Here is a 138,376-nt window from a genome sequence, read left to right on the forward strand (position 1 = left end):
TCATTATAAGGTGATGCTCTTTAGCGTGAAGAATGCCGGGTCGACCTATCAAAGGATGATGACTAGGATGTTTGAACAGCAGATGGGTAAGAGCATTGAAGTGTATATAGATGACATGGTGGTAAAAAGCAAATTGGTGGCCGACCACATCAGAGACCTCGGCGACGTCTTTCAAATTTTAAGAAAGTACAAGTTAAGACTGAACGCATCCAAATGTTCATTTGGGGTGGGATCAGGAAAATTCTTAGGCTATATGGTGACCCACAGAGGTATAGAAGTTAACCCTGACCAAATAAGAGCCATTCATAGCCTGAAGCCTCCTCGGAATCCCAAAGAGGTCCAGAAGCTCACCGGCATGATAGCTGCTTTAAACCGTTTCATCTCCCGCTCAGCGGACAGATGCAGACCTTTCTTCCTCCTATTGCACAAGTGGAAGGGTTTCGAGTGGACTAAGGAGTGTGCTTTAGCTTTCCAACAGCTCAAGGAATACCTCGCCCGACCACCGATTATGTCCAGTCCCGATGCCGACGAGGTATTGTTCGCCTACATCGCAGTAGCCTCTCATGCGGTGAGCTTAGTGCTAATCCGAGAAGACAACGGCACGCAGCGACCCATCTATTACGTGAGCAAATCACTGCAGCAGGCAGAGACTCGGTATCTCCCCCTCGAAAAAGCTATCTTGGCCGTCGTACAAGCCAAGCGGAAGCTCCCCCACTATTTTCAGGCACATACTGTAGTTGTGCTAACTCAACTTCCGTTGAAATCCATCCTCCGCAGCGCCGACTACACAGGCAGAATTGCAAAATGGGGAACGATTCTGGGCGCCTTTGACATTAGATACATGCCTCGCACCACCGTAAAAGGTTAGGTCCTCGCCGATCTAGGAGCTGAATTTGCGGAGCCCACAATAGAAAGAAAGGAAGTGTCGGGATCACTAAGTGCTGATGAGAAACTAATCAGCACAGTCTCTCAGCATGAACACAATTGGTAGAAAGCACACATCGACAGTGCAGCGAACCAAAGGGGCTCAGGGGTGGGGCTCGTTCTGGTCTCTCCCAAAGGGATAACCATAGAAAAGTCGTTGAGGCTCAGATTCTCAGCCACAAATAACGAAACCGAGTATGAGGCGTTATTGGAGGGAATGTCGATGATCCGGAAATTGGGTGGAAAGTTCGTAAACATGTTCTCGGATTTGAGACTCATCGTGGGACAAGTTAACGGGGAGTTGGAGGCAAAGGATGAAAGAATGCAAGAGTACCTGGTCCGGGCTAAGCACCTGCAGACCCATTTCTATCACTTCCGTTTAACGCACGTACCCAGGAGCGGGAACACCCATGTTGATTCTCTCGCAACGCTGGCCACCTCCTCGACTCAGCCACTTCCTCGGGTTATTTTAGTAGAAGATCTCTACCGCCCAACAACAGAGAAGGCCAACGGAATTCAGGTACACAACGTCAGGGCAGGACCTAGCTGGATGGATCCTCTGGTGCAATTCTTAAAGCACGACACCTTACCAGACGATAAGGTTGAGGCCGACAAAATCAGGAGGAAAGCTTCTCGATTCTGGTTGTCCGAGGACTCCAAACTTTACAGACGCTCGTTCTCAAGGCCATACATGCTGTGTGTGCACCCAGAGGCTACTGAACTCATCCTGGAGGAGTTACATGAAGGAATTTGCGGAAGTCATACGGGGGGTAGGTCCCTGTCCCACAGGGCCATAACGCTGGGTTACTGGTGGCCGAGCATGCATAAAGAGGCTCTGGAATATGTGAAGAAGTGTGACCAATGCCAAAGGTTCGCCCCGAACATACACCAGCCAGGCGGAGAACTTAACCCGCTGTCCAGCCCTTGGCCATTCGCACAATGGGGCCTAGACATACTAGGACCATTCCCTAAAACGGCAGGGAATAAGAAGTTTCTTCTCGTCGGCACCGATTACTTCACAAAGTGGGTCGAAACTGAGGCACTGGCAAACATTAGGGACGTTGATGTCAAGAAGTTTGTTTGGAAAAATATTATCACTAGGTTTGGGACTCCGCACACCCTGATCTCGGACAACGACCTCCAGTTTGACAGCAAAGCCTTCAGAAGATACTGTAATGAGCTGAGAATTATCAATCGATACTCCACACCGGCTTACCCACAGGGTAATGGACAGGCGGAAGCCATCAATAAAACCATAGTGAATGGGCTGAAAAAAAGGTCGGACGACGCGAAAGGGAGGTGGGTTGAAGAGTTAGCCCATGTCTTGTGGACATACCGCACCACACCTCGCAGGTCCACGGGAGAAACCCCCTTTTCAATGACCTACGGAGCCGAGGCTGTCATCCCACTGGAAATAAACTTCCCAACACAGAGGACTACTGCCTTCAGCCCCATTGCTAATAACAAACTTCTGGAAAAAAGCTTGGACCTCATCGAAGAAAGAAGGGAAAATGCAATGGTCCACCTAGCATACTATCAGCAAAAGCTCAAGCAGGGTTACGATGCCAAAGTGAAGTCAAGGCCATTGGCGCCCGGGGATCTAGTACTGAGGAAGGTCCTGGGCACCGCGTGGAACCCTGCATGGGGAAAACTCAAACCAAACTGGGAAGGCCCATACCGTATCACTTTCGTAGCCGGCATAGGAGCCTACTTTTTGGAAGATTTGGATGAACATGTAGTGCCACGCCCTTAGAATGTAAATAACCTGAAAAGGTACTGTTATTAATGAAAGACATAATTCTTGACGCCGCATTAATGTACAGCGATTTTCACTAAGTGTTAAACAGAACCCAAGTCCTGCTTGGCTCCTCAGACCACAGACTTGGGGGAAATTAACCTCGCAGCGATTTTCACTAAGTGTTAAACAGAACCCAAGTCCTGCCTGGCTCCTCGGACCACAGACTTAGGGGAAATTAACCTCGTAGCCATTTTCACTAAGTGTTAAACAGAACCCAAGTCCTGCCTGGCTCCTCGGACCACAGACTTGGGGGAAATTAACCTCGCAGCCATTTTCACTAAGTGTTAAACAGAACCCAAGTCCTGCTTGGCTCCTCGGACCACAGACTTTGGGGAAATTAATCTCGAAGCCATTTTCACTAAGTGTTAAACAGAACCTAAGTCCTGCCTGACTCCTCGGACCACAGACTTGGGAGAAATTAACCTCGCAGCCATTTTCACTAAGTGTTAAACAGAACCCAAGTCCTGCCTGGCTCCTCGGACCATAGACTTGGAGGAAATCAACCTCGCAACCATTTTCACTAAGTGTTAAACAGAACCCAAGTCCTGCTTGGCTCCTCGGACCACAGACTTGGGGGAAATTAATCTCGCAGCCATTTTCACTAAGTGTTAAACAGAACCCAAGTCTTGCCTGGCTCCTCGGACCACAGACTTGGGAGAAATTAACCTCGCAACCATTTTCACTAAGTGTTAAACAGAACCCAAGTCCTGCCTGGCTCCCCGGACCACAGATTTGGGGGAAATTAACCTCACAGCCATTTTCACTAAGTGTTAAACAGAACCCAAGTCCTGCCTGGCTCCTCGGACCACAAACTTGGGGGAAATTAACCTCGCAGCCATTTTCACTAAGTGTTAAACAGAACCCAAGTCCTGCCTGACTCCTCGGACCATAGACTTGGGGGAAATTAACCTCGCAGCCATCTTGTCTAAATATCGACTATCATTTTCTACATATTCATTCACTCATGCTTGGTTTTCAACAGTTAATGGCAGAATAGATATCCATTCATGATGAAAACAGAAGAGAAAGTAAAACAACAAGATTTAAAGGAAAACGACACCTTTCATTAACATCCAAAAGCGATCCTTTTACAAACATTAACAGAACAAAATATGAAGGGTAAAACAAATAAAGTCCTACACTACTTTCCTAAGTCTGAACCCTAAGTAGGCCCGGGTTGATCATCTGCTGCCGGGGTCCTGGAACAGCCTCTTTAGCCTGCGCAACAACCTCCCTGATTGAAAGACTGTCCTCGGGCAACTTGTCCTTCACGGCCGGCTGCGCATCCTCAGCTTCAGGCATAGGGGAGTCCGAGGCTAAGGCCTTCGTTGGGAGAGGCTCTTCAAGGGCAACCACATCGGGAATCTCACGAATATCCTCCGGAAAAAAGATATTCTCAACTTTCCGGAGATCAGAGTCCGTTGGGACTGCTGCCCGATCCAAGGCTACACCCCAAGACATGGTGATGTAATCCCTGCATACAGCAGCCACCTCCTCGGTCAGCCTGATCTTAGTGTCCCTGACTCCGCGATCATAAGAGGTTACCACTGCTTTCTTGGCCGCCTCCTTGGCCAGGCGGGCCTCCTCCTTGACCTTTGCAAGCTCGGCCTTGAGATCTGAAACCGCCTGCTTCTCTGTCACGAGTTTTTCCTCGGACTGGCGGAGCTGTTAGGGCAGATCCTCAGCCTGCTTAGTGGTGTTTTTAAGGCCGGCCTCCGTGCTCGCACGACCCTTTTTTGCCTCCTTTACTTCACTGCTCAGGCGATCATTTTCCTGCCTGAGGTCGCCAGCAGTCTTCTCGGCAGCACAGCGGGACTGAGCCTCACTGTGAAGGTCCTCACGAGCCTTCTTGGCCCATTCCTCAGCAACAAAGATTTGTTGAGTGACCTGCGCCAGAAAAGTAAAGGCCTAATTAAAAGAGAATGATGAATAAATAGATACGTAATAAGAAAATGAGATAGGAGGAGTTTTCACTTACCATAGCCATGTCCCTCTTCAGCGACATGAAAAGGTCTAATTGCCGAGTATCCCGGAGACCCTTCATATTGCGAGGCAAAAGAAGAGGCTGCTGCAGGGCCTCAGCCAAGAATGACGCCTGCCCTCGTTGGGATTCCCACAGGGTCACATCCCAGGAAATTGGGGCACCGTCCAATTAGAGCCATGGCGACTATATCCGCTGTTCCCTTCGAATAGCCGCCTCGTCTCGGCTATCAACGGACCTGGTCCTCTTCTCCTTAGGCTCTTTGGTCTCTTTGCCTTTCTTCTGAGGCTTGGCCTTTTCGTGGCCAACCTTGCCCTCCTCCAATTCTTCCACAGGTCTTTTTCTCCTCAAATTGGGCATAGGCTGCAGTGCCGCATCCGATGTGGGAGGAGGAGGAGGAGGAGCCTTGGAGTTAGGCTGTTCCTTCGGGACATCCTTGGAGGACTGCCCCTTGTTCCTGTTGGAAAGGAGGCCCTTGAGACCAGACCTTAGTTTTAGATCCATTCCTTCTTCCTCGATCTCTTGGTTGGTATCAACTTGTGCAATTACTGAACCAAGATCAGGGGCTGTCGAGGCGCGGTCTAAATCTGAATCAGAGTCCGAGAGCTTTACTAGCTTGGCCGACGCCTCTCCCTCCTCGGCGAAATGGAACTGGTCTATCTGATCTTCCAAAGTCGAGTGCGAGGAACCGGCTTCTTCCACTGGGACAACTGCTGCGGGAAGAGCACGTTGAGCAGGCAGCTGGACGGGAGGTAAATCGCTCGAAGCGAGAAATCCTAGTATGAAGATGTCGATTCGTGCTAATCGCAGACTGCCAGCCTTAATTGCTTGACTGGCGTCCACTAGAGCACGTGAAAGGGGCTCGTAGTCCAAAATCAGAGGTGCAGCCCGCAATTGCTCGTCTGCACTCACGTAAATTTCAGACCTTAGAAGGAAATTGAGTACTGGGACGTTGACCAAACTTAGCCGAGGAGTCATATGCGCCTTGTCTGCAAAGCCCAAAGAAAGGGTTACATTAGTCCGAGGAGGCAAACAAGCGAAATCAATTGAAACAAAGAAAAAGAAAGATCAAAACTAAGATCCTTTCCAAGGGATCTAACTCTATGGTGCCCCACCTGGTTTTCCTGCCCTGACCGGGCAGTGAATACTGTCGTGCCATGATCCAGAGACGATCAAAAGGTCGTCCTTCAAGCCTTTGTTGGACTTGGGAAGGCAGGATATCAACCTCACCTCATCGGACCTGGACTTCAAGTAATATGAGTCGCCGAGGCTATGGCATTCATATAGATGAACCACATCATGTCATGAAAGGCCGAGGTTCATCTGATCGTTCAAGACGTCTATGCACCCCAGAATCCGGAACATATTCGCGACGCATTGGTGAGGGGCCAACCTATGACCACGCAAATAATCCCTAGTTATCCTCCCCATAGGGATGGTCATTCCTTCTTCCACAAAGGCTATCACTGGAATGGCAACCTGCCCCATCCTTCTCTTGATTAAGACTTCCTCCAAAGAACAATACTCTAGACCTACTTCCGACGGGATACGGTACTTAACCTTGAAGCCTTCCATACCGGTCGGGGAATCTACCATTTTCTCAAGCTTACCCATCCCCCTAATCCTAGGTGATGCAAAGACGATTTACTTAAGGAATAACGCCGGAAAAGGCAACAGAAAAGAAATGTGCACTTACGGGTGAGGAACTTGCAGGAAATCTTCAAGGGGACGACTGCGAAGGCTTGAACACTTTGAAAGGGAAAGTACTAGAGTGCTCTGAGTGCTTGAGTGCTTGTTCAAAAAATGGGGAGGAAATGCCTTTGAAAAATCTTATATATTCGGGAGAAGCTAGACAGACATACTCCCGCCTAGAGAAATGGAAATGATATCAACCGTTGATCTAGCATCCAACCGTCGGATTGAAAAGATATAAAACCGTTAAAAGCAATAATTAGCGCCTCATGGGTCATTAAACGCCTCCATCATTAATGAGGCACGTGAGAAGCATATCTCCGCACGGGTGAAGCAGGAATCCACAATAAATGATCCTATGAATGTCAAAATCCCGCCTTTCCTCCTCGGACAAGAAAGAAAGAGCCGGAATTTTGAGGGGCTATTATAGGGGTAAAATTCCCAAAGTCAACAATGGGCCTTGGGCCCTACACGGAGCCCAACTATGACCAAAAGGGGAAAGGGGGACCAGAAGACTTCCAACCCAACCCTGTTGAGCCCAGCTTATTTAAAAAGACGTCCGAGGAGGAATGTTTCCTCGGACACACAAATACGGGCCCAATGTGCGCCCCCTCCACAGTGAAGAACCATCCCAAACAAACGTGGGTAGTAGGATGAGCCTCACACAGCAGGAAAAAAGAGGAAAATGTAAGACGTCTAAGGAGAAACCACAACTGCCACATTAAATGCAAGGAAGCTACTTTTTCAGCCGCATTAATGTTGAGAAGACAGGCGAACAGTGTTACATTGGCCAATGCAACTCACCGAAAGATAATGTGGATGTCCGATAGGACAGGCACTCAAGTGAAAGTCCAGATGGTTAACAAGTGTAAGGCTCTTATCAATTTAAGGAGGCTATATAAGAGAAGGAAATCCCCATGAAGAAGGGATTGGAAAATTTAGAGGGAAAAGAGAGAGAGAGAGAGATTAAAGAATTCTGTAATCTTTAATCAGAGTAAGAGGTGCACTCATACTTCTCCTCGGACCGGTATCCTGTGAACATAAATGAAATATTCTCACGTTCAGACTGTTGCATGGCATACAACTAATTAACGTTCATTTCGTCCAGCCCTAGTTCTGTAACCCGCTCTCTACAAATTCATTGTCTAGGGTCTTTTGGACCAGAACCACTTACTTGATGGGCTTGGGCCCCAAAAACTGCCCCTATAGCTGTATATCGACATCAAGCTTCTGTTATGGTTGTTGGTTGTGGTTTAGTGTTTTCAGTGGTGGTTGTTGATTTTTGTTTTTTAGTTTTAGTGGTGGTGGTGGTTGGTTGGTTCAATTGGGTGGTTTGGTGGTGGTTTTTATTTTTATTTTATTCGATGGTGTTTCAGTGGTCGTGGTGTTTGGTTTAGTTGGGTGGTGGTTTTTTTGTTTTTCTGATTTGAGGGTGTTTTTTTTTTTTTTTTTTCCAATTCGGTGGTGTTTCAATGGTGGTGGTGATGGCTGGGTTTCGATGGTTGGGTTGAGTTTTGGTGGTAGGCATGCTATCCACTGGTTAGGCAGATTGGGTTTAGAGTCAACCTATCACTTGACCTGCTCAAGTCAATTGAATAGATCTTTCACTCGTTGTCAACCAAATGGTCGATCAAAACCAGTTCTTTAATTTGGCGAGTCGGCTTTGTTAGGTTATTGATTTAAAGGAAAAACACTAAAAGAGAGAGAAATCAAAGAAAGAAAAAGCAAAAATGGAGAAAGAGAGAGAAATCAAACATAACAAACACAAACCAAAGATCTATGAGCTTGGAATGGAGATAAAGAGAGAAATGAGAGTTTGAAATCATAATTGAGAGAGAAGAGACCCAACATATGGTAACAAACATACAAAGCGACGAGTTGATGCCTTAGTAATGGTGATAGTAAGAAAGAGTCAAGGCTACGGTTTGAAGTTTAAAGATAGATTCTGAGATTGGGACAAGGAATATTGGTGAGCCATTAATGTTATTGTTTTCTTTTTGGTTAAATGGTGAAATGGCATTGAGCCCAAAAACCACAATAGGACAATGCCATTAATGCTCACATGAATAGCTACTGAATTTCATTCAAATAATCTATACTATCTATAACATGATTCTCCTCTTTGGACTGGATTTTTATGTGGTTCAAAAATACCCCTAGACACTACATTTAACTGAGACAAAACTTGGGAACAATTTGATAAAAATATATCTCCTACTCCACTTAAAATTCCTACAAAATAGGACACTCATCTACTAATCCATGTCTTTAAAACAAACTTATCAAAAAAAAAAAAATTTCAATCCACTTTATATATTTCCTTCAAGACCATGATTTTTTTTTTTTTTTTTTTACTTTGTCAAGACTCATCGGTTTCTTTTATTCAAAATTTGGTTTGTGTCATAATTTAAAAATTGAGATGAATGGAAAATTATGAAACTAGACCAAAAAAAGTCTCATCGTACGCTCAAAGCGTGTGTGATGTGGCTAGTATTTTTTCATAATTAATTTGTGGTGTATGTTATGACAAAGCCTATTCCATGAAAAGGAGAAACCTACCCAACCCACGTGAAAGAGAAATCAAATCAACACGTGCAGATGGAGCAGAACTATATCTAAAATGGATTGAGATCAAAGCTATTGCACCATGCAATTTCTTTTTAATGGCTGTGATTGAAAGTTAGGAATGTTAGTTTTAATATCAGTCATTGGATCAAAGTGGTTTAATTTTTTTTTTTTTTTTTTAAAACTTAAAAGTTAAAAGAGGTAAATAATGAAAAAAGTTGAAATTTTTTGTGAGGGATTTAGGGGTATTGCACACCAGATCCAAATCCATCTACAACATGAAGGAAAAAAGTAGAGCTATGAAGTATTTTCGGCTGGGTCGGTTGCTACAGGTTTCAAACATCTGAACCCATCACTCGAACCAAAATTTCAGTTTTTGAAGTAGTCATATTTGTATTAGATTCACTCAACTATTTAGAGTCGACTGTTGGGCTTTGGGTCGGGCGGGTCCAGTTGGTTTGATTGGGTCATCCAACTAGTTGGGCAGCCCTAGTGATAGGTGGTTGCTGGCAGTGGTAGGGTTGTTGAATTTGGTGGTGGTTGTTGGTTGTGTGGGTTTCACGAAAAGAGAGAGGAAGAGAGGGAAGAGAGAGATGGGAAAAAAGATAGAGAAATGAGTTGTTTATATTATTTGATAAGGTGGTTTATATTACTTTAATGAGTTGTATGTTAAAATAAAAACTGGGATATTGTATGAATTGTAAAATTGATTATTAAAATAGATAAAGTTACTTTTTTGTTATAAAATAGATATTTTTTAAGGAATACAGATGTAAATGCTAAAAGGTCGTTTAGTGGTTACTAGTTAGCAACTTCAAAGTACAATATCTAGCTAAAAGGTTAAGTTCATTCCATACCTCATTTAACCTTCTCTCCTCTTTCAGTGTATGTATTAAAAATACTTAGTATTCTAAAAAAAAAAAATTATTTATTATTTTTTAAGTATTAATTTTAAATCATTGATGAATGATGATTTACAATTCTACTGTATAATTTGTCTCTGAAAGGTTAAAGTTACATTCTATACTTCAACAACCTATATGAATAAAAAGAAAAAAGAAAAAAAGATGCCACTATACTATAAAGTCATTGGTGATTAATAACTATAGTAATTCACTAATGTCTCTCCAAGTTAAATGCTTCCTTTTGATGGAGATAGACTCAAATCAACTTACATGATTACTCTATAGGCATTATTATAATCAAAATTGTATCTAATACCTTCCAATGTTTTCAATTTCATTCTGTTCCACTCAAAAATGGCCGAAATTTTTCATTCCGATTAGTTAACCGATACGAATCATTCCTCTATTTCATCTCATGCTAAATTCTAGCTCATTCCGATCAATTCCACTTGTTTCAATCAGTTCCACTAAATTCTGTTTGGTATTGTGATTTTCAACTTGTATGTAAACAAATCATTATTTTTTTCCTAAACCCTTTTTTTTAATTATTATACTCACATATGACATTTTATTATTACTTTTTCACTAAAAATTTGTTTTTGTTTTTTTTTAAAACAAAACTTTACTCACATATGACATGGTTTTTTTTTTCTTCATTAAAAATGTGTGTGTGTGTGTGTGTGTGTGTTTTCATTTACTCATATATGACATGTTATATTATGTAATGATGATATTAATAATGCATATTGTTTTATTTTGAGTTAATAATTTGATATGGTATAATATTATGTGATGAAGACTTAAACTTAAGTACATTTATTTTGTAGTGTGTGTATATATATATATATATATATATATATATTATACTATATAATAAAAGTTAGGCTTAGACGCCGTGATTGCGTCAAGTGGCTGCAATTTCTAAATTGTATTAAGTTTTTAGATAAAAACAAAAAGTTTTTAATCTTATCAACTTCTTTGTATAAAGTAACAATAAGTGTTTGTATGAGCTTCTTATTTTTCCTTTTTCTTTTTTAAATTTTTATAAAGTAATAATTTTACCCTTTGGTTACGTTAGTATTTTTATTTTTTGGGATATTGATTAAATATAAAAAGGGTGAATAAAAAATAATGGATATTTAAGGTGATGTAAAATCTACATGACTTTGCCTGCCTCCCCCTTATTATCAAAGTTAATTCAATTTTCATGTGAGTGTTTTTACTTTAACTCTAATTCCAGATTTTTTTTAATGTTTAGAAATTTATATTTGTAATTATTGAATTCAGAGTTTCTTTGTGTGTATATATATTTATATGTGTGTTGTAGTGAATTTTGATTTCAATTTTTTATTTATTTATAAATTTGGGTAGTTTTTAATTTGTAAATTCGGGATGATTGCTTGGGGTTAAAGTGAAAATATTAGGTCAATTTTAATCATAATTTGTGCAATAGTACGGTGTCAGATGTTGATATTTATTTTATGCTTATTTACATTAATTAACATAAACATCTTAGCATGTTTAGTGTTACTATAAATTTGACACTTTGAGATGCAAGTGCTTCATTATAATTAAATATAAATGTTATTATGCAGGTATTTTATAATTATCATTTGTTGTTCTTCACTCTACTTCACCTTTTTTTTTTTTTTTGAGAGATTCATTCTACTTCACCTTAATTGTTATTTGAACAAGTAAAAGTTATATCTTTGTCCGACCGGATATAGCATTTCTCTTCAATCATTAATGAGTGTTCCTCAAATAAAATTATTCATGTTTTAATTTTATGACTAAAACTGTGCAACCCACGTTTACTACTAAGAGCTTTTAGAAATTTAAAACTTGCCATAATCTATAAAATATTTTTACTAATTTATTTGTTATTAAATTTAATTATATTATCAATATATATATATATATATATAAAATTCTTTTATTAAGCCGTGCCAACGTAAAACTAGTATATTATAACTTTAGCAATAATCTCGAAACAAAATGCCAGAATAGATTGATAGTGTCCATTTCAATGAATTAGCTTGGCCCATACTTTCAATCTGGCATTATCTTAACAAATTTATAAGAACTGAAGAGATCATAGAATTCAATGTCTAGGAAACTTCCTAAATTTAATAAGAAATTAGAAATGTATTTGATACAAAAGTATTTTGTCTCTTGCAAAACTTTAATTGGGCCAAGTTATGTTGTCTGCTAACATGTACAATTTCCATAGAATCCAATAACGAGCAATTTAATGGTAAAATGAAACTAAAAATTTGAAAGATTGTGTAGTTGGAGAGCAGTGAAAAGAAAACAAAATCTTTGTTGTAAGATGTGTCATTGGACGGTGACAAAGGTCAAATAAGACGAAATTCACCATCGGCCAATCATGTACCCACAGGATACATGCGCAACGTACCAACAAAAAATGGTTCGTAAGTTGGTTTTGTAACTCTTGAGAGGAAAATGGCCCATAAACTGTGCCAAACATGATGCTCTTTCAATAAGAGGCTAAAAGCAAAGATTTCAATATTTTTTCTTGGTCCAAAAAATGTCAAAAGATAACTTTGCTGATCTTTTATAATAAAGGAATTTTAGACATGAAGGAAGTGATAAACCGTTTCCTTGTGATGGAATTTTGATTGAATTGCCAATTGTGAGTCTAGATTATGCATTTATGCACTTTAAGTATTTGCACTCTCATGCATGTCCTATAGTGAAATTATCCTCTTCTAGCAAGTTAATATGAGAGTCCTCTCTTCTCCTAATAAGATTTAATCCTATCATCTATTTGCTAAAGGAAAATTGATTTTTTTTTTGGGGGTAAATGCTAAAGAGCATTTTGACTTTAAAAAGGGAGAGGGGGTATGGGTATTAAAGTCATTACATAAAGGCTTTTGACGATTTTGGTAATTTCCTACTTCAACTAATTGTGGTTTGATAAACATATGGAGTTGCACGTAGTGCACTTATTAGACAATCCTTTGAGCCTTTGAAATTCTACATGTAGCTCTGCTGATATGTGCCAGTTAATACAGAAGTTATAGCAATATCAATAGGCCAAGGTTTAGGAGGCTTTTGGTCAACTTGAGATTGAAAGTTAATAAAAATTCCCCTAATAGTCTGTATGAAAATATTAATTAAACATATGCTTAAGAATATTAATGTGAATTTGTTTGTTGCACTTTTGAAACTAATAAAAAATACAAATCAACTCTGTATTTGAAAATTTGTTCTACATGGCATTGTGCATATCCTTAAGTGGAGAACTTAAAGAACAACATTTAAGATATTGTTCCTAAATTTTGTCATTTTGAGCAAGACTTAGGTACAGTATTTAAGTATTGTTCTTTAGATTCCATTCTTAAGATTCCATTCTTAAGATTCTGCCATGTGAATTTTTCATCATGAGAAGGAAGTGTATTTTTTAGTTAAATAATCACATGACTTAATCTTAAGTGGTTAACTTAAGAAACAGCAACTAAAGTATTCAGTTTTGTCCATGCATTAAAAAAAAAAAAAAAAAAAGGCATTGCCTATACTTGATTCATTGTTTTAAGTATTTGGTTGGTGATCCATCTTAACATCTTTTCACGTGTTATAGAGAGAACAACGTTGCAAAATCGGAAAGTTTCTATATCCAAGGGGTTTGAATCAAACTAAAAGGATCTATGAGGTAAAAAGAATTATAAGAAGACGAGATGCTTTGTATGAGTTCCTATTGATTTTTTCATTTTGTATTATGTAGTTTTTAAAATAAAAAATTTATGCATTCTCTGCACATTAGCTAGTTTTCTTGTTTGTAGCTGATTTTTTTTTTCTTTTTTTTCTTTTCTACTCTTTTGTTTCATTTCAGTACGTACCCTGTGTATTGGAATTGCAGTGATATTTACCTATCAAAAAAAAGTTATGTAGATTTTATTATTGGGATATGTGTGGGATAGGATACTTTTTTTTTTTTTTTTTTTTTAAAAATTTTAAATGGCGGATAGGATACCAAAGATTTGCTAAAATTATGATTGATCTGTCTTTAGCAAATTTATTTGATTCATTTTCATGTAGGGATTGCAATGCTAGATTTTCTCCCAATGTTTCTTTATATGGGTTAAATCTTTGTATCTAGATTTTGTGAGAAAAGCCATCTTCTGTACTGCATTTTTGAAACTTTCTTAGATGGTTAAAAGCTGCATGAACTGAGATAATACAATCTCCTTGTGTATTAAATCAATATCTGTCTTAGGATTTTATGGAATAATGCAATACCACCCACAACCCCCCCGCGTCACCAAATTATCTTTTAAGATTTTTAAAGTCTTGAACTGCCTTGTCATGTTGATTGATGTACTCAGAAAATGTGGTGTTAGGGATTTTTTTTTTTTTTTTTTTAACTTTTCTAATCTTATAATTAGATATGGAAATATGAATTGAAAGTAAGGGTTTGTTTAGATACCGCTTATTGCTAAAAACTGAAAACACTATAGTAAAATAATTTTTCGTGGGTTTATTTATATGTATAAGATTATAGAGTCCGAGTTTGATTCTTACTTCTAGTAAACAAAAAAGGTGCATGTGTGAGAGAAGATAAACTATATTTACATAAATACGTGTAAAATGAAAGTATTTTATTCAATAACAAAATATGTAGAGATACATGATAAATGTTCTAGCACTCACAAATTGAATGTGGCTAGTAACAAATAAAATGTTGAGGTTAGACCACTGTTGGGGGGGGGGGGGGAATTTTTTGCGACAAGGGCTGAAATGCTAGAATGAGCCCAAAACTCTTCTTGGTTCTTTAAAATGATTATTTTTGGAAAGCCAAGCTCAAAATTTCTAATGTGTGATAAACAAAGGCTATTGGTGATTTAGAAAGAGAGAATCAAAATTAGAATGACAAAAATGTAGAAATAATGCTCAGAACATCAAGTATGGAACTTTCCTCCTAAGACAACAATAGGAATTTGAGGTGGTGAGGGAGAGAGAGAGAAGACTATTTGGTACCACTATTTTTACCCTTAGGCCTTAGAATGTCGTTTTACTCTTTGCTGGCTGAATAAGTTGTTAGTCTGAAGTTATGGTTTTTGAGCCAAATGTGGCTTGCTCATTTTGAATTAATGAGAGGGTTTTATGCCAGCCTAGCTCAAGGTGCTGCTAAGAACTACTTTTTGGTTAATGGATGAGGCTTTTATCCCCCAGGATGCTAATTTGGTATTTTTGTTTGGATTGCTTTTGTTTAGGGAAGAAATTGGTTTGCTTTTTGCATGGTTTAGGAAATAATTTGACCGAACTCCATTGGTTGTTTTCCCCCCTTTTTTTTAGGTCCTTGGGAGGTGCACTTAGTGGCAGTATGCAGCCAAGCAAGCTCAGCTAAGGGATCAGCCATGCTCTAGGGGCTAAAATTTGCTTGGTCAAAAAGTTCAGCTATAGACATAAGAGCTAGGAGCCACTATTTGGGTGAAATTTTTGGGTACTAAACCCTCTCCATGAGCTTTAGGTGCTGCCAGCATCCCTAGCCCACTAAGCGCATGCATAACTTGAATTCATGCAAAAGGTCTAAAAAGATGCATTTATACCCTTCAAACCACATCTCTCAAATCCCTATCACATGGGCTTGGGCAGTGTTTTTTTTTTGGATGATTAAAAGAGACTCTACCATTTTAGAAATGCCTGTCTACTCTTTGAGGCCTATAAAGAGGCCAGGCTTATAGAAAATTTGTCGTAAAAACAACCATCTACAACTATTTAGAGTAAAAAGCAACGTTTTTTGCACACATTACCCAAAATAATTGATAAGGTGACTTTAAGTCACGATTTTGAAAAAGTGAGGACCATATGGTGGTAACACTTTCACTTTATAACATCTAACAACTTGTGTCACACAAATTGTAAGTTTAATGTTCACTGATTTCTGGCCGTATATAAGGTAGTTGTTGGATGGCCATGTTTATAGTTAACATGCATGAACCAGGAAGGGACTATGTAAGAATATACCCTATAACACCCCCACCCCCACCCCAAGAAAGAAAAAACAGGGCAAAAGGTTTGTAGAAAAAGAGCATTTGGGCCAACCCATAAGAAAACCTTGAAGGGTTGTGTGTAGCCTGTGTTTGATTAACTTGTTTTGAGAATTAATTCTCAAAATTGATTTTCTATGTTTTCCCAACCCAAGAAAATGATCCGACCCGTTTGGAAATTTGTTTCTCAAAAATTTCCCCCCCTTTTTTGGAATAAACCATCACAACCAGAAACACTCAAGAGCCACCCATTCCCACCCAAAGTCACCACCACCATTGTGAACCGCGCCCCCCCCCCCCCCCCAAATCCACCCATAGAATCCACCCCGGCTGGTAGCGAAAAAAAAAATGTCGATTTGAGAATCCACACCAACTTGCTCTTCACTGATATAAAATAAGTGGGGTACCAAACACACTCCAAGGTTTCAAATCACTTTTACTACATAACCCTGGAAGGTATAAGAGATAGGAAAATCTGAACCCACTGGAGAAACCCACAGGGAATGGCTAAAATTAAGAAATTGTCAAAAAGTCCCAGAGAAGAAAGATGTATAACACTCTGGATTAAACCAAAAAATCTGGTAAGGTAACTAAAACATTAGTCCACACAACATATATAGACGGTGAAACCGTGAAAGAGCATCTAAGCATATAGAGATATATATACATCTGGATCTTCCAAGTAATAGGGCTTTATAAAGGTTTAAAGGGAGAAATATCTACTAGTAGTTAGCAAAGATGAGGAAACTCAAATATATACTCCAAAGAGAGAAATCTATGCAAAAGCCTTTGGGAGACTAAGTATGCGTTGGAATACAACTTATTTTGCTGAAAACTGAAACTGAAAACTGAAAATTGAAAATAATAAAAAAAATAATTTTTTACTGTTTATTACTGTTTGACACTGTTCATTAGCCTAAATTCATTGTTCATGGTCAATGAACAGTATATAACACGCTGGTTTAAAAAAAAAAAAAAAAAATGCTCCAAACGCAATCATGGACGTAAATACAAAGTGATCTTAAATGTTTTTTGATAGATAGATAGTAGGAAGGGGATGGTGGGGCCTCTAACACTATAGAGTGTGTTACTATTACTATACTATCACTTAAACCCATTTAGGAGACTCAATTGCCAATGGTGAGATCATTCATCTCCCTTGTGATTGCTGAAATGCAACTTGAACTCCTAGCAATCCCACCCTTCTTTAGCCCTTCTTTGTTTCTAGGACTAATAGACTTGGCCCTCACTCCTCTCCCTTCCAATTTGCTCTTCTTCAGCAATTCTCTCATGGCCTCAGCTTGGAACAAAACTGGATAAGCCCTACCACACTTGTTAAACCTAGCACAGGCACTCGTATGTGCATTCAAAGCCTCTTCTCCCTTCCCTCCATTCTTCTCCACCTCTTCCTTCACTGCTTCAGCACAGAGCCCACATATCCACTTCCCGGAGAACTTGCTTCGCACCTTCTCAATGTACTCTGGCGTGCACTCCTCGCACATGCCACAGCACTCGCACCTTGCATCTTGAACCTCAGATATTGGTGGGAGTGTTAACTCGTCAATCACTTCTTTGCTAAGTTCGAATGAAATATCTGAAACTGTTCTTTGAAGGCTATCGGATGAGAGTCTTGTTGGCTGGGAGATGCTGTTGCTCCTAGTGTAAGAGCTAGCAATAGTCTCTCCATGTGGTGCCATGATGAACAATACAATAACTTTCTTAAAGTTACAAAAAGATCACCTAATAAGAGTGATTGAAATGACTTTGAGTTTTGAAGACTATCTGATAATGGAAGATAGAAATTACAGCACTCTTATTTATACTAGTGCAGTAGTGTTCCTAGTCTGCTTAACAGTGACTTTATGTGGATCTAGGAAACTCACATGTGACATGTCAAATTAAAGATTAAGCGTGAACAGTCATGAACATGCTAGTGTTTTCAGATAAGTTTGGATTGGAAAGCAAATTGTTCTCTTTTTAGTCGGTTTTTATTAATTGATTTATTTAATTTTTGAAGTTCGAAATAAATAATAATTAACTATGCATGTAATTTTGGGACGTCGGACAACTGCTTTTTGGCCCCTTTTTTTTGTACTAAGGTTGGTTGTGAATCCATGAATGTGTTAAGGTATTTTTGCTTATTCACTTTTCTTTTCTCTTCTATTGGATAATAATAACATGACGGGTGTGGCTCTCCATAGCTGTACCGTGCATGGCTCTGCTTTTATATATTTGCAGTTGGTTCATCAATGAACTGCTACTGCATGCATCATCAACTACAACTACACTTGCTCACGTCCTTAATCAGGTGATGCAACAGTGACGGTTTTAAGAATTTTTCTTAGAGTGTTTTTTAAGAAGCATAAATTATACAATCTAATAAAAAAAGAAATTCATATATTAACAACAACAACAACAATAACAAAAAAAAAAAAACATACAAATACATAAAGTTTACAATTGTGCTTTCTAAGAGCTTTCATATTTTGAAATCGGTACATAATAGTCTCATTATCAATACTACAAGCTACATTTCTTTCAATGTACATAACCAAGCAATTATTCATCCACTGAATGTTGAACAAATTATGGAGCAAAATTTAATTTTATTGGCATAAAAAAAACTGAGAGTGTTCTCAAATTTTTTTTGAAGGATAGACTAATAAACTTTTTTTTTAATTATTATATAAAAAAAAGAAAAAAAAAATTCAGGTCAGGGTGGTCCTGGGACCACCCTGCCCTTAAGGTGGCACCGCCCGTGATGCAGCAATAGGAAAAGAAAATATTCCTTTTTTGAAAAAAAAAAGGGTAAAATATTAAATGGTCCAAATGAAATCTGGCTTGCGTTCACGTGTGTGGCAACCCTAGCGATACAAACCGTATCTTAGGGCAAAACATGAAAATGAAAAAAGAAGAACACATTCATAACCACAAGCTATTCACGAGCAAATGACTCATCCATGAGAGTGAAATTGAGGTTCTTAAAGTTGGGTATCACAAGAAGTTAATAATAAAAACTAAGTTAACGTGTATTTTTTTTTTAGTAATAATTATGATAGGGAGCTTTTGTACATACATCGTCCAACTAGCAAATATGTACCCATACACTCGGCCGACATGTTCTCCTCGTCAGACATGTACACCAATCAAGTGATCAAACTATGCCACATGAGTCGTCCGATACCTTGTACTCGTCTGTCATACATGCCTAAGTGGCCGACTAAACTACCTCAAGAGCAACTGATGATATGAGCCATCTGTCACTTATAGTTTCAGACGAGTAAAGATACTTAGCTCTTCGAAGCTAACTACACATTCTACTCTGTCTACTCACATATAAAAACCGCTACACTAGTCATTTTACGACCCCACATTAACTAAGTATGGCTAGACATTGAACCCAATGATTTCGATGCCACTAACTCACAATTTCCATTACAGTGATATTTACATTCCAGCAAACGTTGTCAGTCTAGACTCGTATATAAACACCAAGATATCACAATTTTAAAGGTATGCAGAAAACACAATTTTTGAAATCTTACATTTTTAGAATTCTTGAAGATCATTGTGAGTTTCTAATTATGTGGAGGGTTTTTAATTGGTATTACACTGATGCACTCTGTCGGTATTTCTCTCTTCAAGTTTTCTGACGCCGCAGGTTCAGACAATTGACTTTTCGACAAAATGGTCAAGTTACAACAAAGTAAAAAATGGAAATATTAAAATTTGTGAATTATTACGGGTCCGTTTGGTGCGTGTGTTTAAACAATAGTTTTTAATTTTTTTGAAAATACGTGTAGGTGAAAAAATATATAAAAATACATATAATATTGTTTAAAAACTGAAAACATATGTTTAAACACATATACCAAACAACCTTACATTTCTTGGTCGCTTGATATGCATGGAGACAGACAAATTAGCAAAGCAAAGAGACAGGCAACATTTTCATTGCTATATTTGTCAAGGTGGGCTCACCACTCACCGAATTTGCTGGGCCAATATTGGGCTGGAGTGAAAAATTGGCATAGTTTCATGGACCTACAGCCTTGACACATGCATGTTGCCCGGTTCTAAACTAGATTCTGCCACGCCATAGCTTTATATATCCATGTGCATTTGTACTTTTTTTTTTTTTTTGGTGAAAAGGAGCTTCATTACAAACTAAGCAGGAACAATATAAATAGAACAGACCCTATTACAAAATAACCCATTAAGGTCATCCTCAAAAACATCTATAAGGTCCACAGGCGGACTATCAAAGGTAGAAAAATCAGCATCAAGACAAAAGTTCAATCTAGCAAGACTATCCGCACACCTATTCGCCTGACGGAAGCAATGCTTAATACAAAACTGTGGAATGCGAGAAATCAATAACTTGCAATCATCCAACAGAGGCGATATGACATTATTCACATAAGAAGGATTGTCTAAGGCATCCACAATAGATTTGGCATTAAGTTCAACTTCAAGAGCATTAATGTTAAGGTTGCTGCATAAAGAAGACCCTCCCTTAAACCCCATAGCTCAACAGCAAAACTGTTAGTCATGCCAATACTCCTACTAAAACCCATAACCCACCTACCTGCATCATCTCTAATCACCCCTCCACAGCCTTCCAAACCTGTGTTACCACAATAAGAGCCATCTGTGTTGAGCTTCCACCATCCTTGAAGTGGCTTCTCCCACCTAATCCTCCTTAAAACTTTCCGAGTCAGCAGCCTTGGAGAAGAAAGGCAATGAAAGAATTCCACTGCTTGGTTTGCAATCACCAAATCAAGCTTCGGATTCCTACATTTGCCATTGAAGACCGCATTATTTCTACTCTTCGAGACATTCCACACAACAAAAGGAAAAACAACATTCCAAGGAGGTTGAGAAGCACCTAAACTGTGCTTAAATTTACTATTTAACATTAGCCAATCTTGAAGGTTGCTCCTCCAAAAAGCTTGATTAGAGGGTAACACCCCCAACTGATTCCACAGGCCTCTTAAAAGAGGGCAATCTTTAAGGGCATGTAAAATGCTTTCAGCTCCTTTCTGGCATAAAGGGCAAGTAGTATCAAGACTAACACCCCTCTTCTCAAGGCAAACTTTAACTCCAATGCTGTTATGGGCACACTTCCAAAGAAAAGTTCTAATCCTTGGAAGAGTATTCACTTTCCAAATCCAACGAACTGGAAAAAGATCTATCCCTTCATCCCCCATGGCAATCCTATAAGCACTCTTCAAGTCAAAAGTGCCTTTAGGAGACCCCGACCAAGCCAACTTATCCACACCTCTACTCAACAAATTCACTGGGGTTGCTTGAATCAACCTTCTAACCTCAACAGGAAGTTCAAAGGGAATCTTCCCCCAATCCCAGCTAGTGTCTATCATAAAATCTTTAACTTCTAATTGGCTAGCCTCCCTTGTGATAGGACCCTGAATCAAACCTCTAAGAGAACCTCCATTCGTCCAATTGCTCTGCCACACATTAAGCCCACTATCCCTACCAACCATCCACCTGCTACCCTTATTGAAAGTGTCCATACCTTTCTTCATCGCAGCCCAAATGTGAGAGCAAGGAAGCCTGTTAGCATTGGTAGCAACTCTTCTTCTCGGATTACAATATTTCATATTCAAAACTCTAGCCCAAAGGGCCTCCTTTTCAGTATGGAACCTCCAATTAAGCTTAGAAAGGAGAGCTATATTCTTCCCATTTGCAGATTGCAACCCAAGCCCCCCTTCCTCCTTAGACTTTATCACCCTATCCCAACCAACCCAGTGAATCTTCTTGGTAGCCTCAGAAGAACCCCACAGGAAATTTCGATTCAATCTATCTAACCCATTCAAAATTCTACCAGGCAAAAAATTACACTGCATAACATATGAAGGAACAGCAGCTAAAGAGGCTTGAATGAGAACATTCCGCCCCGCCAAAGAGAGCATGTTAGCCTTCCAACCCGAAAGCTTTTGTTTAACTCTATCAAGGATGAAATTGTACTCTTGAGTAGAAGAACCAAGGTGCTTAAGAGGGAATCCAAGATACTTCCCCAAGAAAGGAGTGGAAGCAAACCCAAGAATGTCACAAAGAGATTCCCTTGTGTCACGGTCTACATTAGGAGAGAAATACACTCTCGACTTAGCTTCACTTACTGATTGCCTAGATAGCTCACAAAAATCATCAATAACATCTCTAATGGCGGCGCAATTAACCCAATCTGCCTTAGCAAAAAGGATGAGGCCATCCGCAAAGAAAAGATGAGAGAATTCAGGACCACTTTGAGAGGCTTTAATTGGCTGCCAAGTCTTCATATTGCACTTCTCTTCTATTAACTGATCAAAAAAATCCATGCAAATGATGAAAAGATACGGAGAGAGCAGATCACCCTGCCTTATCCCTCTAGAAGGAAGAATCGACTCCAAGACTTCCCCATTAAACAATATGGAAGTGGATACCGTCGACACACAACTCATTATAACATCTATGAGCTGTGTGGGAAGGTTAATCCTGATAAGCATGTTCCGAATAAACCCCCACTCAAGCTTGTCATAAGCCTTCTCCAAATCTATCTTTAAGGCCATGTACCCTGTCTTCCCTTTCTTTTTCCCAATGGAATGAATTATCTCTTGGGCAATGATGACGTTATCAACACCCTTTCTACCCGGAACAAAAGCCGTCTGTAAGGGAGAAATAAGCTTATCGAAGAAAGGTCTCAGCCGTGCATTTGTAATTTGTGGATTCGACAACTCCACCACTTCCAAAAAAGAAAAAATGTTTTCCACTTTTTTTTCACATTTTATTGAGTTGTTTCATTGTAAAATTTGGTCAAACTTAAAAATAGTTTGTGTTGACCGTAAAATTCTTTGTGAAATTTTGTAAAACGTTTTATCAACAAAAATCTAGTAAAATATTTTACAAAAACAAACATTGGCTCTTCTCCCATCCGGTGGCTAGAACCATCAATCCGGTGGCTAGAGCCATTAATGGTGACTGTGAGGCATTAATTTTGGTGATTTGTGCTTGAAAAATTGTATATCATACAAAGTTGTACTTGAAATTTTTTTACTAAATATATATTTTATTTTACTTTTGAAAACATTTTACAATGAAATAAATAGAGGAGTGGAGAAGGTACAACATAAAATACAAAGGTGATATAAAATAAAGTGAAACAAATAGAGCTCTGGAGAAGGTACCCAAAAAAAAAAAAAAAAAAAAATACAAGGGTAATACAAAATAATCCTATTACAAGCCTTTGGAACATGTCTTAAGAGTTTTTAATTTTTATAGAGCAGTGGCGGTTGCTACCTCTATTTATGGCATATGTCATCTCTTAGCTTCCCCAAAAAAGACATTAAAAGAAAAAAGGATGGCAAAATTAATGTACTTGAAAGCTTGGGATGATATTTGTAAGAGAAATGCTAATGGATGTTGTAGGGGCTAGAGCTCAAAATAATGTATTGGGCCTTGCGCCTTGTCCGAGGAGGAGAATACGACTTAGATGATCCACATTACAAGTCTCATCAGTGGGACAGAGGGAGGAAGGTCCGAGGAGGAACTCCTCCTCGGACATGGTAAACGCAGACCAAGTGTGTACTCTAGCAATTGAGATGCGCCGCTGGACACGTGAGAGAGAAGAAAACTCAAAATATCTAAGGAAAGGCTACCACCACCACATTAAATGCCTTGCAGCTACTTTTCTGGCCACATTAATGTGGAGAAGACCTCTGAACAGTGCTGCCTTGATTGCCATAACTCACAGAGGGCTAAAAGGGTGTCTGATGGGATGGGCACTCAAGTGGGGATTTAGATGATCAACAAGTGTAAGGTCCAGATGATCAAAAAAGAGCTATATAATGTGGAAGAGCTACCATGAAGAGGGGGGCAAAAAAAAAGTGAGTGAGAATACTGTAGCATGCTAAACACTCTTAATATTGTAATTGGTATACGTCAAATTCTGGTCTCCTCGGACCGAATGTCCTTTGGCAATAATGGCTTTTATTTGTGTTTGGTTGATTTTTAACTCCATGCTAGCCGTTGCCCAACTCATTTAGACCTAGTTCTTTGACCAATACTCTATGAAATTCATTGTATCAGGCTTGTTAGACCAAGATTCCATACATTTGGGCTTAGGCTCCAAATCTTGCTCCTACAGATGTCCTTAAGGTAATAGTTAATAATTCATTTAAATAAAATTTTTATGGGAAAAAAAATAAAACAATTAATGTTTTGACAACTTTTTTCATTTTTCATAAAAGTTGTGTCAAAATTTTCCTAAAATAGATTGTTAACCATTATCCTAAGGGTAGCCGTTAGCATGACCATATTTGTAAACTCCAAAAACCACATTTTAACCTAGCCAAAAATAAAAACCCATGTCTTATTAAAAAAGAAAAAAGAAAAAGGAAATCCATACATTTCTACTATGTTCTGCCGTCACCCATACCTCGATCTAGGGGTGTTCACCAAACTGCAAAAATCACACCAAAACAATCTGCAAAATGGCATAACTGCACCACACCATATAGTGTAGTGCACTTTGCGGTTTTATAATAAGAAAACCACACTGCATTCTCTCTATATATTAATAATATATTTATTTATTTTAATATTAAATATATTTTTAATAATATAATAACCCTAGTTTTTTCCCAAAAAAAAAAAAAAGTTTGATAACCTTAGCAAGTGTTAACTAGGAAAGTCAATCAAAAATAAAGAAAAAAATTAGTTTTGGGCTAGGCAGAAAAAAACCGAAATTTGAAAAATATATCGACTTCAAGTCATTCAAACCACATTTTATACACCGCACCGTATATATGATGGCAAAATGAGGTGCGGTGCGGTTATGATTTTAGATAAACTCCAAATCGAACTACACTTCATCGCATCACACATGTGACCACAAAAATAAGGTGCGGTATAGTTACAGTTTTGGCTAAACTGCACCACAAAGTGTGGTGTTAAAAATGGCCTAAAACTGCGCCGAACCGCACAACAAACACACCTCAGTCATAAGAGAGATATCAAGAAGTATGGTGTTCCTTCAACAAAGGATGATCAAGTTTTGTTCCAAAAACCAAGCATTGACAAATTTTTTCTTTTCAAGAATGAATGAAAGTCCACTTTTTCTTTTCCTTTTATCTTTGAAGATACAATTTTCAAATATTTTGGCCCATTGCATTTCGGATTCATGCTCAATTGTGTTCACAACTTAGGTTCATTATTTTTGCATTCCACATGTTTGATAAATTGTTACACAACTTAGGTTCATTATTTTTGCATTCCACATGTTTGATAAATTGTCCCAATGAATAAGGGGCCTGTTTGGTAACATTGTTTGAACAACAGTTTTCTTTGTTTAAACAACATAATACGTATTTTCACAGTACTTTTTCACTCATATGTATTTTCATAACACTTAAACAATATTACTATAACAACATCACTAAATGTGCCCTAAAAATACGTGATATCTGGATTATTTGAGTATGGAGTCTATAGACCCATTCTGCCATTCATGAAACTTGCTTCTTTTTTTTTTTTTCTTTTTTTTTGGGGGAACCCCACGCGTTGTTCACTTGACATCTAACATCGTTGGCACCGCCAAGTCACCCAAACAAAGGGATATTAACGAAAGTTACGAAACTCAAAAAAATCTCAAAGAATCCGAAATCCCCGCCAACAAAGAGACACAACAGTGTGACATACACATAGAGAGGTCACACTCACTTCAAAAACTCTGTTATAAAAAGTGTATGGCTCTCCCCTATACTCTCCACACTAGGCTCTCCATCTCCACCACTTCCGTACGATTGCTCCACGTGCCCATAATCTCACCCAGGGCATCACACAAGCCCTTCGAGGTCAACGCTTCCACACTCAGACTCAGAGGCTTGTCTCTCTCTTTGGTGAGCGATAAAAGGTTGAGTCATTGTTGTAGTATTAGTAGTAGTAGAACAAAAGTGTCAATGGCAACCAAGGGTGAGGTGAAGAAGGAGGTGTTTGAATCTGGGGAGGATCTGGCTGTGGCTCTCGCTAAGTACACTGCACAGCTGTCTGATAAGTTTTGCAAAGAGAGAGGAGCTTTCTCTGTCGTTTTATCTGGTGGGTCTCTCATCAATTCCCTCAGGTAACAACAATAAGGTTTTTTTTTTGTTTTTTTTGGGTCTTAATTTTGACTGTCATTGTGTTTGTAAATGTTCTTACTTTTGTTGTTTTTTTAGGTTTTTTGATATACCCAGATGATATATGTTTGTTTGGTTGATGGGAAAATGGAATGTTGTAGGAAATGAAAACAAAGTGGAAAATTGGGTTTAGAACCAAAAATGAACTATTGACTGTGCTTGATCGCAGGGGTTTGTGAAAAATAGGGAGAGAATAGAGAATTGAATCATGGGTTATTCATTATTAAGGACCACATGAAGTAGATGCAATTTTTTTTTCCTCAATTTATGATGTTCAATTTTATTGAAGAGCTCAATTAACAAGTAAAAATGATTGCTTGTTTGTCTTTTACTTTGCGTGGTTTTATTCATTGTCAAAAGGAGGGTTTAAAGATAATTAGTACGGGGTTCTTAATAATGTGAGTGGGAGCCTTGGTAATTGCCTGATGATGGAATTGCAGGAAACTAGTGGAACCCCCGTACATTGATTCGATTGAATGGTCGAGATGGCATATCTTTTGGGCGGATGAGAGAGTGGTGCCAAAGGATCATGAAGACAGTAACTATAAGCTTGCTTATGATGGGTTTCTTTCTAAGGTAGGATTGATTGTTGAAAGTAACAATTGCTGTAAGATGGTGCATTCAGATTGTGCTGTTCTTCGTGGTATATTTATGCTTTATTTTGAATATTATGTTGTGTGTGGAAAATTATTATAGGAACTTTAAAAACTGTGGATCTAAGACTAATGGCTACACCGCTTAGGTGTGGCTTTATTTGGGTAGAAAGCATTGCTAGGACAATATTAAGGTCAAAGAGAACACTGGATCAGGCTAGTGAGAAAAGTTGTTAATATATTATGAACAAGTTTATGAGAGCATGGTTTGTTTATGACTTTGTTGTGTTTAAATGATTAGTTTGGTTCAGGTAAATAAGCAAAGGTTTGGGTATTATTAAATGATAAAATGATGTCTTATACCATTTCATGAAGTTTGTAATAATTCTAGACACTTATCTATGATTTATATGAAAGTGTATTCTTGGTCATATGTAGTTAGAAGGCTGGCTCATCTTCTTTAGTTAACTTTTTAATGGCAAATTTTATTTTGTCTATGGCTGTTCTGCTTGTGAGAGTCTTTAGCTAATTTAAATCTGTTAAAAAAAAATTTCTGGGTAGGTACCAATCCCCCCTGGCAATGTTTATGCCATCAATGATGCCCTGTCAGCTGAGGGTGCAGCTGAAGATTATGAGACATGTCTCAGACATGTGGTTAAGAGCAATGTTGTAGATATATCAGCAGCTAGTGGGTTTCCAAAGTTTGATCTCCAGCTGCTGGGTATGGGTCCAGATGGACATGTGGCTTCTTTATTCCCAGGCCACCCTCTGGTCAAAGAGAATGAAAAATGGGTCGCCTTCATTAAGGACTCTCCAAAACCACCTCCAGAAAGAATTACTTTTACCTTTCCAGTGATCAACTCATCTGCATATATTGCCCTTGTGGTGAATGGTGCTAATAAAGCTGGAGCAGTGCAAAATGCTTTAGGAAATAGTCAAAATTCTGAGAAGCTGCCTGTTGCAATGGTTTCACCTGAAGGGGAGTTGGCTTGGTTCTTGGATACTGCTGCAGCTTCAAAGCTGTAGGAGTGGGAATTTCTACAGCTTTGTGAGTTGATCAACATATATATCAGCGTGTTTTATCTTGTACTGTGGTTCTATCAGAGATCATATAGGTGTTCTGTTATATTTTGTGATCTCTGTGGTATGTAACAGCTAGTAAGGTTTTTCTATTTTCTGTGATGGCAATAAAAGAATGGTTTAAATAATATCTGGTTCGATATGCGATTGGATTTTAGTTTTTGTTTTGTTCATCCTGTTTTTCTCCCTTACACTCACATAAATGTAATGTTTTTACATTTACTGATGACTAAAATGCAAATTGCACCCTTTTAAGTTTGGTGTCATTTTGATTTAGTCCCTCATATTTAAAATTTTTTATTTTAGTCCATGATGCTTGACAGTTTTTTAATGTTGTCTTTCTGTCCATCCAGTTAATAATGTGGCTGTTAAATGCCATGCAAACCTACAATCATTACAACTGGTCCAATTACAAAAATCGTCAACTCATTTAAAAAAAAAAAGTTCCTTTCTCATCTCCATTCTCTCCCTTTTCTGTTGTCATTGCTGCTGCCCTCTTGCCTTCAGTCATTTTTCTTCCTTTTCCATTGAGCTCTCCTACTGACCATTCACCTGGATTCGGGGAATTTTGTGTCATCATTATTGCGGTCTAAGATGGAGGAGTGAGAGGCCATGACAACAGCATTGGAGGCAATACGACAGTCACCGGCATGGGGACTGCACCCATGGCCGTGAGCGCCTTGCCTTCACCTTCAGCAGTCAGTGGGTTTTCTAACAATAGCACAAGTGAGCTTGCTATGGTGGTCTCATTGGCTCATTGCTCATGGAAGTTTGAAGCCCTAGCTTTTGGTTAGTGTAAAGGAGGTAAGGGATAATTTTTTTTCATGTTTAGTGTTTTTGAAAATAGGTGTCTAGTTGTCTAGGATTTATGCTACATATTTGTTTTGTTATGGACTAATCTTTCCCTTTACTGGGAATTAGAATGAAATTATAAGGTCATAAACTGTTTTCTTTTCTAAATTTGGCAACATAGTTCAGTAATTAAAGGGATTTTCTTTCTTTTCATATTTTATTGATTTGTTTTGAGTTTGGGTGGGAAAGTTTATAACTCTGTGTGTTGTTTGAGTCCATTGTTGTGATCGTGGATGTAGGGTTTTGATATAAAAAAATAAAAGATTCTAGGAAATGGTTTCTGGGTTTGGCACTTTGGCTAAAAATGCAGCAAGATCACAGAAAAAGGTGATTCTTTTTTAATTCAAGATGGATTTTTCATGAAAAAATTGGTGTTAGATTTAAGTTTATATTTCAAAGTGTATGGTGGCTGGATGATTTTGCATGGCTGTGTTTTTGATGTGGTTGGAGAGTTAACTGGTGAAGGCTGGGGAGACAGAAAGGGAAGATAGATATTTTTTCCTGGTGTGTTCAAAATGACGTAGTTTTAAGCATCTCAGAACAACATTGGTTTGAGTTAAACAAAACGATGGATGTTACAAAGACGATGATAAACATTAGGGGCAAAGATGAAAATATTTAAACATCAGGGCCCAAAATCAAAATGATCTCAAACAAGGGAAAATTTATCATTGACCAATTTGTGCTGCTACATTTTTTTACCTATCAAAAAAAAAAAACTTGTGCTACTCCACAATGCAGTAATTAGTAGAGAAGGTAGCACAGTACTCTGCTGTTCCCATTTTTTTTTCTCCCCTCCTTGTGACTCATTCTATAAAGAAACACACAGAAAATTTCTATATGTATATTAAATGAGAAACTAGATGCCATACATAATGTGACCTCTGTTCCTTATATAAGAATCTGAGATGAGCCAGAAATGTAAAACAAGCTAAGTAACTCTTACACGTGTGCCTAACTAACCTCCACATTTTAGGCTTAACTAAACTACAAATCGTTTACCTCTATGTACTTTCAAACCTACTTGTAGCTTAGACAGAAAATACACTGCTGTACTATCTGATCCGCATATTTCAATCTTTAATACTCCCCCTTAAGATGGAGGAACAAAGACATTGAGTATACCCATCTTGTTAAGTAAGGAAAGAAACTGATGTGTGCTAAGTGGCTTAGTGACCAAATCAGCTAATTGATGTTTGGTAGGAACATTGAAAGTCTTGATTACATTGGCTTGTATCTTCTCTCTTACCAGGTGACAATCTATTTCGATGTGCTTAGTCCTCTCACGGAAAACTGGATTTGTGGCTATGTGCAAGGCTGCTTGACTATCACAGTAAAGAGAAACTGGTCTGAGATGTTGCACATGCAGATCCTTCAATGGAGCTAACAACCAAACAACTTCACAGGTAGTAACAGCCATAGCCCTGTATTCTGCTTCTGCAGAAGATCTAGAAACAGTTGTTCGTTTCCTAGTTCTCCAAGAAATCATTGAATCTCCTAAGAATACACAATATCCAGTAACTGACTTTCTTTTAACTGGGCAAGAAGCCCAATCTGAGTCAGTATAGGCTTTCAAATGTAGCTGTGAATCAGCTGCAAAAAATAGACCTTGACCTAGTTTTCCTTTGAGATACTGCAGTACCCTTTGTGGTGCTTGAAGGTGAATCTTTCTAGGCTTGTCCGTAAACTGACTTAGTTTATGTATACTATAGGTGATGTCTGGTCTGGTTAGAGTCAAAAACAAGAGTTTACCAACCAATCTCCTATACATGGAAACATCCTTTAACAACTCACCTGTATACTTTGACAACTTGCAATTTTGATCCATAGGAAACTTTGCAGGTTTAGAAGCTAGCACACCAGTTTCTTCAAGTAACTCTAATGTATACTTCTTCTGACAAAGACGTATACCTTTAGCTGTTCTAGCAATTTCAAGTCCTAAAAAGAACTTTAGAGGTCCTAAATCCTTGAGCTTGATTTGATCATGCAAGTAATTCTTGAAACTGTTAGCAGCCACAAGGTTGTTGCTAGCAACCAAAATATCATCCACATACACGAACAATAAGAATTGTCTGCCCTTGAACCCGTGTGAACAAAGAGTAATCTGATTTTGATTGTTCAAAACCTTATTCAAGTATAGCACTTGTTAGCTTAGCAAATCATTGCCTACTAGCTTGCTTCAAACCATGTAGTGATTTATTCAACTTGCAAACCTGTAACTCCCCCTTGCTAGCAACCTCAGGAACATATCCAAGTGGCAAACGCATATAAACCTCTTCAAAGAGATCACCATGCAGAAATGCATTGTTGACATCAAGTTGAATGATTTGTCAATCCTTAATAGCAGCTATAGCCAAGAGGGTCCTCACTGTGACAAACTTAGCAACAGTTGAGAAAGTTTCAAAATAGTCTAACCCTTCTTGTTGAGTAAAACCCTTAGCCACTAAATGAGCCTTATATCTCTCCATACTACCATATGCTTTCAGCTTAATTTTATACACCCATTTAGAACCAATTGCTGTCTTCCCTGGAGGCAAAGAGGTTACTGTAAGTATCATTGGCAGCTAAAGCCTGCAGTTCAGCTAGCATAGCCTCTTTCCATTCAGGAATTTGGGCAGCTTGGTTGTAATGAGTAGTTTCAATATTAGTGAGAAGAGCAATGCTGAAAGCTTTATGAGTTTGGGTAAGTTTAGAGTAGGATAAAGTATCAGATATAGGATAGGTTGCATCTGGAAAAACAGGAGCAGCACCCTGAGCAAGAGAACAATGGTAGTCTTGTAGGTATGAAGGAGAATTGTGTGATCTAGTGGATCTCCTAAGTAAAGAAGAATCAACAATGGGAGAAGGCGGTGGAAGAACAGGTTCTAGAGGAGTATCTGTAGGTTGGAACTGCAGAAAATCTGCAGAATTCTGATGTGGGATCAAGAGCATCTGAGATGGTTGAATGATTAGGTGAAAGAGTTTTGGAAGCTAAATCAAGAACTTTATAGCCTTTAATACCAGCCAGATAACCAATGAAAACACAGGGCTTAGCCCTAGGATCAAATTTGGATTTGTTCTGTGGAAGAGTTGAAACAAAACATAAGGAACCAAAGGTTCTAAGATGAGTATAAGAGGGAATGTGTTTAAGCAGCTTTTCACAACGACTTTTGTTGTGCAATAATGGAAAAGGCAGCCTAGTAATGAGGTAAACAGCAGGTAACACACACTCGCCCCAAAAATGTAAAGGAAGATTGGATTGAAACCTAAAGCTCTAGCAACCTGCAAAATATTCTGGTGCTTTCTCTCAACCACAGATTTTTGTTGAGGGTTTCCAACACAAGAAAACTGATGAAGAGTACCTTTGTTTTGGAAAAAATCTGGAAGTTTAACATCAGGAGCATTATCTGATCTAAAACATTTAATTTTGGTGTGGAATTGTGTTTCAATCATTGAAAAGAAGGCTGGTATGTGTATAGAAGACTCAGACTTTGATCTTAGAGATAATTCCAGGTTGTTCTAGTGCTATCATCCACTAAGTTAAGAAAATACTTATAACCTTCTAAGGTAGGTGTTGAAAAAGGTCCTCATGTATTACAATGAATGAGATCAAAAGCATTAGGAGCCACATGACTAGCATTAGGAAAAGGTAGTCTTGTCTGTTTAGCTAAAGGGCAAATAGAACAAGAAAACTGAACGTCTTTATTCAAAGTAATTTGTGGAATACAATGAGAGAGCAATAGCTGTCTAGAAATGGAGGGATGTCCAAGTCTAGCATGCCATAGATGAACATTATGACACTTAATCTTGACAGAAGTAAGAGAATCAAAACAAGCAGATACAGATTCTGCAAAAGTCTTATTTTGACAAGTAACATTTGAAGCAATATCAATGGAAAAAGAAGGAAAAACAGTAGCACTTGTATCCAAAAGATACAAGTTTTCCTTTGCTCTACCAATCCATTCGTCTTCCATGGTTGAAGGCCCTGAATAAAGCAAAGGGTGTCCAGAAATATCAAACAATAAGGATTATTTCTAGTCAACTGACTTACTGAAATCAAGTTAAAAGAGAAGGTTGGGACACAAAGGACATTAAAAAGATTGAGAGTGGATGTTAACTGTATTGTCCCTATGTGAGTTACAACTGCCTTATGTCCATTGGGAAGATTGACAACAAGATTAACAATAGAAGTAATGGATTTAAAAAATGAAATTGAATGGACCATATGGTCAGTAGCTCCTGTGTGTAAGATCCAATCTTGAGATGAAACTAAGGAAGATCTTGTAAAATTAGCTGAAAACACCGAGTGTTCTAGAGAGTTAAAAGGGTTACCTGCCATGTGATGCAAGGCTGCAAAATTGAAGCTTGTGGGTCAAAAGCTGCAAAGGTAGAGGCTTGTGGATACGAATCAGTAGATTGAGTCACCGCATGAGCAATTTGTGGCCCAGCAGATGGGGCTAATGCCTGAGAAGACCGAGAATCAATAGAATTGGTCTCCATTTCAGAAAATTGTGAACTTAGCATGGCCACATGTTTCATGAGTTCTTGACATTGAGGCAGAGCCTGTGATAGTGCGAATTTGGGAATATCAGAGAAAGCTTGACCAGGAACCCCAGTAGCAGATTGATTAGGAACCATGGCTGCTGCAGCTTGATGTGGTTGACTTCCTCTTCCTTTATTCCTATGTTCAGGTGGTAAACCATGGACTCTATAGCACTTGTCAATTGTATGGCCTTTCAATCCACAATGAGAACAAAATGGCTTGTCTTTGTTCTTGGAATTATATCCATAGCTAGCAGAACTCTCAGTTCTTGTGGCCAACAAAGCAGATTCCACAATTGGATTCATCTTCAACCCAACCGATCTTTGTTTTTCTTCCTGCTGAATTAAAGAAAAAACCTAGTTGATAGAAGGAATAGACTCTAGCAATAAAATTTGCCCTCTAACATTGGCAAAAGACTCATTTAGCCCCATGAGAAATTGAAGTACATATTCTTCTTGAAACAAGTTGTGAACTTTCATCATAGCAACACAAGGACAGTTAGGTGAAACTCTGTATCTCACTAATTCTTCCCACAAACACTTCAGTTTAGTGAAATACTCCCCAACGTTAAGGTTTCCTTGTACATGGCAAGCTAAACCTTTCTTCAATTCAAAAGTTAAGGACCATTTCTTTGAATGAACCTAAACTTCGATCCATCCAAGTTTCATGAGCTTTATCTGAATAAATCTCACTGCTAGCTATATCTGTAGAAAGTGCATTGATGATCCATGAGAAAACCAACCATGTCATTACACCTCCACCACGCTTGATACAATGGAGAATCAGGATCAGATGGCTCTGGAATTGAACCATTAACAAAACCTAGCTTGTTCTTTGCTGATAAAGCCTTGGTCATTGATCTAGTCCACCATGGACAATTCTCTGTTGTGAGTGGTTTTGAAACCAAAACGATCCCTGGATTATCTGCACTAGGAGGAAAGTAAGGACTTGATGGTTTATCAATATCATCAGCAATTGAAGAAGATCGAGTTGGAGGAGCAGAATGAGAACTTGTATTCTCAGTAGAAGCCATAGAAATCTTTCAGCTAAGCAAGAACAAAAGCTTGGAAGGAGAAAAAAGAGAAAACAGAGAACAAAATACTTTTTGGAAAGCAAGAAAATCAAAGAGAAAGAAATTAGTTGCGGAAGGAGATTGTTGCTCTGATATCAGATAAAGAAACACACACAGAAAATCTAGAGAGAAAAATTCTATATGTATATTAAATGAAAAACTAGATAATATACATATTGTGACCTCTGTTCCTTATATAAGAATCTGAGATGAGCTGGAAATGTAAAACAAGCTAAGTAACTCTTACATGTGTGCCTAACTAACCTCCACATTTTAAGCTTAACTAAACTACAAATCGTTTACCTCTATGTACTTACAAACCTACTTGTAGCTTAGACAGAAACTACACTGCTGTACATCAACTATCTGATCTGCATATTTCAATCTTTAATGCATTCTCTATTAATTTGATGGCTGATGCTTTAGCTTCTAAAAACTAGATCCTTGTACAGCAGTACAGTACATTTGTTTCTCTATTGACTTATGATTGTTTGGGCTATTGTAGAAATCTATAAACATAAATTTATTTCTAAATAATTTCTTCCAACCACAGCTGAGTTGATTTTACATTTGTTGTCTTTTGAGAATTGTATTATTTATCAAAACAATAGGTGTGTGCAGAGACGATGATTCCACCACTATTCTGCATTTTGTGGTGCAAAAAGGCAATGTTTAAACTAATTTTTTGTATTTGCCACTGCTTAATTGGCAGATACAACTGATTAGGTCAATCTAAGACAACATTTGTCTTGGAGATTTAATTAAGTTCTTGATTGATATCTCTAATATAATATGATTTTTTGTCATCCTTTTTTATATTTCTAACTTCCGTTCATCAGCATTTTTTAGGAAATTCCCTTCCTTTGTCATCGCTGTAGCATAAACATTCCCTAGAACAAGGCCTTCCTTTCTCATGGTTTTGTGAAGGGAATCACATGTTGTAGTTGTTACCCGTCCTTTGGTATCTGGAGGAAGTTGATTTTACTACAGGCATGGGGATGCCAGGGTCTTTCTCTTGGAATTTAGTAGTTTGTTAAATTAAGTTGATGAAAACAAATGTAGATTAACTCATCTTACCATAGGGGACCATTTATTGGAGCTTCTATTCAGTTGGTATAGTCTGTTAACCATAGGAGTGATTCTGGTTACTGTGCATGTGTATTTTTAGTTACATGATCTATTTAGTAAGTCATATGACTTGTATAAATAATTTAGAATGAAAATTTTTACATTTATTTTTGTATTTTTTTATTAGTTTACTGGCGTTACTTCGTTTCTCCATTATCTGAAGATATATTCTGCCACACTTCGTGCATTGGTCAATGGTCAGACCTCCATATCATGATGATGATCATATTAGTGATGAAGATGATGTTGAGAAAGAGCTTGATCTTGATGTAAGGAAAATGTCTATCACGCCCAGGAATCCATTGAGTTAAATGGATTTCGAATGGATTAGATGAACCTAGAGGAATGCCTGCAAGAATCAGACCCTCGACAAGTCCAGAGTCTTTGTGATGTCAAAGTCCTTTTTGTCTTTGACTCTGCTGGAAGAGATGAAAACAAAGTCTACCTTGCTTGTGCTAAACAGAAGAACATGCTTCTAAATATGACATATTATAGCTCAGTTCACCTCAAATGTGTGCTGCTCAGCTGACTGGAAGTAAAAGTTTAGCCAGCCATTACAATTTTGGGCTTTTTATTTGTGATCTATGACTTTTTCTTTTCTTCTACTGCAAAGAATTGTAAAATTAATTAAAGAAGCTGATTAGTACATGTCCGATATGAATTTTGAGTTGGTCCATATTGATTGTAATAGAAGAAATACAGAGGAGTGGATAATTTCATTGTGATGCATTGGATCTCCAGCTTGTACATTTTTTGTATTTATGATTAGATTTCTTCTTAGGTCTTTGGGGGCCTTTTTGACATAAGAGTTTGTGGAGCACTTTGTGCTTTACATGTGTCTGGCTTCCCAATTCGATATGGATTCGGGTCATGTTGTATATTTTGAGACAGAGCTACAACTGTTTAGATTATAAGGGGCATTGTTATACATCTTTAGTCCTTAATTGCAGTGGGTGCTATCATCAGCTGGTGATGTTCTAGTCTTCTTGTGTACTGTTTTAACAGAATTACTGTCTTAGAAAATTGAACAACCCAACTTGTTGAAAGATTGGTAAAAGCATATAAGCCCAAAATTGAATTTGACAATCATGTTTATGAGAAGTTTGAAGTTTGAGAATAGGAGGGGTCCAAGTTAACCAAGAACTGACGCATCCAAACATGAAGTGAATCAGCCTGGTATTCAAGTTAATTTTGTTAAATGTTAAATAATAATAATAATAAATAAAAAAGAAGAAAAAGAAAAGGCTGAGAATGCTTTTAGTCAAACTGACATTTTCTAATTATAAATTGGGTAAGACAATTTTTAATTATAAATTGGATAAGGCTTGAGGCTAATGTTTAGTTGTACTGGATCAGTCAAGATATTGACATATATCCACTTTTGGACATGTGTCATCATCTTAATGAGTCAAGCGCAATTGGACACTAGACCCAAGCCAAGTTCTTACAAATAGGTGAGGCTTGGGTTTAGTATTCAGTTACGTTAGATTAGTTAGGTTAATGACACCTTATTTAACTTTTACATTTCACATACATTTGGTAATTGTGTACCATACAATAGCTAGGGTTATTTCACACAGTATCGGCATATGGGTTTCACAGGTATATGGGCCCTATCAATTGGGAAGCATTGCATGCATGTGCTAACTGCAGGAGATGTGTATACTTATATAGTTTTGCACTTTTGCTATCTCTCTAGTCACCAGACTCGCACAGAATCACCGACTGGCTATTGTTTCTATGTTCCAAGTTCCAACTACTACTTAATCACTGAGATCGTACAACAGTCATTGTAATTTACAGTAAGTATCATACATCGATTTTTATTATTATTTTATTTTAATTAATGTAACGTTTCATAAAATGGTACACAAACATGTTATAAAATGAATTTTGTTAATACTTTCATAGGGAGAATGTATCTAATGAAAATTGGTTTATGGAGCCCCCGTCGCATTGGTGGGCCCCACAAACTTGTGAGGACCCACATGTTGCACAGGATGCTAATTTTATTATAAGAAAATGTGCATTTAATTCTCTATTAAATGATGTTTTTATATCTTCTTCCATCTCAAATTGTTGATATGTTTCAAAATGTAGTCATTTTTAAAACATTAAGAAATAAAATGTCAGTTTCTTTAAAACCTTCTCCTCTCTCTTCGTGTATGTGTGTTAAAAATACTTAGTATTCTAAAAAAAATATTAAAAAAAATACTATTCTTTCTATAAAGTTTAAATTAATGAGGGTAATTTTGGAAACTTGTACATTTGTAATTGATAAACAATGCGTTAAATAATGTTTCCTTAAAAAGTTAGATTAAAAAAAAAACCAATAATTTGAGAGAAAGTTAGTACATTTTAAAAAAAAATTAAAGCAAAATTATGTATGTGGGGCCATAGAACTTATGGTCCGATCCAGGGAACTTATGATTCGGCCCACGCTCTATTAGGGCTTGGGCTTATGCCGAGGAGGGTGCGGGCCGAGGACGAATGGGGAAAGTTCGAAATGTCAAGGGGAACAGCCGAGGACGACCCTGTCCTTGGCACTCCAGGACTGCAGGGGGAAGAGCAACGTCTCGATGAAGGCTGCCCCCAAAAAGCCCCCTGAAGGAAGTACGAGTAGAATGGGATCCACGTGAGGGTACGATGCAAAACTGGTTCAGGGTAAATACGTCCCCTCCGCATTAAATGCACCCGCCAGCGTCCTGACCATGTTAATGAGAAAAGACGCTTGGACAGGGTGACTTCGATCATCGCAACTAACAGAAAGCAAGGAGGGACAGCTGATGGGACGGGTACAGAAGTGGGCACTTGCCTGACTAACAAGTGGAGGGCTAAGATCAACCAAGAAGGGCTATATAACGTAAAGGTTAGTGCGCCAAAAAGAGGGGGGGCTGGGAAAAATGACCAGAAACCAGAGCCTCCCAGTCCGCCTCTAGGAGAAAGACTCCCAGGGCGAACACGATTTAAATCATGTATGAACACCACGAAAAACCCACCATCTGGTGACTAAGGCCTAGCCTTTCAAACCCACGCTCTATAAATTATATTGTTTGGGCCTATTTACATGCGAACCCAGTATCGTTTTGGGTTGCTGCAAATCGTGTCCTTACAATAGGCGCCGTCTGTGGGAAAGGCTTGTGTTTTGGCACAGGCAGTGGGTTGAGACAATCTTTTACATCATTTTCAGTAGCCGAATATAGTGTTTTAGAGTAAAGTCCTATTAGGGGCTGCGCTTTGTAGCGTCAGCAGCACGGATGGTTCTAGGGGCTTGGCCGAGGAGCTAGTCCCTTTAAACCAAGGTCCCACACCATAGCCAGGGGGATAATTCCCCCAACTATAGAAATCAAGTTTTGGACAGAACCAAGGTATTGCATGGTCTTCGGACTCAAACCTATGGGGAAACCAACTACTTATCAAAATCGAGTTTTGGACAGAACCAAGGTATTGCATGGTCCTCGGACTCAAACCTATGGGGAAACCAACTACTTATCAAAATCGAGTTTTGGACAGAACCAAGGTATTGCATGGTCCTCGGACTCAAACCTATGGGGAAACCAATTACTTATCAAAATCGAGTTTTGGACAGAACCAAGGTATTGCATGGTCCTCGGACTCAAACCTATGGGGAAACCAACTACTTATCAAAATCAAGTTTTGGACAGAACTAAGGTATTGCATGGTTCTCAGACTCAAACTTATGGGGAAACCAACTACTTATCAAAATCGAGTTTTGGACAGAACCAAGGTATTGCATGGTCCTCGGATTCAAACCTATAGGGAAACCAACTACTTATCAAAATCAAGTTTTGGACAGAATCAGGGTATTGCATGGTCCTCGGACTCAAACCTATGGGAAACCAACTACTTTAAAGAAACCTAGATACTAAACAGGACCTTACACTACACGTGACATCTCGGATGATGCCTATATCTCCATTGAATGAGGGTCAGACATAAGTTCAAGGCTCTGTAAGTGCAGGTAAGCCAAAGTTTTGAAACATGAGTCTAAATATATCGCATGCACAACTGCTCATACGTGTTAAAATAATTAGTTCAAAATTCATAAACAATAGTAAGTATCGACAAGGGCGACTAACAAGTAACCAAAAGGAAAAAAGGAAGAAAAGAATTTCATATACGTATTCAACAGGTTCAATCTACTAGCAGATTACAAAGTTTTCAAAATGAAAATGAAACAAGTTAATCGTTAAGCTAAAAACAAGTACGAAGCCTGGCCGGGGTTTCTACTTCTTTAATTTTGCATCGGCCACATCCTGGGAAGGAGGTACGGGATCAGCTTCGGTGCCTTGGAGGACAGTCCCTTCTGGGGAAGGCTGAGCAGGATCGACGTCGGTGCTTTGGGGGACTGCAACAAGGGGAATTGCCTGTAGGGGCTGGGCAGGTATGGCTGGCTCTTCGGCGTTAGATATTTGAGTGCCAACCACGGGCTCAGCAACCTCTTTGGGTACTCAGGATCCGTACGCTGAGATGTTCCAATCACATCCTGAAACTCTCCCTTTTTAAGCGGCTCGCCAGGAGAGGCGTCGACCTGTACGGTTTCCGACTGAGTGACCCCTTCCTCGTGTTGGTCGTTCACAGCCATGGAACTGGTAGAGGTGGCCTCACGGATGGCTGTAGGGTAGAATATGTTTTCCGCTTTCCATAAATCGGAAGAAGCATCCACCTCAGCTCGCTTCAAGGCCTCTTCCTAAACCTGGGAGCAGTAAAGCCTGCATACTCCAGGAATCTGGGTTTTAAGGATGGCTTGGGTTTCAGCTACCCCCACATTATAACCATCATCCCCGGCCGTTTCCTTGGCAGTTTCAGCCTCGTTTCTGGCAAACTCGGCCTCCCGCTTGGCCCTTATGGCTTCGTCACGGGCATACTCCGCCACACCTTTGTCATGCTCTGCCGTGACCAATTTTTTATTTAAATCTTCGATCAGCTCCTTGGCTATTCGGAACTGATCCTCAGCTTCTAGCAAACGTTTTGTTTGATCCTCAGCCTGTTTTTGAGCACTAGCCAAACCCGCTGAGGCGTTGTCCCTCTCTCGGATAGCGTCTGTTAGGGCAGCCTTGGCCTTGGCGAGGTCCTCCTCAGAAGCTTGGAGAGTCCGCGCAGCCACTAAGCGTTTGGAGCGTTCATCCTCGGCCGCCTTACTCTTATTGTTCACTTCTTCCTCCATCCTATAGGTGGCCTGGAGAGCCTGTCAAGGGAAATAAATACACCGTGAATAACAGACCGGGAGTGAGAGTTAATAAAGTTTTAAGTTTCAAGAGCCTTACCATGCCCAAGTACCTCTTAGTACTGAGGAAGACCTCCTGCATCCTCATTTTCCTCAGTCCATCCACGTCAGTGGGAAGTAGCATGGTTCTCCCTAGTGCGTCTGCCACGTAGCCACCCTCGCCATCTCCAAGGTCCCTCATGGATGCAGTTTCCAACAGTGGACCCCCGTGAAGCATTGGGGCAGGAAGCCAGGCGCTTGGCGAGGACTGGGCCTCGATCCCCTTTCCCTTGCCTTGGGAAGATTGGACTTCAGTCTCTTTACCCTTGCTTTGGTACCCAATCTTCAGTTGTTTTGCACGCGGGGCCTCCTCCCTCTCCTTAGAAGGTTGGGATTTTTCCCCATCCATTAGGGGTGTGCAAAAAACCGACGAACCGAACAAACTGACTGAAACCGACTGAACCATTGCCAAATTTTCGGTTCGGTTTCGGTTCGGTTCGGTTTCGGTTTCATTTTTTAAAAACCGAAATTTTCGGTTTTGGTTTCGGTGTTGGATTTTTTCATCCGAAACCGAACCGAACCGACCGAATATATATATATTTAGGTAACTCTGTTACGTGTCTAATTAGTGGCTTAGTGGTATGCGACGTTGTAGTTTTGCTAGTGATCCCAGGTTCGAGCCTTTGCGTGGGGGCTTGTGTTTTTTTGCTATTTAATTTTTTAAAACCCTAGGGCATGACATAAAGACGGAAATACCCCTCCCATCTTTTATTCTTTTCTTTTCTTTTCTTCAGTTCAGCCGCCCCCTTCCTCAACTCTTTCTCTCAAAATTTTTTTTTTGTCTTTCAAAGAGTTCAGCCCTCAGCCCCTCCTCCTCTCATCGCTCCATGCCTCCACACATCGGCCTTCCTGCACCAGCCTCCACGGCCTCCACATGCTGGTCTCCACACGCCGGCTAATCTTTTCATATTCACGGTGACCCCCTCTCTCTCTTTAGTTTCTCCATAGTTTCCTCTCTCTTTTTTATATTCTGCCATTTTGGGTTTGTTTAATATTGAATCAATGCTATTTTTTCAATTTTTATGTGCAAAGAAAGTTAGGGTTTTGAAAAAACCCATGTGCTTGGTTGTTTATTTTTTCAATTTCTTCTCTCTTTTTTATATTCTGCCATTCTGGGTTTCTTTAATATTGAATCAATGCTATTTTTTCGTGTTAAAAAAAAATGCTATTTTTTCAATTTTTATATGCAAAGAAAGTTAAGGTTTTGAAAAAACCCATGTGCTTGGTTGTTTATTTTTTCAATTTATTCTCTCTTTTTTATATTCTGGGTTTGTTTTTTTTCTTTGTTTGCCTTCTTAGAAAATAAATGTTAAGGAACCGAAACCGACCGAAAAACCAACCGAAACTAAAACAATCCGAAACCGACAGTTTTTCAACTATTTCGGTCGGTTTCGGATGAGACTTCTAAAAACCGAAAATTTCGGTTTCGGTTGGCTAGATAGAAAAAAACCGACCGAACCGAACCGATTACAGCCCTACCATCCATGGTTTCCTTGCCCTTGGGGCTCCTCTTTCTCTTTGAATCAGTGCCTTCCGGCCGAGGAGGCAGAGTTGGTTGGGAAGGAACAGGAAGTTTGGGGCGGGGGGATTGTGGCTGCGACTTGGTGGAAGATGACCTAATCTGGACAGTCTGGGGCTGAGGTGGTGGGGAAGGAGCATTGGGTTGTGGCGTTCCCTGTGCATCCTTCCCTGTTTGACCCTCGAGGAGTTCGAGCAGGGTGGTCAAGGGCTTTCTCTTGAGTCCCATCTTGGCTTGGGAGGATGTGCCTACTGACGACAATTCCGCCTCGGACAAGGCTGGATCACCTATATCACCAGAAGGATCCTCGGATTGGTTGGCTAGGTCAAACACCCCAAACCCTTCCTTGGGCTGATCTAACTCGCCTTCGTCCTCCGCTACTTGATGAGAAGAGGAGGGGCCCATCAGTGGGATGCTCTCTAGGACAGATGGTACTTCGGAGATTAGAAATCTTGTCTCGACCACGGTAATTTTTGGCAGTCGAGGGCGGCTCTTGCTGATCACGTGCCTAGGGTCGGCAAATGACTTCTGAACGGGAGTGTACCCTATTATTTTGTGAGTGGCTCGGACTTGACCATCTCCGTTATTTACGAAAACTGCCGCTTGTAGAACAGTCTCCAAGTCCGCCTGGTTGACTAAGTGAAAATGCCGTTGATAAGCGTGTGGATCTACAAAAGAAAAACACATATGCATGGTTAGTCACTGAACCACATCAGATTAGAATGGCGTAAAGGGTCAGCGCCCTTCCATTCCCTATACCCCACTTGGTTTTCCTTCTACTATGGGGCACGGATTGCCATCATGCCATTCACTGGAGACGATAAGGAAATCCTTGTTTAACCCCTTGTTGGAATCAGGGAAGCATTGAATTAGTCGAACCCTTTCGTCTCTCGTCTTCATGTAGTAGGATTTCTCCTTCAAATTTTGGAGATTATAACACCAATTCACGTCATGGTGGGTTAGTCTTAACCCTATCTTTTCGTTTAAAACATCCACGCAACCTAGAATCCTAAACATGTTGCCGGTGCACTGGATGGGGGCTAATCGGAAGTGCTTGAGGTAACCCCTCATTACCGGCCCCATAGGGATTCTCATACCCCCCTCCACAAAGGCGAGGACGGAAATTACTACCTCGCCCATTAAGGACGCAAAGTGAATTGTTCAACATACAGAAGAAAAAATGCCATCATTATATGGCGTGCGTCTATAAAAGATCAGAAAAATCAAGAGCCTCATAATATATCTTTAACGCATGCCTTCTGGAACCCACCATGATATTTTGGCGATCTGACTTCACTGAATTTCTGAGTTGCAGTTCACGATACTTTGGGTTAGGTTTAAGACCAAGAGACAGCTTTGGCTGGGTCAAATTTCCCCTTAATCTCAGGCAATTCACAGACATATCACCAGGCTTCATTATAGACCCTGTTTTTCCATTTGGATCCATTCTCACATCTAGACCCCTTTCTGAAGGATTCTGCATGACAGGTTCTTCATTCAAGTGTGGAGACCCATCCAAGCAACTTGGTCGTGGTAGAATGGCTGATATCTTGACTACCTCATCATCAATGAGAACAATGGGTTCTTGAAACTGACTTGAATCAGGCATAGAAGCAGTATCAGAACTTAACATGGGCCCAAAGCTCCGAGAGTGAACCATGGCAGCATTTGGGATGAAAGACTACATGGCATCAACTATATACTTAAGATCTGATGGACCTTCAAAACAACATAAACTCTTATTAGAAATAATATAGGGTTTAGTCCACTATATATACACATGTTATGATTCATTGTAACATAGAATTTGTACTACACTATAATATATTATTGATGTAGCCCTTTAGGGTTTCCTTCGTGGATGTAGGCCGTTAGGCTGAACCACGTAATCCTTGTGTGTTATTGTATTCTATACTTTATGCTTTCGTTTCCGCATCCATACTAGCATATTCAACATGATATATCAATACTAATATTTAGCATGGTATCAGAGCCACCTTCTTATGGCCATGGTTTTCTGTCATTGCGGTATATTTAAGAGCAATTTTTGTCTTCCTCGGTGTTTTTTCACTGCGTTCATCTTCTTTGGCTTCCTACTGCTACCGTCAAAACTCTCCGGTATAGTTAAGTCACCATTAGAAGTTGCATCAACACTGCAAGACCATTGCCTTCCTCAAACTACCGTCACAAAGCCAAACTTCATTCAAGGGATCTTCTCAACCTTATCAAATCTCAAGGTTTCATCAAGTTTCCATCTTGAGTTTAAGAGGGGGTGTTAGAGATATATTAGCCTATTAGTATAAACCCAAGCCTAATTCTATTTTGTGTGCAAGCCAAGTATTCTACTTGTACTAGAAGTCTATTAGTTTAGGGTTTAGTCTACTATATATACACATGTTATGATTCATTGTAATACAGAATTTGTACTACACTATAATATATTATTGATGTAGCCCTTTAGGGTTTCCTCCGTAGATGTAGGCCGTTAGGTTGAATCACGTAACCCTCGTGGGTTATTGTATTCTATACTTTATGCTTTCGCTTCTGCATCCATACTAGCATATTCAACATGTTATATCAATGCTAATATTTAACATGGTATCAGAGCCACCTTCTTGTGTCCATGGTTTTCTGTCCTTGCGATATATTTAAGAACAATTTTTGTCTTCCTCGGTGTTTTTTCGTTGTGTTCATCTTCTTTGGCTTCCTACTGCTGCCGTCAAAACTTTCCTTTACAGTCAAGCCACTGTTAGAAGTCGCATCAACACTGCAAGACTATTGCCTTCCTCAAACTACCTTCATAGAGCCAAACTTCATTCAAGGGATCTTCTCAACCTTATCAAATTTCAAAATTTCATCAAGCTTCCATCTTGAGTTTGAGAGGGGGGTGTTAGAGATATATTAGCTCATTAGCATAAGCCTAAACTTAATTCTACTTTGTGTGCAAGCCAAGTCTCCTACTTGTACAAGAAGTCTAGCAGTCTAGGATTTAGTCTACTATATATACACATGTTATGATTCATTGAAACACAAGATTTGTACTACACTATAATATATTATTGATGTAGCCCTTTAGGGTTTCCTCCGTGGATGTAGGCCGTTAGGCTGAACCACGTAACCCTCGTATGTTATTGTATTCTATACTTTATGCTTTCGCTTCCACATCCATATTAGCATATTCAACATGGTATATCAATGCTAATATTTAACAGACACACTACAGATGTTTATATACTACAAACTAAAACATTTTCTTTGGTTATAATCCGAAATTGAAATGCAGTTAATGATCACAAATACATCATTGTTGATCTATCAAGATACAAACCTGGAAGACCACCCGCAGTCTCTAAGCAGACACGAGAGAGAAATATGTGATCTATCTTAAGAAAGATACAAAACATTAATGTCTTCCCACATGTAGGAAATATCTGATTTATCATTTTTATTAACAGAAGTTGGAAAAAAACTTTATATATGTATTTACACAGTAAAGAGTGAAGTTTCCAGACATCTCATACCTTTGATAACTTAATCTTATGCTCTATGCAAATTCGTTGCAATCCTTGCAATGAGAATAATAAATTAAGAGAAATAAACAAATAAATAAATTCCATAGGTTTACACAAGTTTTTTTTTTTTTTTGGAGGGGGAGGGGGGGGGGGGGACTATGCCTTGAATTAGATATGAGCATCAAATTAAGTTCAATTTCATTTCTAAATTTTGATTAAAAAATAAAAATTCAGTTTCAATAAACACTCGACAATGACAAACCAGTATTTTAGAATCCACGTGTTCATCTTGGATTAGACTCTAATTGAATTTCAATTTGAAATCTAATTGGATTTTCTCTCAACTTCACCTATTAATATATATATATATATATATATATATATAGAGAGAGAGAGAGAGAGAGAGAGAGAGATATTGATCAATTTCAAATTCCTTTTAACTCTTTTTTAATAGAGTTTTAGTTGGAATATAATTTATAATTTCTTAAAATTTAAAAAACTTTAAAAAACAAAGTTTTACTTTTACCTAATTCATATAATATAAGGTAAATAAAATTATAGTTAGAGTAGAATTTTATAAAATCTTAAGGGACCAATATTGTAGTTTTGCCAATGAGTTAACTCCGAGATGACAGGGGAACTAATATATGTAACTTAAAGCAGTCACATCAATCTCAATATTCGTATTCAATATGCTCATTAGTTTAAATTAAAAAAAAAATAAATAAATAAAAACTCAAACCTTTTTCCATTTTTAGCTACTTCATATTCACAATTACATACACCAGGCTTTCTTACTCTTTCTCCAATTTATTTAAATATTATTAAAATTTAACTTTTTTTTTTCTGGGCATGTTTGGATGGCAAGAGGGAAAAGAAAATCATAGAATGCTTTTCTCAACAAGGTCTTAGATCATCAACCAGGGACAAAATGAGCCAAGCCAAAGCCGAGAGCAGAGAACTAGGACTAAAGCTAGTTAAGAAGATACCCATTGAGTCTTCCCTTAAGAAACCCATACCGGGCCTTAAAGAGAAGATGAGAATACTGACACTCTTGTATGGAGCAGCTAAGCAAGCTTGTGTAGCTCTCCTGAACTAGTTGGAGAGCTTTGGTGGAGAGATTGAAGTAGACATTGGGCACTAGCATCAGCCTTAACGAAACCTCATTTTAGCAAAAATTTGGCTAAACTTAACCAAAAACACCCCCGCATTAGCCTTAACAAGTTGTCCAATTTTCTTTTTTAATCTATGAAGTATGAACACCACCTCAATAAATTTATTTACTGTTCATCAACAAAGCTAATTTCTTTTTATTTGTTGTACAATAAAGGAAATATGAGAGTAAAATTATACTTGAATTACTTATTTTCTAATGGTCATCCACCACGTCATATGATTTCCAATACAAAATACATATATCTCCCTTTGTTCTCTGTCTTTCCGTGCTTCTCTATTGTTATTTGTCTCTTACAATGAGATTTGAGAATATATTGGAAATGGGAGAGACTGTAGGGGACAAGGCATTAACTTGGGTGGCTACATTTCTACCCTTAATAAATAGGATGGATTACTAACAAGCTGCTTATGCGGATAATGAACAAGGGCAAGAGATATTGCCTACCCTATGTAATTAGGGTGGGTGGCTGAAAATTCAGTCATGTGAAAATAAACAGAGAGATATATTTAACATTATTGTTTTCATTTGTTCTGTGAGACTCTCTTACAAAGTGTGAAATAAGGGGCCAACAATTGATTGACGTGATGAGCAACATTAGAGATATTAGGTCTCCAATATCTCTTCAATGGCTAGGATTGAGATTTGAAAAAAACAACTTTCAAATTGAATATAAAAAAAAAAAAAAAAAAGCAAATAAAAAAGTGAAGTGGTAAAAAGTTTTTGGGAGTAGGGAGGGGGTAATTGCACCAGGTGTGGTACCACACCCAATCTTGATCCCAACTAATAGTAAGACATCTAACTACTCTTAAAATATTGTGGCATGAGTAGCTCCCTGTCAAGGAGGAGTGAGTCATGTATTAGTCTTGCTAGGAGTTTCAACAATCTTACTACGTACAAGAGATTTTTGCGAGAAAGGAAATTTTTAAGGCATACTTAGCCTATGTTAGAGCATTTCTAACAAACTCTCTAAACCCAAAATCCTCTTTAACTTGGAGAGTAAACCCATAAAATGTTACTCTAACAGACTCTTCAAGTTACTGTTCCTTAGCAAAAAATCATTTGCTAATGAACAATAACTCTCTTGGTCTGATGACCTACTGTTCATTAGCAAAAGGATTAACTGGAATAAAAAATTCAACTAACCAATTAAAATATTCAATTTTTTTCTCAACATTCACAATGGCTAACAACTTAACCCAATTCCTCTCTCTCTCTCAAATGTCTCTAAACTCAAGAGAAGACACAATCCAAACACAAACAAAAGCACAAAACATAAACTTAAAACTAATCAAATAAATAAAGAAGACACAAGCTGATCTAACCTATTTGGGCAACATGTCCTTTCAGCTATAGGGAGGAGACGGAAGCAGGGTGGAGTGAATGACTTGGCTTTGCATGGTGAACGTCGATTTCCGCTGGCCTGGGTCCCCTGAGTGATTCTCTCTTCAGATTTTGGGACTCTCTCTCTCTCTCTCTCTCTCTCTCTCTCTCTAGAAATAAATTTGTGGTCTTTGTGTTTTTGAGTGAAAATGTGTGATCTTTTAAATATTATTTCTTTCTCAAAAAAATGGAATAAAAAAATGATAGAGAATTAATTAAAAAGTGTATTTGAAAATGTAGGTAAACAAAAGGTAAAAGCTACTGTTTACTCATTAAACAATACAAAAATATAGAGAGCGCTAAAAATGCTCTTAGATAACCATTACTATCAATAGTGAAATTGAATTTAACATCAAACCCATCCGAATTTGATCGAGACATACCCAAAACAAGTCCAATCCTCTGGCAGCTAGACTCAGCCATGCCCAACTAAGAAAGTATAAGTGAAATTAGAACAAAAGTGATTCTAACATGATGTTGAGTTGGAATCTTTATTGACATGATAAATTTGGATTAGGCCAACTCCTACACATGGCAGGTATAGTAGGTTGAGAGATTATTAGTAATAATGTCCCGATGGTATTTCTTCAACTCTAGTTTTAAATGCATGTTATATGATTTGGCAAGTCCAGAAACACCAGCAGCGAGTAATTGGTAAGCTATAGTTCATAAGTGTTACTTAAAGTAACTGGTAGTAATTATTGCAGCAGAGTGCACTTGAAATCAAATACTTGGTAATGCGAATGCCTCATTGCATTTGAAATCAAATACTGGGTTGTGAATGGATATACCGTAGTTGCTAAAATGCTAAATTTAAGCCCTACACAAAACTCAATTACATTTCGAACTTCCAATATGCCTGAGTAAACAGATATTTTTGAGACATATGAGAAGCCACGTATTGATCTAAATTAAAAAACTGGGATCATTTTCAATAAATTTCTGACAAAATTTGTTATTTGTGCTGCTAGCTGTCCCAGCAAGATTTTTGAAGTATTGTGCTAACTTGCTGTAATATTTTCTTTGGAATATAATTTGCTAATTCCTTAGGGGGGAAAAAACTGGCAAAATAATATATTTGCCATTCAAAAAATATAACAGATAACATTGTATAGGAAAGCGATAAATGTTTCCAGTCATTTCCACGCTTTCCTCCCACGAAACTGTTTGCCTGCACGCTGTTGTTTTTTCTTCTTCTCTAGTTGAGACCTTGCTACCTTGGCTTTCTTTGCTGCCATAGGCAGATTCTTCTTGCGCTCCTTCTGCCTATTGCTCAGACCACCAGTCTGTCCAATGACAAAATGGTACAAGCAAAATTCAAATAAAGTAACTATATGATGGCATCACAGCCTAATACTTATCATAGATTGAACACGATAAGTTATAAAAAGAAAAAGGAGAAGATGTTCAAGGCTGTGCTATTCTTAATTATCTTATAGGTTAAAGTTGTAACATAAATGAACAGAAAGAAACAAAGATAGCATTGGAGAGAGAGAGAGAGAGAGAGAGAGAGAGAGAGAGAATCTGAAGCTAAGGGGCTGGTCAAATAACACCTTAAGGAAGAAGAGAGGAAAGCATGGGTTTTCAAGAGATTGAGGAAAGGAAAATTAAACCAAGTATTTTGCCATTATACCCTCCTTTTCCGCTATTAGTTTGTGGATAGATTGTAAAAGTGGACCTGTGAGGGAGGGGATCTTTCCCTCTCTGATTCTCACTTTTTTTTTTTTTTTTTTTTTTTTCATCTAGAGCATCCAAAAAAGGGAGGGGAGCTATCCTTCCCTCCCTCATTTTCCAGATCTTTCCCACCAACCCCTCGATACAGGCTGTTTGGATTCTGAGGTAAGGATGTTATACACATAATTCTCAAATTCAAAGCCAAACTTAGAAGAGAACTAATGAATTGCACACCAATTTAACATCAGGATTATAAAAGGCAAGTATATGAAGAACATGAAGTGTCAGAAATGGAATTACCTTTTTCTGCTTTACAGACGTTCGAGCCTGGTACTTCCCCCTGTCCTCCCTCCCTGCCCTAACTAACGCTAATCTTTCCTCCTTGCTCATCTTCTTTTTTACATGAAACTACAAAATGCATGAAAAAGTGGATCAGTATAAGTTTTAAAGGAAGAATCTTATGTGTTAGGAGAAAACAATTAAACATAATGAGACAAAATGAATACGTTGCAATAGATTTACAATATGAAAAACTTCTGCTTTGTAACATAGAATGCATTTCCAACTTAAAAACCGTTCCAACACTCAATTGCTCAATGTACTTTTTTCAATCAGTAAGTTTACACATGCACCTAGTTGGTTTAGAACCCACACTCAATGTTCCTATTTCTGAAGGCTTCTTGCTCCCCACCCCCTCCTTCCATGTAGGGAGGTAACCTTTCACCTTAGCAGCAACTGCAGGAGGTCCCCCACCAAACCCCCCCCCCCCTCTGACTCCTTTGATGACAGGATTCATTCTCTTCATATAAAATAAATGAACTAAGATACACGAGCCAGTAAAGAAATAGAAAACTTACTTCAAGTTTGGCAGGATCGACTCGTTTAGTACTCAGTTGATCAGAACTTGGGATACCCTTTCTTAACCCATGTTTAACCAAAGCATCATTTGCATCCTTCTTTGCCTAATAAAATAACCACAAAAGCACCCAATAATCAACATGCAATGTTATGAAATCTAGTATTACAAATATTAAAGAAACTTTGCATCATCGTTTTCCATGGCACAAAGTTAAAAATTAACCCCATTTTTTCCAAGTCCGATAGCAATACAATACCTTCAATTCCTTGATTCTTTGGAAGTCCTCATTAGAAAGAATTCCATCAGTTGAGTCTGGTGAGGTTTGCCCCATCGTCACTCCTGCCAATCTCTTTAGAGCCCGAAGGCTTGAGTCAGCAGCAAGCAATTGTCCATCAAAATCAGACAACTTCCTCTTTTTTGCTTTAGATTCTCTTCCTCCAGTTTCACTATCCCTAGCATTGATGTCCCTAGTTTTGCTGGAACATTTTGTTGCTTCATTCACATCCTCATCTGCTGCCTCCATCTCCTCTTCTTCCTCCTCTTCTTTCCCATCATCATCATCATCATTGTCACTAACATCACTGTCATCACTATCAATAATGTTATTTCCATCTTCATTTTGAGCTACTTCATCATCTTCTAATTCATCATCTTCACTTCCAGTAATATCACCATATAGCTGATTTTCTTCATCATTGCTGGCAACATCAACCTCATTATCATGATCATCACCAGAATCATTGGATGAAGACCCTTCAGCATCACTAATATCCTCCTCATTATTGTCATCTTCTTGTAATAACTCTACACCAGGAACATTGCTGCTCACATTGACTTCTCCATATGCTTTTGGCCTTGCCTTCGGGTCTGTAGGGCGCCCACGATCCTTCTTGATTAGCAGTGCGGGGCAAACCTGAACATAAACGAATTAGCAATTATTCCTAAATTGATCGTGGGCACGCATAGGCACACATATGCACAAGCAAGCAGAGAGAGAGAGAGAGATATCACAGCTAGACAGTAGTTTCTAATACCTCTCTAAATAAAGTAATTAGTGAACGAGCTGCTATTGAAACTGCTTTCTCATGTGATTTCTTGTACAGTGCAAGATCTTGCAGCAAATCTTCTGTCATCAACTAGTTGCCAGGAACAAAAATATTAATCCTAACACATTAACAGCACTAAGAAAACAGAGTTACAAAAGGCTATATATGAAAGTAAAAAAAAAGAGATATAACATGATGAATAGGTCCAATTACCATTTACAAAAAGTTATTAGACAACTTTGAAACCACCATGATAATCTCAGATAGAGAGAAAAAAAAAATGAAATGTATAGGTAGTTACCAATGGCATGCGTAAACAAATCTCCCTTATTACATTCAGTCCAACAGCAATGGCCTGGAAAAAACAAGTTGACTTAGAGACAAATCCATAAGTAACTGAAAAGGAAAACTTATTATAATGCAGCTGTGAAGTGGCACCTCTGGGCGTGAACGATCATGTACAAACTGATTTACTATCTTTCTGAATAGTGGTTCAACTGCATCAGGTGGCACCTGTTTACAACACAGTCAATTGAATTATTTATAGGTGAATTCTTGAAAGTTCAAATTTCAAAAGAGGAAACTTGGGGGAGGGACAGATGAAAATAATCAAATTTAGCTATAAATTACAGTATAGTATCCAATCAAGCAAAAGAGAAAAAGCTTAATACCATATCATGACAGGCCTGAACTGCTGCTGCAAGTAAACTTGTGACATCACGTTGATGGGGCTGCATTTATCAATATAGTTACCACCTCAGGCATCAAGGTAATTACAACTTAATTGCATGAGTCAGAAAATACCTGAATATATTTCTCAATGAAATGATAAAAATTCAACAGAATCAAGCGGTGAAGCCCAACTGTTCGAGCTATTACTTTCAGCATCATCATCCTAACCTGAAGTTTACACAGGGTAATAATCAAAAGAAAGAATCATTCAGATTCAGCAACATTTTGTAAACAGTAAGAACTAACAAAAAAATTTAGATCTCATTTCTTTTTTCCTTATTTAAAAAAAAAAAAAAAAAAGGTTTACTGCAGAGCATTCAGTATTTAGTTACTCTTAATTGGTGAATCACTTTGCTCAGTGTAATTCATGAATTAATTAGAATTAACAAAGAAACTTATGTATTAGAAAAATAGGCTGCAAAAGTTGTGCAATACGAACTTTACTCTAGAACATGGTTCAAAACTTTTATACAAATTAAAAGAAAATAACAGATCCTAAATTCTGGGGAAAAAAAGGGAATCAAAATCTATCCTTCTAATTCATAGAAATCATTTAGAAATGAAGATAACAATAGGTAACACTTGCATGTGTTCCTGATATCAACCAAATAGATTGTTTCAGTATCTCCTCTGTTAACCATTCCTTTCCAACACCCAACAATTTCCCTGGTTCAGTCCTCAAGACTATCTCTGAACAAATAATCTTCTTTTATTATGTACAACTTTGTCTTAGTTTCCCCATAATTCTACAAATCAAAACGTGATCCAATCTTTCTTTCATCTTAGCTTCTTATGCCAAGAACAATTAACAAACCTAAGCTGGCAATAAAAAAAAAAAAATATGGCTCATTGACATAAGTAATCCCATTTTCAATGACTTTAAAGCAGAAAATTTGTTATTATTTAACAGAAAATGAAACATAATTTCTCACCTCAAAACGTTCATTGCATGTTTGAAGCCGAGAGAATAACTTCTCAACAAATCCCTACAGGCAGAATGGAAATCTAAAATCACCTTCTATCCAAAGAAAGAATATTAGAGTAGAATTCCCTTGACCGAAGATAGCAACGAGAAAACTAAAGTACCTGTGCATCTTTAAGATGGTTAAGTGGGGAATAATTATTCGATGAGACATTTTCTGATGACAGACGTTGTTGCCTTTTCATGCTACGCATTGCACGCTGCAATTTTGCTTGCTTTTTCTTCTTGCTTGAAACTGTTCCTTTATGGTGTGCCTGAAATCATTAGAAAATTACATTACAATACAATCAACCAGCTGCAATTTTAAAGTTTTACAAACAACTTTTTAAAAATACTTGCCATCGGCACTCTAAATGCATCACCAAAAAAACAGTACTCTAGTTTTCTTCATATAATACATTGCAGTAATCTGTATAATTGAAGTGAATTTTCTATATAAAAAGTGCAACTAACGTTATAAATAGCCTGTTTATTGATGACAACATGAGGAGCTTGGGGATTCGGGTCATCTTCACCACTTGAAGCATCACTATCATCATCATCTTCAATCTTCTCGTAATCAAGAAGAAACGACAGAGCAGCAATCATGATCCTGATTAATTTAAGAAACACAAAATTGTGACATCCGAAATCCAAGACTGGAAAATTTTACTAATGCTACATGACTAGTAACTACCTTGGCGACGAATGAAAACACGCAGTAGCAATGGCATTTGCGGTTCTATCATCGAACCACAACTTCCTCCGGTGAAGCTCACATAGTGTGGTGAGAGCTCTCTTGGCTTTTGCTTCATCATCTTGCTATCATATTATACACAAAAACTCAAATTATTAACCCAATTGACCTCAAATTCATGGTTTTAACTTTTCAGCAAACAAAAAAGGAAAAATGATTAGTATGACAGACCTGTAGCATTGCAAACACGATATTTTGGAGCTTACGATTCTTAGCATCATTCTTGTGCTTCTGATTCATTCGCTTAATGCTATGAATAACATGAGAGAAAGCCAATTTTCTTAAAGGCTTATCGCCTAAAGTCTGTAAGTCCATGAACAATGCTAGGGTTTCTTCAATATCAATCATCTAAAACAACCAAAACGAAACATAGAAAACGTGTCAATGTTCCAAAAATGACTCCATTCATATAAACATATATGAGTTGGGTTCATATTAAATTTTACAGCACTCAATATTGTTTTAATGGATGCAAATTTTAACAAAGCCACCGGTTAGAATTACAATATCATCTGTAAAATGTTTAAATTAGAAGTTTTTGTGTTCGAGTCGAAACCAATTTTTAAATTAACACAAGATTTTGAATCGAATAATAAATAACATCCAATCAGCACAAAATTTGGCATGCTCGTGTTACCAACATAGAGAACACATAATTCATCATCGAAATTCACAAAATTTTAATCCAATAAAAAAGAGTTATTAGCTCGTTAGAATTACAATATCATCCGCAAAATGTTTAAATTAGAAGTTTTTGTGCTCGAGTCGAAACCAATTTTTAAATTAACACGAGTTTCTGAATCGAATATTAAATTTGGCATGCATGTTACCAACATAGAGAACACATAATTCATCATCAAAATTCACAAAATTTCAATCCAATAAAAAAGAGTTATTAGCTCGTTAGAATTACAATATCATCCGCGCAAAATGTTTAAATTGGAAGTTCTTGTGTTTGAGTCGAAACCAATTTTTAAATTAACATGAGTTTCTAAATCGAATAGAAAATAACATCCAATCCACACGAAATTTGGCATGCTCGTGTTACCAACATAGAGAACACATAATTCATCATCGAAAATGTGTCAATGCTCCAAAAATGACTCCGTTCATATAAACATATATAGATTGTGTTCATATTAAATTTTACATCCCTCAATATTGTTTTAAATTAACCTTGTCATTTTTATTGACGAGTTCCTGAATTGAATAGTAAATAACGTCCAATCGACACAAAATTTGACATGCGTGTTAGAGAACACATAATTCATCATCGAAATTCACAAAATTTCAATCCAATAAAAAAAATAAAATAAAAGTGTGAAAAACATTACTTCAAGTTACACGAGATGATGGAAATACCTACCTGTCGATTGGAGAGTAGAATGAGAGATTGGGCGACGTGGCACCGGAGGCCGGAGGGAAGCGATCTAGAGGCGGAGGAGAGCAAACCGGCGAGTTGTTTGGGGAAGTCGGCGAGGTGGTTGGGGTAAAAAGGGGTGACATGGGCCAAAATCAAGGCTCTGTCGCCGAGGTCTTTGGCGACGGAGGGGTCGCTGCCGATGCCGCTGATGGAGGTGAAATTGAGCGCCGCTTGTTGCTGGAAGAGTTCGAGGGAGGACTTGAATTGGCTGTAGAGGAGGATTAGCTCCGACTCGTAACCGTCCGGGTCGGACTTCATCTTCGACTGGAGTGTTGGGAGGCTCAGCTTCTCGGAGCTCCGGCCCGAGGCTGAGAGCGCCTCCGCGCCCTGGTGAGAAGGCATTTTTTTTTTTTGGTTCAGAGAAAGAGAAACCCTACAAAAACCCCTATATTCTATTCAGCAATTATTATTCTTGCTTTGTTAAACCTTGAACGAAGAAGAAAGAAGTAGTTTAGCTGAGACCGGGTTTTGTTAAAATACAATTTTTCCCTTTAAAAAACAAATAGTAAGATTATTTTCAATCAAATAGGCTGTACTAGTAAGCTAATATAAAAACCAATATGTTAAATTATTTATTAACTGTAATAAATAAATTAATTAAAAACAAGAAGAGAAATTTTTTGAAATTTAAATAGGGTTATTGTGTGGGTCAAAATTAAACAATTGTATAACTTTCACGTTTTTATTTATGTTAATGTTGAGAGGTTCACAATGGAAGAATTAAAAATAAAAATAAAAAATAGCAACAATGAAAGAAATATTGCATAATAAATCTGGTCTCAAACTCCAACTTGACTGAGGTTCATGTTATTGGTGAAATCGTGATTGTGCTCAAAATTGGTGATGATTATATATATGTTTGTTTAAATAATAGAATAAATGAACCTATGATATATTCTACTATTTAAACCCTCAATCAAAAACTTGCAATATCATTTTAAAAAATATATATATATTATTGTGGGGGCCAATTATCTTGAAGGTACTATTAAAACTGTATGAATTGGGCCTATGGCCCAATCCGAGGATATTAACCAATTCGAGGATGGTCAAATAAGGTTATAATGGGAATGGTATAAGAAGAAGAAATAAAGATTGTATGTGATAGTCTAAAATACATTCGAGGAGAAAATTCATCTTGGAAACGGAGATCCAAGGTCAGTAAGAATGTCTTATCATCCCAGACATTCTTCAAGGTTGCATCACAACTAAGAGTTGGACATTGGATAAGGGATGAGCAAAGAGAGACAACAAATATCTTCAAAAGCTGCTACCTCCACATTAAATGCCTCCCAACTAACTCTCTGGCCGCATTAATGTGGAGGTGATACCTGAATAGTGGTCAAATAGCCTTACAGCTACTAGTTGATGGTTTTGGGAGGTGTTGGATGGGACAAGAAGGAGTTCCTAGAATCTAACCTACATGTGTATGGTAGAGATGATACCAAGATTGTAGTATATAACATGGGAAGGTGGCAAGATTGTAGTATATAACATGGGAAGGTGGCCTAAATGAAAGGATGGGAAAAAATTAAGAAATCTTGGTAATAATATTGTGAACTATTGTAACTTTGTTTATCAACAAGACATTATAACATAACATCCTCAAGCTGTGCCAAGGACAGATTTTCTTATTTTACTTGTGTTTAACGATCTTAATTCAGCAACTTTTATTATCTTTCTTCTGGAGTAGAACTAGTTCTTTCATCCAGGCTCTATAAATTCATTGTTTGGGCTTGTTGGGCTAAAACCTATTCTTACACTGGGTCCAATCCAAATTCAGTCCTTACAATTATGATAAATAATTTCATATACAAACACAATCATAACAAATATAATATTTATTATAAACAAATAAAATCAAAATAAATTTATATTAATAACTTTCTCAAGGGAATATAATTTTTCTTGAGCTTATTTTCTAAAATCTTAAATATATGCCTACTACTATTTAATGTTTTAAAAAAATTGGGGGACCCCTCAGCCTGTACGTGGTTCCGTCTCTGGGCAGCACCTCTCTCTTCCAGAGGCATTAGGTTTGTCCCTCTCTCTCTCTCTCTCCTAAGTAAACCAAACGACAATAGAAACATTCCTATATCCCTGACTCTTCCTCCATAGTTCGCTATACCCATTTCTCTACACCATAGTTTCATCACAAAATTGTATTTCACAGAATAAAATTTCTATTCAATCTGTTGGGTATTGAGAAAAAACAAAAGAGTTTGATTTTGTTCATTGAAAATGGTAGTTTTGTATTATGTTGTTTCCATTGTCTTTCACGATATCATATTTTCAATGTTTATACTCTAGCTGCACAATATCATGTGTACTTCTTAGTTTATTTTGGTATGTTGTTTCAAAATAGCACACATTAATAAAACTATGAAAAATAATTAATGTGGATGTATCTTCTTTTTTTTTTTTTTTTTTTTTTTTTTTTTTTTTTGCAAGAATGGAAGCTGTTCTAGCAATTTCAAGTCCTAAAAAGAACTTTAGAGGTCCTAAATCCTCGAGCTTGATTTGATCATGCAAGTAATTCTTGAAACTGTTAGGACTTTTGTGTGCAATAATGGAAAAGGCAGCCTATTAATGAGGTAAACAGCAGGTAACACACACTCAACCCAAAAATATAAAGGAAGATTGGATTGAAACCTAAAGCTCTAGCAACCTGCAAAATATGCTGGTGCTTTCTCTTAACCACAGAATTTTGTTGAAGGTTTCCAACACAAGAAAATTGATGAAGAGTACCTTTGTTTTTGAAAAAATCTGGAAGTTTAAGATCAGGAGCATTATCTGATCTAAAACATTTAATTTTGGTGTGGAATTGTATTTCAATCATTGAAAAGAAGGCTGGTATGTGTATAGAAGACTCAGACTTTGATCTCATGAGATAAATCCAAGTTGTTCTAGTGCTATCATCCCCTAAGTTAAGAAAATACCTATAACCTTCTAAGGTAGGTGTTGAAAAAGGTACTCATGTATCACAATGAATGAGATCAAAAGCATTAGGAGCCACATGATTAGCATTAGGAAAAGGTAATCTTTTCTGTTTAGCTAAAGGGCAAATAGAACAAGAAAACTGAACATCTTTATTCAAAGTAATTTGTGGAATACAATGAAAGAGCAATAGCTGTCTAGAAATGGAGGGATGTCCAAGTCTAGCATGCCACAGATGAACATTATGACACTTATTCTTGACAGAAGTAAGAGAATCAAAACAAGCAGGTACAGATTCTGCAGAAGCCTTATTTTGACTCGTAACATTTGAAGCAATATATGGAATGGAAAAAGAAGGAAAAACAGTAGCAGTTGTGTCCAAAAGATACAAGTTTCCCTTTTCTCTACCAATCCATTCGTCTTCCATGGTTGAAGGCCCTGAATAAAGCAAAGGGTGTCCAGAACTATCAAACAATAAGGATTATTTCTAGTCAACTGACTTACTGAAATCAAGTTAAAAGAGAAGGTTTGGACACAAAGGACATTAAAAAGAGAGAGTGGATGTTAACTGTATTGTCCCTATGTGAGTTACAACTGCCTTATGTCCGTTAGGAAGGTTGGCAACAAGATTAACAATAGAAGTAATGGATGTAAAAAATGAAATTGAATGGACCATATGGTCAGTAGCTACTGTGTCTAAGATCCAATCTTGAGATGAAACTAAGGAAGATGTAGTAAAATTAGATGAAAACACTGAGTGTTCTAGAGAGTTAAAAGGGTTACCTGCCATGTGATGCAAGGCTGCAAAAGTTGAAGCTTGTGGGTCAAAAGCTGCTAAGGTAGAGGCTTGTGGATATGAATCAGTAGATTGAGTCACCGCATGAGCAACTTGTGGCCCAGCAGATGGGGCTAATGCCTGAGAAGACTGAGAATCAACAGAATTTGTCCCCATTTCAGAAAATTGTGAACTTAACATGGCCACATGTTTCATGAGTTCTTGACATTGTGACTGAGCCTGTGATAGTGCGAATTTGGGAATATCAGAGAAAGATTGACCAGGAACCACAGTAGCAGATTGATTAGGAACCATGGCTGCTGCAGCTTGATGTGGTTGACCTCCTCTTCCTTTGTTCCTATATCCAGGTGGGAAACCAAGGACTCTATAGCACTTGTCAATTGTATGGCCCTTCAATCCACAATGAGAACAAAATGGCTTGTCTTTGTTCTTGGAATTATATCCTTAGCTACCAGAACTCTCAGTTCTTGTGGCCAACACAGCAGATTCCACAATAGGATTCATCTTCAACCCAACCGATCTTTGTTTTTCTTCCTGCTGAATTAAAGAAAAAACCCAGTTGATAGAAGGAATAGACTCTAGCAATAAAATTTGCCCCCTAACATTGGCAAGAGACTTTCATTTATTATACATATAGAAATTTTCTCTTTAGATTTTGTGTGTGTGTTTCTTTATTTGGTATCAGAGCTACAATCTCCTTCCTCTACTAATTTTTTTCTCTCTGATTTTCTTGCTTTCCAAACAGTATTTTGTTCTCTGTTTTCTCTTCTTCTTCTTCTTCTTCTTCTTTTTTTTTTTCAAGCTTTTGTTCTTGCTTATGATTGTTTGGGCTATTGTAGAAATCTATAAACATAAATTTATTTCTAAATCATTTCTTCCAACCATGGCTGAGTTGTTTTTACATTTGTTGTCTTTCGAGAATTGTATAATTTATCAAAACAATAGGTGTGTGCAGAGACGATGATTCCACCACTATTCTGCATTTTGTGGTGCAAAACAGGAAATGTTTAAACTAATTTGTTGTATTTGCCACTTCTTAAGTGGCAGATACAACTGATTAGGTCAATCTAAGACAACATATGTCTTGGAGATTCAATTAAGTTTCTTGATTGATATCTCTAATATAATATGATTTTTTGCCATTCTTTTTTAGATTTCTATCTTCTGTCTGTCAGTTTTTTTTGGAAATTTTCTTCCTTTGTCATAGCTGTAGCGTAAACATGCCCTAGAACAAGGCCTTCCTTTCTCATGGTATTGTGAAGAGAATCACATGTTGTAGTTGTTACCTGTCTTTGGTATCTGGAGGAACTTGATTTTACTACAGGCATGGGGATGCCAGGATCTTTCTCTTGGAATTTAGTAGTTTGTTAAACTAAGATGATGAAAACAAACGCAGATTAACTCATCTTATCATGGGGGGCCATTTATTGGAGCTTCTAGTCAGTTGGTATAGTCTGTTAGCCATAGGAGTGATTCTGGTTACTGTGCATGTGTATTTTTAGTTACATGACCTATTTAATAAGTCATATCACTTGTATAAATAATTTAGAATGAAACTTTTTTCATTTATTTTTGTATTTGTTTTATTAGTTTACTGGCATCACTTTGTTTCTCCATTATCTGAAGATATACTATGCCGCACTTCGTGCATTGGTCAATGGTCAGACCTCCATCTGATGATGATGATGATGATTAGTGATGAAGATGATGTTGAGCAAGAGCTTGATCTTGATGTAAGGAAAATGTCTATCACACCCAGGAATCCATTGAGTTAATGGATTAGATGAACCTAGAGGAATGCCTGCAAGAATCAGACCCTCGACAAGTCCAGAGTCTTTGTGATGTCAAAGTCCTTTTTGTCTTTGACTCTGCTGGAAGAGATGAAAACAAAGTCTACCTTGCTTGTGCTAAACAGAAGAACACGCTTCTAAATATGAAATATTATAGCTCAGTTCACCTCAAATGTGTGCTGCTCAGCTGACTGGAAGTTAAAGACTTAAAGTTTAGCCAGCCATTACAATTTTGGGCTTTCATTTGCGATCTATGACTTTTTCTTTTCTTCTACTGCAAAGAATTGTAAAATTAATTAAAGAAGCTGATTAGTACATGTCCGATATGAATTTTGAGTTAGTCCATATTGATTGTAATAGAAGAAATACAGAGGAGTGGATAACTTCATTGTGATTCATTGGATCTCCAGCTTGTACATTTTTTGCATTTATGATAAGATTTCTTCTTAGATCTTTGGGGACCTTTTTGACAGAAGGGTTCGTGAAGCACTATGTGCTTTACATGTGTCTGGCTTAATTCCCAATTCGATATGGATCTGGGTCATGTTGTATATTTTGAGACGGAGCTACAACTGTTTAGATTATAAGGGACATTGTTATACATCTTTAGTCTTTAATTGCAGTGGGTGCTATCATCAGCTGGTGATGTTCTAGTCTTGTTGTGTATTGTTTAACAGAACTACTGGCTTAGAAAATTGAACAACCCTAGTTGTTGAAAGATTGGTAAATGCATTTAAGCCCAAAATTGAATTTGACAATCATGTTTATGAGAAGTTTGAAGTTTGAGAATAGGAGGGGTCTAAGTGAACCCAGAACTGACACATCCAAACATGAAGTGAATCAGCCTCATATTCAAGCTAACTTTGATAAATGTTAAAAAAAAAAATAAATAAATAAATAAAAAAGAAGAAAAAGAAAAGACTGAGAATGCTTTTTGTCAATCAGACAATTTCTAATTATAAATTGGATAAGGCTTAAGTCTAATGTTTAGTTGCACTGGATCAGTCATGATATTGACATATATCCACTTTTGGACATGTGTCATCATCTTAATGAGTCAAGCACAATTGGACACTAGACCCAAGCCAAGTCCTTACAAATGGGTGAGGCTTAGGTTCAGTATTCAGTTACATTGGATTATTCAGGTTAATGACATCTTATTTAACTTTTACATTTCACATACATTTGGTTATTGTGTAACAAACAATAGCTAGGGTTATTTCACACAATATCGGCATCTGGGTTTCACAGGTATATGGGCCCTATCAATTGGGAAGCATTGCATGCATGTACTAACCGCAGGAGATAGGTATACTTTTACAGTTTTGCACTTTTGCTATCTCTCTAGTCACCAGCAATACACAGTATCACCGACTGGCTATTTTTTCAATGTTTCTATGTTCCAATCACTGAGATAGTACAACAGTGATATTGTAATTTGTAATAAGTATCGTAAATCGATTCTTTTTTTAAATATTTAATGTACCGTTTCATAAAATGGTACACAAACATGTTATAAAATGAATTTTGTTAATAAATATTTATGGAGCCCCCCTCGTCACATTTGCTGAGCCCCACAAACCTGTGAGGATGTTATAGGGGATGCTCCATAACCCCATTTCATTAGATAATTTTTATTTTAAGAAAATGTGCATTTAATACTTATTTTTTATATCCCCTTCCATCTCAAATTGTTGATATTTCCCAAAATGTAGTTATTTTTGAAAACTCAAGAAATAAAATTTCTTTCTTGCCCTCTTTAAAAAAAAAAAGTCAATAATATTCTTCCTCTAAAGTTTAAATTAATGAGGGTAATTTTAGAAACTTCTATATTTTTAATTGATAAACAAGGTATTAAATGATGTTTTCTTAAAAAGTTGGATTTTTTTAAACAAAACCTATTTGGGAGAAAGTTAGTACACTTTGTTTTTAAAATTAAAGCAAAATTATGTACAAATATCAAGAATATCTCATGCGAGTGATGCAACCACAATATATCTGTGGTGAAAATATCATTTTGGTTCTTACGTTTTCGTAGTAGTCAATTTGATTCATATTATTTTTTACTTGTCGTTAATTTAGTCTTTACCGTCAACTCACTAACCAAAATTGACTATAAGTTGAAAATAACATGAACCAAATTTACTGCTATCAAAATGTAAGAACCAAATTGATAGTAACCCTAAAATGTAAGGATCAAAATAATATTTTTTATTATATATGTATGTGCAAACCAATAAACTATTGATAAATGTTTCTCATTTTCTAAAATGTTCATTGCAAATTTACAACTCATAATTGAATATTTATTATTTCATAACTTATAAGAGACTTATTAACAAGATATATATAATCAAAATTGACTACAAGTTGAAAATAACATAGACCAAATTTACAGTTACCAAAATGCAAGAACCAAATTGATAGCAACCTTAAAATGTAAGGATCAAAATGATATTTTTTTATTATAGTTGTATGTGCAAACCAATAAACTATTGATAAATGTTTTTCATTTTGAAAAATGTCCATTGCAAATTTACAATTCATAATGAATATTTTTTATTTCGTTAACTTATAAGAGACTTATTAACAATATATATATATATATATCATAAAATTGAAAATATATCTTACAAATGATTAATTTGATTATTATTTATGCAGTTGTTTTTAATAAAATTAACTAAATATATTAAATGAGAATATATTTATAACATCCACATTTAATTATATGGTCCAAATTTTGCAGGGAGAGAGAAGCAAAAGGCACTGTTAGACATATTATTTATTGGGCTTAACTGTATAGTCCAATAAATTTGTATTGAAAACAAGTGCCACAAAATGTTGGCCTCAAGTAAAAGCTCAAATATTAGCAAAAACCCCGATACATCTAAGTAATTTGACACAATACGATCTATATAACACACACACAGATATATATATATATATATATATATATATATATATTATGATTCATAAGCATATTCGATACAGATAATACATAATTTTTTTGGCTTATGATTCATAAGCATATTCGACACAGACAATACATAATTTTTTTGGCTCAATTCAGTACATATTTAATGATACGAATCACCTCGTGTCCAATACTAACAATAAACAAGCCACCTTCTTGCATAACCTACGGTTTAGTGTCCCTTAAAAAAAAAAAAAAAAAAAAAAAAAAAACCTACGGTTTAGTTTCATGAAGATGGGCTTTCATTTTTATTTTATGTTTTTTTCTTGGAATTCCTGTAGTCAATGATTTCCCGAGAAAGTACATTAATTTATACCTATCAAATACTTCTTGATTATTATTGTTATTTTTTTCACATAGAGCACTTGCATCAGTAAGTGCAAAATAGAAAAATGGTTGAGATATGCACATTTTGACTAAAAAAACACCCATATCAGTGAGTGCAAAATTGTGCATGTAAGGACACAATTTTTAGCGACCCACGGATGGGCTCGTATGTAAATGGGCCCGAACAATACAATTTGTAGAGAGTGGGTTTGGAAAGGCTGGACTTTGGTCGTTGGGCAACGGTTTGGTCGGGATTTTCATGGAAGCCCGTATGAAGGTGGGTTTGGCCTGTATGGCTAAGCCTTACACGGATATGGTGTGAGGATCTATCTCCTCGGAATTAGTCCGAGGAGCGTCTCGTCCTTGTCATCCCTCTTCTTTATGAGTTCCTTCTTCTCCTTTCTCCTGGTTCCTGGGCTGATCCCTTTGTCAATGCCACGAGCTTCCCTTTTATACTAGTATTTCCTTCCCATTCTTCACCTACGTGTCCGTCTCTCCTTGGTCGGGGTGGTTACTTGTCTTGTTAATCCTCACATCAGAGTGGTTGGGAAGAGCTGGATAGCATGATATGAGTATGGGTTTGTCAGGCAATGGGCTCCACATTAAGGTGCTGGCAGCCTTCTCCCCTGTGTTGTTCCTGTACCGAATCTGTCCTTTTCCTGGGGCGTTTTATGAGATGTCGGGCGTAAAGTCGTCCTCGGCCACATCCTTGGACCTTCAAGGAGCTTTTACTGTGTCCCTGACAATAGGGCTCCTCGGCCTGGGCTTTGGGCCCTTAATGTGAAACGGGCCGGGATTCCAAATTTCAGGCCCCACAGTGCATAAATGCATAAGCGCTATAGCAACCGTGCATATCAGTGGGTGCAAAATTGTGTATAAATGCACAAGTGCTATATGCACGGTTACTATAGCTCGTGCATATAATATTTCAGTATTTTTTTTTGGTAGTGTTGGGTATGTGAGAGAGAGGATTAGTAAGTGAGGAAATAATAAAAAATTGTAAAAGAATGAATTTTTTATTGAATAAATGTGTAGAATAGATAGACTGATGTGGGTGTTTTGTAAAAATTAGTGTATAAAAAAAAAAAAAAGTATGTTTTTAGTGTAAAATAGAAGGAAATTTTTACACTTACTGATGCAGTTGCTTTAAGGGCTTCAAACGCAACATTTAACCAATCCATAAACAAAAATTTCTCACATAAGATAATTTCCTCTGAAGATTAGCCTTCCCAGGGAAAATAACAGACAGTACACTATTTTGATTATTAGACTCCATTTTGATTGTGATGCTTGGAGACTATAGATGGTATGACATCATAAACCTTCAAAGATAAATCTCAGCACACCTAAATTTAATTGTTTTTTCCTCTCTAGAAAATTACTCTATCAAAAATTATTTCACATGGTAGACTAAAACACATTTTCTTACACTTAAAATAAAAGCACAACACATTTTCCTACACTATTAGTAAACCTCATATTTGATATTTCAGTTTATTATACCAATGGAATCTTTGGTGGCTGCTAGGAGTCTTGTGATTTAATGATATTATCCAGTTCTCTCCACAAAGAACACGGATTTAATCTCCCTACCCCACAAATTGTCAGGGGAAAAAGAAAAAAAAGAAATACCTGATTACTGGTGTTTTAAATGCAATCCTAAACAAGTGTGGTCTTCACTTGAGAAGAGTAAGAAAAAAGGAATATTGTAAAATTGCCTCAATCATGAAATATAGTTGGAATCCTTATTTGTTATATAGGTCAAGCAATTGGCTAAAGAGAAGTCCACAGCATATATGTCAAAAAAATTAATTGAGTTTGGATCCTAAACGGAAGGGATCCAGCTGAAAATGTATACATAATCAATGTATAGACAAAATCAAAGAAAAAAAAAAGTATAGAAATCCCACTCAATTGGAGAAATTGGGATCAAAGATAGTTCACCCCCCCCCAAAAAAAAAGGAAAAAAGAAGCAAATTATTGAAAGAAAATATGTAAGCCAATTTCATAATAATTGAGAATTTATTGTTATGAACCAACATGTACAGCCTCTACAGCATCATCTACAATATCATCAGACTCATCAACTATCATCTCATTTTTAAAAAGCAGTTTTAAGTATGGAAGAACCTTTGGAAGTACTGGCAAATCTGCTATATTAACACTCATCATGTCAAACGCAATGCAAGTCTTATGCATGTGTGTCTCATCAAATATCGGAATTTTTGGATATCTCTGGCTGAAGTGGGTAAGGATAATGCGGTACGCCCCAGCAGAGTCCCCAACTTCTATTGCTTCCATTGTTGTGCTATGGTTTCTTGCTATAGCCTCATCCACCATGCCATCCTCAAAAGTAGCCTGCAACATTGACAAGGTCAATTAGTCAATTACAGTCGATAACAGTAATTTTACCTTGAAAATGCTGATTAATAATTCAACACCTACAAAAAAAGTCAAAATAAGCATGAAAAAGTTCCACATTCATCTGATTTGCCACTGAACAGTGTATAAACAACTTCATCTATAATGGAAGTATAATTATACCATGCTTCAAAATGCACCTTGTCTGGGGTTTTTTTAATAAGTAAAATGTACCATATATGGGAATTTGATTTAGAATTTATATCTGATTGGACTGTGTCTGCTTGGCAACAGTTTTTTCTTTTAATTTTTTAGCTTAATTGCTTATGTATAGCTTTTTAAAGTCTCACTTCTTCTGGGTACGACTATAACTTACTTTCTGAAAATAAGCAAATAAGCTTTTAGCAAAAAAGTTACTTCCAAACGCACTGAAATAACTTAATTTTAATCCTTTTCATCAATACATTGCCACTGAAAATCTTGGAGCAGACCCATAAAAAATAGTATTAAAAAAAAAAAAGGGAAAAGGGAGAGAAAAGGAGGGGGAGGGGGGAAGAGAGAGAAACAAAGCATCTTCTCAGGACCTTTCAAACAATTATAATCTTAAATATCATTAAATTTTATTCAATATTATTCTTATTTTATTTTTGAAGCTTCAACATATCTTTTATTTTTTTATAATTCGATAGTTACAACAAGAGGGGCGAGGGGATTTAAACCTTGATTCTCCTAGTAAAGGAGGGCAGGTTATTGCCACTAAGCTACAAGACTATAGGCAAAAAGGGAAGAAAATTGGTGTATAACAATCTCAGATTGCATCACGTTATTGAGGGAAGAAAACAATTTCTGTAAACTATAATGATAAACCAGGAAAAAAATCAAGTGATAACTTGCCTCATGTATAAGAACTGTTGCACCATGGGATGCTTCTATCAATTCTGGGCAGGGCCTGGTGTCGCCTGAGTACACAATCTTCCACCCTGGTATCACTTTTCCAACGCTATTGATTCTCTCTGCTGCCTTCAATGCAACACCAAATGCCTGTGGACAGTGCACAACGGGAAAACTAACCAAGGCCTCTAAACCAGCTTCACTTAGCGCTTTCTTCAAGGTCTTTAGGATTGGAAAAGCCATCCTATTATCAACTGGACTACCTGGTCTCTTCCAATAGCTCTGCATTTGGGATCCTCTAGCAAACAGAGTACAATCAATGTTCTGTCCTGTTGGGCCATCTAAAATTTTATTGGTCGTATCCTCGACATTAATTGGACTTTCTGGAGAAGAGTGATCTTTATTTGATTCAATAAAACCCTCAAAAGCATCCAATGAAGCCGCTGTAGTGTGCTTACAATCAAGGAACTGCATATCTAAATCTTCAAGTCTTTGGTATGCATCTAAATATCTCTTAAGCTGCCTTGGGCCTACAACAAGTAATGGTTCATGAGGCACTGCCTGTAACAGATCACGCCGCAGAGCAAGTATTCTTGCCAAACCCGTGTGGTGATCAGCGTGAATGTGAGAGATCCAAATACACCTTAGATGTCTCACAGCATCGTCTGCACCCTCTACACCATATCTGTTCTCAAGGTACATTAATCAACATGTTAGATGGGAATTTAAAAGCTCTTTAAGTAATAGAAGATTTGTATAGCATTACCTCCTTTTCAACTGTCCTAGGGTTCCTTCGCCACAATCTAAGAGCAAACTTCCTTTTGCAAAAAGATTAATGAAGATCGAACTAACATTACGGTATTTAGATGGCTGGGATGAACCAGTCCCAAGAAGAACAATCTCTAAGTCATCTCTTCTTATATTCTCCAAACAGCCAGGAAGAGAATTCTCATTCAACCATGGCTCTTCAACAAAAACTTTACTATCTTGCAAGGAAGTTGTCTCCTCTGTCTCTCTGGACCCGTGCCAGAACTGACTGACACATTGGGCAGCATCTACAATCTCTGGAATCTCTGTCACTAACTCATCAATGATTTCTGTGGGAGTCGCTGAATTTGGAATACCAGATCTATCCAACCCAAGGTGAGCATAAGGACGCAAAGTGAACTGTTCAACATACAGAAGAAAAAATGCCATCATTATATGGCGTGTGTCTATACAAGATCAGAAAAATCAAGTCACTCATAAAACTAACCATACTGCAGAACAAGTGAAGCATGGCCTTAGTAGGACAACAAAAAAGGAAAAAAAAAAATTCAAAGAGAAGGCATGACATTCTATATCCATGGTGAATTAAATGAGTATAGTGTCTACATTTGAGGAAAACTTGGTGTAGATATGCTGGAGCATTTATGTAAATGATCTTCTAAATATCTCGAGTAAATAGCCACTATCTTAACAACTCCCAAAATTCACTCTCTTGACTATCTCAATTCACATTCATTTCAAACCTCAATGAAAGATAACTTACAGAGTAAAGCTTGTGAATAAGATATGGTCTAGTTTGTAAAGAGGAAAGGTTAAACTACATCATATCTGTTCTCCTATAAAAATTAGATGGGGCCAGAAGTTTATTATAGATCTCAATTCAAACCTTGAGGAGATTTTTGGCAGCAATGCTTTCACACAGCTTTGAAACTGGACCCTGATCAGAAGAAACCAAATCAACTGGTCAGTAGGCCCCAAATATGTCCAAGCTTGCCAATGAACTCCTAACAATCAAATATTATAATAATTATTGCCTTCCTAGTATATTGCAACAAACCTCACTTGAAGCACTGGACTCTGGTGCTGAGTAATTAAGCTGCTGAAGAGACCAAAAACCTGGAGCTGGGAAAAACTGAGGGCACAAGTAATTGAGACGTGCTGCAATTCGTGCACTTGATTTAAGAATTGGAATCTCCACATTCTTCCTGTAAAAGCATGAGAACTGTCAATTGAAGTAGCTAGGCACACACCACAAAGACTTGTAAATAAGAAAAGAGACCCACATTTCATGTCCAGCTAGGATGTGTTGGGCTGAACCAAATCTTTGCATCCATCTCTGATAATTTGAACCACTTATTACAGATGCAGGACTTAAATGAATGATACAAGTAACAGTCTTAGCACTCTCTGGTAGATTGCCCAAGGCATCTACATAGTAACTACTGAGAGATTGTACACACAACAACTCCTGCAAGTGAGATTCTGTGGGGCAGTCAACAAGGAGTACAATGGGCCCAGGAACAGAAGGACCCATTACATCACTTGGATGAACCTAAAAAAAAGGCAAATAAATCTATAGATTAAAACCTAGACCACATAACAGACTTCAGAAACAATAAAGCACAGGCAAGAGCCTCATAATATATCTTTAACGCATGCTTCTGGAACCCACCGTGATATTTTGGCGATCTGACTTCACTGAATTTCCGAGTTGCAGTTCACGATACTTTGGGCCAGGTTTAAGACCAAGAGACACAGCTTTGGCTGGGTCAAATTTCCCCTTAATCTCAGGCAATTCACAGACATATATCACAGACATATCACCGGGCTTCATTATAGACCCTGTTTTTCCATTTGGATCCATTCTCTCATCTAGACCCCTTTCTGAAGGATTCTGCATGACAGGTTCTTCATTCAAGTGTGGAGACCTATCCAAGCAACTTGGTCGTAGGAGAATGGCTGATATCTTGACAACCTCATCATCAATGAGAACAATGGGTTCTTGAAACTGACTTGAATCAGGCATAGAAGCAGTATCAGAACTTAACATGGGCCCAAAGCTCCGAGTGTGAACCATGGCAGCATTTGGGATGAAAGACTTCATGGCATCAACTAGATATTTAAGATCTGATGGACCCCAAACATTGACCTTCAAAACAACAGAAACTCTTACTAGAAATAATATAAGATAGAATTGCAAATCAACATTTTACAAAATTAACTGGAGAGACAATATATATATATATATATATATATATTGATCTGATACTCACAGACATTCCTTCGTCTCCCATGCCAGCCAAAGTCAATAGTAAACCTGTGGAGTTAAATTGAGCAATTCAGTGGCCTGAAGCACTCTCACTTGAATTACTATTCAGACATTAAGACACACTACAGATGGTTATATACTACAAACTAAAACATTTTCTTTGGTTATACTCCGAAATTGAAATACAGTTAATGATCACAGATACATCATTGCTGATCTATCAAGATACAAACCTGGAAGACCACCTGCAGTCTCTGAGCAGACACGAGAGAGAAATATGTGATCTATCTGAAGAAAGATACAAAACATTAATGTCTTCCCACATGCAGGAAATATCTGATTAATCATTTTTATTAACAGAAGTTGGAAAAAAACTTTATATATGGATTTACACAGTAAAGAGTGAAGTTTCCAGACATCTCATACCTTTGATAACTTAATCTTATGCTCTGTGCAAAATCGTTGCAATCCCTGCAATGAGAATAATAAATTAAGAGAAATAAATAGATTCCATAGGTTTACACAATTTTATTTTATTTTATTTTATTTTTTTGGGGGGTGGGGGACTATGCTTTGAATTAGATATAAGCATCAAATTAAGTTCAGTTTCATTTCTAAATTTTGATTAAAAATTAAAAATTCAGTTTCAATAAACACTCGACAATGACAAACCACTATTTTAGAATCCATGTGTTCATCTTGGATTAGGCATTAACCATTTATAGTTCATATTAAAACAGAAAATTCAGTTCCCAATACCAAAAGAGAGACATAAAATATTGAGTTGACAAGGAAAATGTCACCCCAGGCTTACCTCTCCAGCATTGAAAATAAATCTTTGCTTGTCAAAGAAAAGCATGACTGAAGGTGATGTATCCTGAGTATCCATTCCTGTCCCCAATATCTGTAATAAATAGACAAAAGGCACCAATATTAGTCCACTGAGACAACTCAATTTTTCACATGTATATGTCATCATTGAACAATCACTTTCTAAACATGCTAGTACTAATTAAACCCCACAAAAATACAGATGAAAATTTCTCAACTACGGCTTGCTCAAACACAAAAACTCAGTTCATAGAAGTATGGTTGACAAAATGTTATTATCCAAATAAGCTAGTATTTTAAATTCCTAAATACCTTTTGCTCATGCTTGGTTGCATGGCCATAAGATCAAAGGTCCCTCGGAAACCCAGGAAAGGTTCCAGAACTAAGTTGCTTCTCATACTAATTAACCAGGAAATAAATATTCCTATCTATTATTCATAAGTTACACATGCACCGATTGGTCTAGAACCCACCATCTCACCCTCTACCTGGCACGTAGGGAGGAGATGCTAGTTGAGCTAGAGTTCATTGGCAGAAATAAATATTAAATCAAAACCACATTCCCACAAAAATAGGATTCCAAGTTTCTGACTTTAAACCTATACTTCTTCAAATTACAGGGGACTAAAATTATAAACTCAGACCAGAATCTGTCAATTAAGCACATTATCCGCTCAAAAAAAAAAAACCCAAGAAACACATTTGACAGATCTCTTTCTCTCTTTTTCACATTACTTAACACCAATAACTAAATCTAGGAACACAATTTAGCATCAGAATCAACAAAAGCTTATCCAAATAAATACCAGAACTAACTAAAGTGACAATAAAATAGAGAAAATTTTCAACCATTCTAAACAAACCCAATTTGCAAAAACCACTATCAGACAAAAGCCAGAAAAATCCAACAATCAATATCATTCCACTCCATCACGTCACAAAAACTAAAACAAACCCATTTCACAAAACCACATAACAAAGAAAACCCAGAAGGTCAAAACCCCAAAAAACAGTACCTGCACATAAGAAATGGTATTGACAGGGTTGAGCTTGCGCACTTTCAACTGCAAGTTCTTGTGGGGTTTATCACTCTTGTCTCTACCTTCAGCCCTTCTCTTATTGAACCCAACAGAAGGCTGAGGCTCAGTTGTTGTTTCCATTGGAGCCACTTTTTGTTGGTCACTACTGCTCAGAGTGCTGGTGTTTCTGCGAGCAAGATTGGGTTTGAGGTGATGAGGAGGAGGAATGTTACGGTGTCGTTTAGAGGAGGCGAGAATGGTGAAGAGGGAAGAAGAATGGTTGATGGGTTTAAGGTAGGAGAGAGAAGAGGGTTTAAAGGGAGAAAGAAGTGGGAAGAGGAGGCGGAGATTGAGGTTGAGGCTTGAGACTTGGGGCAGTGGCATTGTGTGTGTGTTTCAATTCATTTGCTACTTTTATTTGTAATCCTTTGCAAAGGGTTTTAGTTTTTAGATAAATCCCTCTCTCGTTTTGGACCTTTTTGTGTCCCGTTGAAGGTCGCTGGTATGGCACTCCAAACTCAAGGAACTAAAATAGTCCTACAAGGCCATACATGATACACCCAAGTACCTTTATCCTTTACATTTTTTTTTTTCATAAAAAAAAAAAAAAAAGAGAGGTTTATAGGTGTGGTCACTCACTACTCAACTCACTTAAACTTGAAGTTGATAATGAGTGGGATCTACGGGTGTACATAGATTGGGCTAGATGGGTGGAGAGTAATATTTTTAACCATCCTGCCAATAGCGGGTTGGAAAATTTTCAATCTATCGCCAACTCATCAATCTATGAATTCAGCGAGTCAATAAAAATATAATGGTTTCAATTTTATGGGTTGGGCAAGTTGACAAATTCAATTCATAAATGAAATTATTTCAATTAAATTGGATAATTTTTTTTACTTCCTTAAATAAGAAAAAAAAAAAAAGGAAAATTGCAATTTTTATTAAAAATAAATGCAAATACTGCATTTTTTTTTTATTAGAATGACTAAAATTTTTTATCACATTGAAAAGAAAAACATTTCAGAACCTAAAATTAGACATGTACATAGAATAAGAATAATAACAAAATCTTAAAAAGAATAGCTAGAGTTTAATAAGGAAGAGAAATGTAAAAATGAAAAAATAATAAGAAAGAGCATGAAATGAGAGAAATAAAGTGGGTGAACATGACAAAGTGTGTGTGTAAGTTAGGTTTTGGTGGGTTAGAAATATCTCAACCTGTTATTCAACCCGATCCGCTCACTTAATGGACCAGCATGAGTTGGGTTAAGTGAGTTGGCAAGTCAAGCAATTTTTTCATATAGCCCTGGTGGGGTCACTCGAGTAATAGGGAGACTTGTTATTACTCAAAATCACAACTTTGAACTCGTAAGATGATAGACACAAGGGGTCAAAAAATAAAAAAAAAAAGAGTAATCCTAAATTTCCCATTATTTAAATGATTGGGAGGTATCATTAGGCTAAACACAAAGTCAAAACTCAAACGACGGTTATTTTTTCTTATACATTTAAGTAAAAATAAAATAAATTTTTTATATTAAACTTACTTTTTTGTGATTACCAACGAGCTGGAGTAGCTCAGTTGGTTAGAGCGTGTGGCTGTTAACCACAAGGTCGAAGGTTCAAGCCCTTCCTCTAGCGCTCTCTTCCATTTTGCTTTCCTAATGTTCCATCTGGGCCTGAGTCTCTCCGATTAGCTTTCGGGCCTCTTTGGCTTTCCTAATATTCCATCTGGGCCTGAGTCTCTCTGATTAGCTTTTGGGCCTCATAATTTTACAGTGTGTGCTGGATTTTGTACTTAAAAGAGTTATGAGGTTTTAGGCTCACTACAAACTTATAAAATTTACTATTATTGTATTCCATTTTTGGCCCATTCTCTATCCCATGCTCGTAGCCTTAGCACCTACATTAGAACAGATAAGATCAAAAACAAAGAACCACCACACACCATGATGAAAACCCCATGCAAATATCCAGCTCACTTTCACAAACTACCCAAGCATAGAATCCCTATTACCTTATCAAAAAATGGGTACCCTACAACTGAGTTCATATGCTTTATCTTCTTTCTCAACCTCTTTAAACTTCAACTACATTACCAACTCTCATAAAACACTCAAAACCTCCAAGCACCCCCACCCCAGATTCTCTAGAGGGAAAATCAGAGCTGTTGGCACAATCCCTGAAAAGGAATCCCAATCCACAGACCCAGAGGAGCCACCTTTTGTGGCTTTTGCTTTTGTTAGTGTAAGTTGAAATATTATATATATGTACAATTTTACATATCATAGCTAGATTGTGTATAAATAGTGGCAATTTAATTAATAATAATTTCTGTTTTATGTTTTTTTTTTAGTCTGTGTTACTACCAGATGGAACACCTGATGTACATTTTCGAAAAGCATGTGGTGGACAGAAACTTAGGAACATAATGTTGGATTCAAATATTGAGTTGTATGGACCATATGTAAGTTTTTTAACTTATAATTCATATGATTTATAAGTTGATTTTATTAATAAGCTTTGTGTGTGTGTGTATATATTCATTATATTGATGCTCATTAATTATGTATTGGTTATCAGGCTAGACCTCTGCTAAATTGCGCTGGAGGTGGAACCTGCGCGACGTGTATGGTGGAGGTGGCCTTACTATCTTGAAACTAATTAATTAAAACGGAAAAAGCATGTGCATAACAATTTTTCTTTCTTTTTTATTTTTTAAATCTTAAACTTAAAGCGTCTGCCTTCTGGTTCATGATTTTTTTTTTTTTTTTTTTTAAATTTAACTATACACCATTAATCATTAGTGTATTCAGTTTATCAATAGATATTCTAGATCAAAAGTTTTTTTTTTTTTTTTTTTTTTCGTAAATAAAAAAGAAGTTTATAGGTATGGTCACTACTCACTACATGACTTGTTTAAACCCGAAATTGATAATAAGTGGGTTCTAGGGGTGTGCACAAGTTAGGTTAGGGGGGTGGAGAGTAATATTTTTAACCAATCTGCCAATGGCGGGTTGGAAAATTTTCAATTTGCTGCCAACCCACCAATCTATAAATTTAGCGGGTCAATAAAAATATAATAGTTTCAATTTGATGGGTTGATATTTTTTATTTTTGAGAAATTTTTCTTTCTTGGAGATTTTGAGTGCAACACTTAGCTGTTGTGGTATTGTTTTATGTATATGTAAACTTTTAATTAACACTTAACTCATGTGGTTTCTCCTAAAATACAAAATTTATTTGAATTTTTGAGTATAACACTTAGGCCCTTTTTTTTTTGAATGTAACACACAACCTTATAGTATTATTTTACATGAAAATGCAACTCTTAATTGAGATATGTGTCATCACATAAGTAACTCATCATTTATTTTGGTTTACTCATAAAACCCATAAAGAGTTAATGGATTGCATAATTTTATATAAACTGCAAAGAGTTTTGTATACCTTTCCCTTTATCTTTCAAACAAAAATAAAACATACTTTGCAGACAAAAAAACTATAGTATCTATTCTATATAATTTTCTCATGTATTGTTAGATTATTCAAGGGAAGGAGCTTCTAACCCCTCGCACGGAGAAAGAGAAGGAAAAACTAAAGAAGGTATATGCTAGTAAAAGAAAATTCTCAATTTTATTTAGTGGGCATAATGTTATTAAAGTACACGTTAATCCAATCAAAATTACTCAGGATTACATTTTCCTCGTGTATTATTAGAAAATCTTAATTAATTGCTATTTTTATTTAATTAATTACACCGCCTAGGTTTTAGACTAAATACTTGAATAAGATAATCTGTATATATTATTGATGTGATGGTCACTTCAAAGGTACAAGTTCATGTGGGGATGAAAGGCAAAAGCTAGAGTTAAAAAAAAAAAAAAATAAATTAAACTCATCATTTACGATGTTGGTATTAAGTATTAATCATAAGAGCAAGATTTAGGTACAGTACTTAGAGCATTCACAGCAGTGGAGTTAAAAATTTAGCTATTTAGCATCACAAAAGGTTACTTTATCTATTTTACCTACACATATGCTGTAGCAGTAGATCTATTTTAGCTTTCAATATAATAAAATAATATATCTACTACAATAAACAACAATCAAAACCACACACACAACCACCACCACCACCACCACAGCCCATAACAAAGAAAAAAAAAATCAACCTAGCTCACACCCACCCGACCCACCAGCAACACCTACCCGACCCACCAGCAACACCCACACCACAGCAATCAAATTCACACAATGCCAAAAAAAAAAAAAAAAAAAAAAAAACCCCAAAGCTGAATCAACGAAAAACCAAAGCAATGGGTTGAGGAAGGCAGCGACGGCTTTGATGATGAAACCTAGAGAAACCTAGAGCTTGGATTGACGATGAAACCCACAAAATCTAAAGAAACCCAAGCTTGTCAGCGTTGGGTGAGCGTTGAGATGGAGGACTGGGCAAAGGTGTGGGTCGGAGGCATGGATCGGTGGCTTGGGGCTTAGGTCAGCTTGGTCTGATCAGCGGATGGGTTTAATCGGCGAAAGAGAAGTGGGTCTGATCGACGGCTTGGGACGGCTGGTGGGTCGGTGACGTCGAGTTTCGGTGGTGGCGACATTGCAGATGAGTCGGGCCGGCGGCAGTGAAAGAGTGATGTTAAGAGAGTGAGCTTGAGGAGAGAGTTTTGAGAGAGAGCTTCAAATAGATGAGAGTGACTAAAGAGAGAGGCACAGTGTGAGAATAAAAGGATTATTTTAATCCCGGGCTAGAATAAAAAACTTCTTTTTTTTTTAGCTCCAAGATACAGTGCACAACCATAGATAACTGTGCACTGTAGCAATGAAGTTAAAAAAAAATAGATTTAACTCCACTATTGTATGGTTTTTTTTTTTTTTTTTTTTTTTTTTTGTTGTGTTTTAGTAGCTATTTTAGCTCTACTGCTGCAAGTGCTTTTAGGTGCTATTTCTTAGGTCCCCCACTTAAAATTCTGTTACATGAATTTTTTCTCATGGGATGAAAGTTTATTTTTTAGTTAAGTAACCACATGGCTTAATCTTAAGTGGAGAATCTAAAAAACAACACCTAAGATATTGTACCTAAATTTTGTCTTAATCATAATTTGCTACCTTATCATTAGAGAAAAATTTATATCCCTGAGGCTATTGTAGTTGTGACCTAACATATATGTCCTGGGGTATGTTTCAGAAACCAAAAAATTGGAGACTTGCTTGTCAGCTTACAGTGGGTAAAAAAGATTCTACAGGCCTGGTTTGTGATATTTCTCTTTCATTTCTTATATTTCAGCAAACTAGAAATTTTTTTTCTTTGGGTTATCAAGTAATCATATTCTATTTTAGTATAGGTTGGATTAAATTATTTCTTTTTTCCTCTGATGCAGCTTGTTGTCCAACAACTGCCTGAATGGAAAGGGCATGAATGGAATTATGAAAGAATATCGCCTGAAGAATTTGCTGCAGATTTAGGGTTAGAGTTTGGGTCAGAGTCTTCCTAACACAGTTTTGCTAATTAATGTACATTTCAAAGAAAGATCTAAAAACCAATATAACATTATGAGGAAATGATGTAAAAATATTGCCTTCAAAGGCATTCAAAGACACTTCTTGTATTGTAATTAAGTCTAAAATCCAATTTCATTATGGGAAATTCTCTTATAAATTTTCACACAAGTAAGATTTGTAGTTCAATTGGTTGATACTTTTTGGTATTTTCAAATGAGAAATCTAGAGTTCAAATTTTCTCTCTCTCAATTATCAAATTATCAAAAAAATTAATAATAAATTGTCACAATGATAAGACAAGACATGCAATTATTTTAGTTAAAAAATCACATAATAGCAGTAAAATAAAGATATTTAGGACTAAATAAAAGTATATATCAGGAAAATTGTGAAATCTTATGTCCACTAATTTGGTTGACATTTAAAGAGATATTTCATTGTAGAACCTTTTTGGTTTTGTGTTGTTTATTATTATTATTTTTTAAACATCGTGTAATTGACATTCAAATTATCAATCAGTGACTTCTTCCAATTGATGCCTTTTATGTTTGGGTAAAATCCAAATGAATTGGTTTTCATATCACGCTAGGCCTCATGGCCATTTTCATCTTTTGTTTTCTGGGTTATGTGGGATCTTGCTTTGGACAGAGTCCAAGCCCAATAGTCTGAGAGGATCCTAGGCTCCAAAGGATAATATAAATAGTTGGTAGACTGGGCTTGACTCACCGCAGCTTTGTTATGCCGACGCACAAGACATGGGCTCCACAATACAAATGTACATAAACATATATATATATATATATATATATATATATATATATATTAGTTAAACAAAAAACTAAGGAATAGCAAAGGAACTAAAAAGAGTGCAAATTAAAGGAACGTTAGGGATCCTCAAAATAAAGTGAGATTATATTTTCATTACATCAAGTATTTGAATACATTGAGTCTTACTTTGCTGGGATATATCACAAGGTTCAATAAAATTCAAAAATCACAGACTTAGATAGCTCTCTTTGGGCTTCCAAGACTTATGAGGTTTGAATCCCTTTGAATTCAAGTGTATACTCCAATATTTACTGTAGGATCCCTTATCGTATCTCAATTTTTCTGTATTTCAAGCTCACAACTCTCTTTTTGTATCTTTTCTAGTGTATTCAGTGTTTCTTTGCTGAATGCCTTTTGGCTGGAGCTTTAGCCCCTTTTATAGTGCCACTTCTAGGGTTTTTCCATGCCATTGATCCATTCTTTTGGTACTCTGGGTACCAAAACCCATGTTATGTCTGTAACATTGGTGATTGGTCCTTTCCTCTTTCTCTCATTGTTTCCCCTTTTGAGGTTTGGCAGCCCAAAAGTTCCCAATTGACCTTACTCTTGTGGGAGATCCTGTATGAGTAATCCTAGATGCTCTTCCCAAGTCAAGGCTTCTCATCCTTTTCCCAAGGTCTTTAAAAAGACATCTCAAAGCTCTGGCTGCTTCACACTTTGTCCATTTCCTTTAAATGGGCAAATTCCTTATTATTGATGATGAAAGGCAGAAAGGCTCCCAGCCACTTTCCTTCTTGGTTCCCCTTTCCAGCTTTACCTGAGGTACTAGGCTCCTTCATCAGGTGTTGATTTTTAGGCCACCATTTGTTCCTAAAGCTTTTTGTTGAATTGTGGCCGATTGATGGGACATGACCTTCTTCATTTCTTATGCCCATGGACATGCCACCTTGAGTTGTCCAAATCCTAGCTAGTTTTCCCCAGCATTTCTTGAGGATCACCCCTAACTCTGGTAGATCCTATGCAACCTGGCCTAGCTCCTACATGCCTCCCTTTTGGGCTTCCTTGGATACCATCTCTTACTTAAGCCCATGGCCCATGCTTCCCTTTGTGCCTCTTTTTTCTTCCTAAGGGCCAATACTTTATTCTTTTCTCTCCATGGGCCGGGCTCCTCCCTTTTTTTTTTTTTTTGAGGGCCAAGCCTTTCTTCTTTATGGGCTGGCCTCTCTCACTTTATAGGGTCTGGTTCCATATTGCAATTTTGAACCTCAACAGGTTACTTATGTTTATTTACAATTTTACATTTATTTCAGAGCTTATATAAGCAACTATAGTGTTATAAAAAAAAAAAAAAGTAATATTTACTTTTAATGGATGTTTTAGGATGTACCAAGAAATTATCATTATCATCTTAAGGGTGAGAGATATCTTCAAATTGGGATCAAGAAAGTTCTAGATATTCTTGTCCAAGAACCCTAGTGACCACAAAAGCTCTCTAAAAAAAAAAAAAAAAAAAACCTACAATTCAATCGCAATTTTTTTTTTTACAACTCTCATACCCAAGGATGAGTCCATACACCCGACCAAACCAACCCAACTGCCCAACTTGGTTTGATTTGAATGGTTCTAGGTAGTTTGCTCATGTTAGTTGGTCAAATAGGCAGTTGGTTGGCGAGTATATTGAAAGAGAGTTTTTTTATTTTTTTTTTATTTTTAGGAACAAAGAGAAATATTATGTTCACAAAACTTTCACAACAAATCTTAAGTGGCAGGTTATTACTGTTGTTATTGGCAAGCAAAAAAGTAATTTTAATTGTGAGTTCAAATTATTGCTATCATTGGTAGACAAAAAAGTTATTTTAATCGTGGGTATGCAATCATTGGTCCTTGAGATATCTGTTCCTCATTATGTTAACAAATGTCCTTTATTCTTCTTCTTCTTCTTCTAAAAAATAAAAAAAAGAGTCATTTCTTCTTATCTTCTACACAACCCACTTATCTCTAATATGTTTCAATTTTTTTTTCACCTTCTTTTATTTCTAATTTCCTTATTTTCTCTTTATCTCCCTCCTTTAATATCTGTACTTTCCGTGACAATGGACCTCAACAATGACAACAAGAATAAGGGGATGATGAAGTCTCTTCACTTTCAATCCTGGAACAACTTCAATCATTTTGATCTCTAAGTAGATTTGCAAGTTGTGTGATTCAAGTTTTAGGTAGATATGGTGAGAAAAAAAAAATTAATAGGCAAATTTGTGTAGCTTTTTATGTTTTTGACTTTTTTTCCTCTATGGCCAGATGATTGCAGATCTGGTTTGGGTTGTTGAAGATTAAATTTTGTTGGTTTTTTTGGTTGTAAATATGTGTTTTTGTGATTTTTGAAACCCGACAACTTGTTTGAGGCCAATGATTTATTTGATAGTTGAATATTGGTGGTTTTGCTAGATTCGTTAGATGGCAATGGCTGGGAGGGTTCCAAACCCGAGGGGATCGGGTTAAGTGGCGATTTAACACCAAAGACTATTCCACTCTACCCGATATCCACCTTGCAATTTGTAATAGATGCCCCAAAACTCACCTCACATAAATTTACTTTTTTAGTGATGTTAGAAATATTACAAATTTAAATTATATTATGTAAGTCTATAAACTAATATGTTATCAATCATAAAAAAAATTCAAATATCTATTTGTAGGCGAGTGGTTCTTTGTTTGTGTTCCATGGACTGCAAACTACGAGCCCACTAAAATGATAATCCAAAGGGCTAAGCCCGGCCCATATCCTTTGGAGGAAAAGGCCTAAACCTAATCAAGGGACCAAAGGCCCATCCTAGGAAGGAATCCTTTTTCCACCTATAGATGCCGACAAAATGTAGCCCCTTGGACAATATCAACCGAGGGTGCCCCGTTGATGACATAGCAGAGGAGAAACCCAAACCCATGAAAGAATTCCGAGGAGCCTAGGGAGGTAGCTCCTGAATTAAGCCAAAGTCACTTCCACATTCATTTAGATGTTCTCACTTGACACAACAACATTTATTACTAAATGAGTATCTTGAACAGTGGCCTCATGCCCCAAAAGTCCACATTCATCATCAAAATGGTAGAGGAGACACCTGATGGAATAAGTATTTCTTGAGCCCCATCATGATAGCCTACTACTAAGGAGAAGGCTTGAGGTTATAAATAAAGGCTTTTATGCACACATGGTGGGATATACCAAAATTAGAGAGAGAAAAGAGTTGAGAGAATTTATACTTGTTTTTGGATGCATGTATCCTCGGCAAGAATAGTTCATCCTTGTTTATCAATAATAAACTTGTATTATCCAATTTTTAATCTTGTTCAGATCTCCCATTGAGGATTGTTCGCTTACCATCCATTACAAATTAGTTGTGATGATCAAGTGTTGATTTAGAGTCCAGGTTTATAGTTGGTTTTTGATCCTCGCATTATTTATTATGTTATTCAAGTGACACAAACTACATTTATAGTTATATTAGTTTGTAAACTTTTTGTAGATTTTTTATTAATTTAATATCGGAAAAGATCTTAAACTTTTCTCCACATTTCTCATCATTGCCTTTTTGAGAAAACATTGTCCTTATCATGATCTATGAGGAGAATGAAAGTTACCCAATAGGAAAAAATAGTACTCTGAGAATTTTAGGTGGAGGATGTGGTTAGTTTTGGTTAGATCAACTAGATGATATTGTAAGGATTGGTCAATTACAAGATGAAAAATGTCAAAATCACTGCCAATTTTATTATAAAAAACACTTACAAACTATTATGACAGTAAATATTATTAGTGTCATATTATTAGTATAATAAATAAATTTATTAATTACTTTTTTCTGTTATTTATTTAGAACAAATGTTTGTAAAATTGTTGTTAATTCCGTTCAAGCCAGAGCATTTAGAAAATACTATATTGGGAAAAATTTTGGTCCAATCATTCTGGTTCATTTTCGAACAATATTCAAATTTCAATCCGAATGAATTTGCTCCTTAAAATAAATTTTTTAAACAATCATGCGGAAACTCTCTGAAACAAGAATTTCAATTAAAAATCTTACAACTAGCAAATATGATATCATACGCAATATAAACCTTTTGTTTTGTTTTAAAATGAAATGAAAACAACTCCTTTTTATTTTTTTAGGACCAAAAAAAAAAAAAAAACCTCATATAAAATCTTATCCAAACAACGCAGAGAAACAAACAAATCTAAGGCAAACTAAAACGGGAGAAATCGGATAAAGCCAATCAGGGAAAAAGCCAATGTAGTATAAGCATACAAGAGGAATTGATGCAGGATTAAAGGGGCTGTTTCACATGGAAAACCATGTGACTCCATTGCTCCTATTATTACAAAATTATCCCCCTTTTTAGAGAAAAATTCCCATATTTAAATTATTCAGTGGATGTACTCGAAAATATCACAGAATTTATGTTATGTAATGTAATGAGATATTAAATTTTTTTTTTTTTAATCATGTGATGTGATGATAATGTTAGAGCCTAAGAATGCATATTATTTTTATATTTGATTATTTTGAAATTATCATTTTATGTTATATGTATATAATTATGTATGTTAATTATAGATTGGTATGTTAGAATTAGTTGGTACCGAAATATATCGTTCTAATGTTAAAAATTTATAGGGTGAAACTTAAGTACAATACCTTATATGTAATTTTTTAGGTTCCAATTAAATAATCTCACATGAAAAATTTATTTAACTCAACCCAAACTGTGTGATATTCATCTTAGTGGCAATGTGTCATCTCCATGGTTGCCCAAATCCTTCTGCTTGAATCTCAAAGCTGTGGCCAAAACCAACTCACGGTCGCCAAAAACCTAGAAAAGCCATGACTAACCCACAACCACTGAAACCCAGCAACACACAGGCCATTGTCATCTCGTCCTATCACCCAAACCTAGCAACCCACTAACACGACCACCCAAACAACTACCACAGATTTGCTGATCATGAGTTTGAAATCAGGTTTGGTGAGTTTTTTGATATAGACCTTGGGTTTGAAATTGGGTCCAGATTTGCATTGGCCTCACCATCGAGTCCAAATCTCGAACAAACTTGATTCAGGCTTGACACTAGTGACTAGAACTTCGATTATGACATCGTGAGAGGCTTGGATGAGGACCTGAGTGTCGTAACTGTTGGAGTTAGTCTGAGTGTTATGGTTTTTTATTTTAGGAGAAATTGCAATTAACCCACCTATGGTTTGGCCCGTTTTAATAGTGTCTACCCGTGGTTTAAAAGTTATCACTTAACCCACCTGAGGTGGCCTCCGTTAGACCCCCGTTACCCACCTGTGCCCTTTCCCTTAGAAATTCCTCCTTACTATATAAACCAAAATTAGAACCCAAATAGAACCCTAAAAAAAAGAAACGAGCTCTCTCCCTTTCTCTACCTTAGAACCCCTAAAAATCCTCAAACCCATAATCCCTTTCTCTCTTTACTTTGATTGCTAAAGTGAAATCCCCGAACACTTGCAAGCAAGGAGGAGGTGTGATGAAGCTTGGATTTTCCTCTATATCAGGTATGAAATGGCTTTCTTGGAGTTTTGGGTGGTGGCTAACAGCAGTGGTGGTGTTGGAGGTGGTAGTTTGGTGAGGCTATGATTTGATGGTTTAGTGAGTTGGCTGTGGTGTTGGATATGTTAGATTGCTGGGTTTTTTTTTTTGCTAGGTTTTTCTTGTTTCTTTGTTTTTGCATCCCGATCTGGGGTTTTGGGTGGTGGCTAACAACGGTGGTGGTGTTGGAGGTGGTAGTTTGGTGAGGCTATGATTTGATGGTTCAGTGAGTTGGTTGTGGTGTTGGATATGTTAGATTGCTTGTTTTTTTTTTTTTTTTTTTTTTTTTTTTTGCTGAGTTTTTTTGTTTCTTTGTTTTTGCATCCCTGGTCTGGGGTTTTGGGCGGTGGCTAACAACGTGGTGGTGTTGGTGGTGGTAGTTTGATGAGGCTATGATTTGATGGTTCAGTTGGTTGTGGTGTTGGATTTGCTAGATTGCTTGTTTTTTTTTTTTTTTAATAAATATTTTTCTTTTACTTGCAAATCTGGGTTTTTTTAGAGAACCCAGCAAAAGAGAGAGGGTTAGAGTTTTAGAGAGAGGGTTTTTTTACTTTGTCTACCCTCTTTCGTAAAACTTTGTGCTAATTATGTATATGAAAAATGATGAAACAAATTTTATCTTGACTTGTTTTTTGATATTTTTCTTTTACGTTTTATGTGAAGAAGAAGAAGAAGGAGATAAAAGAGGAGAGAGACATAAAATATAGTGAAAAAGACACATTTACCCCTATTTTTAATGGTGAAAAGGGAGAGGTAGGTAACGGGGGTCTAACGGAGGCCACCTCAGGTGGGTTAAGTAATAACTTTTAAACCACGAGTAGGCACTGTTAAAACAGGCCAAACCACAGGTGGGTTAACTGCAATTTCTCCTTTATTTTATTTTTATCAATTGAGATCCATTGTCGTTAAGCTGAGTTTGAAATTGTTTGGTTTGAGTTGAATAAATTTGTCATGTGAGATGATTTAATTGGGTAGCCTAAGGAATCACATGTAAGGTATCATACATAAGTTTTGCACTAATTTATAGCAACTGTATATACTCTAAAGAGATTACAAACTACATGGGTAAAAGGTTTGAATCATAAATGATTTTTATTTTTTAATAAAAAAATAGTGAAGGAACCAAAAGCGCAAGCCTAACATGGGAGATGGTATTAAGTGTAAAAGGCAATGGTAACAGGTGGGAGTGGCGTTACACCTATCCTGTTTCACACATAATTTTCACTCAACACAAAGTTATAGCAATGATGTGTTTTAACTTAGTACTAAGGTTTTAAATTTCGTTTCGTTTTGTTTTGATCGAAATATTCCATTTTGGTGCTTAACCCAGTGCACTTACCCCCCATGTTCTGTTTTGGTTTAAATTTTGGTCTATTTTGGTGTTTCGGATGAATTTTGGCGTCTCAATTCTGGACTATACCGGAGTGTGTTGAATTTTTTATTTTTAACATTGAAGTCCAAATTCATCATTTGACTCTTTTTATTCGCATATCATATTTTAAATTATGTGTTGGTTAATTAGATATAGTAAAATATGAAGTTATAAATAAATATTTGTGTGCGCATATGTGTCTGGTACATAATCCCGAAACAATGTATCAATACCGAAATATTATGTTCTAAATGTCAATTCCGAACAAATTCAAAACCTTATCTATAATGAGATTAAAAAAAACCTTGACCAGAAAAAAATAATAATTGATTTGACCCGAAACCGAAAGTAAAAGTTGGAGCCATAATTTGCATATGTCCAAAGGAGTCGGTTGCATTATTGCAAAAATGGGCCATCTCATCCCCTCCATAACAGACACAAGACAAGAAAGCCAAACCATACAGAACAATGTGTGGTTGGCTGCACACCACCAACTTCATCCATTTTCATAAAGCAACGAACGATCTCAACAACTGCATCAAACAAAGCTTTACAAGGATAATAGAAGATGAAACTAATATAAATTAAGAAAGATAAAACAAAAGGAAAGAAGAGCAAAAATTGCTTCTCCTCTCCTTTATTACAAGGACATACGGACAAAAGAACACAACAATTTTTCAATCAAATCAATACTCATTGGACAGAGGTGCATGTTCATGGTGCATGAACACGTTGCCATAGACAAGCCCAGCTAAGCCACCACCAATTAGGGGTCCAACCCAGTAGATCCAGTTGTCATGGAAGTCACCGCTAGCCACAGCCGGCCCAAAGGAGCGAGCCGGGTTCATTGATCCACCGGAGAATGGGCCGGCAGCCAAGATGTTTGCACCAACAATGAAACCAATGGCAATGGGTGCAATTATGCCTAGTGAACCCTTCTTGGGGTCAGCTGCTGTTGCATAGACTGTGTAAACCAAAGCAAAGGTAATGATAATCTCCATCACCACTCCTTCAATGGCTCCAACTCCGGCAGCGAGGCTGTGGATGGGAATTGCCTGAAAAAAGAAGTAACATCAATTTGGTGTTAATTTAGCTTTCCTTGAGAAGGAAGGAAGAGATTGAATTATAGAACATAAAAGGAATTTGATGAATCGTGATCCTCTATCGATCCCAATATGTAAACTTCATTATTTGCTAAATCAACCATATTTTTTTACACGTTTTATTTATTTATCTTCCTTCTAAAGTAACCATAATCTAAAGAAAAAAATCTGTCATACAATATGCTACAATTAATAAAGTATAAAGTGAAGCACTTTTAGTGGAACCAGAAGATTTTTTGTTCAAAGTTTGATCAGATAACCAAAAACACATGGTTTGGCTCCTGTAATGATAAGGTCATAGTTGCCCTTGTTTTGGTAAGTATTAACTACATAGAAAATGTTTGGGGTGCCAAAAATTGAAAAAAAATTCTTATCAAACAAAACTTACCAAGCCTCCAGTGACTGCCTTTAGAAGGAAACATGCTACAATGGAGCCAAGAAGTTGAGCAATCCAGTAGAAGATGCCAGTAAGGACTGTGATTTGGCCACCAAGTGCCAATCCAAAGGTGACAGCAGGGTTAACATGGCCACCTGAGATGTTGGCACCAACTGAGACTGCAACAAATAGAGCAAAGCCATGGCAGATAGCAATGGCTACTAGCCCCTCTGGATCAAGTGCCGCATTGGATGTCAACTTATCTGTCAAAACAAAAACAAAAAAAGATGTAAGAATTAATGTAAAAGTGGGAAAAAAAAAAAAAAGACAAAATTTACTTACTGTTATGCATCCAAAGCTCTCTCTCTCTCTCTCTCTCATGGCTACAACCTAACCAACAACAATAAGTCTAACAACCAAACCTTAGTCTTACAATGAATCATCAACAGACTAGTCAACATCTACAACATAGCTTACATAAGTAACCCTCCTCGAAGAATATTATGGTTTCTTTTTCCCTCTTTTATTTATGGTTAACATTTGTCATCCTCATATAGGTTTATTTATCCCATTAAAAAAACTTATATAGATTTATCATCCAATGATCAACAAGAGTTCGAAATATTTCTATGTTATGAAAAGAACAGAACAAAGAAATTAAATTGAAATATTATCTTTAGCACAAGCAGTGTGCTAGAGGGACAGCCATGTAAATTAAGAAAAGGGAGCTATTATAAGTGAGTGAGTGAGAGGAGAACTAACTGTATGCTATAGCCGAGCCAACACCAGCAAAAACAAAGAGCAAGGTTGAGATGAACTCAGCAATATAGGACCTGAAAGAGCCCAAACTAAACGAGTCATCAAATCGACCAAAGGCAATCCTGGCCATTTTTTGGTTTAACTAAGTGCTATAGCTATTGGAGACGGAGCACTTGAGAGGATAAGGATAGAGAGAATATATGGTTGAGATAGCCAAAATGGCTTTTCTAGGTCACATATAAATACTACAAAGATGTGCAATATAATATAAGCTTTATTAGGGTATAGATCATGAGTAATTCATACTAAGATTGTGTTACTATTATTGAAAAGTATTGTTTATTAAGAAGATAAAAAAGGAATATGTAAAGTGTACACAATATCCATGCACATCCAATCTGATTATTTTCTGTGGTCTTAGCTGTCACTAACATGCTTTAATGGAAATGTCCGGAAGCACATCAATGATTCTACCATGTGAGACTGATGAGAGTGAGAGAGAGCAAAAGTTGTGAAATTTTGGTGGGGTTGTTTTTACGAAGAAAATAATGATAAAAGAGAATAGACATGAGGGCATGGCTTGCTTTGGCCCACATATTGCACCGACCAATGGCTCCATGTCCCAAATTAATATGGGCAAGAAGTTGTGGCATTTGAAAAATGAGTGGATAGGATTAGCATTTTGTATTTTTAATTTTTCAATTTGTTTGTTTAGGCTTAAGTGGCCTTCTTTAATTGGCTGTGGATAAAGAGGAATCTTAAGCTTTAGCCTGTTTGTTGGTTTATTAGCTTGGAATTATTATTATTATTATTATTATTTTCTTTCTAGAATCAGGAGCTTGGAATAATTTTCTTTTTTTTTTTTTTTGAAAAGTTTGGAATAATTTATTAGTTGTGCCTTTATCAACTCTGTTAATTATTTGATGATAACTTTAAGGGGTTTCTTTTTTCTTTTCTTATGTTTTTGTCTGCATGAGTAAAAGGTGGTTTTCGATATTCACCCACGTGATTCCATTGTCCTATTGGGAAGGCTCTAGCTCAATGAATTGAATTGTCCATCACTGAAACCGGCCTTCTACGGTTTTGGTGCTCCCACAAAATTGTTTAGCTAATCGAAGTGCACCACATCATTAATGGTGAATTCCTTTTAGTCTTTTACTGGAGAGGCAAACAAATTTTAGTTACCAAATAATCTTCCCCCTCGATTTATGTGATTCGATAATTGAGTTAGCTGTGTGGAGTGTAATGGTCAAGCACCTCGTTTATGTTGTCATAATATTTGGGTTTAAATAGTACTGGGCTCATTAGCGCTAAGGCCACAAACCAACGAAGGAATCCCGTGGTATATCCTACTCGATAGGATTTTTTTTTTTTTTTTAATAGGATGTGATTTAGCTCAATAATCTTGTCTTTTTCTATTCAGCAAAAAGTAATAATAAAAAATGATAATTGATTAAGCTTTTGCGCCCATTTTTCTATTCTCAAATCAGATTAATTGTGTCGAAGTTAAGGATGGCAACGGGTCGGGTTCGGGCCGGGTCTCTTAGTATCCGAACCCGACCCGCGGGCCTATATCCATAACCCAAATCCGGCCTTTTTAATAAACGGGTTCTTTTGGTTGCACCCGAACCTACCCTATCGGAGCCCGCGAGGCCCACGAGCCTCGACCCAAAATCACAAACAAAGAAATCGGTAAAAACCCAAAACAAAAAATCATCACAGAACAACATTTTTCTGGCAATTTTCTTGGCATCCAAACGGATGCCAAGATCTTACAAACCCAGGAATTTTGCAAATCCAAAAATAAAAACTAGTAAATCTGAATCCCACCAAAAAAAAAAAACCAACAAATTTGGCTCACAAAAACACGAAAAAAAAAAAAAAACCCCAACCCATCCAGTGGTGGGTCTATAATTAGTAAGGGGTAGTTCACGGTGGCTGGGCTTGTTGACGAGGATTTTCTTGGTCGCTTGAGGGAGGGCTTGCGTGGGGCTTGATCGCTTGAGGGAAGGCTTGATCAATGATCGCTTGAGTTGAGATTAAGAGTGAGAGTGGAAACTAGAAACTAAGGTTGAGGCGTGAGAGGCAGAGAGGGGCAATTGCTGAGTGAGGGTAGAATGAGAAAAGAGTGAAACTTAGGGTTAGATATATGGTAATATATATAGTTAGGTTTTTTGGTAATTTTAGCTAAACTAAGCGGGTCGGGTTTGGGTTCGGGCTAGGTTTTTCTCAAAACCCGAACCCACTTCGGGTTTTTTTTTTTTTTTTTTTAAACCCAAACCTAACCCTATTCTTTATCGGGCCGAGTAAAATCCGACCCATTAGGATCGGGCCGGGCTAGGTACCCACGGGTCGGACAGAAATTGTCATCCCTAGGTCATAGGCAAATAGGCAATGGCCTTGAACATGAACTTGAAGCATCACATGCTCTGTCATAATTACTTGTTATGAACCACTAATCAAATGAGAGTACAAAATAACAGATATTTTGAATTTTAAACTTCTCAAACTTCTAGACATTGAGTTTTAATGTTTCTTTAATTTTTGTCACGTATCTATTTATGCAAAACCTAACTTTTGGAACTTCGTACACACTTTTTTTTATTTTCACAATGTTTATGTAGCATGAATACTGCAATAACAAACGCAATTGTGATGTCAAATTAAAGTAACTATTGGTATGATATAAACTAATTGTTATCTATGTTATATGTATGCGATGCCACAAAATAAGTTTGTCATGCTGCCGAATGAATTATCTCACACTAGCGTAGTATATAGTGCGCTTCTCATTGTTCGCAATAAATGTATGATGTGCATCATGGAAAGACAATATAATCATAGTTCTTCGATGATGAGAGTGACTGATCATGGTGAATTTTTTTTTTTTTTTTTGAGTAAACAGCTTCTCATTGTTCGCAATAAATGTGTGATGTACACCATGGAAAGACAATATAATCATAGTACTTCGATGGTGAGAGTGACTGATCATGGTGAGTTTTTTTTTCAGTATATAATAATACTTATTAGAACACACACGAAAATAGTAATATTAGTATTTTAAACCGAGTTTATAATACATTACTTAACCTGAGTACAACTACAAAAAAGGTCTAACATTTGTAGTTGTAGATTGGGTTTATAAACAGCAAACACTAGACACACACAACCTTTATGGGATAAACATCCTTTTTTTTTTTTTTTAGTAAACAGTAATACTTATTAAAACACACATGAAAATAGTAAGATTAGTGTTTTAAATCGGGTTTATAATACATTATTTAATCAAAGTATAACTAAAAAATGGCTTAACCTTTGTAGTTGTAGACTGGAGTTATAAACAACGAACACTAGACATATACAACCAATGTGAGATAAACATTTTTTTTTTTTTTAAGTAAACAGTAATACTTATTAGAACATACATGAAAATAGTAATATTAGTGTTTTAAACTGGGTTTATAATACATTTTTTAACCATAATACAACTATAAAAGGACCTAACATTTGTAGTTGTAGACTAATGAGTTTTTTATCAGGTTTGATTGGGTAGAATTATTTTTTAATTTTTTCTTTTTAGGTAGAAAATTGACAAATAGAATTTGGGCACATATTAGTGACTTAGAATGAAGATCAATAATGGGTGTAAATGCTTAAAAATTGTTGTTGGAAAGTGGGAGTTATAGAGAAAGAGGAATAGAAGGCAAAAGCAAAATTAATTACTTGGTTTGTTTTGATGGCTTATGTCCACGATGTAAAGTTTTTAGTGATTACGACTTTATTAATACTAGTCACAAATTTGTGTGTTGCGCTTAATAATATTATTGTTTTAGTTATTATTTATTAACAGTTAGTTTTTCATTATCTTTTAAGTTAATAAAAACCATACATATATTTTTTCTTAAACCTTTATACATACAAATATATATATATATATATATATATTTTTTTTTTTAATGTGAATCTTTACATACATAAACTCTATATATTCCAATTCTTTATATACATAAAAACATAGATGTGTGTGTGTATATATTATTTATTTATTTAATTAATGTGAATCTTTACATATAGAAACTCTATATATTCCATTTCTTTACATACATAAAACCGTACACATTAAGTATATATATTATTTACTTAATGTGAATGTTTACATATATAAACTCCATATATTCCATTTCTTTATAAACGTAAAACTATAGACTACTACTTCATAATGATAGTAGCTAATTAGTTTTATCATTTTTTATAATGCAATATGTTGAATAAAATAATATGAGAAGAAAAAAAAGTAAAAATAAAATATATAACAATAAACACCAAGTTAATCATCTCTATTAATTATGTGGGGACGTAGGCCCAAATATATATTGGGCCTTGGGCCTTATCCGAAGAGGCACAGTGGCCCAAGAATAGATCAATGGTGAGGAAGAAGTAAGATTTTGAACTTCACAAGCAAGCTATGACTGTAAAGACTAGAAGAGGTAGGCCGAGGAGAAGTATCACCTCAGCTAAATAAAGAAAGGGTCAGAATGTGAGTTCTATTATCTAGAGTGACGTTCTAAGAAGTTCTGTTGATAAGGATATGCACCGTGAACGTACAGGACAAAATGGGAACTGAGAAATATTTAAGAGAAAGCTGCTACCACTGCATTAAATGCTCTGCAGCTAACTTTCTAGCTGCATTAATGTGGAGAAGACCCCTGAACAGTGCTGCCTTGGTTGCCTCAATTCACAAATGGCCTGAGAGGGTGTCTGATGAGACAAGCACTCAAGTAGTGGCTTGGATGATCAACAAGTGGAGGGTCAAGATCATCTAAAGAGAACTATATAATGTAAGAGACCCTCTACGGAGAAGGGATCAAAAATAGAAAGAGAAACACTGTAGCAATCAAGAACTGAACTTGTAATCAAACTTGAGGATCAATATATAAGAATCGATCTCCTCGAACTGTGTCGAGGACGATTTTCTTTAGATTAAACTAGTTTACTTACATTTTCTTGTCATCTTGATCCATTTTACTTGTTGTCCAACTCACTAAAGCCTAGTTTTCCAACTCACTCTCTACAAATTCATTGTATTGGGCTTTTTGAGCGTAAGTTCATTCATCCTTTGGACTAGGGACTCAAATCTGGTCCTTACAAATTATATTACAATTTTATTTATTTGAATTTAAATAAAATATTATGTGTTTAGTTTTTAAAATAAAAAAATAAGAAAACATAAATAATTTAATTATATGAAAGATGTGGCTGAGTTTAAATGTTGAATAAAATAAGATTAAAAAATGTAAAAAAAAAAAAAAAATATATATATATATATATATAATAATTGTAGGGATGTTAGGCCTAGAAATGGCAACAGGTCGGGTTCGGGTCGAGTTTTTCCATACCCAGACCGGACCCGCGGGCCAGGACCCACGGCCCGAACCCAGCCCGTTTAATAAACGGATTTTTTTTGGGCCCGAACCCGCCCCTTCGGGCTCCGCGGGCCCCATCCAACTGGGCCAAATTTGGGCCTAATTCTCAGACCAAATTTGGCCCAATCCCAATTATTTTTTTTAAGGCCCAAATGCCAAAAATAGGCCCAACCAACTTAAAATATGAAGAAAAAAAAATTTTTTGCACCAAATCAGCTTGTGTAAAATCTTGAGTATAAGTATATGCATTATGCCATAGTGTAAGATTTTTCCTCTTTTTTTTTTTTTTTCTTTTTTTGTAAAAAAAAGAGGAAACAAATCAGTTCTTTTTTCTTTTTTTTTCTCTCTTCTTTGTTAAAAAAAATAAAAAATACAAATCACAATCCCAAACATAAACAGAAACACAAATCAGCTTGTTTTTTTTGCTCTTCTCTATTAATACATATTTTTTACCAAAAAAAAAAAAACACAAATCACAAATAGAAAACAAAATCAATAAATCCCTATTTCGATTCTTTCGTATCCGATACCGACGTTGATGTCGCCGAGCGACATACGTGCCGCGGCGGCGTGCGCAGCTGAGGCTTGGTTGCATAGATCATCGGAGGAAGACATCACTGTTTTGATTGACATAGGTGAGTCTTACACTCAGCCAACAAGGAAAAACATCCGCTGGGCTTTGAAGGATCTAGTGCGATTAGCTGTGCCTGGAGAGTGAGAGTGAGGCCGTGAGGGTGGGTGAGAGTGAGTCCATGAGGGGAGTGACGACCATGCGGGTGGGTGAAAGGAGCGTGACTGCGTGAGGTGTGAGGCTGTGAGACGGAGCGTGGCTGCTTGAGGTTGTGAGCTCGTGTGCTGTGTGAGGCAGTGAGGGACGAGGGTGAGGATTGAGGAGATGTAAGCAGAAATGAGGGAGTGAGGGTGAGGAGGCTGGAGGCGTGAGCTGAAAAATGAGGGAGTTAGGGTTAGTGTTTAAGCTATATATATATATATATAGGGGGTTTTTTAGTAATTTCATGGTAATCGAGTCTTATCTGGGTCGGGTTTCAGGTTGGGTTTCGGGTTTTTTAAATAAAACCCAGACCCACTTTGGGTTTTTTTTTTTTAAACCCATACCCGACCCTATTCTTTATCGGGCCGGGCAAAATCCGACCCATTAGGGTCAAACTGGGCCAAGTATCCGCTAGTCGGATCTAAATTACCATCCCTCGTTAGGCCCAGTAGAATATTGGGCTGGGGCCCCAATCCGAGGACACCTTATAGTCCGAGAATGGATAAACATGTTATAGAGGTCAACACTAATAAATAAAGGAAGGGATCTAGGCGTGATGTTCCAGGGAGGTGATCCGAGGAGAAATGCTTCCTTGGCTGAGCAAAGCCGAGATTAGAAAGTGTGGTCTGACATCAAGAGCAAACATTCTGGACAATTCCATTGATGAGGATAAGTATCAAAAAGGAATAGAACAGAGGGAGGCTATAAAATATCCAAAGGGAAAGCTGCTACCACCGCATTAAATGCTCTGCAGCTAACTCTTTGGCCGCATTAATGAGGAAGTAATACCTAAACAGTAACTTTCAACCTTATAACTACTCTCTAAAGACTTCAAGAAGGTGCTGATGGGACAAGGATTAACACCAGCAATCTAATCTACACATGGAGAGTAAAGATGAAAGAGGAGGATAGTATAAAATAGAAAAAAGACCCTAAGGGGAGGGGATCGGAGAATTAAGAGAGAATTACTATAGTAATAAGAACTGTACTTGTAACCAACTTCAAGAATTATATACAAGAGCTGAGCTTCTCGGACTGTGCCGAGGACGATTTTCATGAGATACATCCAGTCTATATTTACTTTATTGTCACTTGGATCCACAAGAATTGCTACCCAACTCATTAGAGTCTAATTTTCTAACCCACTCTCTACAAATTTATTATATTGGGCTCTTTGGGTCTAGATCTTTATAACTTTTGGGCTTAGGACTCAAATCCGGTACTTACAATAATAAACACCAAATTACCCAAATCATGTTATGTAATAGAATAATATATATTATATTCATATGTATTATCTTTAATTTTTTATAACGTAATATGATAATATTTAACAATCAAAGAGAATAAAAAAACTTAAAATACAAAACTAAATCGCATCAACCCAAAGTAAAGTTATAACAAACACAAAAATTTATCAACTTAAAGTAGAGATGCAGAAAAAAAATACTCCAAAAAATATTGAGAGAGAGAGAGAGAGAGAGATAACATTTTTGTGAGGAAAAACTATGCAAAGAATGGAAGAGAGAATGATAGATTTATAGTAAGATAAAGTGAATATGAAGAGAAAAAATAAAGAAAGATGAAGGGAAATATGAATAGTGATATTAAGGTTGAGGGTAGTAGGGAAATGAAAAGGTAAGGGAGGGAAAGATGAAGAGACAAAATAAAGAAAGATAAAAGGAAAGATGAATAGTGATATTAAGGTTGAAGATAGTGGAGACTGGGGAGATGAAAAGGTAAAAGAATGAGAAAGGTTGGAGAAAGTATAATTATTAAAAAAAAATGTAAATGTTAAAAAAAAAATTATAGGAAAATTAGAAAGAAAAATGATACTGACATGGATGCTGATGTGGCTCAACTGGAGCGCAGCAACAATTAATGTTATGCTTCAACTTTTTAGAGGGAGAGAGAGAGATGTATATATATATATATGATGAATTATGTACATGTTTCAATGAATTCCACCAATTCCCATTAAAAATAAATAAATAAATAAAGAATAGAAAAAAAGAATCCAATAATATTAACTAAGTCTAAGCTTATTCTAGATTAATCCTGTAGATGATTGCATTGGTTATGGATAACCTCACTAGAGAGTGGGCAACATACATATATATCTAGAAACATGTCTATCCTTATGAGGATAATGTGTGAGCACAGTAACCTGGTGAGGTCATTTACTAAATAAAGACTAAAGAGTAATATTGGTACATGTGGGTTTGCATTTTTTGAGCTGCACAACTTTTAATAAATTGAAAATGAAATGGGTAGAATGAAGCCTATTCTAAGAGAAGGAACAATATATGGATCTTGATATGGCGGGCTTCTCGCATGTTATGGATACCTTTTGAGCTTCTTCCCTCGAGCCCCCGCTGTTTTTACATAGTCTACTCGACATGAATTAGGAGTTAGTTACCGTTGGTGACGATAAACTGTTTTAACATATTGTGTTGTGGTTGGGGCCATTGGGTTTTGCCATTATATATGGTGTTTCAAGGGCTTAGGCAAGATGAACTTTGACTCTAATTTGGGTTTTGCCATTATATATGGTGTTTCAAGGGCTTAGGCAAGATGAACTTTGACTCTAATTTCATGTCTTTCTCTTTCCATCGTAATATGGTATTACTCTATTAACAATTTAACTCAACTTCATTTTTTTGTTGCTACATTTTTGTTGAGTCCACATCATTATTTTTTGTTGTTACTCAACTTATTTTATTTTTGTAAATGTTTTTACACTTACTAGTCTTTGTAACTGTATTTTAGGGTGCTCATTTTTATTTATAGTAGACAAAAAAAAAAATTATATATAATTTTTTTCCAAGATCACTGAACACCCTAACCATAACATGGAGTTGCCATTGCTCACGAGGTTGGAATAACAATTATGGCTCACCAATTACCTACTCGTAGATTCGAATTTAATGGCTAAGATACTATTATGGTAAACATCAAGTAGGGAACACTTACCCCTAATAGGTGTTAGCTTGATTGCTACCATCAGGAGGAGTCCATCTCGAAGAAGAAGGCACATGAGCCCCTCATTACTGGTCTTTAGAAACTCTTGAGAATTCTTCGAACGTTATTGTCTTGGAAGATAGTTTCTGTGGGTGGGTGCAAATCTTTCAAACAATTATACAAGACAAATGATAAGTCTAGGATCGATCACCAAATTTCACACCCAACTAGTATGTTAACTTATGATTAGATGTATAATAAAAATAGTATTATTAATACATTTATGTGATAGTGATGTTGCTTTCATCATAGGTTAACAACTTAGTAGAGTGTGAACTGAGATTGAAGTGCCCATACTTCTTAAAATAAACCACACTATCCAAAACTTGAAAAATAATTTCTTTTTTTTTAAAAATCTTATGTTTTACTTTAACCCTCCTTTCCAAATGAAATTCTCATTTTACACTCATTCTTCTTGCTCCTCACTTGGAAGAATATCTTGGAAACTAAAACAATATAGTAAAAGGGTAGTGTTCATTACACACACGTGCGTTTCAATTGTTTTGTGTGGTCGTGTGTGGAAGTGTGTGTGTGCAACCATTTTTACCCATCCCTACTTCTTTTAAGGTCATTGCGGAAGTGGAGACTATTATTGACCCTGGCGCTTATTTTGAGCAAGTATCATCGAAAGATCAAAGAATTTTACCTCACAAAGCTTCAGTTATCAATGGAGTGCTTGAAGTCCCAAAGATGTTTTAATTTGGTTAGGGACATTTAGGACAATATACACTTGAAGGTGCTTACACCATGTTTCGAACAGAACAATTAAATTCCCCCCACGCATGCACAGCCTTTAAAGCAAGCAAGGCAAGAGCGCAACTGTGGTGGACGCATCCCTAGAAACTTTAAAGAGTTGCAAATAAAATTTGAGTTTTTTATTGTGAAGAACATGTAAAAATCTGTTGCCTAGATACAAAGACTAACTTATTTAGGCCAAAGATTCTCTCTAACTTGACCTGTGAATTGAATTGTGATGGACGTGGAGAAGATCAAGAGGATATCACCCAGGTTATATCTATATATATATATATATATATATGTATATATATATGGTCTTTCTCCTTAGCTACTAAGACATGGGAGATAACTTATCTTCTTAAGACGATGATTCTGTCTCTTGTGATTGAAAACACTGTAAAGTTGGCTAGGACATGTCAGCTTGTAAGAAAGATGGCTTAAAAACAATGATGTGAAAGTTATATCGATAAATTCATAGTTTCAGTATTATTTCACTTTTTCTATACCGACTTTTACATTTTTTTTTTTTCTTCTTGTAGTAAATATCCTGATATAATCATGGCAGGTTGAACCTATATGTATAACCATTATTATGTAGTTGAGTGGCATAAAGAACGTAAAACTATGCAATAAGGTATATGGGTGGGTAGGTAGGATGAGTCATTAATCTTAGTTATGGGCTGAAGAAAGATTTTGAGAGCCATTGGGTCAGAAGTAGCATATCAAAATAGTAGTATGTTCTAGGCTCTCTCTAATTTTTGTTTAAATATATTGATTTATGGTGATGATGACAAAGAAAAAAACTGTAATGACAATTACCATGAACTTTGTATGTGTGCGTAGTGTACAGACTTATTTGATGATTGTATATACATATAGGTTTGAGATTTGAGAATTGTGATCTATTCATACATATCAATGATATCATATAGAAGACTGGATAGCATAACAGTGAAAATGTACTCAGAAATGACATCAAACACAATTTTGCACTTGCAATATCATTTTCATTTACTATTCTTGTCTAGGAGTTTGGTTTATTTACCATCATTGAGTAAGTGCTTGGACCAATTATCCCAAAAGTTCGTTTTTTATATATGTCGTGCTAACTGATAGCTCTGAACATTATTCACGAAGTTAATTAAATTGGAACCTTATTCAAACCCAAAATTTCTCTCTTATGAGTTCTTAGATTATTATAGTTATCAATTGTTGTGATTCTTGATTTTTCATTTATTGTTTGCTTCTCATAGAAGTATTATTTTCTTTACAAGCCTGACATATATGAGCTGCATATTCTAGTGGTGTTTGCTTGTGGGGGTAATAGAAAATTTATTGAATATCAAATCACACTGGTCACTAGGGCCACTATTCCTAAATCTTACCTGTTTATACTTAGTTTTCCTTCTCTTTCTTTAGTTTTGGCTCTACATTGTTATAGCAAACTTCAAATGCTGGTCACTAGGCCCACTACTCCTAAAATGCTGGTCCCCAGACAATCTCAACTAAATATTTAACAGTCCTAACCAGATTTTGAACAACCCCCATTCAGTTTTCACAACATAGAACCTTTGTCTATGATCATCTACCATGGAATCTCATGGTGAAGTAGACCTAAGGAGCTTCATGGATGAAGAAAGGAAGAACATCAATTTACCCAGGAGACTGTCTTTTGGTGCTCATCAAAATTCAGCTGAGCCTAGAATGCTGTTTACTTCTCCAAGGCCATCTTCTGCTTCAGCAACATCAATCCCAATACGACCAATGAGCCCGGAGACACCATGGACACTCTCCCCGGTGCGAACATCTCCCACTCAGCCTCTTCTTTATCATTGCATAGCCTCTCTTCATCGCCATGAAGGTAACATTTTCTCTATCACACTCACAAAAGATTTTATATTCACTGGCTCTGAAAGTAAACGCATCCATGTCTGGAAGCAACCAGACTGCACTGAAATGGGTTACATAAGGGCTAATTCTGGTCAAGTTCGTGCCATCTTGGCTTGTGGAAGAATGCTATTTACCACACATAGTGACTGCAAAATTCGCGTATGGAATGTGTCGATCACAGACAATTTTCGACCAAAGAAGATCACTACCTTGCCTCAAAGAAAATCATTCTTCTTGTTTCCAAGAAAGAGCACACTCCAACACAGAAACATTATTTCTTGCCTAGCATACAACCATGAAGAAAAGCTGTTATATACAGGTTCATGGGACAGAACAGTTAAGGCCTGGAATATCTCTGAAAAGCATTGTGTGGATTCATTTGTGGCTCATGATGGTCATGTCAACGCAATTGTTATCAATGAACACGATGGGTGTGTTTTCACTTGCTCCTCTGATGGTTCAGTGAAGATATGGAGAAGGGTGTTTGGTGAAAGCTCTCATATTCTCACCATGACACTAAAGTTTCAACTTTCACCAGTTAATGCCTTGGCTTTGAGCCTGTCACAAAGCACTTGCTTGCTGTACTCTGGCTCCTCAGATGGGCTTATAAACTTTTGGGAGAAGGAAAAGATGTCTGGGAGATATAACCATGGAGGGTTTTTACAAGGTCATCATTTTGCTATTCTTTGCTTAATAGCCATAGGTGACTTAGTCTTTAGTGGTTCGGAGGATTCAACAATCAGGGTATGGAGGAGAGAGGAAGGAAATTGCTTACATTCATGTCTTTCAGTCATTGAAGGACATCATGGGCCAGTGAGATGCTTAGCTGCTTCTTTAGAGTCAGATAATGTGGTTAAGAGTTTGTTAATTTATAGTGCTAGCTTGGATCAAACTTTTAAGGTATGGAGGGTCAAAATTTATCCCACTGAGAAGGCAAACTTGGAGGACCCAGTGAAAGATCAGCAAAGAGAAGCTGTGGAGTTTGAGATGAGTCCAGTTCTATCACCATCATGGGTAGAGAAGAAGCTTCAAGCAGATCATTTTCAGTAGGAGAGGCAGTTGCTGGAAACAATCCAGACCATGTAAGGTTTAGTTTAGTATGATTTTGTGGTTAATAATATTGAATCTAATTTGTTTTCTAGTTACAAAATCTCCTTTCTATTTAATCCACCAGCCCAGTTTAGCTGTTCCACCCAACTTGTAGTAATGAATTTTGAGGAGGTTCAATTAAGAGGCTTTTAAGTTTTAACTAGTTTTTTTCTGAGATTGTCCATGTGCACTCACCAGCTGCACTGGAAATCAATAAAAATTTGGGACCAACTTTTGTAACATAGAGAAATTTGGCACTCCATTCACATCATTCTTAATTCATCATATGCATACGTGTGGTACACGTGACTGACTGATGGCTTATAAACAGTTATAAGCGTTTATTTCACTGTAGATTCTTTCAAGACTTCCACCCATTGCAATTAAAGACTTTGTATACACACTTCATCACATTTAACTTCATTTTCTATTAGCTTTTACCTCTTTTTGAAAATTTGTGATTGTTGCTAATTACTTGAAGCAATAAGGAGTGTGACTCCTACACTCACCAGAATATAATACGAAATATCAAAAGAAAATAAAACTGGTGGATAGAAACACAGAAGTTGAGCAAAATGGCTGAGAACATTCTGTAATAATAGAATACCTCTTTTTTTGGGGTGTTTGTCAGGGGATAGTGTAGGACACTCGCTATAAGGCCGATAATTCTTCAAGGATTGCAGTCAGTAATTACCACCAACATTTGGGATATTTAGATACTGGCAGCGTGAAAAATATGAGCAAGACATGCTTTGCATGGTGATACCTGGCGGGTTGAATAATTCCAACTCTATGATTTAAAAATGAAACGCAAATTTTCTCTTCCTTTTACAATTACAATAGCAGGAAAATGTGCAGACAAAGCAAAGGAAGGGGGAAAAAATCAATAACCAAGAAAATAGTCTCCATTTGAGCTACTATCAGATGATGAATACACAATCGGCAAAGAATTAAGTCTAATAATCATAATCAGCCTGCAGACATCTTATTTGAGCTACTATAAGATGATGAGTTCCAATACACAATTCAAGCAAGATTTATCATGCTGGTACAGATAGAGTTAGTTTCTACTTTGACTTGAATTTCTCTCTCAAATTTGGTTGTTTATGCAATGCCCTTTGAGGAGGCCCAGGGCTCAAAGTAAAACACAAGTATTTTATGCAACATAATTCCAAGTTTCAAATCATTGTATACGCTACTTTGGTAACATACTGCAAAAGTTAAAAAAATTTAGTATTTATTAGAGGAAATTGGTATATAGATTCATTGAAGAACTACAAATCTGGAACCAGGAGTCTGAAAGCAGTCACGTAAGAGAACACATACGAAAAGAATATACTAAAATAATTCCCAAAGAATAACTTAATAACTTTTGCATTCATGGTTTGCTACTAAAAAGAAAAGCACATTGACATCTAGGAAAATGGTTCAGTCCACTTGCATATTTTCAGGAAAAGGTATTGAAGCACAACAATGATAATAACCATTTTCATCAAACGTAAATCTCTGCGAAAGATGAGCTTCATGGATAAGATACTCCCCCCATTCCTCTGATCCAAACTGTTTGAAAATACCACGTGCATCAAAAGAATCAGCATTTCTAGTCCATTTCTTCCTAAACAGTAAGTTCCATATGTTAGTCACAGCTGTGAGAAAAGAGAAGCCAAAAACAACTGCAACACTGGGAGCATCTAATAAGTACCAGGAAAAAGAAAGGAAAAAGGAAAAAAAATGGTAGTCACACCTTTTTCTATGCCTCGCATTCATCACAGTGGCATGCAACTGCAATTCAAGGAAACAGAAAACCCACGTTATTTGCACATTCAAGATTCATATGATACTATTACCATTTTAAGTTCTTATAAGGGGGAATTCATATGGCCATAAAATTCTAAACAAACTCTAATTTTGAAACAACATACAATTACAATACAACACTCTTGAACACCCAAAAAACCAAGTATGCCTTATATTACGGATCCGTTTGGGATTCGCTTATTTTGCTAAAATTGAAAACTTTTTTCTGAAAGTACTGTAGATAAATGTAAAAATTAGTTGAAATAGTACAGTAGGGCCCATGAATAGTACCAAAAAATGTAGTGAGACCCATGAATAGTAGCAAAAATAAGCAAAATTGTAAAATAAGTTGGCAAAAATAATCTTTGCCCAACGGACACTAAATATGCAGGAATTATGTAAGGGAGTAAGGCTTTATAAAGGGATATAGAGCCGACTCCAAAGTTTTGGGACAAAGGCTTTTGTTGTTACTGTTGTTGTTGTTCTATGTCAGGAAGTATAAATTGAAGAAGAATGCAGTAAGATAATGTAATCCTTCACCAGCAGGTAATAGTTCAAGCTGGTGTTTTTAATTTTTGAACATAACAAAACTGGTTATTGGGTTTGATTTTGTATCTTACTATACACATATTTTACTCAATAGTTTACATTATAATTCAAATTATATGGTATATATATATATATTTTTTTTTTTACTTTTCTTTTTGGCATCTCCAATCACCAAAATGGGTCCACAGTTTGGCTCATTTAAATATTGACCCACCACCGGTACAGTTAAATAACTGGTCTAAATTCAATCTTACAGTGCAAAGTGAACAAGCATCAATTAATGCAATGACCAAAAGCAAAACACACGAAGAAAAGTTCTGATATATGTCAAGAAAACTTATATGACAAGAAGCTACTTAAAGAGAACTCAGCATGAAAACAAGCTAATGATGGTATATCACAACCTCAAAGGACATCAGCAAATATTTGTTCATATCTCAAAACACGTAGATGGAAACATTTCGTCCAGTAACAAGCTAAGGATTGTATATCAGAACCTCAAAGAACAATGTCATTTTACGTAAATCTCAGGAAATGTATGAGAATATTTAGAAATCTTAGAAAACAAATAAGTGTTCCCCAAAAACGATATGAGCATTAACAGCTAAAACTGAGGCATAGAAAAACTGCATTTTGACCTTAGCAAAACGTTGGGAAATTTCAATAAGTCCTGTTCAGATGATAAGGTCAAATGAATTCATTAAAACTATAGATGAAAACTCTGAAACTTCACAGCTGTTTTATTTATTTATTTTTTTAGAAATTAATAATTAATTTTATATTCCAAGGCCTCCTTAATTTTTATCTCAAAATTTGAATATCCCATAATTTCAGAGAGAGAAAAATGCATTAGTTTAACAAAAAACTTTTTAATCCTCTCCTACTCCCTTTGTCACCACGCACCACCCCCTCCCACCCCCCACACACACACACCTCAAAAAAAAAAAAAATCCTCTCCTTTGACACTTTCTCTATTTTCCAGGTTATATATTGACATCAATAGATAAGCATGAACAAGCACCCATTGACCACCTTCCTAGGCACTTGCACTTTTGGAAAACTTGAATTTGTTTAAGGAAATAGTAGCACTGATGCATGAAGAATAAGTACTGAATTGGCTGAGAAAGTTTCAAAAGCTATCATACATGCTTCTCACATTAAGAACTTCAAATTCATGCAGTGACCAAAGTACAGTCACATATGCATGCATTGTTAAAACTTCAAGTACAGCAAAAGAATCTTATGGGAAGCACACGTAGCTCAAAAGCATAAAGCATAATTAAAAAAAAAAAAAAAAAAAAAGGAAGGGAAGGATATAAAAAGGTAATATATTATACCTTTAACTTTTGATTAGCATCTTTTTCAAGGACCAGTCCAGCTTCAACATATGCATCAGTAATGACTTCTGAGAAAGTTCAAGAAATTCAAAAATACTTATTCCACAGAAACAACTTAAACCTAATTAAAGAAGATAGTATTAGTCTTTCTCATTTGTTAGTACAGACAAAATTTTGGATACGACAAGCACGTAACAGTCTCTCCTCACTGCCAATTTCTTCCACAGGAGCATAAAGAACACGGGCTTTGGCCAAAGAACCTCTCATGCATTCCTACGAAGACATGAAATGAGCTCGTCAAGGAAAATATCATCTTCCCTCACCCATTGCAAACATAACAATGAAACCACCTTCCAATGTGCCAAAATCTAGAGGGTTTTTAATCCATGAATGTGATTTTCAATAAAGAGCTCAAACATTAAACTATTTTCTACTTAATTCACCGAAAAATAAAAAATAAAGTAGATGATTGGTCAGCATATAACACATCTCAACTTAAACACACCTCCCAATGCTTAACAAGATCATTCACAATTAAGGTATAAACGGCATATGACACACCTTAACCTAAACAAATTGAGATATACATTAACTATCTAACAACTGGTGTACATGTACTTACACATATCTATGCACATCAGCTTTGGTGACCACTGTTGTCAAGAAGTTTGAAGCATGATATCTTTTCAATGCATATTCAAAACATATATAGGACACAACTATCTTTTTTTTTATATATATATATATAAGATGATTGGTCAGCATATAACACATCTCAACTTAAACACACCTCCCAATGCTTAACAAGATCATTCACAATTAAGGTATAAACGGCATATGACACACCTTAACCTAAACAAATTGAGATATACATTAACTATCTAACAACTGGTGTACATGTACTTACACATATCTATGCACATCAGCTTTGGTGACCACTGTTGTCAAGAAGTTTGAAGGATGATATCTTTTCAATGCATATTCAAAACATATATAGGACACAACTATCTTTTTTTTTTTATATATATATATATAAGTATTGGACACAACTATCTTACCCTTTGGACATAGAAAAAGATCTTACCAGCCCCTTAAGCCTGATAGAGACAGGCCGATTATCCAAAGCATCCATCACTTTTGAGGAGATACTCTGGGAAGAAATATTACACATTGATGTCAAGCAGTGCCACTTCAGCCACATCTACCTTATTCAGTATAAAGTTGTTACCTGCAAAACCTCAGCAGCTGCACTAACACGGTCCTTGTTCCACAATTTTAGCATGAGTACAGTCAAGTGAAACGTTTTTGGTTTAATGAATATGGATTTGTCAATTCCCAAGTCGGCTGAGTGCAACATGCAGCAGTGTTTGTTAGAGGAGGAAGAGGATGAAAGAAAATAAAAGAATTGATTCTCTGATGATAAAAATGCAAACAGATGATCATCTGTGAGTCTTAAGAAAGATACATACAAATATAATCATGAAAACACACATGATAAATAACCAGGTAACATAAATATGATATGGGGGAAAAAACATTTGCAGTTGCATTATAAAACCCCATATATGAGCCTTTAAATCAATGCAATCACAAACAAAAAATAAATACTTATATAAGTGAAAAAGGATGTTAGGTGGCACCATGACTAGGCAAGTAGTAAGAAAAATATAATATACACACACACATACGCACGCACGCACAATACTAAATCCTGCTACAGCTGACCAGCTAAAGAACAAGACCACTGCACAATCTCTTGATATAAATATTTTAAGCTCCTTAGGCATCATGTAATATAATTGTTGGCATACCAGATAAAGGAGAAGACTTTGATGATTTAGGGGCATAACTGACAAGAGGTATTTTACTCCTCTTCACTTTAACATGTTCATTGTCATCATCAGTTTTGAGTTCAACAGCAACATCAGGTTGTTTATCTAACTGCCGGTGCCCAGCTTCATTGTCAGTAGCATCTTCATTTGAATCACTATCCCAATTCTCATCTGGGCAACCATCACCATTCCCCAATATGGAATTCTGAAAATTCAGAAGCTTCTTAACCAGTTCAGGGTGTACAGCCAATGGAAGTGATATGAAGTGAGAGTAATCAAGATTTGGGCTTTTAACTGCCTGTATTTGAAGGGAGAAAAGAAGAAGAAAAAAAAAGTTAGTGATTAATACAACATTATGTGTTTGGGTTGAAAATCAAGAAAATAATGCTGAAGAAAACATTTAACAAATAGTGTATAAAATAATTAAGAATGTGATCTAAAAAAAAAAAAAAAAAACTCAATTCAATCCAATGTCATTGACATGAAATATTCTAGAAGGATAAAAAATATTGCATTCCTCATAACATCTTTTCGAAAATCATATTAATAGACAACTGACCTCATCAATTATAGTTTGTATCTTTTCTGAAGCACTATTGACACTTTCAATTGAAGGGCCTTCAATGGCTGCAAGATTATCATGTAAAACTTAATCAAAGGACAATAAAAACATCACATTCACATATTCTAAAAAGTAGTAGAAATTTTACATAATAACCAGCAGTAAATTATATATGTTATGATACAATTATGGAAGAAATTTAACACAGTTGAAGGCTTTAAATCAACAATTTATCATAATGACCATATACAAGATTCACATTGATTATAAGAAACCCAAACTCACTAATAGAATCATCCTTCTTGGATGATGGAAATATAATTTTAACTCCCATCTCTTCTTCAATCTTTCTCTGTGTAGATCCTCTGAGGGAAAAAAAATTATAAGGAAATGAATGTTTTACTGTAGTACAAAATTATTTACATGCTGAATTGTGTACCCTTTTCCTTTTATAAACCGAATTAGAGAAGCACCAACCTGCATATCAAATATAGAGCATTAGATCAATTTGAAAAGAATGAAATATTAAAATCTTAAGTTTGAAGGAGCTGGCTATCAAGTATTCCAAAAAGTGAGAAACAACTGAGCAAAATGGTAACTATATAACCAGGATAAGGTCAATAAAATTTTGATATTATTTCTTACTGCAGCTTTGCCAAAAGCATGAAATCCATCCAGCATTTCCAATGACAACAACTAAGGAGGGGGGAACACTTCTAAATTGGTTAAAACCATTCCATGCCAAAGTGCTAACTTTTCCAGAACCATATTTTAGAGCATCCATGCAGGATTTCTTGAACCATCAATTTTGGCATTTAACATTTCCTGGCAAAACTATATATGGTAGAAAATATTCTCAGGGAAAATGATTTGTTTCCTATTGTTTGGTTGAGAATCTGTAAAAAATATTTACTCTGATAGTTGCACTGAAAATCTCTATGTTAAAACTCACAAAAAGTTAGTAGACAGTGGTGGTGGAAGGATTTTTTTTTTTTTTTTGGGGGGTTGGGGAAGGAGAGGGGGGGGGGGGAGGGGGGGGGCTCGTGGAAATGAAGGGCGGCAGTGGGAGTGGGGAAAGGAGATGTGGTAAGGGAGTAAGAGGGAGTAAGAGGGAGAAAGGTGACGGTATCGGCAGGGAGAGGAGAAGGGTGGTAGTTGCAAGGGGAGTGGGTAGTGGAGGGTGGTGGTGGTGATGCAGAGGAATGAACTAAGCTGGTAGTAGCAACATGAGGGAGTGGAAAGTAAGAAGGTGGTAGTGTTAGTGTGGAGGAGTGGTGCGGACACCACACGATGACACATCTGTGGAGACTATCTTTATCATTTATGTTATCTTTATTTGGGTTTATCTTTAGTATTGGATTAGTATTTGAGATTGTTAGGATTATCGTACTAGTATTTGAGATTGTTTAGGATTTGTTTAGGAGAGTTTATCTTTATCATTATGATTCTTGGAAGCTGCATATAAAGCTCCAGACGGTTCCTTTTGTATTTTACAGATTATTATTATTATTGAGATTATTTTCATTGATTTGTTTGGTGGTGATTCCAAACACCTTAGGTGGGAAGCCTAAGGTTTTACGGTGGGACTAATTTAGGTGGGAAGCCTAGGTTGTCCTACATCAAGGAGGAAGAGGAGGAAGGTGTTGGTGGCAGCAGCAAGGAGGAGGAGAAAGGTCAGGATGACGCCACAAAGGGGAGGGAGGTGAGGTGATAGACATGGCATGGAGAAGTGAGGGCTGGAAAATGTTTCACTTTTTGAAGGCATAAACCATTTTACACCATCTTAGTGTAATTTTCTGTTGAAAGAATCTCCCATTAACTAGCAATTTTTCGGGAAGTACTTTACACTGCCATAGAGATAAGTATAGAAAGAAGGATCTGACAACTGTCAGCAATATATATTGCTGCAATAGGAAATGATTTACTTACTAATTCAATTGTTGTCATTGCTTAGAGAGCGCACCCAAAAAAAACCTTCCATGAAGAGTTATGAAGGTTAAAATGGGCACATGATAGACTAATATCTTCAAGAATGAGGAAGTTGAAAAACCATACATATAATTTGCATATAAATACAGAACTTAGAGGCAATACAAGTACCAGTTTTTTTTCTTAAATTCGCAAATAAATGTTAACTACTGATAGATTTTAGACTGCAAAGCAACTGAAATTTTGAAGTTAGGAAAACGTGTACAGTTAACAGTTCTGGACAACCGCCCCCCCCCCCCCCCCCTCTTTCAAACAAAAAAAAAGTAATAATAACAAACAATTACATTGCAATAAACAAGAAAAGCATGCCACCAAAGTGCAATACAACTGCTGCCAATGAGGTCCAATGTGCATTAGAAGTAAAAAATTAATGAAGAACCCTGTTGTTTGATAAAGTTAGCTCGTTACACCAACCAACACCTTGACAAGAAAAAAGGCAATTGAGAATGGGCACATTGAAAAGCATAGCCAACAAATTCATGCAGAAAAGTTAGCAAATGGGCCTGATAAACATACACACATATAGATAGACAATTTAAAGAAGAAGAAGCAACAGCAAGAACTAAACTATTAACATCTAACCTCAGCTGAAATTGAATGCTTTTCTGATTCTCCTTCCAAGACATTATTATCTTCATCACTATACTGCACTGTGCTGGAACTGATATTTGAGTCTGTTTTTTCAGTCACCGGTTCAGCTGACTTCATAACATGTTGAACATTAGAAACAATGCTAGATGTGCTACACTGCACTTCTTGAACTTGACTTCCATCTTCTGACTCCACTATTACATCCTTTACCAAGCATTCTGCAAATTTACACACTAATTCATAGGCAACAGCAGAGGTAATATATCATCAAATTTCCTTTGATAAGTCTATTGTTACAAAAGAGTACAATGATCCAAACTGACGGGTTTTTGATTTTGTAAAAGCCAATTCTCAACATAGAGAACATTACAACAGGAGGATAAAAACAAGGTTTTATTTATCATGAATGATCCGGCAGTAGGCCTTTTTATAAGTTGCACAAACAGTTAATGATTCTTACAGGGGTAGAGGTAAAGCTCATTTGGAGAAACAGAGTTTTTTTTTTTGGGATAATTTAGAAACAAAGAGAAATCTTACTACAAGCAAATCACTATGATTCAATTCAAAAAATCCATAAATTGATTAAGATGTGATGACATAAATATACAACTTTACATCTAGGGAACATATAAATGACAAGACCAAATCTGTGGATTATCTTTGTCTGAGTTTCTTATATAAAATCATAACTTGAATGGTTAATAAACAGAAAAAGATCAAAAAAAAAAAAAAAAAAAAAAATGAAAAAGAACCAGACTAACTCTTCAAGTCTATCAATCCAGCTCATAGATTATGATTGTGTAAGAAGATAACCAACCTTCATCGGAAACGGCTTGTGTACAGACTGGTCTCCATACAGGAGTAACTGTTTTGAGCTTTTTGTTCTGGTCTATAGCACTTTGCTTTTCCTTTCCACCACCCATTTTAAAATTATAGCTCAAACCATGACAGGCACAACATCCCTGTCACATGAATTGGTGTCACCAAAATCAAGCTTATGGCTGATCTAGATAAGCTTCACAACTACCCCTAGTCAATCTAAATCTAGTTCTGAATTAGCTGCATCATGGGAAGCAGTTTTGTCCAACAACACCTCCCTCCTTGGCCTAAAGAGAGCCATAATAACATTACAGTCAGAGGTTGACATACACTTCTCAAACCATTATCACTTTCATATCTCTTTGCAATTCAAGGCAGGACCGGATAGATTTCATGATAGACATTTTAATCCCAACTTCCCAACAAATGATTATCGAGTGAGCCATAAATAAATATAAAAAATCAATTATGTAAGACAAAAATTGTGTTCCCAAAGTTCCTAAAAGGTTGTACCCGGTGTACAAGGCTCTCCCACTCTTGTGGGGTTTGGAAGAGGTTTTTTTTTTTTTTTTTTTTTTTACAAAGAGAGAACCTTTCTAAAGAGTCCTTTGGACTCGCCTCTAGCCAGTAAAATCTATTGGCAACTAACCCCACCCGCCAGAACCACTTGCCAGGAAATCCTAGGGCATTCACCCCTAACGGGCTTTAGCAGTTTATGCTCATGCGCAAGAGCAATGGATCTGGAAGAGATTGTTAGTAGGCTTTGCTTCCTAAAATGAAATTAAACAAACACCCTCCCATGAATTATATATGCATTTTTGTCCAACCTTTTATCATATATGGTCCTAAACAACCCCTATTTAACTTAACTCACATTTTTCAATACTTACAATTAACAAAATGCTAACCAAATTAAGACATAAAATTTAATAATAATTCAAATATAATTGAATATTGAAACACAGAAAATCAAAGTTCAAAAACCTGAAAGTAATTTACTGGCCTGGTCACCACAGAAAATTTCAGCACACAGTCCACTCTGCAACAATTGCTTAACAAAATAATATAGCCATTTTTTTTTCTCTCAAATAATTAAAAAAAAAAAAAGTTAACATTTCTAACCATGAAATTAGACTTATTATAATCAGAAATGTCTTTAAAAGCTGTTGTTTTAAAAGTGCTGTGTGTGCATACTTCTTTATCTAATAAAACCCAAGACTTAAACCCTGTTTGGTTCTCGAGAAAAGCAAAAAGAAAAAAGTTTCGAATCTTATGTACCTGAAGAGAGACCTCAAAGATATCATTAGGAAGGAACCTGAATTTTGTTTTTCTTTTCTTTTTGTCGTTGAGAGAGACAAGAAGCGAAGAGAAAGGAGAGCACACGTGTCTTGTCACCGTGCGAAAATGGGACGCTATTGGTTGATGATTTATCCAACTTTGCAATTTTAGGCGTTTGCTAATGTTGTTCTAATTAAGTGTTGTTGTGCAGTTGTTTAAATCTTAAAAATAAAATAAATAAATAAAACCGAACATACCCTAATATTTTTAACACTTTTTGGGATTTCTTATAGATTTTTAGAGATTTGGGATGACGGGTTATGTTAGCGGGTGGCAAATGCTTTTAAGGTAATTATTAGTAAATTATTTTAAGAAAGTTTTGATTCCATTGTTGTTAGAAATATAAAAAATCAGGCAAAAAATTAATTATTTTTTCTTTTCCTATAAATTTTTTTTATGTGATTGAATAATTGAGTTAGCTGTGTGGAGTATACTGGTCTAGCACCTCTTTCATCTTGTCATAATGTTTGGGTTTGAATTATACTAGGCTCATTAGCGTTGAGACCGTAAGCCAACGAGGGAATCCTGTGGTATATACTGCTTGATAGAATTTTTTTTTTTTAATAAGATGTGATTTACCTCTATGATCTTATCTTTTTCTTTTCAGCAAAAAGTAATAATAAAAAATTGATAATTGATTAAGCTTTTGCACCCATTTTTCTATTCTCAAATCAGATTAATTGTGTTGGAGTCACAAGCAAATAGGCAATGCCCTTGAACATGAACTTGAAGCATCACGTGCTCCGTCTTAATTACTTGTTATGAACCACTAATCAAATGAGAGTATCAAATAACAAATATTTTGAATTTTAAACTTCTCAAACTTCTAGACATTGAGTTGTAATGTTTCTCTAATTTTTGTCACGTATCTATTTTTGCAAAACCTAACTTTTGGAACGTCGTACACACTTCTTTTATTTTCACAATGTTTATGTAGTATGAATACTGCAATAACAAACGCAATTGTGATGTCAAATTAAAGTAACTATTGGTATGATATAAACTAATTGTTTTTTTTTTTTTTTTTGAGAATCGATATAAACCAATTTTTATCTATGTTATATGTATGCGATGCCACAAAATAAGTTTATGTCATGCTGCCGAATGAATTATCTCACACTAGCCGACTAGCGTAGTATATAGTGCGCTTCTCATTGTTCGCAATAAATGTATGATGTACATCATGGAAAGACAATATAATCGTAGTACTTCGATGGTGAGAGTGACTAATCATGGTGATTTTTTATTTTTTTTTTGAGTAAACAGCTTCTCATTGTTCGCAATAAATGTGTGAGGTACATCATGGAATTGGAAAGACAATATAATCATAGTACTTCGATGGTGAGAGTGACTGATCATGGTGAGTGTTTTTTTTTTTTTTTTTTTTGCCGTAATACTTATTAGAACACAACAAAAAATAGTAATATTAGTGTTTTAAACCGAATTTATAATACATTATTTAACCCGAGTAGAATTGCAAAAAAGGTCCAGCCTTTGTAACTGTAAACTGTGGTTATAAATAGCGGACACTAAACACACAACCAACATGAGATAAACATCCTTTCTTTTTTTTGAGTAAACAGTAATACTTATTAGAACACACACGAAAATAGTAATATTAGTGTTTTAAATTGGGTTTATAATACATTATTTAACCAGAGTACAATTACAAAAGGGTCTAATCTTTGTAGTTGTAGAATGATTATAAGCGGATACTAGACACATACAACCAATGTAAGATAAACATCTTTTCTTTCTTTTGAATAAATAGTAATACTTATTAAAACACACATGAAAATAGTAATATTAGTTTTTTAAATCAGGTTTATCATACATTATTTAACCAAAGTACAACTACAAAAGGGCTTAACCTTTGTAATTGTAAATTGGGGTTATAAACAGTGAATACTAAACACACACAACCAATGTGAAATAAACATCCTTTCTTTCTTTTTGAGTAAACAGTAATACTTATTAAAACACACACGAAAATAATAATATTAATGTTTTAAACTAAGTTTATAATACATTTTTTAACTATAGTACAACTACAAAAGGGCATAACATTTGTAGTTATAGACTGATAAGTTTTTGATCAGGTTTGATTGGGTAGAATTATTTTTTAATTTTTTCTTTTTAGGTAGAAAATTGATAGATAGAATTTGGGCACATATTAGTGACTTAGAATGAAGATCAATAATGGGTGTAAATGCTTAAAAATTGATGTTGGAAGAATGGGAGTTATAGAGAAAGAGGAATAGAGGCAAAAGCAAAATTAATTACTTGGTTTGTTTTGATGGCTTATGTCCATGATGTAAAGTTTTTAGTGATTACGTCTTTATTAACACTAGTCGCAAATTCACGCGTTGCGCTTAATAATATTATTGTTTTAGTTATTATTTATTATCAGTTGATTTTTCATTATCTTTTAAGTTAATAAAAACCATACATATACTTTTTCTTAAACCTTTATACATACATATATATCTTTTTTAACGTGAATCTTTACATACATAAACTCTATATATTCCAATTCTTTATATACATAAAAACATAGATGTGTGTATGTATATATATTATTTATTTAATGTGAATCTTTACATATATAAACTCTATATATTCCATTTCTTTACATACACAAAACCATACACATTAAGTATATATATTATTTACTTAATGTGAATGTTTACATATATAAACTCTATATATTCCATTTCTTTATATACGTAAAACTATAGACTACTACTCCATAATGATAGTGGCTAATTAATTTTATCATTTTTTATAATGCAATATGTTGAATAAAATAATATGAGAAGAAAAAAAGTAAAAATAAAATATATAACAATAAACACCAAATTAATTATCTCTATTAATTATATTACAATTTCATTTATTTGAATTTAAATAAAATATTATGTGTTTAATTTTTAAAATAAAAAAATAAGAAAACATAAATAATTTAATTATATGGAAGATGTGGCTGAGTTTAAATATTGAATAAAATAAGATAAAAAAATGTAAAAAATATATATATATAATAATTGTAGGGATGTTAGGCCCAGTAGAATATATTGGGCTGGTGCCCCAGTCTGAGGACACCTCATAGTTTGAGGATGGATAAACATGTTATTGAGGTCAACACTAATAATTAAAGGAAGGGATCTAGGCATGATGTTCTAGGGAGGTGATCTCAGGAGGAATGCTTCCTCGGTTGAGCATAGCTGAGGTCAGAAGGTGCAGTCTGACGTTAAGAGCAACATTCCAGACAATTCCACTGATGATGATAAGTATAAAAAATGAACAAGATAGAGGAGGCTATGAAATATCTAAAGGGAAAGCTGCTACCACCGCATTAAATGTTCTGCAGCTAACTCTCTAGTTTTATTAATGAGAAAGTGATACCTGAACAGTAACTTTTAGTCTTATAGTTACTCCCCAAAGACTTCAAGAAGGTGCTGATGGGACAAAGATCAACACTAGCAATCTAATCTACACATGAAGGGTAGAGATGAAGGAGGAGGATAGTATAAAATATAAAGAAAACCCTAAGGGGAGGGGATCGGAGAATTAAGAGAGAATTACTGTAGCAATAAGAACTATACTTGTAACCAACTTCAAGAATTATATACAAGAGCTGAACTCCTCGGACTATGCCGAGGATAATTTTTATGAGATACATCCAGTTTATATTTACTTTATTGTCACTTGGATCCACGAGAATTGCTACCCAACTCATTAGAGCCTAGTTTTCCAACCCATTCTTTACAAATTCATTATATTGGACTCTTTGGGTCTAGATCCTTTTAACTTTTGGGCTTAGGACTCAAATCCGATCCTTACAACAATAAACACTAAATTACCCAAATCATGTTATGTAATAGAATAATAAATATTATATTCATATGTATTATCTTTAATTTTTTATAACGCAATAGGATAACATTTAACAATCAAAGAGAATAAAAAAATTTAAAACACAAAACTAAATCGTATCAACCCAAAGTAAAGTTATAACGAACACAAAAATGTATCAACTTAAAGTAGAGATGCAGGAAAAATAAAAAAAATACTCCAAACAATATTGAGAGAGAGAGAGAGAGAGAGAGAGAGATGACATTTTCATAAGGGAAAACTATGCAAAAAATAGAAGAGAGAATAACAAATTTATAGTAAGATGAAGTGAATATGAAGAGACAAAATAAAAGAAGATGAAGGGAAAGATGAATAGTGATATTAAGTTTGAGGATAGTGGAGAGATAAAAAGATAAGGGAGGGAAAGATGAAGAGACAAAATAAAGGAAGATGAAAGGAAAGATGAATAGTAATATTAAGGTTGAGGGTAGTGGGGACTAAGGAGATGAAAAGGTAAAAGAATGAGAAAGATTGGAGAAAGTATAATTATTAAAAAAAAAAAAAAGTAAACGTTAAAAAAAATCATAGGAAAATTGGAAAGAAAAAAGATAATGATGTGGATGCTAATGTAGCTCAACTGGAGCACAACAACAATTAATACTACACTTCAACTTTTAAATATATATATATATATATATATATGATGAATTATATACATGTTTCAATGAATTCCACCAACTCACATTAAAAAAAAAAAAAATCAAATAATATTAACTAAGTCTAAGCTTATTCTAGATTAATCCTATAGATGATTGCATTGGTTATGGATAACGTCACTAGAGAGTGGGCAACGTATATATGCATCGAGAAACATGTCTATCCTTATGAGGATAATGTGTGAGCATAGTAACCTAGTGAGGTCATTTACTAAATAAAGACTAAAGAGTAATATTGGTACATGTGAGTTTGCATTTTTTGAGCATGGGTTGCACAACTTTTAATTCGAAAATGAAATGGGTAGAATGAAGCCTTTTCTGAGAGAAGGAACAATATATGGAATCATGGATCTCGATATGGGCTTCTCGTATGTTATAGGTACCTGTGAGGACACAATTTAGTACCGAACCAAAACAGTATCGGGTTCGTACGTAAAGGGCCCAGACAATATGATTTTTAGAGCGTGGGTGTAAAGAACTAGGCTAACCGTAATCTATCCTCCAAAGACTCGCTTTCATGAACGTTCAAGGTTTTTCAGTTGATACCTTGGATATTCCTCCCTAGTGACTAGTACAAATCATTTTTTCTCTTCTCCCTTTTTTCTCTCTACTTTCCGTCTCTTGTTCTTTCTCTCTATTTTTTCTGTCTCGATCCCCCCTTTTCATGTTCTTCTTTTAGTTTATATACCTCCCTTTGCGCTCCATCCTCGCCGCACACGTGTAGGTTGCGTTCGGAGGATTTCTTTCTGTCCCATCTGGCACCTCCTGGAACTTCCTATGGGCAGCTGTAAGGCTGCTTCCCCACTGTTCAGGTATCACCTCCACATTAATGCGGTCAGAGAGTTGGTTGAGAGGTCATTAATGCGGAGGTAGCTGTAGTTTCAGATATTTGTTTGCCTTATCTCTTTCATCTTTAGTCGGCTACTCTACCCTTTGAGATGACTGAATTCTGAGATCTGATCGCAGCGAGACCACATCTTAATCATCCTCGGACGAGATTGTCCTCGGACGCGTTCTGCCGAGGACCATGGTGTCCTCGGACGGGTATACGGCCTTAGATGGGCCACTGGCCCAACAATCCTGAACCAATTCTGAATCCTATGGGCCTATTAATCGAACGATCCCCACAGTACCTTTTGAGCTTCTTCCCTCAAGCCCCTGCTGTTTTTACATAGGTGCCGTTTGGATTTCCGCTAAATCCAAAGCTGCGTTTTTCCTCTTTTTTTTTTTTCCTCACTTCACGCATACCAGGGGACAACCAGCACTGTTCATCACTGTTCACACACTAAAAAATATTAAAAATGGGTCCCACGATACTATTCACACATTTAAAAGTTATTTTACTACAGTACTTTCAGTTTTCAGTTTTAGCAACAATAAGTTCAATCCAAACGGACCCATAGTCTACTCGACATGAATTAGGAGTTAGTTACCGTTGGTGACGATAAACTGATTTAACATATTGTGTTGTGGTTGGGGCCATTGGGTTTTGCCATTATATATGGTGTTTCAAGGGCTTAGGCAAGATGAACTTTGACTCTAACTTCATGTCTTTCTCTTTCCATCGTAATATGGTATTACTCTATTAACAATTTAACTCAACTTTATTTTTTTGTTGCTACATTTTTCTTGTGTCCACATCATTATTTTTGTTGTAACTCAACTTATTTGATTTTTGTAACTGTTTTTACACTTATTAGTCTTTGTAATTGTATTTTAGAGTGCCCATTTTTTTATTTATAGTAGACAAAAAAAAAATTATATATAATTTTTTTCAAGATCACTGAACACTCTAACCATAACATGGAGTTGCCACTACTCACGAGGTTGGAATAACATTTATGGCTCACCAGTTACCTGCTCCTAGATTCGAATTTAACGGGTAGGATACTATTATGGTAAACATCAAGTAAGGAACACTCACCCCTAATATGGGAGGGGAGGGGGGAGGGGGGAGTGTTCAAGAGCATACTGATCTTTGTCCTAAGGCATTTATGATCACACACAATTATTCTCACCCCAATTGTTGTAGGTGTTAGCTTGATTGCTTCCATCAGGAGGAGTCCATCTCAAAGAAGAAGGCACATGGGCCCCTCGTTACTGGTCTTCAGAAATTCTTGAGAATTCTTCAAACGTTATTGTCTTAGAAGATAGTTTTTGTGGGTGGGTGCAAATCTTCCAAACAATTATACAAGACAAATGATAAGTCTAGGATCACCAAATTTCACACCCAGGCCAACTAGTATGTTAACTTATGATTGGATGTATAATAAAAATAGTATTATTAATACATTTATGTGATAGTGATGTTGCTCTCATCATAGGTTAACAACTTAGTAGAGTGTGAAATGAGTTGAAGTGCCCATACTTTTTAAAATAAACTACACTAACCAAAACTTGAAAAATAATTTTTTTTTTTAATCTTATGTTTTACTTTAACCCTCCTTTCCAAAAGAAATTCTCATTTTACACTCACTCTTCTTGCTCCTCACTTGGAAGAATATCTTGGAAACTAAAACAATATAGTAAAAGAGTAGTGTTCATTACACACAAGTGCATTTCAATTGTTTTGTGTGGTCGTGTGTGGAAGTGTATGTGTTCAACAGTTTTTAGTTTTTACCCATTCCTACTTCTTTTAAGGTCATTGCGGACGTGGAGACTATTATTGACCCTGGCGCTTATTTTGAGCAAGTATCATCGAAAGATCAAATTTTTTAACTCACAAAGATGTTTTAATTTGATTAGGGACATTTTAGGACAATATACACTTGAAAGTGCTTACACCATGTTTCGAACAGAACAATTAAATTCCCCCCACGCATGCACAGCCTTTAAAGCAAGCAAGGCAAGAGCGCAACTGTGGTGGAAGCATCTCTAGAAACTTTAAAGAGTTGCAAATAAAATTTGAGTTTTTATTGTGAAGAACATGTAAAAATTTGTTGCCTAGTTACAAAGACTAACTTATTTAGGCCAAAGATTCTCTCTAACTTGACCTGTGAATTGAATTGTGATGGAAGTGGAGAAGATCAAGAGGATATCACCCAGGTTATATCTATATGTATATATATGGTCTTGCTCCTTAGCTACTAAGACATGGGAGATAACTTATCTTCTTAAGACGATGATTTTGTCTCATGTGATTGAAAACACTGTAAAGTTGGCTAGGACATGTCAGCTTGTAAGAAAGATGGCTTAAAAACAATGATGTGAAAGTTATATCGACAAATTCATAGTTTCAGTATTATTTTACTTTTTCTATACCGACTTTTACATTTTTTTTTTTCTTCTTGTAGTATATCCTGATATAATTATGGCAGGTTGAACCTATATGTATAATCATTATTATCTAGTTGAGTGGCATGAAGAACATAAAACTATGCAATAAGGTATATGGGTGGGTAGGGAGGATGAGTCATTACTCTTAGTTATGGACTGAAGAAAGATTTTGAAAGCCATTGGGTCAGAAGTAGCATATCAAAATAGTAGTATGTTCTAGGCTCTCCCTAATTTGTGTTTAAATATATTGATATATGGTGATGATGACAAAGAAAAAAACTATAATGACAATTACCATGAACTTTGTATGTATGCAAAATGTATAGACTTATCTGATGATTGTATATACATATAGGCTTGAGATTTGAGAATTGTGACCTACTCATACATATCAATGATATCATATAGAAAACTGGATAGCATGACGGTGAAAATGTACTCAGAAATGACATCAAACGCAATTTTACACTTGCAATATCATTTTCATTTACTATTCTTGTCTAGGAGTTTGGTTTATTTACTATCACTGAGTAGGTGCTTGGGCCAACTATCCCAAAAGTTCCTTTTTTATATATGTTGTGTTGACTAGTAGCTCAAAACATTATTAACGAAGTTAATTAAATTGGAACCTTATTCAAATCCAAAATTTCTCTCTTATGAGTTCTTAGATTATTATAGTTATCAATTGTTGTGATTCTTGAGTTTTCATTTATTGTTTGCTTCTCATAGAAGTATTATTTGCTTTACAAGCCTGACATATATGAGCTGCATATTCTAGTGGTGTTTGCTTGTGGGGGTAATAGAAAATTTATTGAATATCAAATCACACTGGTCACTAGGCCCACTACTCCTAAATCTTACCTGTTTATACTTTGCTTTCCTTCTCTTTCTTTAGTTTTGGCTCTACATTGTTATAGCAAAGTTCAATGTACTAAAGAGCCTAAAATACTGGTCCCCAGACAATCTCAACTAAATATTTGACAGTCCTAACCAGATTTTGAACAACCCCATTCAATTTTCACAACATAGGACCTTTGTCTATGATCATCTACCATGGAATCTCATGGTGAAGTAGACCTAAGGAGCTTCATGGATGAAGAAAGGAAGAACATCAATTTACCTAGGAGACTCTCTTTTGGTGCTCAGCAAAATTCAGCTGAGCCTAGAATGCAGTTTACTTCTCCAAGGCCATCTTCTGCTTCAGCAACATCAATCCCAATACGACCAATGAGCCCGGAGACACAATTGTGTGGATTCATTTGTGGCTCATGATGGTCATGTCAACGCAATTGTTGTCAATGAACATGATGGGTGTGTTTTCACTTGCTCCTCTGATGGTTCAGTGAAGATATGGAGAAGGGTGTTTGGTGAAAGCTCTCATATTCTCACCATGACGCTAAAGTTTCAACTTTCACCAGTTAATGCCTTGGCTTTGAGCCTGTCACAAAGCACTTGCTTGCTCTACTCTGGCTCCTCAGATGGGCTTATAAACTTTTGGGAGAAGGAAAAGATGTCTGGGAGATATAACCATGGAGGGTTTTTACAAGGTCATCATTTTGCTATTCTTTGCTTAATAGCCATAGGTGACTTAGTCTTTAGTGGTTCCGAGGATTCAACTATTAGGGTATGGAGGAGAGAGGAAGGAAGTTGCTTACATTCATGTCTTTCAGTCATTGAAGGACATCATGGGCCAGTGAGATGCTTAGCTGCTTCTTTAGAGTCAGATAATGTGGTTAAGAGTTTGTTGATTTATAGTGCTAGCTTGGATCAAACTTTTAAGGTGTGGAGGATCAAAATTTATCCCACTGAGAAGGCAAACTTGGAGGACCCAGTGAAAGATCAGCAAAGAGAAGCTGTGGAGTTTGAGATGAGTCCAGTTCTGTCACCATCATGGGTAGAGAAGAAGCTTCAAGGAGATCATTTTCAGTAGGAGAGGCAGTAGCTGGAAACAATCCAGACCATGTAAGGTTTAGTTTAGTATGATTTTGGGGTTAATAAAATTGAATCTAATTTATTTTCTAGTTACAAAATCTTCTTTCTATTTAACCCACCATCCTAGTTTAGCTGTTCCACCCAACTTGTATTAATGAATTTTGAAGAGGTTCAATTAAGAGGCTTCTAAGTTTTAACTAGTTTTTTCTGGGATTGTCTCATGTGCACTCACCAGCTGCACCGGTAATAAATAAAAATTTGGGACCAACTTTTGTAAAATAGAGAAATTTGGCACTCCATTCACATCATTCTTAATTCATCATATGCATACGTGGGGCACATGTGACTGACTGATGGCTTATAAACAGTTATTAGACAGTTATAAGCGTTTATTTCACTGTAGATTCTTTCAAGACTTCCACCATTTGCAATTAAAGACTTTGTTTACACACTTCATCACATTTAACTTCATTTTCTATTAGCTTTTACCTCTTTTTGATTTTTTTTTTTTTTTTTAATAAGTGCGTCTTTTTGAAAATTTGTGATTGTTGCTAATTACTTGAAGCAATAAGGAGTGTGACTTCTGCACACCCCAGAATATATTATAATATGAAATATCAAAAGAAAATAAAACTGGTGGATAGAAACACAGAAGTTGAGCAAAATGGCTGAGAACATTCTGTAATAATAGAATACCTCTTTCTTTGGGGTGTTTGACAGGGGATAGTGTAGGACACTCGCTATAAGGCCGATAATTCTTCAAGGATTGGAGTCAGTAATTACCACCAACATTTGGGATATTTAGATACTGGCAGCGTGAAAAATACGAGCAAGACATGCTTTGTATGGTGATACCTGGCGGGTTGAATAATTCCAACTCTATGATTTAAAAATGAAACGCAAATTTTCTCTTCCTTTTACAATTACAATAGCAGGAAAATGTGCAGACAAAGCAAAGGAAGGGACCAAGAATATAGTCTCTATTTGAGCTACCATCAGATGATGAGTTCCAATATACAATCGGCAAAGAATTAAGTCTAATAATCATAATCAGCCTGTAGACATCTTATTTGAGCTACTATAAGATGATGAGTTCCAATACACAATTCAGGCAAGATTTATCATGCTGGTACAGATAGAGTTTAGTTTCTACTTTGACTTGAATTTCTCTCTCAAATTTGGTTGTTTATGCAATGCCCTTTGAGGAGGCCCAGGGCTCAATGTCAAACACAAGTATTTTATGCAACATAATTCCAAGTTTCAAATCATTGTATACACTACTTTGGTAACATACTGCAAATGTTAAAAATTTTTAGTATTTATTAGAGGAAATTGGTATATAGATTCATTGAAGAACTACAAATCTGGAACCAGGAGTCTGGAAGCAGTCAAGTAAGAGAGCACATACGAAAAGAATATACTAAAATAATTCCCAAAGAGTAACTTAATAACTTTTGCATTCATGGTTTGCTACTAAAAAGAAAAGCACATTGATATCTAGGAAAATGGTTCAGTTCACTTGCATATTTTCAGGAAAAGGTATTGAAGCACAACAATGATAGTAACCATTTTCATCAATCGTAAATCTCTGTGAAAGATGAGCTTCACGGATAAGATACTCCCCCCATTCCTCTGATCCAAACTGTTTGAAAATACCACGTGCATCAAAAGAATCAGCATTTCTAGTCCATTTCTTCCTAAACAGTAAGTTCCATATGTTAGTCACAGCTGTGAGAAAAGAGAAGACAAACACAACTGCAACACTGGGAGCATCTAATAAGTACCAGGAAAAAGAAAGGAAAATGGAAAAAGAAATGGTAGTCACACCTTTCTCTATGCCTCGCATTCATCACAGTGGCATGCAACTGCAATTCAAGGAAACAGAAAACCCACATTATTTGCACTTTCAAGATTCATATGATACTATTACTATTTTAAGTTCTTATAAGGGGGAATTCATATGGCCATAAAATTCTAATCAAACTCTAATTTTGAAACAACATACAATTACAATTTACAACACTCTTGAACACCCAAAAAACCAAGTATGCCTTATATATTACAAATCTGTTTGGGATCTGTTTATTTTGCTAAAATTGAAAACTTTTTGCTAAAAACATTGTAAATAAAGGTAAAAGTTAGCTGAAATAGTACAATAGGACCCATGAATAGTATTAAAAAGTGCAGTGGAACCCATGAATAGTAACAAAAATAAGCTAAATAATAAAATAAATTGGCAAAAATAATCTTTGCCCAACAAACACTAAATACGCAGGAATTATGTAAGGAAGTAAGGCTTTATTAAGGGATCTGGAGTCGACTCCAAAGTTTTGGGACAAAGGCTTTTGTTGTTGCTATTGTTGTTGTTCTATGTCAGGAAGTATAAATTGAAGAAGAATGCACTAAAATAATGTAATCTTTGACCAGCAGGTAATAGTTCAAGCTGGTGTTTTTAATTTTTGAACATTACAAAACTGGTTATTGGGTTTGATTTTGTATCTTACTATACACATATTTTACTCAATAGTTTACATTACAATTCAAATTATATGGTAAATATATATATATATATATATATACACAATGTTGCACAGACACGGACACGGGGATACGGTAATTTTTGAAAAATAAGGACACGACACGGCGAGGACATAGCGGTTAAATAATTAATTAAATTTTATATTTAGGCATATTTTTTAATATTTTTAGACATAAAATACGTTTATGTCTAGAATTTAAATTATGTAAGAACTACAAATAAGTAAACTAACACCCAAAGTAGTACAATAATACACATAAAATCTTCAAACACTTTCAGTATTCATTTTAGTAAAATCACCTACAATATTTAACTTTAATAAATAAATAAAACTATAGCAGGACACACAAAAACAAATTTATATGTTATAACTATTATATAAAAAATAAATAAAATAAATAGGACAGAGGGCACCCACAGGCCATAGCAGCAGTTAAAAAACAAAAAAAAACAAAAACAAAACGCATTATAAATAAGTGAGTAACAATACATTCACCAAAATTAATATTGAAAAAAAAAAAAAAAAACAGAGAAGAGAATCAAGAGATCGGTTCACGCCGAGAGAGAGAGAGATCGGAAGGGACAGAAGACAGAGGGCACGGCGTCGACGTCGAAGCTCGCCGATCAGCCTGATCTAACTCCGGCGAGGGACAGAAGGCAGCGGCATCGACAGAGGGAGGGTGGGTTGAGAAGAACTTGAGATGTGGTTTCAACTTTCAGTCTAAGAGACTCTAAACTTGCTTTATTATTTTAGGGTTATCACAAAATCAATGGTATTGGTAAGTTTACAGGTCAAAATCTGTGATTTTTTTTTTTTTCACTGCTAGCATGTCGAACGCGTTGGAACCACGTCGGCGCTGTGTCGGAGCCGTGTCGGAGAAGTGAAAAAAAAAAAGAAAGGGACACCACCGGACACCAGAATCTGGTGCGTCGTTCCCGTTCCGGTGTCTGACACGTGTCGGACGCGGACACGACGCCAAAAATGGCGTTTCCGTGCAACCTAGTATATATATATATATATATATATATATATATTTTACTTTTCTTTTTGGCATCTCCAATCACCAAAATTGGTCCACAGTTTGGCTCATATAAATACTGACCCACCACCTGTACAGTTAAATAACTGGTCTAAATTCAATCTTACAGTGCAAAGTGAACAAGCATCAAATAATGCAATGACCAAAAGCAAAACACACGAAGAAAAGTTTTGGTATATGTCAAGAAAACTTATATGACAAGAAGCTACTTAAAGAGAACTCAGCATGAAAACAAGCTAATGATGCTATATCACAACCTCAAAGGACATCAGCAAATATTTGTTCATATCTCAAAACACGTAGATGGAAACAGTTCGTCCAGTAACAAGCTAAGGATTGTATATCAGAATCTCAAAGGACAACGTCATGTTACGTAAATCTCATGAAATGTATGAGAATATTTAGAAATCTTAGAAGACAAAGAAGTATTCCCCAAAAATGATATGAGCATTAACAGCAAAAACTGAGGCATAGAAAAACTGCATTTTGACCTTAGCAAAACGTTGGGAAATTTCAATAAGTCTTGTTCAGATGATAAGGTCAAATGAATTCATTAAAACTATAGATGAAAACTCTGTAACTTCACAGCTTTTTTTTTTTTTTTTTAAGAAATTAATAATTAATTTTATATTTCAAGGCCTCCTTACTTTTTATCTCAAAGTTTGTATATCCCATAATTTCAGAGAGAGAAAAATGCATTAGTTTAACAAAAAACTATTTAATCCTCTCCTACTCCCTTCGTCACCACGCACCACCCCCTCCCACCCCACACACACACACCTCAAAAAAAAAAAAAAAAAAAAAAAAAAAAAAAAAAACCCTCTCCTTTGATACTTTCTCTATTTTTCAGGTTATATGTTGACATCAATACATAAGCATAAACGAGCACCCGTTGACCACCTTCCTAGGCACTTGCACTTTTGGAAAACTTGAATTTGTTTAAGGAAATAGTAGCACTGATGCATGAAGAATAAGTACTTAAGTGGCTGAGAAAGTTTCAAAAGCTATCATACATGCTTCTCACATTAAGAACTTCAAGTTCATGCAGTGACCAAAGTACAGTCACATATGCATGCATTGTTAAAACTTCAAGTACAGCAAAAGAATCTTATGGGAAGCACACGTAGCTCAAAAGCATAAAGCATAATTTAAAAAAAAAGGAAGGGAAGGATATAAAAAGGTAATATATTATACCTTTAACTTTTGATTAGCATCTTTTTCAAGGACCAGTCCAGCTTCAACATATGCATCAGTAATGACTTCTGAGAAAGTTCAAGAAATTCAAAAATACTTCTTCCACAGAAACAACTTAAACCTAATTAAAGAAGATAGTATTAGTCTTTCTCATTTGTTAGTACAGACAAAAAATTGGATACGACAAGCACGTAACAGTCTCTCCTCACTGCCAATTTCTTCCACAGGGGCATAAAGAACACGGGCTTTGGCCAAAGAACCTCTCATGCAATCCTACAAAGACATGAAATGAGTTCGTCAAGGAAAATATCTTCATCCCTCACCCATTGCAAATATAACAATGAAACCACCTTCCAATGTGCCAAAATCTAGAGGGTTTTTAATCCATGAATGTGATTTTCAATAAAGAGGTCAAACATTAAACTATTTCCTACTTAATTCACCGAAAAATAAAAAATAAAGTAGACGATTGGTCAGCATATAACACATCTCAACTTAAACACACCTCCCAATGCTTAACAAGATCATTCACAATTAAGGTATAAACTGCATATGACACACCTTAACCTAAACAAATTCAGATATACATTAACTATCTAACAACTGGTGTACATGTGCTTACACATATCTACGCACTTCAGCTTTGGTGACCACTGTTGTCAAGAAGCTTGAAGCATGATATCTTTTCAATGCATATTCAAAACATATATTGGACACAACTATCTTTTTTTATATATATAAGTATTGGACACAACTATCTTACCCTTTGGACATAGAAAAAGATCTTACCAGCCCCTTAAGCCTTATAGAGACAGGCCGATTATCCAAAGCATCCATCACTTTTGAGGAGATACTCTGGGAACAAATATTACACATTGATGTCAAGCAGTGCCACTTCAGCCACATCTACCTTATTCAGTATAAAGTTGTTAACTGCAAAACCTCAGCAGCTGCACTAACACGGTCCTTGTTCCACAATTTTAGCATGAGTACAGTCAAGTGAAACGTTTTCGGTTTAATGAATATGGATTTGTCAATTCCCAAGTCGGCTGAGTGCAACATGCAGCAGTGTTTGTTAGAGGAGGAAGAGGATAAAAGAAAATAAAAGAATTGATTCTCTGATGATAAAAATGCAAACAGATGATCATCTGTGAGTCTTAAGAAAGATACATACAAATATAATCATGAAAACACACATGATAAATAACCAGGTAACATAAATATGATATGGGGGAAAAAGGATTTGCAGTTGCATTATAAAACCCCATATATGAGCCTTTAAATCAATGCAATCACAAACAAAAAATAAATACTTATGTAAGTGAAAAAGGATGTTAGGTGGCACCATGACTAGGCAAGTAGTAAGAAAAATATAATATACACACACATACGCACGCACGCACAATACTAAATCATGCTACAGCAGACCAGCTAAAGAACAAGACCACTGCACAATCTCTTGATATAAATTTTTTATGCTCCTTAGGCATCATGTAGTATAATTGTTGGCATACCAGATAAAAGAGAAGACTTTGATGCTTTAGGGGCATAACTGACAAGAGGTATTTTACTCCTATTCACTTTAACATGTTCATTGTCATCATCAGTTTTGAGTTCAACAGCAACATCAGGTTGTTTATCTAACTGCCGGTGCCCAACTTCATTGTCAGTAGCATCTTCATTTGAATCACTATCCCTATTCCCATCTGGGCAACCATCACTATTCCCCAATATGGAATTCTGAAAATTCAGAAGCTTATTAACCAGTTCAGGGTGTACAGCCAATGGAAGTGATATGAAGTGAGAGTATTCGAGATTTGGGCTTTTAACTGCCTGTATTTGAAAGGAGAGAAGAAGAAGAAAAAAAAAAAAGTTAGTGATTAATACAACATTATGTGTAAGAAATAAAAAGTTAGTGATTAATACAACATTATGTGTTTGAGTTGAAAATCAAGAAAATAATGCTGAAGAAAACATTTAACAAATAGTGTATAAAATAATTAAGAATGTGATCTAAAAAAAAAAAAAACTCAATTCAAGCCAATTTCATTGACATGAAATATTCTAGAAGGATAAAAAATATTGCATTCCTCATAACATCTTTTCGAAAATCATATTAATAGACAACTGACCTCATCAATTATAGTTTGTATCTTTTCTGAAGCACTATTGACACTTTCAATTGAAGGGCCTTCAATGGCTGCAAGATTATCATGTAAAACTTAATCAAAGGACAATAAAAACATCACATTCACATATTCTAAAAAGTAGTAGAAATTTTACATAATAATCAGCAGTAAATAATATATGTTATGATACAATTATGGAAGAAATTTAACACGGTTGAAGGCTTTAAAGCAACAATTTATCATAATGACCATATACAAGATTCACATAGATTATAAGAAACCCAAACTCACTAATAGAATCATCCTTCTTGGATGACGGAAATATAATTTTAACTCCCATCTCTTCTTCAATCTTTCTCTGTGTAGATCCTCTGAGGGAAAAAAAATTATAAGGAAATGAATGTTTTATTGTAGTACAAAATTATTTACATGCTGAATTGTGTACCCTTTTCCTTCTATAAATCGAATTAGAGAAGCACCAACCTGCATATCAAATATAGAGCATTAGACCAATTTGAAAAGAATGAAATATTAAAATCTTAAGTTTGAAGGAGCTGGCTATCAAGGATTCCAAAAAGTGAGAAACAACTGAGCAAAATGGTAACCATATAACCAGTATAAGGTCAATAAAATTTTGATATTATTTCTTACTGCAGCTTTGCCAAAAGCATGAAATCCATCCAGCATTGGGGAAAACTTCTAAATTGGTTAAAGCCATTCCATGCCAAAGTACTAACTTTTCCAGAACCATATTTTAGAGCATCCATGCAGGATTTCTTGAACTATCAATTTTGGCGTTTAACATTTCCTGGCAAAACTATATATAGTAGAAAATATTCTCAGGGAAAATGATTTGTTTTCTATTGTTTGGTTGGGAATCTGTATAAAATATTTACTCTGATAGTTGCACTGAAAATCTCCATGTTAAAACACACAAAAAGTCGGTAGACAGTGGTGGTGGAAGGATTTTTTTTTTTTTTTGGGGGTTGGGGAAGGGGGGGAGGTGGGGGGGGCTCGTGCAAATGAAGGGCGGCAGTGGGAGGGGGGAAAGGAGAGGTGGTAAGGGAGTAAGAGGAAGAAAGGTTGGTATCGGCAGGGAGGGGAGAAAGGTGGTAGTTGCAAGGGGAGTGGGTAGTGGAGGGTGGTGGTGGTGATGCAGAGGAATGAACTAAGCTGGTAGTAGCAACATGAGGGAGTGGAAAGTAAGAAGGTGGAAGTGTCAGTGTGGAGGAGGGAGAGGAGGAATGTGTTGTTGGCAGCAGCAAGGAGGAGGAGAAAGGTCAGGATGACGCCACAGAGGGGAGGGAGGTGATAGACATGGCATGGAGAAGTGAGGGCTGGAAAATGTTTCACTTTTTGAAGGCATGAACCATTTTACACCATCTTAGTGTAATTTTCTATTGAAAGAATCTCCCATTAACTAGCAATTTTTCGGGAAGTACTTTACACTGCCATAGAGATAAGTATAGAAAGAAGAATCTGACAACTGTCAGCAATATATATTGCTGCAATTGGAAATGATTTACTTACTAATTCAATTGTTGTCATTGCTTAGAGAGCGCACCCAAAAAAAACCTTCCATGAAGAGTTATGAAGGTTAAAATGGGCACATTACAGACTAATATCTTCAGAAATGAGGAAGTTGAAAAACCATACATATAATTTGCATATAAATACAGAACTTAGAGGCAGTACAAAGTACCAGTTTTTTTTCTTAAATTCGCAAATAAATGTTGACTACTGATAGATTTTAGACTGCAAAGCAACTGAAATTTGAAGTTAGGATAACGTGTACAGTTAACACTTCTAGACAACCCCCCCACCCCAAAAAAAAAGGAATAATAATAAACGATTACATTGCAATAAACAAGAAAAGCATGCCACCAAAGTGCAATACAACTGCTGCCAATGAGGTCCAATGTGCATTAGAAGTAAAAAATTAATGAAGAACCCTGTTGTTCGATAAAGTCAGCTCTTTACACCAACCAACACCTTGACAAGAAAAAAGGCCAATGAGAATGGGCACATTGAAAAGCATAGCCGACAAATTCATGCCGAAAAGTTTGCAAATGGGCCTGGTAAACATACACACATATAGATGGACAATTTAAAGAAGAAGAAGCAACAACAAGAACTAAACTATTAACATCTAACCTCAGCTGAAATTGAATGCTTTTCTGATTCTCCTTCCAAGACATTATTATCTTCATCACTATACTGCACTGTGCTGGAACTGATATTTGAGTCGGTTTTTTCAGTCACCGATTCTGCTGACTTCATAACATGTTGAACATTAGAAACAATGCTAGATGTGCTACATTGCACTTCTTGAACTTGACTTCCATCTTCTGACTCCACTATTACATCCTTTACCAAGCATTCTGCAAATTTACATGCTAATTCATAGGCAACAGCAGAGGTAATATATCATCAAATTTCCTTTGATAAGCCTATTGTTACAAAAGAGTACAATGATCCAAACTGACGGGTTTTTGATTTTATAAAAGCCAATTCTCAACATAGAGAACATTACAACAAGAGGATAAAAACAAGGTATTATTTATCATGAATGATCCTGCAGTAGACCTTTTTTATAAGTTGCACAAACAGTTAATGATTCTTACAGGGGTAGAGGTAAAGCTCATTTGGAGAAACAGATTTTTTTTTTTTTTTTTTGGGGATAATTTAGAAACAAAGAGAAATCTTACTACAAGCAAATCACTATAATTCAATTCAAAAACTCCATAAATTGATTAAGATGTGATGACATAAATCTACAACTTTACATCTAGGGAACATATAAATGATAAGACCAAATCTGTGGATTAACTTTGTCCGAGTTTGTTATATAAAATCATAACTTGAAAAAGATCAAAAAAAAAAAAGAAAAAGAACCAGACTAACTCTTCAAGTCTATCAATCTAGCTCATAGATTATGATTGTGTAAGAAGATAACCAACCTTCATCGGAAACGGCTTGTGTACAGACTGGTCTCCATATAGGAGTAACTGTTTTGAGCTTTTTGCTCTGGTCCATAGCACTTTGCTTTTCCTTTCCACCACCCATATTAAAATTATAGCTCAAACCTTGGAGAAAAAAAAAAAGGGAATTCATCTCCGTCCAACTTTGCTGATCAAAGACTAGTTTTTCTAACTTTTCCTAGACGTTGAATTTAATAATCACACGTGCACTGGCAGCGGAACTCAGTGCTAAAATAAAATCCCATATTTATTTATTACTTACAAGTACTGCAGTGCTGTGAGGTCGGAGAATGAAGTCACTTTCTTCCCTGTCAAGTTGCTTGAACTCAAATTCCTGCTTGTAATTTATCAAAGAAGAAAGAGCTGGTGTCGTTACCATAAAGCAGTCAAAATTGGAAAGTTTCAAAAGAAAAAGAAAAAGAAAAAGAAAAATAAACTTTCATTGGATAATGACAATAATGACTCACTGAGTAAAAATTAAAATAAAAAATTCAAATTCCAACATAGTTACATAGACCAACCACTCTGTCTCTCCAGAGTCTCCTTCTCTCTATATATCTGTTTTCTTTTTTTCTTTCTTCTTCTAGACTGCAAAGACCATTCTTTGTTCAAATTCAAACACCCCAGTAAATTGTCCAAGGTTGTGTCTAGGATAGGCACAACATCCCTGCACGTGAATTGGTGTCACCAAAATCAAGCTTATGGCTGACTTAGATAAACTTCACAACTACCCCCAATGAATCTAAATCTAGTTCTGAATTAGCTGCATCATGGGAAGCAGTTTTGTCCAACAACACCTCCCTCCTTGGCCTAAGGAGAGCCATAATAAGATTACAGTCAGAGTTTGACATACACTTCTCTAACCATTATCACTTTCATATCTCTTTGCAATTCAAGGCAGGGCCGGATAGATTTCATGATAGACATTTTAATCCCAACTTCCCAACAAATGGTTATCGAGTGAGCCATAAATAAATATAAAAAATCAATTATGTAGGACAAAAATTGTGTTCCCAAAGTTCCTAAAAGGTCGTAACCAATGTACAAGGCTCTCCCACTCTCGTGGGGTTTGGAAGAGATTTATTTATTTATTTTTATTTTTTTATATATAACATAGAGAGAACCTTTCTAAAGAACAGCCCTTTAAACTAGCCTCTAGCCAGTAAAATCTATTGGCAAGTAACCCCATCCGTCAGAACCACTTGCCGGGTAATCCTAGGGCATTCACCCCTAATGGGCTTTAGCAGTTTATGCTCATGTGCAAGAGCAATGGGGGAAGAGATTGTTAGTAGGCTTTGCTTCCTAAAATGAAATTAAACAAACACCTTCCCATGAATTATATATGAATTTTTGTACAACCTTTTATCATATCCCCTATTTAACTTAACTCACATTTTTCTATACTTACAATTAACAAAATGCTAACCAAATTAAGACATAAAATTTAATAATAATTCAAATACAATTGAATATTGAAACACAGAAAATCAAAGTTCAAAAACTTGAAAGTAATTTACTGGCCTGGTCACCACAGAAAATTTCAGCACACAGTCCACTCTGCAACAATTGCATAACAAAATAATATAGCCATTTTTTTTCTCTCTCAAATAATTATAAAAAAAAAAAAATTAACATTTCTCACCATGAAATTGGAATTATTATGGACAAAGTTTAGTTACAAAATTAGTTATAGCCTTAGGCTACAAACATATTTAATATTTTTTTATTGGTTGTGAATTTTGATAAATCCACCATTGGATTACATCTTCTTCTTATATCCTCTATGCTTGCAAAATTTCAAGAAAATTAAAGATCAATAGCTATGTCATCAATAAATTTTTTAAATTATAAGTTTTTGTAATTTAAAATTATGCACAAAATATAAACTTATAGATCATATAGTAAATGATATCCGATTGACAAAAAATTTAACATGTGTATTAAGGGCATAAAGAACATGCAATTTAACGGTTAGATTTTCAAAATATGTTGTAGTATTTATTTTATTGAGTGAATTTGTAGCCTTAAGCTATAACCAATTTTGTAGCTAAACTTTGTCCAATTATTATAATCAGAAATGTCTTTAAAAGTTGTTATTTTAAAAGTGCTATGTATGCATACTTCTTTAACTAAAAAAACTCAAGACTTAAACCCTGTTTGGTTCTCGAGAAAAGCAAAAAGAAAATTTTTTTGAATCTTATGTACTTGAAGAGAGACCTCAAAGATATCATTAGGAAGGAACCTAATACTATGTTTGGTTGGGATGAATTTAGGTAGGATGGAAAACATAGGGAGGAAAATGGAAAATGGAGTGGAAAACAGTGTTTTCCACTGTTTGGCAAACAAGAGAAAATAGAGAGGAAGGAAAACCCGAAAGAAAATTTTCTCTCCCGGGCCCACAAATTTTTTCCTCCCAAATCGGGAGGAAAAGCCTAAAGAGAAAATGCTCTCTCGGCACTTTTACCATAATGCCCTCTAGAATCAAGTAAAAAAAAAAAAAAATAGGGAGCACGACAGTGAAGCACAAAATTGATGGAGCTCTCAATCAAAATACAAACTCAAATCAAAATTTTAAAACTAATCAAATTAGAACCAAAAAAAAAGAAGAGCAAAACTGACCCATCTAAGCCTCGGTGGGAAGAGGACATGCAGTGGTGCTTCTTGAATGCTCTGGAGTAGACGTAGTGCTAGAGAAGAAAAGAAAAAAGAAAAGTGAAGATTGAAGATAGAGCTTCAGACGAAGTGCTAGAGAAGAAAAGGAGAAGAAAAGAAAAAAAAAAGAGTGAAGATAAGAGGATAAAGCTCCAGACAAGTGAAGATAAAAAGAAAAAAAGAAAAGTGAAGATAGAGACAAGGGAAAGGTGTAAAGGAGAAAAAAAGAGGAAAAAAAGAAAAGAAAAGAAAAGGAACATGCGGATGAAAAAAAAAAAGACAAGGGAAAAATAAAATAAAGGAAAAGAAATTGATAAATGCTACTACAATATTTTTACAATAATTCTTAAGTGGTGGGTTGTTACTAACTAATACGGATGAAAAAAATATTTAAGTGATGTGTTCAAATTAAAATCAGTAATAACTTACCACATATAATTTATTGTGAAAGCATTACGAAAAATGTTGTGGACGTAACACTTCTCATTGAAAAATATAATTGTTGGTAAATTTTATATTATTTAATGAGTACAAATAAATCTATTTCTTACCTATTATGTAACAAGGGTATAATAGTCAATTTATATAAACTACATTTTCTATTCTCTCACTTTTCTTTTCAACCAAATAAAAGAGTTTTCTACCCTCCCACTTTTCCATCCCTCCAACCAAACACACACGAGGGAAAACTAAATATTTTCTATCCTCCCACTAATTTTCCATCCTCCCACTTTTCCACTCTTCCAACCAAACGAACCCTAAATTTTTTTTCTTTTCTTTTTGTCATTGAGAGAGAGAGAGAGACAAGAGGCGAAGAGAAAGGAGAGCACTCGTGTCTTGTCACCGTGCGAAAATGAGATGCTATTGGTTGATGGTTCATCCAACTTTGCAATTAATACCTATTTTGTAATGTTATTCTAATAATGTTATTTAAGTGTTATGGAAATGAAAATACATATTGTGGTGTTTAAATAACGAAAACTTTTGTTTAAACAACACAACCAAACAGACCCTAACATTTTTAACTTTTTTTTGAGATTTCTTATAGATTTTTAGAAATTTGAGATAACAGGTTATGTTAGCGGGTGGCAAATGCTTTTAAGGTAATTATTAATAAATTACTCTAAGAAAGTTTTGATTTCATTGTTATTAGGAATATAAAAAGCAGGCAAAAAATTAATTATTTTTTCTTTTCCCATCAAAATTTTTAAAAAATATTTTCTAAATCAATGAGACATTTAGGTGTTCATTTGGGAAAATTTTATTAAGCTTACTAAAATATATTTGTACCATGAAAAAGTGAGAAAAATTAAAGTTATGCTTGTTAGCTATTTTTGTTTTCTATTTTCAAATTTTTGTTTTTAAGAAAAAAAACAATTTTGTTGTGTTTCCAAAATTAAAAACACATTCAGTTAGTTCAAAACAAGAGTGAATATTTTATTTTTGGGCTTGTTACATAAGTGATGAACCAATATATATTGATCTTTAGGCTAATCTATAAACCAATATCTACGAGGAAAAAAAAAAACCCTTAAAATTTGTACATTATAGTAGACAATTATGTGGCTAGGTTGCTCTAGAAAGTAGAAAGTGGAAAAAGAAAAAAAAAAAAAAAAAGTGCATTGGGTGGACAAGCCAATGTTTATCAGCCCATACATTACAGCTTCGACATTTTTAGAGAGAGAGGGAAAGCTGAAGAGGGATTGAGGGAGAAAAGGTAAATGAAGAGCTATGAAGATGATTACGCAAAAGAAATTTAGAGAATCTGAGTATGGTTGACAGACGATGGGTTTGTCATTGAGAGGTTCTTTGGAGTTTGGATTGAGAGGAAGAAAGAGGTGTGAGCTTTTGGTGGTGCACACAATGGTTGGTTCAACAATGGCGGTGCAGCAAAGGGGATTTCATGGATGACAAGAAAAAGTGGAGAGAGAGAGAGAGAGAGAGAGAGAGAGAGAGAGAGAGAGTGGTGGGTTTGGGTTTGGGTTTGGCCGCATGTTTCAAACTTTGTTCTCGTGCTTTTGGTTTTATTTATTTTTTGTTACAGCCAAGATTCGATGTTTGGATCTCATTAAGTGAATTTGGTTTTTCCGTTTTTTCAAGACTGAAACAAGTCAGTAGCTGTTTTTAGTTTCCTTTGGAAATTGAGGGTCTGTTAGGAGAGGAGTTGGAGTAATGTTGTTTGGGTGTTTTTGATATACGTGTGGGTGAAAAAGTGTGTGAAAATGTGTATAATGTTGTTTAAAATGTGAAAATGTGTGTTAGAACTTACCTGCCAAATAGGCCCTGAGATTTGGAAACAATTTTTTTTTTTTTTTTTTTTGTCTATTTTGAGTTACTAAACAAGTTTTTTGTTCTACAAAATAGAAAATAGTTGTTGAAAACAAAAAATTAGGAAGAAAAAAAAGTTGCCAAACATATCCTAAAGTTTTAAAAAACTGTACACTAAAGCTAAAAAGAAAAAAAAAAAACTAGCTTATAAGCTTAATCCCAAAGACACATTAAAAATCTCCATGGCTATTAAGACATTTGAATTTTTTTTCATGACAACAAAAGTCAAGAATCACACTCAAGAAATTAATCTAATATTTAGAGTGTATCTTTGCCTTGATACCAATTGAAAGGACAATTTAGACCTAATGGGTGATCTTATAGTCAATCCCAAACAACTCACTCCATAACTTTGGTTGTCTATATAATGGTAGTAAGAGCTCATTTGCGCAAGTAATATAAATTTAATTAATGTGTGGTGTTATAGAGAGTAACACATAAAGAGATCTATTTTCCTCTTTCTCATTAGTTTCATCAAAGCATTTAAGTCGTGGATGTTGTGTGTTTTGTTCTTCTAACAAACACTAGCATTGAGTCTTAATAATACAAATCTCAAGAAAGGGCCCGTTTGGTACCCCATCTTTCGCAATGTTGTTTGCTGTTTAAACACCCAAACAGGTGGGGCCATGCTGAAATATGTGTTTGGTAAGTGATTCTTAACTATTGTTGTTTGAGTTTAGTGTTCAAGCGTTGTTTGAGTTTGTGTTTCACACGAGAGTCCAACACTCTAGGCCCACCTGACGTAAATTCATTGTGCTCTCCCACGCATATAAGTAGATGGTCTCTTCTCTCCCACGCGTCAATGCAATGTGTCCTCTCAACAACGGCTCTCCCACGCGTCTGTGCAGCAAGGAACTGATAACGCCTTAAAATGTATACTTGTTATATATTTATATGGGCGTTATCTCTTTATTATTATGCTTAATTTGTATAATTAAGTCATGATTTGCATTAATCCCTATTATTTATCTTTACATAATTTCTTGAATAAAATGCTATTCATTGTGTGTAATTTTTTACTTTCAAGAAATTATGTAAGAAAGATGAGTTTATAGGAATTTGTGAGAGAATGGAGGCCAAACTAGAATTAAAGTGGAGCTAAAGGACCATGCTTAAATGTCTAAGGAGGTGCAGCTGGAGTGCTTGGATCATCTACCATGATTGGAAGCTTCAAATAAGGAAAGAAATCAAAGAAGCAGAATTTGAAAATGAAAAATCTGATTTGAGCACTGATCAGTATTTTGGGTGTATCTCTCTCCTCAAAAATCCAATTGAACCGTGACTTAAATATCTACAACTTTCCAGTTTTGAGTTTTTTGAAATTCTCAATTTTTGATGGCCGAAATTAACTCACAAGTTACTACTGTAAACTTGGACGGAAATTAAAATAGTAACAATTATTTTTCTTTGGACACTTAGACATTAGGGTTTTGAAGGGAGGCTGGAGAACAAATTTTGGGCAGAGCAAACCTTGTATTTTTCTTTCTCTAATGGCAGCCTAAACTCTTTGCTAGGGCTAGGGGTTATGTTTCTTTTATACGGTATGAATATTCAATGTGATTCTTTCTAGGATTTTATCAATAACATATTTGATTGTTTAATTAGATTTCTTTTGATGTATTAGTTCTTTCATGCTTTCAATAAGTTCAATCATGTTTTTCTTATTGTTTAGATGAATTTCTAATAGTTTCAAATAGAAATCAGGTTTTAAAGTGAATGGGTTTTTCTGAAAACTTTTCTAACCACATTATCAATCGAGGTTATCATGCGTTCTTGAATTGTCTCAGTTCAACCGAATCATAAGTTTTTAATTGTATAAGAACAATCAATTATGAAATAGATATTTTCTTAGATCACAAAAAATTTCATATCGATATAGTGAAACACCCCAATGCCCTAG

At 36.0% G+C, this 138,376-nt stretch overlaps 12 protein-coding genes and 1 non-coding gene across 23 annotated transcripts; 4 read left to right on the forward strand and 9 right to left on the reverse strand.

The window, feature by feature from the left end:
- Positions 1–4,889: 4,889 nt before the first annotated feature.
- Positions 4,890–5,681, reverse strand: LOC115990151. Its single transcript, XM_031114005.1, has one exon. The coding sequence runs from the start codon at positions 5,679–5,681 to the stop codon at positions 4,890–4,892; it is 792 nt and encodes a 263-aa protein (XP_030969865.1).
- An 11,239-nt stretch (positions 5,682–16,920) lies between these two features.
- Positions 16,921–17,646, reverse strand: LOC115992665. Its single transcript, XM_031116893.1, has one exon. It carries the CDS (start codon positions 17,571–17,573, stop codon positions 17,004–17,006), a length of 570 nt encoding a protein of 189 aa, XP_030972753.1. The 5' UTR covers positions 17,574–17,646; the 3' UTR covers positions 16,921–17,003.
- Positions 17,647–25,477: 7,831 nt separating this feature from the next.
- Positions 25,478–27,883, forward strand: LOC115991846 (probable 6-phosphogluconolactonase 4, chloroplastic). The gene is made up of 3 exons (XM_031115793.1): positions 25,478–25,993; positions 26,489–26,624; positions 27,203–27,883. Exons 1-3 carry the CDS (start codon positions 25,620–25,622, stop codon positions 27,665–27,667), a joined length of 975 nt encoding a protein of 324 aa, XP_030971653.1. The 5' UTR covers positions 25,478–25,619; the 3' UTR covers positions 27,668–27,883.
- Positions 27,884–29,666: 1,783 nt separating this feature from the next.
- Positions 29,667–30,840, reverse strand: LOC115990152 (uncharacterized mitochondrial protein AtMg00810-like). Its single transcript, XM_031114006.1, has 2 exons — positions 30,787–30,840; positions 29,667–30,698 (listed from the first exon to the last, which is right to left on the reverse strand). The coding sequence occupies exons 1-2, from the start codon at positions 30,838–30,840 to the stop codon at positions 29,667–29,669; spliced, it is 1,086 nt and encodes a 361-aa protein (XP_030969866.1).
- An 18,231-nt stretch (positions 30,841–49,071) lies between these two features.
- LOC115991780 (protein SDA1 homolog) lies at positions 49,072–56,041 on the reverse strand. Of its 2 annotated transcripts, XM_031115693.1 has the most exons (15): positions 55,566–56,040; positions 54,371–54,547; positions 54,140–54,264; positions 53,917–54,055; positions 53,568–53,717; positions 53,414–53,467; positions 52,554–52,649; positions 52,421–52,480; positions 52,188–52,262; positions 52,051–52,104; positions 51,738–51,839; positions 50,960–51,616; positions 50,702–50,806; positions 50,145–50,252; positions 49,072–49,456 (listed from the first exon to the last, which is right to left on the reverse strand). In XM_031115693.1, exons 1-15 carry the CDS (start codon positions 55,962–55,964, stop codon positions 49,307–49,309), a joined length of 2,451 nt encoding a protein of 816 aa, XP_030971553.1. In that variant the 5' UTR covers positions 55,965–56,040; the 3' UTR covers positions 49,072–49,306. The 2 variants fall into 2 exon arrangements, with proteins under 2 accessions (XP_030971553.1, XP_030971554.1); XM_031115694.1 differs by lacking the exon at positions 52,421–52,480 and having other exon boundaries at positions 55,566–56,041.
- Positions 56,042–58,143: 2,102 nt separating this feature from the next.
- On the reverse strand, positions 58,144–60,138 carry LOC115992536. Its single transcript, XM_031116740.1, has 2 exons — positions 59,343–60,138; positions 58,144–58,997 (listed from the first exon to the last, which is right to left on the reverse strand). Exons 1-2 carry the CDS (start codon positions 59,647–59,649, stop codon positions 58,597–58,599), a joined length of 708 nt encoding a protein of 235 aa, XP_030972600.1. The 5' UTR covers positions 59,650–60,138; the 3' UTR covers positions 58,144–58,596.
- A 6,291-nt stretch (positions 60,139–66,429) lies between these two features.
- On the reverse strand, positions 66,430–73,101 carry LOC115990278 (tRNAse Z TRZ4, mitochondrial-like). Of its 2 annotated transcripts, XM_031114125.1 has the most exons (12): positions 72,586–73,101; positions 71,553–71,642; positions 71,165–71,209; positions 70,972–71,026; positions 70,743–70,786; positions 70,142–70,618; positions 69,753–70,021; positions 69,527–69,674; positions 69,356–69,406; positions 68,468–68,868; positions 67,705–68,386; positions 66,430–66,807 (listed from the first exon to the last, which is right to left on the reverse strand). In XM_031114125.1, exons 1-12 carry the CDS (start codon positions 72,970–72,972, stop codon positions 66,478–66,480), a joined length of 2,979 nt encoding a protein of 992 aa, XP_030969985.1. In that variant the 5' UTR covers positions 72,973–73,101; the 3' UTR covers positions 66,430–66,477. The 2 variants fall into 2 exon arrangements, with proteins under 2 accessions (XP_030969985.1, XP_030969986.1); XM_031114126.1 differs by lacking the exon at positions 69,527–69,674 and having other exon boundaries at positions 69,356–69,426; positions 69,859–70,021.
- A 1,057-nt stretch (positions 73,102–74,158) lies between these two features.
- On the forward strand, positions 74,159–74,232 carry TRNAN-GUU. The gene has a single exon. It is a non-coding gene; the product is annotated as a tRNA-Asn (tRNA).
- Positions 74,233–74,526: 294 nt separating this feature from the next.
- On the forward strand, positions 74,527–78,251 carry LOC115988611 (photosynthetic NDH subunit of subcomplex B 3, chloroplastic-like). Its single transcript, XM_031112175.1, has 6 exons — positions 74,527–74,838; positions 74,948–75,058; positions 75,175–75,231; positions 76,135–76,197; positions 77,792–77,854; positions 77,985–78,251. The coding sequence occupies exons 1-6, from the start codon at positions 74,620–74,622 to the stop codon at positions 78,096–78,098; spliced, it is 627 nt and encodes a 208-aa protein (XP_030968035.1). The 5' UTR covers positions 74,527–74,619; the 3' UTR covers positions 78,099–78,251.
- Positions 78,252–86,216: 7,965 nt separating this feature from the next.
- Positions 86,217–88,458, reverse strand: LOC115992258 (aquaporin TIP2-1). The gene is made up of 3 exons (XM_031116358.1): positions 88,091–88,458; positions 87,341–87,591; positions 86,217–86,904 (listed from the first exon to the last, which is right to left on the reverse strand). The coding sequence occupies exons 1-3, from the start codon at positions 88,215–88,217 to the stop codon at positions 86,536–86,538; spliced, it is 747 nt and encodes a 248-aa protein (XP_030972218.1). The 5' UTR covers positions 88,218–88,458; the 3' UTR covers positions 86,217–86,535.
- A 9,687-nt stretch (positions 88,459–98,145) lies between these two features.
- On the forward strand, positions 98,146–121,787 carry LOC115991965 (protein JINGUBANG-like). 3 transcript variants are annotated; one of them, XM_031115977.1, is made up of 2 exons: positions 98,146–100,325; positions 120,956–121,787. In XM_031115977.1, exons 1-2 carry the CDS (start codon positions 99,632–99,634, stop codon positions 121,609–121,611), a joined length of 1,350 nt encoding a protein of 449 aa, XP_030971837.1. In that variant the 5' UTR covers positions 98,146–99,631; the 3' UTR covers positions 121,612–121,787. The 3 variants fall into 3 exon arrangements, with proteins under 3 accessions (XP_030971837.1, XP_030971838.1, XP_030971836.1); XM_031115978.1 differs by having other exon boundaries at positions 98,146–100,310; positions 120,941–121,787; XM_031115976.1 differs by lacking the exon at positions 120,956–121,787 and having other exon boundaries at positions 98,146–101,072.
- LOC115991963 lies at positions 102,241–111,939 on the reverse strand. Of its 7 annotated transcripts, none has more exons than XM_031115968.1 (14): positions 111,775–111,902; positions 111,481–111,535; positions 110,495–110,639; positions 109,669–109,895; positions 107,537–107,574; positions 107,383–107,462; positions 107,095–107,162; positions 106,515–106,833; positions 105,932–106,047; positions 105,788–105,853; positions 104,886–104,976; positions 104,704–104,771; positions 102,765–102,802; positions 102,241–102,635 (listed from the first exon to the last, which is right to left on the reverse strand). In XM_031115968.1, the coding sequence occupies exons 1-14, from the start codon at positions 111,798–111,800 to the stop codon at positions 102,449–102,451; spliced, it is 1,524 nt and encodes a 507-aa protein (XP_030971828.1). In that variant the 5' UTR covers positions 111,801–111,902; the 3' UTR covers positions 102,241–102,448. The 7 variants fall into 7 exon arrangements, with proteins under 7 accessions (XP_030971828.1, XP_030971833.1, XP_030971827.1 ...); XM_031115973.1 differs by having other exon boundaries at positions 102,332–102,635; positions 110,495–110,783; positions 111,775–111,905; XM_031115967.1 differs by having other exon boundaries at positions 102,332–102,635; positions 109,669–109,910; positions 111,775–111,903.
- Positions 121,788–122,913: 1,126 nt separating the features above from the next.
- On the reverse strand, positions 122,914–132,813 carry LOC115991964 (A-kinase anchor protein 7-like). The gene is made up of 14 exons (XM_031115975.1): positions 132,018–132,813; positions 131,759–131,830; positions 131,476–131,601; positions 130,670–130,911; positions 128,961–128,998; positions 128,807–128,886; positions 128,519–128,586; positions 127,901–128,219; positions 127,320–127,435; positions 127,176–127,241; positions 126,569–126,659; positions 126,387–126,454; positions 123,441–123,478; positions 122,914–123,310 (listed from the first exon to the last, which is right to left on the reverse strand). The coding sequence occupies exons 3-14, from the start codon at positions 131,579–131,581 to the stop codon at positions 123,124–123,126; spliced, it is 1,419 nt and encodes a 472-aa protein (XP_030971835.1). The 5' UTR covers positions 131,582–131,601; positions 131,759–131,830; positions 132,018–132,813; the 3' UTR covers positions 122,914–123,123.
- Positions 132,814–138,376: the final 5,563 nt, after the last annotated feature.

This window comes from Quercus lobata, chromosome 5 (assembly GCF_001633185.2).
Source record: "Quercus lobata isolate SW786 chromosome 5, ValleyOak3.0 Primary Assembly, whole genome shotgun sequence".
In the NCBI taxonomy this organism is placed as follows: domain Eukaryota; kingdom Viridiplantae; phylum Streptophyta; class Magnoliopsida; order Fagales; family Fagaceae; genus Quercus; species Quercus lobata.

Excerpts from the sequence above, each read along its gene's own strand:
- LOC115991846 (XM_031115793.1), top strand. The coding sequence starts at position 25,620 with ATGGCTCTCCCCTATACTCTCCACACTAGGCTCTCCATCTCCACCACT. Across the intron at positions 25,994-26,488 it reads TCTCTCATCAATTCCCTCAG|GAAACTAGTGGAACCCCCGT; the intron begins GTAACAACAATA and ends ATGGAATTGCAG. Across the intron at positions 26,625-27,202 it reads ATGATGGGTTTCTTTCTAAG|GTACCAATCCCCCCTGGCAA; the intron begins GTAGGATTGATT and ends ATTTCTGGGTAG.
- LOC115992536 (XM_031116740.1), bottom strand. The coding sequence starts at position 59,649 with ATGGTTCCTAATCAATCTGCTACTGTGGTTCCTGGTCAATCTTTCTCT. Across the intron at positions 58,998-59,342 it reads AGCCTTGCATCACATGGCAG|GGCCTTCAACCATGGAAGAC; the intron begins GTAACCCTTTTA and ends TGCTTTATTCAG.
- LOC115990152 (XM_031114006.1), bottom strand. The coding sequence starts at position 30,840 with ATGCGTTTGCCACTTGGATATGTTCCTGAGGTTGCTAGCAAGGGGGAG. Across the intron at positions 30,699-30,786 it reads CTAGCAAGGGGGAGTTACAG|GTTTTGAACAATCAAAATCA; the intron begins GTTTGCAAGTTG and ends TACTTGAATAAG.
- LOC115992665 (XM_031116893.1), bottom strand. The coding sequence starts at position 17,573 with ATGGCACCACATGGAGAGACTATTGCTAGCTCTTACACTAGGAGCAAC.
- LOC115988611 (XM_031112175.1), top strand. The coding sequence starts at position 74,620 with ATGGGTACCCTACAACTGAGTTCATATGCTTTATCTTCTTTCTCAACC. Across the intron at positions 75,059-75,174 it reads TTGAGTTGTATGGACCATAT|GCTAGACCTCTGCTAAATTG; the intron begins GTAAGTTTTTTA and ends ATTGGTTATCAG. Across the intron at positions 76,198-77,791 it reads AGAAGGAAAAACTAAAGAAG|AAACCAAAAAATTGGAGACT; the intron begins GTATATGCTAGT and ends GGTATGTTTCAG.
- LOC115992258 (XM_031116358.1), bottom strand. The coding sequence starts at position 88,217 with ATGGCCAGGATTGCCTTTGGTCGATTTGATGACTCGTTTAGTTTGGGC. Across the intron at positions 87,592-88,090 it reads TGGCTCGGCTATAGCATACA|ATAAGTTGACATCCAATGCG; the intron begins GTTAGTTCTCCT and ends TTGTTTTGACAG. Across the intron at positions 86,905-87,340 it reads AGGCAGTCACTGGAGGCTTG|GCAATTCCCATCCACAGCCT; the intron begins GTAAGTTTTGTT and ends TTCTTTTTTCAG.
- LOC115991780 (XM_031115693.1), bottom strand. The coding sequence starts at position 55,964 with ATGCCTTCTCACCAGGGCGCGGAGGCGCTCTCAGCCTCGGGCCGGAGC. Across the intron at positions 51,840-52,050 it reads TTTGTTTACGCATGCCATTG|TTGATGACAGAAGATTTGCT; the intron begins GTAACTACCTAT and ends CCTGGCAACTAG. Across the intron at positions 49,457-50,144 it reads CGTCTGTAAAGCAGAAAAAG|ACTGGTGGTCTGAGCAATAG; the intron begins GTAATTCCATTT and ends GTCATTGGACAG.
- LOC115991965 (XM_031115977.1), top strand. The coding sequence starts at position 99,632 with ATGGAATCTCATGGTGAAGTAGACCTAAGGAGCTTCATGGATGAAGAA. Across the intron at positions 100,326-120,955 it reads TTCATTTGTGGCTCATGATG|GTCATGTCAACGCAATTGTT; the intron begins GTCATGTCAACG and ends TGGCTCATGATG.
- LOC115991964 (XM_031115975.1), bottom strand. The coding sequence starts at position 131,581 with ATGGGTGGTGGAAAGGAAAAGCAAAGTGCTATGGACCAGAGCAAAAAG. Across the intron at positions 130,912-131,475 it reads ACAAGCCGTTTCCGATGAAG|CATGTAAATTTGCAGAATGC; the intron begins GTTGGTTATCTT and ends CCTATGAATTAG. Across the intron at positions 123,311-123,440 it reads AATGCGAGGCATAGAGAAAG|GAAGAAATGGACTAGAAATG; the intron begins GTGTGACTACCA and ends CTTACTGTTTAG.
- LOC115990151 (XM_031114005.1), bottom strand. The coding sequence starts at position 5,681 with ATGACTCCTCGGCTAAGTTTGGTCAACGTCCCAGTACTCAATTTCCTT.
- LOC115991963 (XM_031115967.1), bottom strand. The coding sequence starts at position 111,800 with ATGATATCTTTGAGGTCTCTCTTCAG. Across the intron at positions 110,640-111,480 it reads GGCCAGTAAATTACTTTCAG|GGATGTTGTGCCTGTCATGG; the intron begins GTTTTTGAACTT and ends TTCATGTGACAG. Across the intron at positions 104,977-105,787 it reads CTATCAGGCTTAAGGGGCTG|GAATGCATGAGAGGTTCTTT; the intron begins GTAAGATCTTTT and ends ATGTCTTCGTAG.
- LOC115990278 (XM_031114125.1), bottom strand. The coding sequence starts at position 72,972 with ATGCCACTGCCCCAAGTCTCAAGCCTCAACCTCAATCTCCGCCTCCTC. Across the intron at positions 70,619-70,742 it reads TGGGAGACGAAGGAATGTCT|GTCAATGTTTGGGGTCCATC; the intron begins GTGAGTATCAGA and ends GTTGTTTTGAAG. Across the intron at positions 66,808-67,704 it reads CAACAGTTCTTATACATGAG|GCTACTTTTGAGGATGGCAT; the intron begins GCAAGTTATCAC and ends TCAATGTTGCAG.